General features: G+C 40.9%; 5 protein-coding genes across 6 annotated transcripts; 2 read left to right on the top strand and 3 right to left on the bottom strand.

Annotated features, from left to right (window-relative positions):
* Positions 1-8108: 8108 nt before the first annotated feature.
* On the bottom strand, positions 8109-17563 carry olfm4.2 (olfactomedin 4, tandem duplicate 2). Its single transcript, XM_056236085.1, is given in 5 exon segments — positions 8109-9007; positions 10967-11111; positions 11186-11398; positions 17161-17328; positions 17435-17563. Coding segments are annotated over 5 exon segments (1461 nt in total). The 3' UTR covers positions 8109-8201.
* Positions 17564-39339: 21776 nt separating this feature from the next.
* olfm4.1 (olfactomedin 4, tandem duplicate 1) lies at positions 39340-42428 on the bottom strand. 2 transcript variants are annotated; one of them, XM_056236087.1, is made up of 5 exons: positions 42323-42428; positions 41704-41853; positions 41407-41619; positions 40351-40498; positions 39340-40273 (listed from the first exon to the last, which is right to left on the bottom strand). In XM_056236087.1, exons 1-5 carry the CDS (start codon positions 42374-42376, stop codon positions 39441-39443), a joined length of 1398 nt encoding a protein of 465 aa, XP_056092062.1. In that variant the 5' UTR covers positions 42377-42428; the 3' UTR covers positions 39340-39440. The 2 variants fall into 2 exon arrangements, with proteins under 2 accessions (XP_056092062.1, XP_056092061.1); XM_056236086.1 differs by having other exon boundaries at positions 41704-41859; positions 42323-42419.
* A 1909-nt stretch (positions 42429-44337) lies between these two features.
* Positions 44338-55887, bottom strand: LOC130071331 (leucine-rich repeat-containing protein 74A). Its single transcript, XM_056236066.1, has 12 exons — positions 55678-55887; positions 55498-55605; positions 55310-55403; positions 54454-54503; positions 54140-54221; positions 53974-54059; positions 51548-51742; positions 51106-51201; positions 50327-50470; positions 47891-47995; positions 47188-47273; positions 44338-44917 (listed from the first exon to the last, which is right to left on the bottom strand). The coding sequence occupies exons 1-12, from the start codon at positions 55885-55887 to the stop codon at positions 44362-44364; spliced, it is 1812 nt and encodes a 603-aa protein (XP_056092041.1). The 3' UTR covers positions 44338-44361.
* A 3217-nt stretch (positions 55888-59104) lies between these two features.
* On the top strand, positions 59105-87018 carry angel1 (angel homolog 1 (Drosophila)). The gene is made up of 11 exons (XM_056236065.1): positions 59105-59215; positions 61563-61741; positions 66100-66538; positions 70558-70775; positions 73112-73181; positions 76012-76442; positions 79727-79853; positions 81576-81701; positions 82078-82108; positions 84157-84320; positions 86597-87018. Exons 1-11 carry the CDS (start codon positions 59152-59154, stop codon positions 86761-86763), a joined length of 2016 nt encoding a protein of 671 aa, XP_056092040.1. The 5' UTR covers positions 59105-59151; the 3' UTR covers positions 86764-87018.
* A 27810-nt stretch (positions 87019-114828) lies between these two features.
* LOC130071347 (nuclear factor 7, ovary-like) lies at positions 114829-126473 on the top strand. The gene is made up of 6 exons (XM_056236088.1): positions 114829-115499; positions 118538-118633; positions 118849-119079; positions 119156-119178; positions 119260-119378; positions 125345-126473. Exons 1-6 carry the CDS (start codon positions 115098-115100, stop codon positions 125833-125835), a joined length of 1362 nt encoding a protein of 453 aa, XP_056092063.1. The 5' UTR covers positions 114829-115097; the 3' UTR covers positions 125836-126473.
* Positions 126474-144179: the final 17706 nt, after the last annotated feature.

Raw genomic sequence — 144179 nt, 5'->3', positions numbered from 1 at the left:
GAAATTAGATTTATCGGCCATTATATCGGTTATCGGCTTTCAAATGTTAAGAATTATCGGTTATCGAATCGGCCATAATGTTCAAATTGGTGCATCCTTCATTTTTTTTCTTGTGCAACAATTGTGTGTACTGTGCTACAAAACTGTGAACCTCTGTAGCACCAGTGCTATGTGCTACTAGTAGTAGTAGCAGCCTAACGTTGACATGGCCGCTCGCTCTAACGAGTTTGATAAATGTTCGCTATTATTAGGCGTGTGTTTCTTATAAGTGTTTGTGCGGAAGCTAAAATAGTACCTTATTGCATGACTTTTAACTTTATCGGGTATTTCTCTCTAAAGGCGCATCCACTATACTGTGAAGATGATTAGTCAGTGTCGTCAACTTTTCAGAAAACTCTAGTTTATTAATAAACTGTTAATGTTCAAACAGTCTCCTTTCTGTTTTTTTCTGGTACATTTATAATTGCTAAAAAATGCACAAAAAAAATATATAATAAAAATGCTAAATATATATATTTTTTGCATTTCTTCTGTCAGGTGTTTAACACAGAAAAAGCTCAGAGGAAGCAAGAGCCATTCGAAGAGTCCCATGAAAAGAGAAAACCATTACATTTCCATGAAGGAGAAGTACTGTTGGAAAACATGAAAAAAGAAGACCACACATGTGTGGAGAGTGGCTGGACCGGACCGCTCCTGGTGAGAAATATTTCAGGCCCAGGTCTGGTTGAACGGGCAGATGAGTCGGGCCGTGTTCAGAAAGCAGCCGTGTCCCGTCTGAAGACATTCTTCAAATGCAAACATGAGCTGGACGCTGGGGCAAAAAATGGTGAGTCTGAACTTGGCTCAAGTTTTATTAAAATTGCAAATTGCATTAAAATGTATTCAAATTGCCAATTAATCAATTTATTTTATAACAATCTCAGTTCATACCACTGACCACGACTACAGTAAGAAAGCAGACGTGGCTGTGAACGATGGCGGTGCATCAGTTTGAGGTATGATGTTTGAAAGCAAAGTTCTCAATTTACAAGCACATTTGATCAAATCAGATCATCCGAATCTAAATTTAGAAATCTAGCTTAAAATATATAAATATAAATCTGAATATATATATATAGTTAAATACCTGAATATATAAATGTAAACCAGGATAAATAAATGTAAATCTGAAATGTATAGTTATAACTATATATTTGGATTTATAATTATATTGACACAGTTCAAAGAGTCCAAAGATGAAGTTGAGTCAAAAGTTCTTATTCAAATGTAATTAATAAAAGAATAAATTCTTTAGATAAGTCCTTAAATTTGAGGGTATTGGACCTGGAAAGTCCTTGAAAGGTCCTTGAATTTGAAGTTAACCAAGGTGTGGGAACCCTGCCTACCCTTCGGGCTGTTCCTGTCTCCCCGTGTCTTCACGAAAGTTGCAGAGGCCGCCCTTGTTCCCATGAAGGAACACTGTGTTCGCATTCTCAACTATCTCGTTGACTGGCTGATACTAGTACAGTCTTGGGACCAGTTGTGCGAACACAGGGACATGGTGCTCAGTCATTTCAGCCAGTTGGGGCTTTGGGTCAACTGGGAAAAGAGAAAATTGCCCCCGTCCTGAGGATCTCTTTTTTTCGGTATGGAGTTGGATTCGGTCGAGCAGTCAGCACGCCGCACAGAGGAAGGTGTCTGTCTGTGCTGAACTGTGTGAATATGTTCAAGAGCAGGGCACGGACAACACTGCGGCTGTGGCGTACATCAACCGACAAGGTGGTCTACTCTCCCGTCGCATGTCGCAGCTCGCCCGACATCTCCTCCTCTGGAGTCAGAAGCATCTGAGGTCGCTTTGGACCATTCATGTCCCTGGGCTGCTCAACCGTGTGGCCGACAAACTATATCAAGCTGGGCTCCCGGGAGAGTGGTGACTCCACCCCCAGGTGGTCCTGCTGTTCTTGTGTTGTTTCTGAGCTGCACAAGTATAGATCTCTATGCCTCTTTAGAAACCACCCACTGCCAGTTGTTTTTCTCCCTGACTGAGGGATGCACTGGCACACAGCTGGCCCCTAGACTTTCGGAAATAGTGTTTCCCCAGTGTGTCTACTTGCACAGACTACTTGCACGTCCAGGCAGGGAGGACGAGGAGCAGGTCTTTCTAGTTGCACAATTCTGGACATGACCCGGTTCCCAGATCTCATGCTCCTCGCGACTGCCCCTCCCTGGAGCATTCTTCTTCAGAGATGGGGCACCATATGGCACCTGCTCCCAGACCTCTGGGAACTCAATGTCTGGTCTCTGAACGGGAAGTGGAGGTTCAAGGTGACTTTCCCCCAGAGGTACTGTCTACGAGACATGCTTACGCTGTGAAGTGAAACCTTTTCTTCGAGGGGTGTTCCTTTCACCGAGAGGACTCCCGAATATGTTCGATCAGTGTCTTGCTTTTCTTCCTGCAGTATGGGTTGGAGGGAAGGAACCCAGCCCTGGCTTTGCTCTGTCCGGTCTGGACTCTGCAACTCAAAGCTTCAGGACCTCAGACCAGCTCTTTGTCTGTTATGGAGGCCAGCAAAACGAAAGGCTCTCTCCGAACAGAGGATGACCCACTGGATAGCCATCTACTTGGCTTATAAACCACAAGGCATGCCTTGCGAGCTCAGGCTGCGAGCTTACTCAACAAGAAGTGTTGCATCCTCCTGCGTGCTGGCACGTGGCGCCTCGCTAACAGTTATTTGTAAAGTTGCGGGCTTGGCAACACCTAACAAGTTAACTAGGTTCTATAGCCTACGTGTAGAGTCGGTTTCCTCCTGTGTTCTCATCTCAAACGGGTACAAGCACAGAGAGGCCTGTCTCTTGTCGGCTTGCTGCACCTATGGTTGCGCTCATGTCTCCAGAGTGAAAAACCTGTTGAGTCCTCTATCACCCTCGGAGCCGGAAGTGGCAGAGCATCTGACGCCAGACCTATATCCCGCTGAATCCTTGAGAACCGGGTCTTGGCTGGGTGGCATATGTGTGACCCTGCGAGGATCCCATATGTTGCTTCTTCCACGGTTTCTCCTAAACGGAAGCCTGTGTTTTTCCCTTGGGAAGAACCCATCTCTTTTGGAGATTGGTGTCACCCCAGTAATTCCATATGCAAACAACCCCATGAAGATAGTCCATACGTTATCTCCACATAACTCCTTCGGGGAAGAATGTGGCTTCCGCAGCATTCCTTTTCCAATGGAAGGGGTACGCTTCCCCAGTGTTATCCAATAGTCTCACTGAGTCGGAACACAAGTGATGGACTTCTCAGTGTAACTCAGTGTCCCATCAGGTAAGAGGGAGTAGGAGGTTTACAGAGGGCGCTGGATGGGGTCAGGAGATGTGTCGCTTTGGTAGGGGGATTTTCTATTCATTGGTCATCCAACGTGATGTTTTACAGGCAAAATGTAGACTTTCAGCTGTTTGCAATGAACAAATCAAACAAAAGTAATTGAAATAGCTCAACACAATGCCTCGGTTTCGTAAGTTACCCTTGTTCCCTGAAGGTGGCAACAGAGACGTCACATCCGGTTGCCACATCTGTTCTGCCCTGCTGGGGCAGCCTGGTCACCGGCTCGGCTCCTCAGCCGAAACCTGAAGATGCGATCCACCTGCTGCACGTTATATGCATGTGCCGCGATGCAGCGCAGCTGATGCAATTATCGCATGACAATGTGCATTGGCTCGTTTTATTTACAATCTAAGTAGATTGGCCTCTCTAGCGAGATTCGTAATTGTCGGTCATCCGATGTGACATCTCCGTTCCCTCCTTCAGGGAACTAGGGTTACATTCGTAACCGAGAAAGTCTGTACATTTTGCCAATATACCTTATTTGCAATGGGGGTTGAATAATTTCTATTACAACTGCATATATATTCAGACTTATAATTATATTCAGATTTCATACAATTATTTCCTTTCAGGTTACTTTATTTGTACCCGTAGGTAGATATGTTTTGCAACTGAATGATGGCTGCTGGAACAAAACTTGAAAAAAAGGTTGTCAGGTGTGTCGTGGAAAATAATCAAACTCCAAAAAATAATTAAAAATAAATGCTAATCATTGTGCTGTTGTGCCAAAACATTGAATCTCTATTAGGGATGCACGATATAGGATTTTGGCCGATATTCGATATGCCGATATTTTCAAACTAATTTTGCCCGATGCCGATACCGATATCGATATATTTGTATTTTTTTAAGTGCAAAAAAAGCTTATTAAAGCTTCTATTAATGTTCTCAGTCAAGAGCAGTGAGTGATTTCCTCTGTGTTTTGTTGTTTTATTAACATTAACGGGATAGTTCTCCCAAAAATTTAAATTGTCATCATTTACTCTCTCAAGTTTCTTTCTTCTGTTGAAATTATAAAAGTTATTTGGAAGAATGTGGCTAACCAAACAGTTGCTGTACTCCAGTGACTTCCATAGTATATTTAAGCACAAGAAAGAAATGAATCCAGGTTTGAAACAACATTAGATAGACAGAATTTTTTATTTCTGGGTGCAGTATCTCTTTAAAGACAAGCGGCAGAATATTATTACTGTCTCTTTAAGAACTGCACGCGAGTAACGCGACGCGTCTAATATACACGCATTTGACAAGCAGATTTTCTCTGTTTGCTTTCACTTTAGACATAACCAACTTTGTTTATGTAAACCTTGTGTGTATTTGACAGTATCAGCGCAATAAGACTCGAAAGATTAGTCCAGTATGCAGGCGCTGTGACAGGCTTTTAGTTCCTGTGAGCGTCGCGTGTACGCGCTCAGAAAAGCGGATGTTAGAACAGCGCATCAGCACGTGAATGACATGTTTACCTAGCAAGACTTTGACGCACATGCAAACAATGAACTTTTGTGAATTGCAGTGTCCCGTGAGTGTAACTCTACCTCTGCGTTTACATGTGATGTGAATGTACGTCGCGTTGTACAGTATGTTGAGATGAAGGCGCCAGAATTGAACTGATAGAATGCACGATACTATGATTTTTCTTCAAAAGCAGATCGTGGAGACATTTTAATCATCCACGATCAAAAACCGTGAGACGCGCACCCCTAGTTGGAAGTTTAAGTTGCTGGCGCTCATGCTTCGTTCACGGTCGTCACGTGCGCATAGGAAACACGCCACCCTATCGGCAAGACTCATCGGCAGAAATATTCATATCGGCCGATGCCGATGATGGTCATTTTAAGCTTTTATCGGCCGATACCGATGTTGTCCCGATATCATCGTGCATCCCTAATCTCTATATGTTGTGACTGTTTTTTATAATTACCGTAATTCCTCAAATAAAGACCGGGGCCTTTATTTACCTGAACTGCAGATGGTAGCCGGCTTTTATTTGAAGCAGGCTTTTATTAGAGGCAGGCCTTTATTTCTAATTCGCGATCCCCGCCCGCCAGCCAAGTTTCCATGGTGACGCGTCATGCTTGGCACGTGTTCACCACAGCCAAAATAGCGCTGTATGACAGATGTAGCGCTTTTATTTCTAAATATTAACAAACTTGCTTACCATGTCATCAACTATCTTCTATTCTGACTCTCAAATCCGTGTAAGTGAGTTTGTTTTGTCGTTTAAAACCCTTTATAAATTATCTTGATCTGTAACGTGAGATGGGCACCGCAGTTCAGAGATTCCTGTCTGTTGGATTTGTTACGTTACAGCGCGTGAATTCTTCAGTTTCTCCCGAAATACATGAAAGTAAGTGGCCGGTGAACTGGGAGAAGAATAGAGTAAACTTTATAGTTACTTACACTGTGTATCTGATATGAATAAAACACGTCGCCAAATATATTTGAATTATTGCTGCTTCCATAGACACCATTGTGTATTTTACAAACTATAAATGTATTGTTTTGCTATAAATCATATCTATTTAAATCTCTGAAACCTAAAATAAACATGTGGTTAAAAACACTGAATAGTTGTGATATGACAAGCGCTGAGCGCGTCCGTCTTTGAGTGTACACTAATTTTTCCCCGGCCTTAATTTGAGACCGGCCTTTATTTGTCCGCGTTGACCACGCCCCCGGCCACTATCAGAGGCCCGGCGTTTATTTGAATACCGGTCTTTATTTGAGGAATTACGGTAATGCTATTGGTCATCCTTAATGTCTATATGTGGGTTTTACAAATATTTAACCAATAAAAAACATTTAAAAGGTTGTGTCTAAACCATTGGCTCCTCAAACTGTCAGTCAAACCTCACAACTCCACCTCCATTTAGAATGTACCGCACAAAGTTTGGAGAGACCTCTGCTTGTTTGCAATGCAAGGGAATAAACACTGTCCATAAAGGCTAACGTTTTTTGTATTTGAAGAGCGGAGAATAGTCTTAGTTTTGCTGTCTTGTCTAGAAACAAATATAATGTTTTAAATATCTTGTGCATAGCGCTTTTGTATCTTTTTTTTCATCTTTTGTAACATGAGATTTTGATCATGAGATTTCAACAACAAGAAAACTGAGAACCCGTATAGCTGCAATAAACTTTATATCCTAAATGTTGGTGAAAACATAATGCGATCCACATACTGCCTCAGATGCGGCAGTTCCAGTGACAGACAAACTGTCATTCGCTGGTCAAAAACTAAAATTGAGCTTGATTTTCATGTTAATAGGATAATGACACTCGCCAGTGTCTGACCATAGCTATATAAAGCCACAAGAACAACTTCGACGACAGTGTTTAATTTAATACGAGGTTTCCGTCCGACAGCGACGATATGTACATTTGTTTTTTTATCATCACCAACAACATCATACTTGTGTTCCTATACTTGTGTTCCAATTGTGTTCCTACCTGAGTTAAGCTCAAGTTTTACTTTAAATGTGAGTAATGCTTTTAATATAGCCTAATATCTCGATTTTTGTAATTTGAAGCAATACATGTTTGTGCAAATTTGTTGTAGGTATTTTTATATAGTGGTGTGCCTTGGGATTTTTTAATTATCAAAATTGATTTTGGTAAAATTTCAAAATTTTAAATTGCCTTGGCACAAAAAAAAAAAAAAAGGTTGGGAAACACTGTGCTAGACCATTTAACAATTTGATTTTGAGAGTTTATGCTCTTTAAGGATAGGTTCCCAAACCATGACACCAAAGAGAAGGAAAAGATGCATTCAATAAAAGTGCAGTAGAACAAGACCATCAAGGTTTTGTCAATGTTAAAATAAGACGGTTTCCTCAAACAAAACAAGTGCTGGTGACCCTTTTTGCACACAGCTTCACAATTTGCCTCAAAGTTCAGTTTTGAGTCGATAATTGTCCCAATATATTTGTAAGATTGGGTACATTCAACTGTCTGACCTTTAATGGATGTGACTTCATGCATGTGGTCATATTTTCTGAAATCAATGATCATACTGTCTCTTTTGTTTTAGATACGTTTAATTGAGGTATAACTTTTAGCCCTTCATAGTGTGTATATATATCCCACTTTTTTGATAATTAATTCGGTTGAAGAATGCGGTTGTCACTCCCATAAAATACTGAACTGTGTGTACAGAATGGGATTAAGCACTTAAAGGTGAACTGACAACCACATTTAGATTCACTATGCACATGGCTCTTTTTAATATTACTTTTTATGTTTTTTTTTCTTACAGAAACACAACTAAACTCACCATGTGCCGCTGTTTTCTGTTTGCCTCATCTCTGGCTTGTTCTAATGCCGGAACTAAGAGCGTTTGTGATCATGCACGCTCTTGTATAAGGTAATGTTGCCGGTGATGCAGAAAAGGCAGTGTGTGTTGCTTCAGTCTGAAGATGGACTGGGCTGCATCTCCCAGCATGCATTGTGTGCAAAGAGACCAGTCCAGATGCTTGCACTTCCACACTTCAAGACTATGTTTGTTTTAAAGACCTTTTTTTATTCATCTAGTTCATCAGTAGTCATGAATGGCAAGTCAAAATCCTAAAACTTTGAAGAAAAGACTGGCTATTCCTGTTGACAGTATAAGTTTGTTTATGTTTAATATGTATTTTTATATGACAGCTGAAGCACTTTAGTTTATACTGTCAGATTTTAAGCTTTGGATGTTTCACAATAAGTAAATGTTTGATAAACCTGCACAACTTTGACACACACAATTATAACATGCAAGAGGTGATGCTTGTGTATAATTTTATTGTAATATTTGTATTTCCGCATAAAAGATTACATTGTCAATTATCAGTAAAGTTTGAAAGCAGTAGTTTATCTAAGCAGCCTTGAACTTCACATTATAATACACATAGTATCCGTTGTTGTACATGTAAAGTTTCTGATCGGCAGGATTGTAGTCCAGGTTTACGTAAAAGTCCTGGAACTTCTCGAAGCGAATGCTAACATGGCTTTCCTCGTTTTTATTGGTGTCATAAGTGTAAAAGATCTCCTCTGTTTGGGTATCTACTGACCTGGTCGCGTAGAGAACACCGCATATCATGAATGCGTTTGTGATTGACTGCTTGTATTCGCTGGTCTGCCAAACCTTCTCTACCTCAAATGTCTCCTCGTTGATCTTCCCTAAAACCAGGTTACCGTTCGATTCCTCCGTGGCGTACGTTACCCACAGGCCGGACTCATCGGCTGCGAAGTCCAGGTTCTGGTTGGGCGAGTAATGGTATGAGAATCTAGTGCTGGCCTTGGGAATCACCTTGTACTGAGCTTTTACACTGGTCATGTTGAACTTTGCCATACCAAAAGTGCTTCTGAACTGATAGTACAAGGTGTTTTCTCGCACAATGTAGTTGTTTCCAGTGCCTTGCCAATCATATTGATTTCTGACAAAAAGCTCATGTTTCTTAAAGACCTGTCTCATGATCAGCTTGTAGTAGTCAGAGTACTGTGTGAATTTAGAGACCAGAGTGTCCGTAAAGCCGTAGTACCAGTGCATGTTCTCAGAGCCAGGCAAGGGCTTGGAGTCTTTACCCCATCCTCCATACTTGAAACCTCCGTTCAAGTCTCCGTTTAGCTGGCTGACCACGGGTTTTCCGATTCTGAGAATGCCTCCATGCTTACAGGACCCTAGGAGATTTTAGACAAAAAAAACTTTAATAATAACACTTAATTTGTTAACATTAATGCATTAGCTAACATGAACTAAGCAATATATTTTTAGAGTGTTTATTAATCCTAATCCTAACTAAAATGTATAAATATTGTTGAAGAATTTGGTTGTCAACTACAAATGAAACCCGACTGTAAATGTTCGATTGTAAAGTATAATTGACATTATAAGCTAAAGCATTGTGGAGATAAAGCCTTGTATTCATTTTGGATCGTCAAATTCATTTGTGTGGTTTTGGATGAACGGTCTAGGAGGATGTGGAGAAAATAGGGTTGTGTCCTAATTCACATACTTATGCTCTGTTCTACGCCATTTTGTATTATGAATTGAGCGATTAGTGTGTTCACATTGGAAACCCCAAAAAGAAAAACTACACTTTAAATAGTGTGGAGTTTTGGACACTTCATGCATTCGACAATCCCAGCTTTAGTTGCGTAGCAGAGTGGGAGGGGCTTCAGACTCCTATGATGAATGACAAAATCTTTCATAATTAATTCATACTCTAGATGGTTGAGTACATAGTGCAGAGTATTGGTGTGTAGTGCGTCATTTTGGACAACTTTAAAATTTCTGAAAAATAACATAGTGACGTAGGGTGCAGTCGAATCTTGAGGCAAATCAAAGGAGAATTTTGTTACTAGCCCTTAAAGGTTGTATCAGCGATTTCAGGCCCAAAAAAGTCCCAAACATAAATGATCACATTCATCTAATCTTTCCTAACGATCCGCTTGCTGCCCGCCCCATAAGCAGGCCGTCAAAAAAACGCGTCTCTGTAGGCAGCCTAGGCTCTGAGATCTGCACACACAAACAATTGGGTTCACCAACCACTCAAAATCAAAATAAATAGTGTTCCAAACAATCACCGACATGGGTTCGTTGATAGACGCTGACTTCTTCTTCAGCTCCGACTTTGCATGCAGCCGTGCACGAGCGCAAAACCTCACAACACCCGCCCCCTGTCGGTGATTGGTTGGAACACTATTTATTTTGGTTTAGAGTGGTTTGAATGTTTGGGCGTTTTTTGGGCCTGAAATCGCTGATACAACCTTTAAAGGATTAGTTCACTTCAGAATTAATTTCCTGATAATTTACTCTCCCCTACATCATCCAAGATGGTCATGTGTTTCTTTCTTCAGTCGAAAAGAAATGAGGTTTTTGAGGAAAACATTCCAGGATTTTTCTCCATATGCAAGAATGCAAGATTTTGAAGTTGGACGAGAACGTTTTTCGCTCTTCCCTACATTTTTTAACTGGAAAACGCGTGTCTTTCTAATGTGATTACGCATCATAGAGCAAAACATTTTTTTTTTTTTTTTTGAAAATTACCAATGGTTTGTCTAGATAAGACAAGAACATTCCTCGGCTGGATCGTGTCGAGACTTTGAAGCTGCACTGAAACACACATCTGGACCTTCGACCCGTTGGACCCCATTGAAGTCACTATATGGAGAAAATCCTGGAGTGTGTTCCTCAAAAACCTTCATTTCTTTTCCACTGAAGAAAGAAAGACATGGACATCTTGGATGGCGTGGGGGGAGAGTTAATTATTAGGAAGTTTTAATTCTGAAGTGAACTAATCCTTTTAAAGTTTAAAAGTTATTAGCATAAACATGAGTACAAGTTTGGTCAGCTAGTGGTGCTAGAGGGATTGAGTTAAGAGACTCCAAATTTGCTGAGGATAATGTTGAGACTGTCCTCTATCTCTGTGCCAAATGTCATTACATTTTCCCTCAAGGGGTTTTATGGGCTGCCATAGACTAAAGATCAGAAGAATAAGAAAATTAATGGATAAAAGAGATCGCTACACACGTTTAGTGTAATAATAAATTAAAAAAATCTTTGTGACATATATCATATACAACACGTCAAATAAGCCAAAGGTGTATAATTTTCTCAGAAAATTAGTATTAGCCTACCTAATTGTGCATTAGAGTAGTCATCCTTATCATCCTGACATTTCTCCAGTTTCCGCTGAAGTTTGGCAAACTCGATGCGAATCACTTCTAAGTTGCTTTGATCGTAGCTCTCCAGTTGATCCACAATTAAACTCATATTGCGAATCTTACAAAAGAAAACAGATTAGAGCCATGCAAACACTACAATGCCATGTTTTGTGTAAGTGAAGGAAGTTTCACCTCTATGAAAAGACTCTCGAAGGCGGGTGAAGAGGAGTTTAGAGAAGTTTTCAGTTGCGTGACCAGATACTCAAACTCTCTGAGCTCAATGCGGAGGAGCTCAAAATCCAGTTTGATGTACTTGTCCGGTCCGCTCTCCAGACTCTCCACGCGAACCGTCAGGTTGGAGAGCTGGCCAAGAAGAATGACTATCTGAACTTTCAGACTGCTGACCTGAGCACATTAAATAGAATTACAAAAAATGAGAAATATATGATTAGCATAGCAAAATGCATTGATTTAATTGACTTTTAACTGTGAGATGGAGAATATCTTTAGTTGTTGATGTCAACGGTTGTGTGTTCGATCACAAACTCTTCTGTCAGTTGGTAGAACTCATGAAATGAAACCGATATGGACAGGTTGTGTGATGCCCTCATCCTCAAAAAACCATTAACATAACTACACTAGGTCAAAGAAAATACGACAAGGATGAACATACAGTAGGTACTCAACCAGAATGCCTATTACCGCCGCGACTCGTGCCGCGGCAAATTCACCGCGGCAAAAATAAACTAGTCGCATTTCAAAGTTGTTCGCGAAATGACCACCAGGTGGCGCAAAGGGGCATTTAGCAAAACAGCCGCATTTTGAAACGTAAGTGCGGGGCTAATAAGTTGAAACTGCATGTTAAAGTAATAATTGTATTATTAATTAAAGACAGACAATTTGGTTAATGTTATTTAAACATACGATCATACAATTTATAGTATAGCCTGCATAGTAGTAGTAGCAGCTATAGGCTATAGACGTTTATTTGTACGAACTATTATATATCTCTGTTTGTAGGCTATCTGTTTATTAAAAAAGGTCTTGTAAAAAAAACAAGAATGAGACTGATTGAATATGTAAAAAATTAAATAAAAATAAACAAACGAAACAGAATAGAACAAACTTTTAGAACAAAAAAATAATAAAAATAAAAATAATTTAGCAGGCTAACAGAGTCGGTTAAATTTAACGAAAGCAAAACGTAATTAAGTAAAAGTACATTCTAAACAGAATATAACAAACTTTTAGAGCAGAACATTTTATTAATCAAAAGTTAAAATAGGCCTATCTTGCAGTCAGTGAAAATAAATTAGGTGCAATGTCGCTAAACTTTTGAGGAATGAGAGGAGTGAAGATCGCTGAACTACCGAACTTCTGGGAAATTGTCAGCGAGAAAAGTCGTGGTCGAGTGGTAGAACTTAGGTTTCAATCATTGAGATGACACGGGTTCAAATCCCGAATAAACACGGTATTTATAAAATACAATTTCCGTTTTACACAAATGAACAAATAGGCTATCATCCAACAGATTGACTGAATTTATATCAATCTGTATAATAATTCCAATCGTAATTTCAAAAGAAGTTCTGTTAAAAAAATAAATAAAAAACTTCATGAGATTTTACATAGGCTATAAAGAGTTTTTAAAAACATGGTTGTGCAGCCTAACAAGGTGCGATTTGCTGGTGGGGGATTCCCCCCTCCACAGTAATCAATGCTATAGCCTAATTCACCAATACACCATTTCAAATATTTTTTTAAATATGCAACACGCACGTTTGAACAACAAACAATAGGCCTACAATCTGAACCGGCGCTTCTGCTCCTCTATTGAGAGATAACAGCGCGTTTCAGTGACGATCCTGGTTCCAGTGGCCTTGGCTTAATACATTCACGGCTTTTCAAAATGTCACAAAGCGTTTTGAGATGTTTTTGAACGAAATATTGAAGTTTATAATTAAGTGTTTTGGCACACATTATTCTAAAATCGGGTTTTATTCTGGCATGTTGGATTAGAGGTCGACAAACGCGGCGGCGCTTTCACTTGAACTTATGTTTTCTCATAACAGCTAAAAAAACTTAAAAGGCTATAGCCTACTCCGTAATTTTCGGTCATACAGATAAAATATCATCTTTTAAAACTGTAAAAGGTCTACAATAGGCTAACGATCAAATGTTTTCTCGCTCATGTGAGCGAACACACACTGGAGAAACAAACGTTTTGGCTTTTCAGTGAGTAAATTCATGGCCGAGTGGTAAAACTTGCGGTTTGATCATTAAGATGACACGGGTTCAAATTTCGAAAAATCTTGGACTTTTGTAAATTTTATATTAATGCCTATTAATGCATTTTATATCCTATTAGTAATGCAGAGAGATTTGTCTAGTTCTAAAACTCTGTTACACCATAGCCTATAGTTTTTGCTTATAGGCTATTTATCAAATAAAATTCCATGCATTTCCATTTTACATTGGAACATAGCCTAGTATCCACCAGAATGACTTTACATCTATATAATAATACCAGTCGTCATTTCAAAAGCAGTTCTGTAAAAAAATAAATATATAGCCTAGGCTACTATATATATATTTTTGGATTCCCTACATGGAGTTTTTAAAACATGTTTTTAAGCAAGGTTTTAAGCGATTTGGGGGGGATTTCCTTCTGGTCTAAACATCCCTGCTTCTGCTGAATTATTTGAATCCCCCACCCCCTTCCTCCACAGTAATCAATGCTAATAGGCTACTTCACCAATAGACCATATACAAATTACAATATATAAAATAAAGATATGCAACAGGCACGTTTAAACGACAAACAATAAAATCAAAACCAGCGTTTCAGTTCGACAAACGCGGCGGCGCTTTCACTTGGATTTATTTTTCTCATAACAGCTAAAATAAGTTAATAGGCTACTCCGTATTTTTTTGCCTACATCGTTTAAAACTGTAAACTTTTATTCATATTAGGCTAACAACTAAATTTTAGCTGTCGTCTCCGTCTCTCGTCTCTGTCTCCGGGAACTGCGCGTCACAAAAATGAACCGAAAGCCACTTGCCTCAGCTCAGTCACGATAAGAAATCGGCTATAGGCTATCTAAAGCATTTAAATGTCTAAATGTTTAATAAATGTTATCTGATTATGTAATCCATCTGAAACTGAGAGGTACAGAGGATCTACTTAAACATGCTATGATGTGAGCGCTTCCCAATGAGGAAAGGACAAGGCAAGGGGGAAAATCTAGCTCTAATTAAATGTAGGCTAAATCGCCCTGAAATAAAATGTAAAAACAGATCAAATAATTTATTTGTCGAAATGTTGCGATATTGTTTCTGTTAAGTTCATAATTATTCTATAAATGTTATTTAGTTTAACAGCAGGACCACGAAGCACTGTGGTTCGAGATTTATTTGAATAAAAAAGAAAAAGAAAAACGTGTTGAAATTGAACGAATTATTGAAATGATATATTTAGTAATAAGTTTCATGACAGAAATATCACTACATGTAGCTTGCATTATTTAATTCCTTCATTATCAACACTTTAATAGCCTAATGCCTGAATAGCGGTTTAAGTGTGAATTGCGACTTCTCGTCAGTCTCAGACTAGCCTGTGGGGGGTTTGGAGGGACAGTGGCTTTATCGTGCGCAGGACAAAAGGTGTTAATGTTCGTCTTTCATATGGAGATGTCGGATAGCCAGCCCGATGAGCAGGCAAAGGCACATTTCTTTTAAGGATACATCTCTCGATGTGTCCAATGCCCTATATTTTAATTAATTATAAATAGGCCTATAATTGTGGCAGAAACAGAGCTCTTTAATTCGCGATCAACCTTGTTTTATTGTAAGGTGAATTCAACAAGGCATGCTGTGTCTTTGAAGTAACAAAGGCTAAATAATTTGTTACAGTTTTTTTGGAGGGAGGGAGACAAAATTAACTTGCCAAAAAGAGATCCAGCGCGAGAGAGAGGCAAAGAAAAACACATGTTCTTAATGTATGTCGCTTAGGACTATTATCGTTTTGTACTGTTTTAATTGTTTAATTTAGCTGCAATTTCTTTAAAATGTTGCAAGAATAAGATTCTGTGTTTCTTATTTTGCATCGCAAAGGAAATAAACTGTAAACTCAATGCAACCCTGTTTAAAAGAATAAATTGTTCCGACACTTATGGGGTTTTAAACTTTGTGTTTTTACATTTTCATTTGTTTTTATATTGAAAGCAATACTATTTAGTATTATTTAGTTATTTTGTGTAGCCAAGTCAACAAAATCAGTCTTTTCTGATTTGTTCAATGTTTTGAAAAAATTCTTCCGTTGCTATGGCCGGGTAGCCTATCAGTGTTATCTTAATTTCATGACTGATTCACAAAACAATAATTTAGCAGATTAAAGACAAACTTCATTATTTTCATTTTCTGACGCGATCAGCTAATCTTCCCTCATCAGTTTTGTCGTGCAGCGGCTCTACTGGAATGTAGCAAATTCATGTTGTAGTGTGCCATTAATAATATTAAACAAAAACGCTTGACTTTAAATAAATAAACAGTTAATGAACTCACTAATAACCAATTATCCATGTGTAAGCATTAAGAACGGTAACACATAAATGAAGTCGGCCAACAGCATACGCTAAAGTGAGATTCGATCTCGGATCACTTAAAGCTCCGTTGGTTCATGTTGTTGCGTTAACCACTGAGCCACCGTCTGAACGCTATTAAATTTTGTCTTGTGCTATACCCTCAGGTATAGCCTAATATGTTTCTGTTGCAATGTTTTATGTTGAAAGGTTTTCACTATTTATTCAATTTAATTTCAGTAGTGTGATTATGAATTCGTTTAAACAATGTTTCACTTGAATTCATCTGTTACTTACGAGCTTTCAATTGCTCTGAATGAGCCGCGGCACTGCGGCGATTACGCAATAGAGAGAATAAACTGACACTTTTCACAGTCTGTGATTGTAGCGCCTCTTAGCGGTAAAAGGCAGCAAATACACACCCGAATTTTACCGCCGCGGGAGCGGCGGCGGTAAAAGTATTATTCTGGTTGAGTACCCTCTGTAGTATGTGCTGTAAATGATAGTCTGCAGAAAGCCATCAAATTCATTGAGATGACTAAAAACCAATGGAGGCATTTAGAAACTAAATACGCAAACTATTATTATATAAAGTTTTTGGTTAAATTATTAAATTTGTACAAAAAAAACCCAGTTGTGCTAATTAGGGGTGTAACAATATATTGTCACAATATAGCCCAATACAAAAATGCAACAATATGTATTGTGGATAGTTCACCTAAAATAAAAATTACTGTAAAAAAAAAAAAAAAAAAAAAGTTGGAAGAGTTTTAGTGACGGTACTACATGAAACTGCTGTATATAATGTTGAATATAATGTATAATAATGCACTGGGGGAATATTTGTGTGTCCTGATAATGCCAAATGTCTGATGTCACCAGTAAAAGTGTCCGACATTATTTTAAATATATCTAGTCAGTGACAGAGATCAAGCATATTCATCTAAAATAATGCTGTATTTTCAGCTTCAGAATCATGAATAATTTTATTCTGGTGTCTCTATTGTCCTGTTCATTGGGTTTCAGCACCAAGTCCAAGCCTATTCATTTACATCACCAATGTAAAAACAAATTTAGCATTTTAATCATCAGTGCATTTTTTTTTTGTTAACCTTTTACCTTGTCTTGGAGTATCGCAATAACATTGTATCGTTAGTTCATTATCGTGATATGTATCGAATCATGACACGAGGGCATCGTTATACCCCTAGTGGTAATGTGTTGGGTCCAGGGTTATTATAGTTACCTTAAACTAAAACCATAAAAAAAAAACTAAAACATATTTGTTACCTGAAATAAAATAAACATTAACTGGAATAAAATTAAGGAAACATTTCTCATTTTCATTTAGTTTATAACTTGATGTACTAAAATAACTACAACTGAAATAAAATGAATAAAAACTATATAGACATTTAACAAATATATATATATATATATATATATATATATATATATATATATATATATATAATTAAATCAAAACTTTAAATTAATAAAAATTATAAAAGCATCTCGATGCTAAAATAACACTGGTTGGGTTGAATATAAAATCCGCTTATCTAGACTATATAAACATAAATTTACCTTGCTGATGTGAAGTTTGATTTCTACAGAGAGCTGATTTGAGGACGTCTGCATTTGCTCCACACGGTCCGCTGGGAATGAAGTATCAGGCAGGAACACGTTGCAAACACACTGTCCAAACTCCCCGACGGAGCCGTCGACTCTGCCGGAGCCCCAATCCTCTAGAGACTTCAAAAACATTATGGGTTTATTCATCTTAACGTTAAGATATGTTTGAAAATTGAATCTTTGGAAATGGTTCAGCAATGAATCAAAACTGAGATAAGTCTCTTACCAGCCAGGTGTGAGCGGGAGCCGCGAGCAGGAGCACAAGCAGCAGGAGACCCATCATGTCAAAATATGTTTCTCTTTCTCAGCTACGGTCTTATATGCAGCATGTTATCAGAACTAATCTACAGCACATGTCTTATTCTCATGACAATTGTGGATTGCAGTCTACCCTTCATCCAATGGATGTACAATGACGTTCCTCATTAAGACATATGCACACAGTTCATGTTTGCTTAATACGTTGTACATGTTTTATTGGTAGATTATAACTGACATAATCGACCTGAGAGGAAACATTGTTTGCCAAACCTTGAGAAGGTTCATGGATTACTGTAATAGCATGCCATCACAATGACTGAGTGCTGGTGTGATCCGCCCTTCTGTGCGTCCATATTCATCCATCCATGCTAAAATAAGGCAATGAACTCTATGGAGTGTCTAATGAAAAGCAGCATAACTGGTAACACAAAATATTTTCGGGGTGGCCTTGATAGTTAAATTTAAGTGTGCTTTTGCCTACTTTTTTATTTTTTTGTTTGGTATGTGGATAAATTCAATAAAAAAAATGTATCGCAGGGAATGTGCCTTTCTAAATTATAAGGTGATTCTGACTTTTCACTTGCAAAAAAAGAAAAACAATTTCAGCAATATTTTGTAGTAAAAGTATACATATTGCCTTAAGTATACAATTTCTATACATTTTAAGGTAGTTCATACTAAAAACGTTGTTTACAATAAAGTAACATATATTGTCTTTTAAATTATAGGGAACAATGGAGCTAACTTGACAACTTAACAAAAAATTTGCTTTCACTAATCACAGTGTATGATTGCAGAAAAAATAGATGTTTTTGTGTGAAAATAAATCATAAAAGTGGCTTATTTTGTTTAAAAAGGTCACGAGCAGCTTTGGCTGCGTGACGTTCAGGAAGACGAAGATGGATGAGGCTTAAACTATTTACGAACAAGACACGAACCAAACTTAGCAAACTGTAGATGAGAACTGAAACTAGGGAGACTATACACAGACAAATGAGGAGACTAAGTGACAACAGCTGCACACAGTGAGTGATGATGTCTGTGATTAGGATGATGACAGGTAACGGGTGAAACCGATTAACAATGAAACACATGGTGCACAAACACAGAAGGCAAAACAAAGTCCAAGACAGGTGTCACAGTGACAGTACGCCCCCTCCTTGAAGGCGCCTCGTGCCATAAGAGGTGAAGGCGGGGAGGTGGGGGCTTGGGAGGAGGAGAAGCAGGCGAAGGGCTGGAAAAAGGAGTGGGCGAAGGGTTGGAGAGGGCAGGCAGATAACCAGGATAAGGGCTTGGCAGAGACGTGATACAGTCAAGGGGTGTTGATTTGTTTAGATCCAGTGAAGTCGTCGTCATCATAGGCGTATTTTGCGGGTGGGACATGTCCCCACCTAGCCTGGATGCCAGCCCGAACCCCGCCCACAAAATTTTTTGGTCGGGAAGTTCGGTCTGGACTCCATCCATTGAGGAGTAATTATGATCTGTTCAGAAATCGTCGGGCCAATCAAATTGCCAGGGCGGGCTTTATACGATGATGGACAGATGATCTCCATCTGTTAAAATCAGTCAAGTCGCGCTACAACCGTGTTATAAAGTTGAGACAGGGCCGACAAATGCGAGCAGATTTGTTTGCTTTATTGTCGAGATCTAATCCTAAACTGAGAACTTGTTCGTGTACATTCACCTTTTCTATTTCTCTCAAAAATGCTTTTCGTGTTTGCAAGTACTCCGCGAATCCTTAAATTCTTTTTACAACACCGGCAAAGATCGTTTACACTCATTATTTTACTACTTCTTCCAGTGTGCGTGCAGTTGAGTTCTGTTGACAACTATGCGTCGCTCAACATACGTCACTTACTGCGTTGCTCTGATTGGTTAAGACACGCCTCATCAAAGCCCTGTGGAGCAGCAACATTCTGACTAGAATATGAGTATGACGAAGTCAGGCTAGTCCCCACCACTTTTTCTCAGGATCGATATTGTATATAAATAAAACATCTCCAGTTAACTAGCAGATCATTCATTTAGTTCACTATTAAATAAGAGATCTAGCGCTAAAATCTGTTTTTTTTTTTTAAATCAAGCTGAGCACTCGTTTTCGCTGCTGTCAGTTGCATGGATACAGTTTTCTCTTTTGGCTCGCGCACAGTCTTCACTCGGACGCGCTCTTCAATCTATCATCGTTGCGGAGACTCTATTTGTCCCGGTGAGATCACAAAATAAAATGCACACAAACGTGTCCCTGCTTGATATGACTAACCAATGATAAACATATTGGGTTTTGATGAGAGTTTTGATGGGTTTTTAAACAATAGACCCTTTTACAGCCCACGTGATCAAATAGTTGCGCGCGCATTTTGGCAACAGAAGTGGTGTTGTTTCCCACTGGCTCTAACGTGTTAGCAACTCCGAAAGTTTATCAAACCGGTTTCCCAGCATCAAAATGTCTGGTTGTTGCGTTTACGGTTGCACTAATCGATATTCGAGCTTAAGTTTTAGAGGATTCCGACAGGATCACGGCCGTTTCAGAAGAACCGGTGGCGCCTGTGGCTGCAGGCGATTAAACGTGTTGATTGTCTGTCTGTGTTGCTTAATCCGCTCGCGTAGCTTGACACGCTTCTGATTCTTGCCATACTTCCGTTGCCAAAATGCACGCACATACGTTGCTACGTCATCATTGTGTACAAACAGTAAAAGGGTCTATACGAGTGCGGATTAGAACCCGTAACCTCTGACACGCTTGGCAAAAGATCTATCACTAGACCATTAAAGAACTCAAACAAAATCTGCGGATCGATGCATTTATTTACGGGTTGAGTAGAGGCACAAGATTAATTTTTTAGACATTCTTGTTTATAGAGACTTGAATAGACTGGGATCTAACTTATACCGAAAAAGTACTGACAGAAATTCTATTCTTCATGGACAATCTTTTCATCCCATTCCACTCAAGAGGAGTCTGCCCTTGTCTCAGTTTAGTCGCATTCGCCGGATCTGTAGTTCTGATAGTGATTTCCAAGCCCAAGCAGCTGATTTGGAAAAACGTTTTCAACAGAGACAATACAAACATGAATGGATTACCCAAGCGCGTAATCGTTTTGAAAATACATCGCAAATTGACCGTCTCAGTAACACCAGATCCAGAACTTCTGAGTCTAGAGTTAACTGTATTGTCCAATATTCACCTCTTGGTAGAGAGTTTGAATCCATCATTAAAAAACATTGGCACATTATTGACTCGGATCCAGCACTCAGATGCTTCACTACATCACCCCGCATTGTGTACAAAAGAGCACCTAATCTCAAAAATATGTTGGTGAGAGCTCATCTTCCATCATTGACTCCACCACATCTTTTGCAATCTATTCCCTTTGGGAATTACAGATGTGGCAATTGCACTCAATGCAACTTCACACATAAAACTACCACCTTCAATCACCCATGTACTGGAAAACTTTATGATGTCAAAGGTGTGATTACTTGTAACACAAATTTTTTTATTTATTTACTTAAATGCCCATGCGGCTTGGCCTATGTTGGTAAAACGACCAGGCCACTGAAAATAAGAATCTCAGAACATAGATCAAACATTCGTAATCATGACATCAAAAGCCCAGTAGCGGTGCACTTTTCACAAGCTTCTCATAATGTTTCTTCTCTCAGATATTGTGCCATTGAACTTGTGAAACAACCCTCCCGTGGAGGAGGCGTAAACCGTCTGTTGCTTAAAAGGGAAGCATTCTGGATCTATACCCTGGACACTTTAGCTCCAAAAGGGTTGAAGACTTTGACCTGAGGCCATTCCTGTAAATAACCTATGTCATTGAAAAAAAAAAAATTTGTAAGTGTTGTGCGATCGTTTTGCTGACTTGATATATGACATATGTAACACACCATTGTGGTATCCTTTGTATATTTACAGTTCTTGCTCATCTACTATTAGTGTTTACAGTGGTAGAGATACTTTTCCAATAAAACTTTTTAGGCTGTGCTTTAAACACTGCAGGCTTTTTTTAGCTATCTAATATATTTCTAATAAATGTTTCTGTATTATAAATGTTGGTATATACTTCTTACATATTTTTATCTGCTTTTCTGATGTAATTGCTTTTTCACTTGATTGGTCCTATCATGGATGTATGTGATCATGTGACCATGCATGGCTGTATATATGGAGGTGTGTCTCCCCACTTGTTTATGTCTGATGAAGGGCTTGGGCCCGAAACGTTACACGTGGTGAGCAATTATTAAACTCACTTAGGAGCACTTTCTGGTGTGCGGACTCATTGTTTATTTTGAGCAGAGAGGCTGCACAGTTTGACAAGCGGGCAGCGGCTGCACACCATGCCGTCGGATGGTGTGTTGCTAACAACTTGCTATGTATAACTATCAGATCGGCCCTCGCAGCCTCAAAAGACTACCGGCCCACCGGGAAAAGTCCCGACTCTCCCGACTGCCACTCCGCTACTGCCGTTTTGGAAAAAGCATGCTGAGGAATCTGCATCCTACCCATAGGAAAGTATCATGTGGAAATTACACATATGGACTGGCCATCAGGGCAGTACTATATATGGAAGGTCTCTGAGGTAGGTCCAGCATAGTTAGGGGGGAGACAATACCCAGTCAGAGACGGCAGAGCGGACTCTACCTTGGGAAAGACACAGGCTCACCGTCAGGGAAGCTGTACTGTTGAAGAATTCACATAAGGGATCTCTGTAGGGATCACAACACATGGGCACCTAGCCTGGCACAGGGGTCAACCACTGGACGTACCTGCGAGTGTTAGGCCTGACGTTAGATGTGGTGGTTAGGGTGGTGGAGGAACTCAACAGGGTTCGCCAACTGGGGAACTCCACAGGAGCAGAACAGCGCACGCATCCGGTCCTATGGAGAGGAATGGCGCAGCAAACCATAGGCTGCCGTCTCTGACAAAGCGGGTCCAAACTCAGAGGAATGGGCCAGGGAGGGAATGTCACGAGGAGCATGAGTTTTGGGAACCAGGTCCGGTTGGGCCAATACAGGCAACTAGCAAGACCTGGGGCCTCATTTATAAAACTGTGCGTAGGATACTTACTAAAAGTGTACGTGCGCCCGAAAGCCAAAAATGGCGTACGCAAACAAATATTCAGACTTATAAAACCGTTCGTACGCCAGAACCTGCGCAAAATTCTTTTTATAAATCCCAGTCAGCGGAAGATTGTGCGCACACGCGTCTCCCTGAAATAACCATATATGGAGCTTACAACGCCTAGTTTTACTATGCATATCCTCATCTGCATGTCATTTGCATATGATTATTCATCCATGTGATACCATGTTTAACGGTACAAGACGTTAGTAAAATATGAAATACGGATGTGCCGTCACATTATTACATTCATAATTTTTTTTAGTAGCCTATATCCTTGCATTGTTTTTGAATAAATAAATCAAATAGTGTAAAATACATTTCAGAGATTGAGTTTTTCTCAATCTTTTCCACTGGCCAAATAGTATTTTTAATTGATTTATATTTTTAATGGAAACAGGTAGACATTGTTGTGCATTATTTGCACGAAACAATTTCCCCAGACAATCTGCTATTAGCTATCAGTTAAAACATTAAAACAGCATGCCAGAGAGAAAAGTGTTCAAAAGCATTGCATCCACAACAAATAGGTCTATTTCTATTTATTGAATATATATATATATATATAACTTATCAGTAATGATTTCATGTAGCTAGTTTAAGTGTTTAACTCCATTAATGAGAATGGCATATTTAATCTAAATGTTTATATCAGAAGTAAAACATAGTTTAAATCATTCTTTTATTTATTTAAAATGTTATTGTGAACACATGCTTCTTGACGGTTTTGTAATGAACACCGTAGTTAGGACCGATGATGAGTAGCGATTGTGCTTCATGACTGTATTTGCAGACTTTGACATTTTATGATATATGTACATTAAGGAAAATATTTCCTTTTTACACTGTGTTCTGCAGTTCTCTAATAAAAGGGTATTTCATGCTATTCTGTATCACATGTAGTCGCGACATGTCCTCCTGCGCTCCCGTTGTGGACAATGTGACTGTAAGGCAGCGCTGATTATTATTATTTTTTTTTTTTTATACATTTTGAATTACGTTTGGATTTTACTAGATGTATATAGCCTAAAACAATCGGCACAAATAACACTGTTGGATTTAATCTTCATGATAATGTGGATATAACGTATGAAATGGAGTGAAAATTAAATGTCATTAATTCTTATAATCGTTCTTCTCACATTTATTTTCTACTATCTAACTTCAGTTCACGACCTCACCATCTGTGTCGCCAATTCCCTTTGTCTCCAGAATGTGCGTACGCACACTCAAGAGCATCCTTACGATGCGCACTTATTTACGCCAAGTTTATTTTTTATAAATCTCGATATGTGCGTGGAAATTCTGCCCCTTTTGTGCGTACGCAACGTTTATACATCAGGCCCCTGCTCCTCGTCCTCCCTGACTTTGCACAGGGTCTGTGCAAGTAGGCTCACTGGGGAAGATGCTGGTCCGAAAACCAGTCAGTATCTGGTATGACCGACATTTGCCTCACGCAGTGCAACACATCTCCTTCGCATAGAGTTGATCAGGTTGTTGATTGTGGCCTGTGGGATGTTGGTCCACTCCTCTTCAATGGCTGTGCGAAGTTGCTGGATATTGGCAGGACCTGGAACACGCTGTCGTATACGCTGATCCAGAGCTTCCTGTAAAATGCTCAACGGGTGACATGTCAGGTGAGTATGCTGGCCATGCAAGAACTGGGATGTTTTCAGCTTCCAGGAATTGTGTACAGATCGTTGGAACATGGGGCTGTGCATTATCATGCTGCAACATGAGCTGATGGTCATGGATGAATGGCACAACAATGGGCCTCAGGATCTCGTCACGGTATCTCTGTACATTCAAAATGCCATCAATGAAATGCACCTGTGTTCGTTGTCCATAACATATGCCTGCCTATACCATAACCCCACCGCCACCATGGGCCACTCGATCCACAGCGTTGACATCAGCAAACTGCTCACCCACACGACGCCACACACGCTGTCTGCCATCTACCATGTACAGTGAAAACCTGGATTTTTCTGTGAAGAGAACACCTCTCTTAAGTGCCAGACGCCATCGAATGTGAGCATTTGCCTACTCAAGTCGGTTACGACAACGAACTGCAGTCAGGTCGCGACCCCGATGAGGACGACGAGCATGCAGATGAGCTTCCCTGAGACGGTTTCTGACAGTTTGTGCAGAAATTCTTTGGTTATGCAAACCGATTGTTGCTGCAGCTGTCCGGGTGGCTGCTCTCAGACGCTCTTGGAGGTGAAGATGCTGGATGTGGAGGCCCTGGGCTGGTGTGGTTACACGTGGTCTGCGGTTGTGAGGCCGGTTGGATGTACAGCCAAATTCTCTGAAACACCTTTGGAGACGGCTTATGGTAGATAAATGAAGATGCAACAGCTCTGGTGGACATAATAATAAACAAACAATAAACAATAAGCATGCCAATTGCACGCTCCCACCAAACTTGCAACATCTGTGGCATTGTGCTGTGTGATAAAACTGCACATTTTAGAGTGGCCTTTAATTGTGGCCAGCCTAAGGCACACCTGTGCAATAATCATGCTGTCTAATCAGCATCTTGATATGCCACACCTGTGAGGTGGATGGATCTCGGCAAAGGAGAAGTGCTCACTAACACAGATTTAGACAGATTTGTGAACAATATTTGAGAGAAATAGGCCTTTTGTGTTCATAGAAAAAGTCCTAGATCTTGGAGTTCAGCTCATGAAAAATAGGGCAAAAACAAAAGTGTTGCGTTTAAAATTTTGTTCAGTGTAATTAAACGTATTAATTTGATGGCGGATCCAGAAAGATTTAAACGACAATCACCAGTGACAACTGGAGATTCACCCGTTGTAAAATGCAAAACACTTTGGACTTCGGAGTGGCTACAGAAAAAAAGAGACTGCATCCGGGCCCATGCGAAAACAAGGATAAATATCTGAAGGGCATTAAATTTAGTCACGCAATGCTGATGTTGTTAACGTTAATAATATGAGAACAAAGAATAAATCGCACGGTTTGACGTGATATTATAAGCGATCGTTAGATTTAATCAGCGCGATTTACTGCAATGCTTTTTTTCCCTTAGTTGGTCAGAACAAAAGTGGATATTACTTACTTGTTCAGATGACATTTTCCGGTGAAAATTCTTGTTGGTCATACTTCCAAAAAGTAGAATCTGTGATTCCGAATGCCAGTATTCAAACCGTGCAGTGACTGACAGCCGCACATTCTCCTCAAAACATTGGATTCATCCGCGCTGTGCCGTGCCAAGGCACAACCCACGTAAAGTTGATAATTCCGCGAATAACTGGAATTGCAGATTTCGAACAGAGATGGCGACAAAGAGGAAAAACTATGGACTGCAGCTTTAACAACTTTAATAATCATAAAATAAATAAAAGTAAAGGCGGCAGCCCCTCACAGCCGACTGCCATACACATAAACTAAACAAAATATAAAATAACATAAAATAAATAGTCCAGGCCTGGTCCTCTCTCGTCGCTCCTCCTTTTATGCTTCCGAAGCTCCTCCGTGAGATACGAGACTGGTGCGTTGCGCAGGAGTCGCTCATCATCAATCACGCCACTGGCCTCACGCCGTTCTCTCACGGCCCTCGACTGGGCACTGCTTGCCACAGGGGTGCTTTTTTCATTAAATTAAGTTTTGATAAGCTTGGTAGAAAAGGCAAAGCCCAATCCTTTTATTTCATAGGAGTTCTGTCGTCAAAGTGCAGCACATCATTTGGGTGTTCACAAAGTCTTTCCACCATCAAACATCGCTGTTCTTCATCTTGTATCATTAATAAATGTGACGCGATTCCCAGACAGGGCTATTGTTATGAGATTTTTATAGTTGGCTTTCAAATACTTTTGAAGTTAGGACACCAGTAGGGTTGTCCTATAGTTAAGACTGTTTTTCTGATATTTTTAACGTTTTTTTCGGAGTTAAGATGCTTCTGTGATACCCTTTGCCTATCCGTAGTAAAGATAAGATTATGCACTTAAGAAATGTCATTCTGTAATAGCTTTTGTCCTAAATGAGCTCCTTACTGAAATTGCCATGGTTACCAAACAGATAAGATAGGATTCTAAAGTTAGGATCTTTCTGTAATTCGCCCCAGAAGAGGATCTAGATGGGGTATAGGCGGGGCACGAAACGTCTCAGGTTACGACTGTAACCCTGGTTCCCTGAGAGGGAACGAGACGCTGCGTCGAGACGCTGTGGGAACGCCCCTACGTGATTGCGTCGTGAAGCACGTGTATAATCAGTCCAATGGAGAGACGAGACATCATAGGCGGGTGACGTCATCGACCAGGAAACCATAAAGCACACCTGACAACAGACCGCGTTAGCTTCTGATAGGCCGAAGCAAGTCGATCACAGGCATGCAGGGAGTATGGCAGGGCGACGCAGCGTCTCATTCCCTCTCAGGGAACCAGGGTTACAGTCGTAACCTGAGATGTTCCCTTTCAAGGGAACTCTAGCTGCGTCAAGATGCTGTGGGAACACTATACCCACTACGCCATAATAGCAAATGCCTGTTCTGTGTGAAGTCATTGCGCACACTAAGAAGCAAGCACCCTAGACCCCGGAGTGGAGCCTAGATCCAAGTCATAGCCTTTGAGGCAGCCATACTCCTAGTATCTTGGTCAGACGCCTCACAGTGCCGCGAAGGAAACGTACTACAGGGTGTCTCCCCAAGGATACACCACTTAAAGGGACATGGTAAGCAGCTATGACCGCCATGTACACCTTTAGTGTGGAGGGGGTAAGACCTGCAGAGAAAAGCTCCTGCAGGAACTCCAGCACTGCAACCATAGAGCAGATAACTGGGTCCAGCTGGTGCTCTCCGCACCAGGAAGTGAACAATTTCCACTTCAAGGTGTAGAGTTTCCTCGTGGAGGGAGCTCTGGAATTGAGGATGGTCTCAACAACCTCAGTTGAGAGACCTGAACTTATGAGCTGGGCCCCCTCAGAGGCCAAGCCCAAAGTTTCCACAATTCTGGGCGGGGGGAAGGATCAACCCGCTCGACTGAGAGAAAAAGTCCCCCCCGAGCGGAATCTCCAGAGGAGAGCCGTCGAGGAGAGACTCTAGGTCCGAGAACCATACTCGGGCCTGCCAACACGGGGCTAATAACAGAAGATGGGCCCCGTCCTGGCGAACTCTCTCCAGAACTCCCTGGAGCAGAGAGATCGGGGGAAATGCGTACAGACGTGACCTCGGCCACGTCTGCATCATAGCGTCCAGCCCCAGAGGAGCTGGCTGACTGAGTAAGAACCACAGTGGACAATGTGTGTTCTCTAAGATGCGAAAAGGTCTACTTCTGCTCGACCAAAGTTTTTCATAGGAGCTCCACCACCTCGAGGTGGAGTCTTCATTCCCCGGGCCTCAGCCCCTGCCTCGACAGGATGTCTGCTCCTGGATTATGTAAGAGACCACCGATGTGTTGTCCGTGTAGACAAGCACATGGTGACCTCTCAGGTCTAGCAAGAAAGTGCTTGAGAGATCAAAACACCGCCATCATTTCTAGTCCATTTATGTGCCAAGAATGTAGATGGTCCTGCCAAAGACCTTTCGCCGAGCGACCACTCATGATCCCCCCAAGCGCCCCCCAACCTGTGAGGGAAGCATCCGTCGATAGCTACGCGTCGACAAGAAGCCCCCAGCACTGGGCCTTGGGTGAGGAACCAAGGTTTGTTCCAGATGACTAAGGCACTTAGGCATCGCCGCGTGACCTTGATCATGCAACACGGATTTCCCCTCGGAGAAAACCCCTTGGTCCTGAGCCACCACTGAAGGGGTCTCATGTACAGGAGGCCAAAAGTTATTACGTTGGACGCAGCTGCCATGAGACCCACCAATCCCTGAAACTGTTTCGCAGTGAGTGACTGGCCTAGTTTTACCCAGGCCGTAGAGAAGAACCCGATATTGGTACACGTCCCCCCCTGAAAGCGAACCTCAGGGACATTCTGTGTGGAGGACGGATGGCTACATGGAAGGACGCGTCCTTCAATCTATCGTGACAAAACAGTCCTCGGACTGAATCTGTGACACAATCTGTTTGAATGTAAGCATCCATCCTTCTTTGGAACAATGAAGTAACTGCTGTAAAACCCTGACTCTCTGCTGGGAGGAGAAACCCTTTCTATAGCTCCTTTTTGAAGAAGTGTCAGTACTTCTTGCTCCATAACCAGAGCCTGCTCAGGGTCCACCACGTAGGGAGGACCCCTAGAAATCTAGGCAGAAGAACCGAACTGAATTCTGAAACCATTTCTATAGTGAGCAGGACCCAACGAGATATATTTGGCAGTAGCTTAAATGCTGCCAGAAAATCTACTAAGGGGACCAGTCTCTCGAGACTGGCCTCTGGTATTGGTCGAACAGCCACTTCGGTGCCCTGTAACGGCGAACCGGCAGGGAACAACCGAACTGACTGTTCTACAACCCTCCTCGGAGGATCGTTCGGGAACGCTGACACCTCGGTGCACTGAAGCGGCGAACCGGCAGGGAACAACCGGACTGGCAGCGCTGCGACCCTCTTCAGAGAGTCGCTTCCCAGGAATGATAACATATCCAGAGCCTGCTCGGGGTCCACCACGTAGGGAAGACCCCTAGAAATATGGGTTGATGAGAACCGAACTGAATTCTGTAACCCTTTTCTATAGTGAGCACGTCCTAAATGAGATATATTTGGCAGTAGCTTACACGCTGCCATAAAATCTACTAAGGGGACCAGTCTCTCGAGACTGGCCACTGGTATCGGAACAGCCTCTTCGTTGCCCTGTAACGGCGAACCGGCAAAGAACAACCGAACTGACTGTTCTACGACCCTCCTCTGAGGATCGTTCGGGAACGCTGACACCTCGGTGCCCTGAAGCGGCGAACGGCAGGGAACAACCGAACTGGCAGCGCTGCGACCCTCCTCAGAGAGTCGCTTCCCAGGAATGAAAACATAACCAGACCCTGCTCGGGGTCCACCACGTGGGGGGGACCCCTAGAAATATGGGTGGATGAGAACCGAACTGAATTCTGTAACCCTTTTCTATAGTGAGCAGGACCCAACGAGATATAATTGGCAGTAGCTTCCACGCTGCCAGAAAATCTACTAAGGGTACCAGTCTCTCGAGACTGGCCTCTGGATTTGATCGAACAGCCACTTCGGTGCCCTGAAACGGATAACCGGCAGGCAACAACCGATTTGACTGTTTTACGACCCTCCTCGGAGGATCGTTTGGGGACGCCGACACCTCGGTGCCCTGAAACGGATAACCGGCAGGGAACAACCGAACTGACGGCGCTGCGACTCCCCTCAAAGTCCTTGAACCAGAGTCCCCTCAGGACTTCTTCTTAGCCAAAGCCTTCTTCTAGATAACGACTATCCTCAGATATGCTTATCCCAAAATGACTACGGCTGAGACTACTAAAAGGAACCAGCCTCTCGAGACTGGTCTCTAGTATAGTTTGAGAAGCCAACCTGGCGTCCTGAAACGGATGACCGGCAGGAAATAACCGAACTGACCCCTCTTAACCCTCTGGGGACCAAGAACGCGCCCGCGCGTTTTGCTGTTTTTTTTTTTCACATAGCAGCAACATAGACTTAAAATACTCCGTCATTTATGGTCATATAAATAAAATCAATACATGATTATAAACTATAGAGGGTCTTCCTTTTTTGTGTACACTCACATTAACATCAAAACCTTGTGTTTTTTTAAAAATAAATAAAATAAACAGGGTGCGCTTTCAGCTCACTCTGTCTCCGCAAAAATCTTTCTGAAACATGTCTGGAAAATGAACGGAAACGCCGCTAATACTTATCACACAAACATGAAACATACGTCTAAAGAACGCTTTAAATTTCTACTTTTAAATAAAACAATTCACATTTAAAACAAATATTCTCCTGCAATGTAATCTGTCTGAAACTAAAGAGAAGTACAGTTTCTCCTGTCTCAGCTCATTATCGTTAATTTGTTCACACCCACTCGCAGAGTGCGGTATTCATAAGATAATGTGTTGAGGCCATTTGCAAAATAGATAAACGCCTCCAGGCAAATGCTGTAAACACACTATATTTTTTAGTCAAATTAAGATTCGTCTTGCGCGGCTATGAGGAATAATCCTGGGACATTTACCACAGAAGGGCTGGTTTATTTTCACTTCGAGGAGGAGCAACAGATTCAGCTGAGAACGGTAAGTGTTTTATGCTTGTGCTTTGTTCTAATCACGATATAGAATAACGTTAGTGTCTGTAAACGGAAAAATAGCATACTGTTTAAATGTGAATCATGTTTCTCTCTGTGTGTGTGTGTATGAATGAATGAATGAACGCACAGATACGCACTGTTACCATAGACTGTAAAAAATTACTGTTACAGACGAAATAAAAGACAAAATTTCGTTGACTAGTTTTGGATAAAGTTTTTCAAATCAAATAAGCATCAAATAAGCTTCAAAATAAAGACATCAGCTTTTGTTAGGAGTTTCTGGGGATAGAAGTGTCCAGACGTATGCACCCTGTATTTTAAAGAATACCATTTAATTATTTGCGATACATTATTCATTCACAAAGAATTCAGGGACATTATTCATGTCCCTAAAGGTTAGAGTTTTCCTCATTTTTTTATAAGGCATTAAGATTTTTTATTCCTCTTTTTAGTCAACTTTAGCATGTGTGTGTTCACTTCTAATTCTAAGCAGTGTGTGTGTGTGTGTATATATATATATATATACACTGACCGGCCACTTTATTAGGTACACCTGTCCAACTGCTCGTTAACACTTAATTTCTAAGCAGCCAATCACATGGCGGCAACTCAGTGCATTTAGGCATGTAGACATGGTCAAGACAATCTCCTGCAGTTCAAACCGAGCATCAGTATGGGGAAGAAAGTTGATTTGAGTGACTTTGAACGTGGCATGATTGTTGGTGCCAGAAGGGCTGGTCTGAGTATTTCAGAAACTGCTAATCTACTGGGATTTTCACGCACAACCATCTCTAGGGTTTACAGAGAATGGTCCGAAAAAGAAAAAACATCCAGTGAGCGGCAGTTCTGTGGGCGTAAATGCCTTGTTGATGCCAGAGGTCAGAGGAGAATGGCCAGACTGGTTCGAGCTGATAGAAGGGCAACAGTGACTGAAATAACCCCTCGTTACAACCGAGGTATGCAGCAAAGCATTTGTGAAGCCACAACACGCACGACCTTGAGGCGGATGGGCTACAACAGCAGAAGACTCCACCGGGTACCACTCATCTCCACTACAAATAGGAAAAAGAGGCTACAATTTGCAAGAGCTCACCAAAATTGAACAGTTGAAGACTGGAAAAATGTTGCCTGGTCTGATGAGTCTCGATTTCTGTTGAGACATTCAGATGTTAGAGTCAGAATTTGGCGTAAACAGAATGAGAACATGGAACCATCATGCCTTGTTACCACTGTGCAGGCTGGTGGTGGTGGTGTAATGGTGTGGGGGATGTTTTCCTGGCACACTTTAGGCCCCTTAGTGCCAATTGGGCATCGTTTAAATGCCACGGCCTACCTGAGCATTGTTTCTGACCATGTCCATCCCTTTATGGCCACCATGTACCCATCCTCTGATGGCTACTTCCACCATGTCACAAAGCTCTAATCATTTCAAATTGGTTTCTTGAACATGACAATGAGTTCACTGTACTAAAATGGCCTCCACAGTCACCAGATCTCAACTCAATAGAGCATCTTTGGGATGTGGTGGAACGGGAGATTCGCATCATGGATGTGCAGCCGACAAATCTGCGGCAACTGTGTGATGCCATCATGTCAATATGGACCAAACTCCCTGAGGAATGCTTCCAGCACCTTGTTGAATCTATGCCACGAAGAATTGAGGCAGTTCTGAAGGCAAAAGGGGGTCCAACCCGTTACTAGCATGGGGTACCTAATAAAGTGGCTGGTGAGTGTATATATATAATTAAAAAGCAATTTTAACCAGAAAAATCTACAATGCATGCCCAAAGTTGTGCAGCCATAAAGTTTCTCTTGATATCAGCATGTTCACAGGTGTTTATTTCTTTTTTTACAGGGACAAAATGCCATTCACAGGAGACTGTAATGAAAAATCAAACACCTTGGAAATGACAGGTATGTACTATGTTTCAGGAATGGGACCATGCTGTGTGACTGTGCAAGCCTCTGTCTTTAGATCAATGTGTTTACTAATGTGCTTTTTTGTCCTTTGTTGTGTATCTTTGGATTATGTTGTGTTGTAAATAAATCCAAACAATCTAAAAGCCATTCTTTTTTTAAATCTCCTCATTCTTTGTGCAAGGCTCCTCTTAATGATAGGGCCTGATAGCACCTAATAGGGCCATTATGGGAGGGTCTTTGTCTTTCTCAGGTGTGAAATGCCATACACATTAATGAGAGATCACGCCTCCTTGCATAAAGCTTTCTCAAACAAAACACGTCATTAAAAATGTAAAATACTTTATTGACTTATCTGAACGAGTAGTCAGGATGATTCTCACACAGTTTTTGAGCAAATATTCTAGACTATGTGATACAATTTTCAAAAGTCTTGTGAAGAAATAATCAATATGTGTTTTGTGGCCTTATTTCAGAAACTTTTATTTTTAAGTTTTTCAATAACCATGCATAAATAATATTCTCTCAAAAATACAAACATGTACATACATGTTGCTCACAGATTATGGTAGCCCTGTTTGTGCTATATAGAGTGAATTTACACCTTTGCCATTAACATGTTTATAAATAACTGAAAAAAGCACAAATGTCAGTTCATGTCAAAACATCCCAAGGGCCCCAAAAACCCCTTGGTCCCCAGAGGGTTAAACCCCCCTTCTGTGAGTCAGACACTGAGACTAGAACTCGCTGGCCGAAGGGAGATGGGCACCATATAATGAGGTGTTATCCATTTCCTCCTGGGAACAACCATTTATTTCCTCAGAAATAAATGACTCCTCAAAGATCAGATGAGTACATATTTAATTTTCTCAAAAATTAAATGCAGCCAAATATCAACCAGACGAGTAGAAACAGTCTGGATGAAAAAGCTGAATAGTAGCCTATATTAATACAGACATCTAACTCCAAGGATAAGATGAGTACATATTTAATTTTCTCAAAAAATAAATGCAGCCAAATATCAACCACGGTCTGGATGAAAAAGCTGAATAGTATATAAATACAGACATTTAACTCAAAGATTAGATGAGTAGGCCTACATATTTAATTTCCTCAAAAATTAAATGCAGCCAAATATCAACAGACAAGTAGAAACGGTCTAGTTTAAAGGCTGAATATCGTGTATTAATATAGACCTCATATTACAATCTCAAACAATAAAGAATACAAAATGAGTTTTCAAACAATCATTAGAAAACGAGAGAAAGGGAAATTTCCCGTCTGCTCTGTTCCCTGTGCATATTAGCCTATACATTGTGGACCATTATCTACACGTTGCCTCGGCAAACGTGAGAAGAGCCACTTTATTATGCATATGCAGATTTTCCTATAATCTACGCACTGCCTCGGCAAGCGCGCGATCTGAGCTTAGATTCTCATTGTAGAGATGCAGACCCACGCGAGCCAATAGATTCTTATTGCAAACCCTTAATCTACGCGCTGCCTCGGCACACGCGAGATCCGAAATCGAGTCACTGAATCTTTATTGTAGACCCGTAATCTACGCGCTGCCTCAGCAAACGCGAGATTCGAGCCAAATCTTTATTGACTTTCTTCCCTCGAGAATAAAGCCAAGAGATTTTATGAATGAACACTGTCAGCCCCAATTTACTAGAGCTGACCGTGCATGCTCCACTCCCAAACAGTCACATGAATCGCATGTGTCCCCACTCGTAATGAAGCGATCCAAGGCTGTTTGCTCTCCATACTCCTGTCTAATAATATATATAGATATAGATGCTTGTGGACAAACAACAATAAATAGACAGAGACAAGATCACACAGAGCGCTTGCTGAAGGCACAGAAGCTGGCGCGGTCTGTTGTCAGGTGTGCTTTATGGTTTCCTGGTCGATGACGTCACCCGCCTATGACGTCTCGTCTCTCCATTGGACTGATTATACACGTGCTTCACGACGCAATCACGCAGGGGCGTTCCCACAGCGTCTCGACGCAGCTCAAGTTCCCTTTAAAGGGAACTGCCTCGCTCATGTATGTGTGAATCCACTTCTGCCAAGCATCAAGCATCAACCTTGCAAGACCTTCTGTTGGCCATAGTCTGAAGCATAGACTGTAAAAAAAGATGGACGACGCCCCTTCGCTCTCTTTCATTGGTCAGAAGTGAAGCCGCCAGTGTCCCGATATGGCTCTGACATCTTGAAACTTGAGTCTGCGCAGTAGCGATTTCAGGTTTTTTATCGCTTAAACGCGTCAGTTAGGCTACTTTAAGCAGTCATGACACAACGCATTGACACGGTGACGGTTGTAAGATTACAGAAAACAACGAGTAAAAATAAAATGTTAATCTTCACTGCAGTAACAGGGTATCCGCGGGGTCTTGAAAAGAATTAAAAGGTGATAAATCAATTTTGGGAAAATTAAGACCCTTAAAAAGTATTAAAAAGTCTTATCACGGCTTTATAAAGTCTTAAATTTTGAAAATATTTTTTCTAGGGATGCACCGAATATTCGGCCGCCGAAAATAGCCCAAAAGTGCATTTTCGGTTTTCGGCCGAAAGACTTTTATCACCGAAACAATACGGCCGAAATGTTGTGATGACGCAAACAGAAACCGCGACCTGCACGTGCTTGTCTGAAGCAACATGTCTGCGGTGTGGACGTATTTCAGTATATCTGAACCCGCGAGGAGACGGAAGCCGTGTTTATACTTTCGCCCGCCTCCGCAGCGCGAGTCTCCACAGACAGCGCGCGCACCTCTCCAAACGGTCGAGGCGTTTATACTTGACGCGCTCGCCATTGTACTACTCTTTGAAACGACAGGGGACGACTCAAGTAACTGTCCTCTAACCATCAGGAATCGGTGAGAAGAAGAAAGATAAACACGTGACAATGTTTATTTTTTAGTACCACCACCAATACAAAAATAATCATGTAAAACCCTAGCCTGACTTCGTCATACTCATATTCTAGTCAGAATGTGAGTCTGATACTGCTTCATAGGGCTTTGATTATGAGGCGTGTCTTAACCGAACCAGGAAAAAAAAAAATTCTGCACTCAATTGGATAGCCCTACAACCAATGAGAGCAACGCAGTAAGTCACCTACTTTGCATAGCACAGTTGTCAACTACAGAACTCCAATGCACGCACGCTGGAAGAAGTAAAATAACGAGTGTTGCTTCTTTTACTTGCCCCTACGGTGGCCGAGAGAGCTCAACGCGCTGCAACTGAAGAAAACGCATGCAAATAGAAGAAAACACATGCAAATAGAAAACAACGCGTGCAAATAGAAAAAAACACCTGCAAATAAAATAAAACGCATGCAAATAGAAAAAAACGCATGCAAATAGAAAAAAACGCGTGCAAATAAAAGAACACCCGCAAATTAAGAAAACATCTTCATCAGTTTCACAACACACGTGTGCTCCAAATACTCACAACACAACCAAATACATAAACGCACTGCAAATAACACAGAGCACAACGGAAATGTTTCCAGGGGAACCAAATAAGTGACGAACCCGGCTGAGACGTGCTGGCATATCCATAAATCTATGGGTGCTGGTGCTTACAGCTTAAAATTATACTTTATTTATTTGTTTATTTATTTATTTGTTTGTGCAAAACATACAGAGATTACATTTTTTTATGACATACAACTTGTATACAATGTACAAAATGTATTAACAATATGTTCAATGTCATCAGAATACAAATGAGAAAAGAACAATGAGCTGGAAACTAAAATAAATAAATAAAAAAGATAAAGAAATAAAAAATGAAGGAAAGATATTTATCTATAGATCAGTTACACTGTACAAATTGTTTCATGTTATTACATTTTCATAAAGAAAAGTTTCGTAAGAAATGTTAGGTAATGTAGGGTCCAAAATTTTAAAGTTGAGACACAGATATATAACGCATATTTTAAAAGCTTTTTTTGTAAAATAAAAATAAAAATGTATTTGCATCCGTTATGTTAACAGCATCATATTTCTGTCGTAAGACCAGCTGATGGACACCGTGCTGCGTTGTCATGGGAACATCCCAGGTGAAAATAATGAGGAAATTACGTTGTCTTTCGTTGCTCCTTCATCAAGTGCGCTCCACACGGCTGCCTAACAGCCCACTAGAGCCTTGCTCACTACAAAAGGGCTCTGCAATCTCCCCTTCGAAGGGAGTATGGCATAGGGAAGCTCACGAGCAATAAACACGTCTCGGCCGGGTTCGTCACTTATTTGGTTCCCCTGGAAACATTTCTGTTGTGCTCTGTGTTATTTGCAGCGCGTTTTCTGTATTTGGTTGTGTTGTGGACTTTTGCAGCGCGTTTCCTTATTTGGAGCACACGTGTGTTGTGAAACTGATGAAGATGTTTTTTTAATTTGCAGGTGTTTTTTTCTATTTGCACGCGTGTTTTTCTATTTGCATGTGTTTTTTTCTATTTGCATGCGTTTTTTTCTATTTGCACGCGTTTTTCTCTATTTGCATGTGTTTGCTTCAGTTGCAGCGCGTTGAGCTGTCTCGGCCACCGTATGCCCCTCTATGAGTGCGACCAAAGGAGAAACCACAACGACCACAGGGTTTTCATTGCGTCCCATCTTCTTAGTTACCATCGGAGCCAGCTGATAAATTAAACTTTTGCCAAATCCCGTAGGAAGGACGGCAAACACATCTTTCCGATCGACAAATGCCTTGATTGCAGTTCTATGTTCGTCTTTTAAAATGAATGCGCTGTCGATTTCTTTTACAACAGACGCGATAGCGGGATCTCTACATCTCAGTTCTCCAGCGGCAGTCATCTGTGAGGGAAACCAGTTCAACCCAAGCGCTCTTTGATAACGTGAGGATTACGTCCCTGCAGATCATCTGTCCATCATCGTATAATGCCCGCCCTGGCAATTTGATTGGCCCGACGATTTCTGAACCGATCATAATTACTCCTCAATGGAGCGAGTCCAGACCGAACTTCCCGATCAAAAAATGTTGTGGGCGGGGTTCGGGCTGGCATCCAGGCTAGTAAAACCCAGTAAACTCTGAGATTATTACTTGTGACATTACAACAAAATATGTATAGGAATATGTACTAAATTAACACTCTCTAAAATATTTTCTAATTTCACTAAACATATTTCATTAAGTTTCGTGTACATTTGTATTAAACATGGACCTTTGTTCATTAAAATAGCTTTTTATGCTAGTGTATGCTCATTTTTAAAATGTAAGCAACTAATTTAGACGTGCAAACTGGGTGCTGGTGTGATGAGAAGTTCGTGCTCGGCTTTGTTTTTATGAGAGAACATTTCATTTTAAAACCTTTCTGCAGGCCAGCAGATTATTATTTAATGTACACATGAGTGGGGTCAAGTTAAACATTTTAGTTTGAATTTTATTTTATACTGTGCATTGTGCTAAATAAATATTTGCATAATTTGTAATTGATTTATTCTTTGAAAATGTTAATTTATGCAATTGCAATGCCTTGATTTTAGTAAAGTTTGTACACAGTCATAACCATAAATGCAATGGTACTTATAATTGGCATAATTTCTTTCGGTGTTTCGGTTTTCGTTTTTTCGGCCTTGGGTTCCTCTTTTTTCGGTTTTCGGTTTCGGCCAAGAATTTTCATTTCGGTGCATCCCTAATTTTTTTCTGAATTAGCTGTCCAACAGTTTGAGTCCCAAAAACATCGTAAAAGTGTGTGAATTTAGTCATTTTTTTTTTTTTTTTTAAACGAAGAACTGAGGCACATGTCAGCATGATTGTTGTTGAGGGTGGAGCAAAGTTTTGTTTTGTTTTTTAATAAACTTTGCTTTGATTTACTACCCCAGCCTATTTGATTTTTTTTTTTATCAGAGTGGTCTATAGTCTTTATCACAAACTAAAACTGTTAAGTTAAAAGTATCACTGATGTAAATGGTTACAGCTTGAAGTGGCGGTGAGGTATTAAAAAATATTGAGAAGGTCTTGAAAAAGTCTTGAAAAGGTATTAAAATTAACTTCAAGATTCCTGCATATACCCTGAGTAACTATCCGGTTGCATTTTAAGACCTTTGAAACGTGGATTTAAGACATGTTAATGCTTTTTTTTACAAAATGTAATGTTAAAGGATATGGGGACACCCTGTTCTTTGCTCCTGCACATTACAATAACCTTATAAGATGGGTGTGAATGAGTGTGCATGCGGACATGTGCATCTGTATATGTTTTTGACTGTACAATGTCCTGATCAGCGTTAAAACCAAACTTTCCACACAGTTACACATTTACCACATGGCAGGTAAAATTGTTGTGCCAAAGCAAATTTACCCTCATAAGATGTATCATACAGGGTACAATATAAAATATTTTGTTTCAATGTAATATTAGGGTTGCATTTGTAGTGGCGTAATGATATCTTCGTAGTTATCATTCGGGAATGGTCCAACTGTTACTCAGTATATTGCATGGTTGAGCATTTATGATAATCAAAAGACTTCCATTCAAGAATTCTGTTTAGAATTTCACTCTTAAAGATGCATTGATCACAAAAACTGTATTTATTAACAATAGTAGATTAATCGTGACTCTGCATAGTTTGAAGAAGATTAAGAAATAAGGAATTCAAAGACAAAAATGATTTTTTATAAGAAGAAATCTCACTTAAATCATAATGCTCATAAGATTTTATTACACAAAGTGAAATACAGCACATTCATTGCTGTTCTGTTTTTGACAGCTTAATAAATTCTCAGGTCAGCCAGTCAAGAGTTTATCTCTTGAGCCCTCGTGGTTGAACCAAACATGATAGCTGACGTAATAACCATTGTTGTACATGTAAAGTTTCTGATCGGTGGGGTTGTAGTCCAGGTAAACATAGGAGTCCTGGAACTTCTCAAAGGGAACACTAACATAGCTTTCCTTTTCTGTGCGAGTGTCAAAGGTGTAAAAGATCTCTTCAGTTTTAGAGTCTACAGACCGTGTGGCATACAGAACCCCGCACACCATAAAAGTGTTTCCTACAGATGGTTTGTAAATACTGGTCTGCCAAACTTTCTCTACCTCAAATGTCTCCTCGTTGATCTTCCCTAAAACCAGTTTACCCTTCGATTCCTCCGTGGCGTACGTTACCCACAGGCCGGACTCATCGGCTGCGAAGTCCAGGTTCTGGTTGGGCGAGTAATGGTATGAGAATCTAGTGCTGGCCTTGGGAATCACCTTGTACTGAGCTTTTACACTGGTCATGTTGAACTTTGCCATACCAAAAGTGCTTCTGAACTGATAGTACAAGGTGTTTTCTCGCACAATGTAGTTGTTTCCAGTGCCTTGCCAATCATATTGACTTCTGACAAAAAGCTCATGTTTCTTAAAGACCTGTCTCATGATCAGCTTGTAGTAGTCAGAGTACTGTGTGATTTTAGAGACCAGAGTGTCCGTAAAGCCGTAGTACCAGTGCATGTTCTCAGAGCCGGGCAAGGGCTTGGAGTCTTTACCCCATCCTCCATACTTGAAACCTCCATTCAAGTCTCCGTTTAGCTGGCTGATGATGGGTTTGCTGATTCTTCTAATTCCACTGTGATTGCAGATTCCTGTTAAAACAAGTTAATTAGTTAATAAATTATTCAAGACAGGTACACATTCAGTATTTTGATACAAAAAGACTTACCGATGTTGGGGTTAAAGATTTCATTATGGCGTATCTCACACGCCTCTAGTTTCTGCTGAAGAATTAAATATTCTCGACGTGTCACAAGAACCAGGTTCTTGTCGTAGGTGATCTCCAATTGAGTCAGCACAGAAACCATAACACTGATCTGTTTTCATCAAAAAGAAAATTTGATCAAGTTAATCTCAAGCCAAAGGCAGGAAATAACCCAGAATAGTCACAGAGTTCACATGCATGCAATTATGCAATATGCAATTTTATAGTCTCCAATTCACCTCAAGTAACACTTACTTAGAGAACATGCAAACTCAACCTATTTTGTTGATCCTGGAACAACATTCCTGTCTTAATTTGATCCCAACCATATCCCTATCCTAAACCTAAACCTAACCATAACTTATCTCTAAAATCAGAGGGAAATGATAGGTGAATAATAATGATGTAGAAGCACCTAGACCTGTTTGTAAGCTTAAACTCTAAAATCGTCCCTCAAATATGATTGTTTGTTTGGAATGTCAACCGAGATGTTGATCCAGGAACGCGTTGTATTTGGTCAAATCACGTTCACCTAATACAGAAAGGCCTCTCGAGCCAAGCAGGAATAAAATGGGACTTTCTTGTTGGACGCAGCAGTGCTACCCACTGAGCCACCGCATGAGAACTAGAAACTCAAAAAGACCAACTTTGATTGTTAGCTGAGCAAAGACTCGCCTGGACATTGGCAAGAGTTTGAAGGTTAAATACCCTGCTGAAAAGGCCAGCATGAATCTCCATGCCAGACTGGTTTTGACTGGTTAGTGTTTTTTTTTTGGTGCTAGAGTAGCTGTTTATCCAGCTTTACCATGCTGTAACACCAGCTTAGCTGGTGAAAATTAGTTTGTGACTGTCGCTTGAAATCTACGGGAAAAGTTATAGTTGAAAAATTTGGCCTTGGAACAGGGATTTTTGGAAAGAATCAAACTCAAGCTTTTAAAAAGCTGTAGGTTTGCTTTGTCAACCCAACCATTTTTTAAAGTGCTGTTTATGCTGACTGATCAGAGGTTCAGAAAGTGTCACCTGTTCGCGTATGGTTATTAGCACGGCAGAGGTGGTTTGTATAGACGCCTGCAGTTCCACAATTAGAGCCTCCACTTGCATGATCTTGATTTTCACCTCCTCCAAGTGGAGCTCACTGTAGGAGTCGGGGTTATTCTCCATCAGCTTGATCAGCACTGTCAGGTTTGTTATCTTTGCTATGTAGATGCTTAGTTTAACCTCGTAAGTCTCCACCTGTACAAGAACCGTTAAAGAACCGTTACAGCATCTGCATGTTACTTCAGTTTAGTTTCATGAGTTATTAAGATTGTACCAAACCTTGCTAATCTCTATCTCCAGTTTGTGGTTGATCTCAACTGCTATGCTCTCCAGCGAGATGAGCTCTCCGATTGGAAATGTGCTGTTGGGCAGGAAAGCCTCACATATGCATTCTCCACTGGGATCTCCACTGCCCTCAGTCCAGAGACTCTGTGCCTATAGAAGAGAGGTGAAAGCCATAAGTCTTTCTCTTCTACATCAGTTTGGATTCATGTATTTGTTAATTAAAGTGATTTACATTGCATTCAAGGAATTCATCTTAGTTCATGCCTTCACTTTGAATTAAACCCATGACCTTGGTGTTGCTGGTGCCTTGCTCTACTGCGGGCATGACAAAATAATACCAGTTCTTACCCACCTCAAGTTCTAGCATCAAAGTATGAATAAATTCAATCTGTTCGTCATATAAAGCGATCAAGTCTCTCTTCGCTTTAAAATCTATGAGTGAGCATGGTTTCTCTGGTGTCTCCTAAACTGGAATAATTTTATATTGTTAAACCATTCAAATCTCATCTTAAGACCTACTTTTTCATTTTGCTGCAGAGTCAAAGCATTGATCTGCTTACTGTTAATTTATCTGTAAAGAACTAAAGAACATCAAGAAATAAACTGAACTCACCCCCTCGACAACAGCAGACCCGAAGAGGACGAAATAAAGTAGTGTGACGATCATCGTGCATCAGTTAGTTGTGTTGCAGGAACAGAGCTCTCTGGCTTTTAAAGACCATCTTATCTTATATGCCATAAACAGCATCTGGATTTTTCACAGTATATTGTCTGACAAATGACGATGTTCAAATTTGTCTTTTACACGACACTGTTAAGGCAATTTATTTTATGGATTTAAGGCAGTGGGAATAAACTTGAAACTGAGAGAGGAAAAAACAGGTGTGTTTTCACATGAAATATGTAATCAGCAGTTCAGGACAAGACTCGGCTGTGTTGTGTAATTTAGATAAACTAGCACTTAGAAAGGAATGATGTAAAGAAACACTTACGGATGTTTATCATCATCAGGTCACCCAAATTATTATTGAGAAATAGGATATTAAAAAGAAAAAACTTCTCTCTTAAGCAAAATTAACTATGGTCCCAAATTAGCAAGACACTATCGAGTAACTTAATTTGGGCTAAATCTGCAACCCTGTAAATATTTTGAGCAATAAATCATAACCAGCAATTTCTTTTCAATTTATACTGATAGCAGCTATAATTTGGAATTGACAAATAAATGGTATGTGTATCCTGGTGCTTTGTATGCTACGTTAAAGTGGCATTTAGAAAATTACTGAAGCAGTATTTAGGAGAAGTATTGGTGTTAGAAGACATGACCATGCTATATGTAATATATATATATATATATATATATATATAAATAAAGCTATACATAACTTTCCTGGAGCTCTTCAAATCATTTAAATACTTTTTCATTTACTTAATTTGGGGAATCGGCCTGGAATCACATACACTAAAATCGTCTCTTTCTGTCAATTTAAATTTTATTGATGATGTCAAACATTTTACATTCACATTTCCAAATAATTTGCATACAGATAAAACAGTGCAAAACAACAAACATAAATATGAGGAAAAAAACTATACGGTATAATTGACAAACTAAGATAAAAGTCCCCTGCATTGACACCATGGAAACTTCCAGATCTCCAATATAGCTGCGTCTGAAACCACATACTGTCAGAGCATGTACTGCATTTGATGTGGAATGAACTTCTCGAAGGAAGCACAGCAAGAAGGTTCCCGGTTCGAGACCCGGCTGAAAGCTGGGGAACATTCTGTGTGGAGTTTGACCCGCATCCCAAATAGCAACAGAGTCTGTGCCAAATCCGGCTTACATTTGGCACTCCTGACTTGATTCTGGCATTTTGCAATCTTGTGTCAAAAGGCATTAGGCTGAGTTCTGAGTATTTTTCGTTGTTTTTTATCAGCATCAATAACACTTTATACTTTGCATTTGCTTGGTTTCTGTTGTTTAAAAAAAACCCTAACATTTCTAAATATACAAATATTCTAAAGCGGCTGTATTCTGACTGTTGTTGGTGAGTTCTGGGGTAAAGGGGGTGGCAGTTTGGGCTCTTTTCTGGCTGGCATTTGAGGATCCTGGCCCAGTTAATGCTGATTTCTGGGGACATGGAAGTTGTTGTGGGTGAGTTTTGGTCTGCTTCCGGCATGGATCTGGTTAACTTTTTGCAGGTAGCTTCTGGGCCAATCTTGGGCCATATTTCCATGTGGTCCAAACTTACAGCCAAAAATCAACCAGATTGGTCCCAAAATCAATTTGCTATCAGGGATATAGTCCGACTGTAGGGTAAACCAGAGTCCCCAGAGGAAACCCTCCAAAAATTACATAAAGTATACTGCATTAGACTAAACTGGGAAGGGTCACAGCACTTGCATATTGTTGTCCTATTGTTAGTTAAACTGCTTCTATTGCTCTACTCATTTGTAAGTCGCTTTGGATAAAAGCGTCTGCTAAATGATTAAATGTAAAATGTTAAAAAGGACAAGAAATACCATAAAAATTGTCCATATATCCCATGTGCTACATTGTAAGTTTTCTGAATGTAGTTATTCACTGAAAATGTTCTCTTTGTGGAGCTTGACAGGCATGGACACCATATCCTTTTGCCATTATATCTTTTATTTTATTTTCTTGGTCTTCTTTTTCTTCCCTTTAGCCTTTGCTTTGCTGGCGGGCTCAGGGTTTAGCGCCGGCCTGGATCTGGTCAGGTCAGCAGTGGGGCTGAGTTTGCTGCTGGCCACACTCGGGTTAGACGTGGAGTGCAATCCTTGAGCAGAAGAGGGTTTGCTGGTCGATGGTTTAGGGATGCTGGCGAAAAGATTCGGTTGTGAATATGAGCGCATGTCTGGTGATCTCGAGGGGTTCCCTATCATGGGAAGGTGCACATGCTCGCTGCTCATGTTATTGACGGAGTAGCGGCTGCTGTTGGACATGATTATATGGTGCCAGGAGCTGAGCGGCGTGGCAGAGAAGTGCTGAGGGCCGCTGGAGTCCTCTTTGCCGACTCCGGGTGATATTATCATGGAGCTCCGTGGAGTGACGGCCTCTACGGCGCTCTCAAAGGTTTTGAGGATCCTGTCGCTCTTCTGCTTCTCCTTCTTCTGCCGTGACTCCACTTTACGCAGTTGGCGCCGGTGGTCTCGCATCATCTGTTTCCTAGTATCTGCCAGGCCTCTGTGGGGTAGTAAGGCAATAGTTCAGCAATAATAGGCACTTGAAGGTATTTTTGATCAGCAAAGGGCAATGAGAATGGAAAGTGGTGTAACAAACCTATATTTCTATGCTTATTCCTAGAATGTAATGCACAGATTCAATCTTTTGACCATGCCCGTTTTATTGTCCCCCCTTTTTACATTCAACTTACGCCTTGACTTGTGTCTGATATCTGTATATACATAAATCTCCCGCTCAAACTGAAGATTGCATTGGCTTTTAATGTGAGCGCCACATTGACCCTCAAGTGTTTAACGGGTTGAATGTCGGTCAGTTGAGAAGTATGGGTAAGACCTAGAAGGCAAGGGTGGTGGGAATAAGTTTACACGTTTCACAAAATGGAATTATGGGTTCAAAAGAAGCTTTGAGTTTTGTGCAAGTGCTTACGTTTGTGAATGCGCAAACATCTTTCCCTCACTATCGCACACTGGGGAATCGGATTTATGTGTTTAGACGTAGGCTCGATGAATGATATAAAATTTGGACTTGACAGATCGTTTTTTCTGTTTACACCAAATGTGCCGCACTCATCCTAAAGAGTGAAGCCAAAGCATTTTAGTCTCTTCCTGGTTTCTGGCTATAGAGTTATCTTTCATGGGATAGAGTTATCTGAACTACCCCCGAAGTGCAACTAACACACAGGCAGAGCCAGGTGTCTGGTTACAGGACACATTAAGACTGATAAGACTGTTTTATGACGCAAATGAATTTAGAGAGAGTTTTGTCTCGTGTTGAAAAGGACAAATAACCCCTTTTAATCCTACATATTCTATATATAACCACTTGAGAAATGTATAAACATGTATCCAATTTCCCCATCTCATGATTTTCCTTTTATAGGGTCTGGCCCTTGTATTAATTCAAACTCTTTTGGATTAATGTTTCAGAATTAATGTTTGCATACTATGGTTAATTAAGATCACATGTGTACCATGTTTCGCATCTATGAGTTTTTGTTTTAATGAACTGTCCTAAATGATCATTTACATTATATGTTGATACCTATGCAACATATTAGTATTATAAGAATCTTTAATAGTTTCTCCATCGACACCCAATCAAAGGTTTCCCTCCGAAAGTACAATTCCTCATTGGCTCACTTAAATCCTGAGGGTGTGACATCTTCACACTTTAAAGATCAGATCACTGATAACAAGATCACGGCCGATAACTCTGATGCGAAGATGATGCTGAGCTAGAAGTCTTCTAAGGACCCCTAAGTTTGTGCCAGGCTGAAGGGCGTGTTAGAACTGATGGTTTGCTTAAGGCTGTTGATCTGCTGAATTTTAAACAGTGCTATAACTTCTTTCTTGCTTTCCTGTATTCTGCTTCATCTCTATCTTTCCCTTGGTAAACTGTATGCATGTGTGTGTGTATGTTAGATTAGTTTAAGTGTTTAATGTAGTTACTAAAGTCTTTTTTGTTTCGCATGTAAAGTTGTCCGTGTTTCCCGCACATATACTGGAGTCACTAATCATGCAGAGGTTGGCTATGCTCTGAGTAGTACTGTACAGTAAGAAAGTTATTTCCCTTACCCTGGAAATTAACATTTCTTAGAATTAATAAATAATTTATACTGAGCCGTTGCTGGACGAACAGATTAGTTGATTGTGGTATTAATTATTCTACATCAAGTTAATTTCTATTAACTGCTCCAAATATTTATAATTAATTATAAAGGGTTATAATTATTTATTTAATATTTCCCGTGGGCTAATTTACTACACAAGCCAAAAAAACAAACAAAAAAAACAGTTACACTTCAAATGTTGTTGTTTTTTTCGATGATGGTTTCTTTCATTTTAGGTAGTTCTTATAATGCTGACGTATGTATATTTAATTAACTGTCACGACCCTGGTACAGGCTAATTACAGTCACTGACTGGGATTTCACCATTTCCTGTCACCCCTAAAATTAAAGCACCACCTCCTTTAATGATGACATTAAAGGTTTGATGACTAATGGCCCTGAAAACAAGGTGATAATTATAACAGCCAAACAACAGCTAATACAAACAAATTAAACATACAAGAAATACTCACAAAGTAACACAGCTTGCTAGGGTATCGATCAGAGTTTATGATTTATGACCTTCTGTAAGTGTGTGAACATGATCATAAAGTTACAGTATTGGTGAGAACGATCCCGGTCTCTGTGCTTTATCATGCATTTAATATTTAATGACTACATTATCTCAGTGTTTGTGTTAGAGCAGTAAAAGACAGTCCACCTGTAGTCCACTATGCCTGTTCGGTCTCGGTCCAGTCTCTGAATCAACTCCTCAATCTGGAATCTCTCCAGTGGGATGCTGGATTGCTGAGGTGGGACCAGAAATACAACACATGTCAGTTGATGCTCAGGGTTAGGTTCTTACATAGTTTTACACTACCAGACGTTTGGACTCATCTACTCATTTTTAAACTATTTTCTACAGAATAATAGTGCAGTCCCAGATGACCGAGAACATTCTCAGAACACTGGCTAAAGTTCGGGCAAGGTTCTCTCAAAGTTATGAACTAACGTTAATAGAACCTTTGTTCAGAATTATCTGGTCTTTAATAATTTTAGCACAAAAACATTTATTTATTTCTGAAACATTTTAGTTGGATGTTTGTTTAACATTTAAAAAAAAATGTAATTAGTTTAGGAATTTTCAGAAACAAAATTAACGTTCCTGGAATGTTTGCAAAATGATGAAATGGAATGTTCCCTTAACATTCAGAAATAATGTTGTCATAACTTAATGGGAATGGTAGCAAAACGTTCTTAGAACATATTTTTGTTGGCTGGGGTGATGATGAACAAATAAAAACTCTCTTTTATTTGAGCTTCTTCATTGTCTAGATTGCAGCTCTGCTCCCTCTGGACATTTCCTGCAACTTCATGGATTTGTAATTTTAGAAAAATGGGACTTTTAAAGACAGTATCAATACCTGAACGGCTTTTCTGAAGTCTACGACAGGAACGCGCATTGTCCCATCCTTGTCGATGTTACGGAAGAAGTCCCACAGACGAAGCTTGCGTTGATCAAGGTAATCCTTCGAAAAGACAATTCAGCAAAACCGCCAGACGTGAGAAATACAAAAATCCAAAATTTGTCAATTTGCTAATTATACTTAAACTTCATAAAAGTGCATCCATCCATGATAAAAGTGCATCTGTCCATCATAAAAATGCATCTGTCCATCATAAAAGTGCATCTATCCATGATAAAAGTGCATCTGTCCATCATAAAAGTGTATCTATCCATCATAAAAGTGCATCTATCCATCATAAAAGTGCATCTATCCATCATAAAAGTGCATCTGTCCATCATAAAAGTGCACCTATCCATCATAAAAGTGCATCTATCCATCATAAAAGTGCATCTGTCCTTCATAAAAGTGCATCTGTCCATCATAAAAGTGCATCCATCCATTATAAAAGTGCATCCATCCATGATAAAAGTGCATCTGTCCATCATAAAAGTGCATCTGTCCATCATAAAAGTGCATCTATCCATTATAAAAGTGCATCCATCCATGATAAAAGTGCATCTGTCCATCATAAAAGTGCATCTGTCCATCATAAAAGTGCATCTGTCCATCATAAAAGTGCATCTATCCATGATAAAAGTGCATCTGTCCATCATAAAAGTGCATCTGTCCATCATAAAAGTGTATCTATCCATCATAAAATAAAAGTGCATCTGTCCATCATAAAAGTGCATCTGTCCATCATAAAAGTGCATCTGTCCATCATAAAAATGCATCTGTCCATCATAAAAGTGCATCTATCCATGATAAAAGTGCATCTGTCCATCATAAAAGTGTATCTATCCATCATAAAAGTGCATCTATCCATCCTAAAAGTGCATCTATCCATCATAAAAGTGCATCTGTCCATCATAAAAGTGTATCTATCCATCATAAAAGTGCATCTATCCATCATAAAAGTGCATCTATCCATCATAAAAGTGCATCTATCCATCATAAAAGTGCATCTATCCATCATAAAAGTGCATCTATCCATCATAAAAGTGCATCTGTCCTTCATAAAAGTGCATCTGTCCATCATAAAAGTGTATCTATCCATCATAAAAGTGCATCTGTCCTTCATAAAAGTGCATCTGTCCATCATAAAAGTGCATCTGTCCATCATAAAAGTGTATCTATCCATCATAAAAGTGCATCTATCCATCATAAAAGTGCATCTATCCATCATAAAAGTGCATCTATCCATCATAAAAGTGCATCTGTCCTTCATAAAAGTGCATCTGTCCATCATAAAAGTGCATCTATCCATTATAAAAAGTGCATCCATCCATGATAAAAGTGCATCTGTCCATCATAAAAGTGCATCTGTCCATCATAAAAGTGCTTCTATCCTTCATAAAAGTGCATCTGTCCATCATAAAAGTGCATCTATCCATCATAAAAGTGCATCTGTCCATCATAAAAGTGCATCTATCCATCATAAAAGTGCATCTATCCTTCATAAAAGTGCATCTATCCTTCATAAAAGTGCATCTATCCTTCATAAAAGTGCATCTATCCTTCATAAAAGTGCATCTGTCCATCATAAAAGTGCATCTGTCCATCATAAAAGTGCATCTATCCATCCATCATAAAAGTGCATCTGTCCATCATAAAAGTGCATCTGTCCATCATAAAAGTGCATCTTTCTATCATAAAAGTGCATCTATCCTTCATAAAAGTGCATCTATCCATCATAAAAGTGCATCTATCCTTCATAAAAGTGCATCTGTCCATCATAAAAGTGCATCTATCCATCATAAAAGTGCATCTTTTCATCATAAAAGTGCATCTGTCCATCAAAAAAGTGCATCTTTCTATCATAAAAGTGCATCTATCCTTCATAAAAGTGCATCTATCCATCATAAAAGTGCATCTTTCTATCATAAAAGTGCATCTATCCATCATAAAAGTGCATCTATCCATCATAAAAGTGCATCTATCCATCATAAAAGTGCATCTGTCCATCATAAAAGTGCATCTATCCATCATAAAAGTGCATCTGTCCATCATAAAAGTGCATCTATCCATCATAAAAGTGCATCTGTCCATCATAAAAGTGCATCTATCCATCATAAAAGTGCATCTGTCCATCATAAAAGTGCATCTTTCTATCATAAAAGTGCATCTATCTTTCATAAAAGTGCATCTATCCATCATAAAAGTGCATCTATCCTTCATAAAAGTGCATCTATCCATCATAAAAGTGCATCTATCCATCATAAATTTGTCTGAAATAAAAATGTCATATACACCTAGGATGACTTGAGGGTGAGTAAATCATGGGGTAATTGTCATTTTTGGGTGAACTATCCCTTTAAGCCGTTTTAATTCCCCTGAGTGTAGAGTATATACCTGAATGACTTTCATGGGGTCAATGCGTTTCCGGGGCTTTTTGGCGATAAAGCCTCCAACGCCTCCATACTGCACCTCCAGACTGGGGTGTTCCTGACAGATCAACTCTAAGAGCTGCACGAAGTTCTCATTCACCAGCACGTTCTACAGCACAACAAACATCATGTGCAAAGAAAACACATTTTACTTCAATTCTGTATTTTACTGTAATATTCAGTTCACCAGTGGTTCTCATTTATATGCTCAGATATATGCAACTAACCACTGTTAGAACAGAAAAAGGACAAAACACTTCCTGTCTGTGATATCAGAGGTCATAAAGGTCAATTAAACTCTACAGAATTTTACACAAATACAAATCACATTAAAAGACATATTTATAAAAAATGAAAATATGGAAGCCTGTATTTATGGCAGCTTGTTTCCACCAGGGAATAAAAAAAAAAAAAGGTAATTATATTTTTTTCATAATTCTGACTTGTTTTCTTGCAATTGCAAGATTATATCTCTCAATTCTGACTTTATAACTCGCAATTGTGAGAAGAAAAATCTATACTTAATCTATTTTTCTTTATGCCTTTATCTTTTACATTATGTAAATGTACTGTACTGTAGATTCCCTTTTTGTTTGCCTTATCAGAACAATAAATCAAGTTTAATAAAAAAATACATTATTTTGCATACTGATTAGTCTATGCAGGTTATGCTCATGTTAATACATTTAGTAGGAGAAGCAGACTGTGAACTTTGCTGGCTCCTAAAGCCAAAGCAGCACTCACACATATGTTGATCTCCTCAATGGCGGTTTTCGGTGTGTTCTTGACCACATTGATCAAAGTAAGAGCCCCCTCTACTGTCAAAGAGTTATACGCCAGCTGGAAGGAAACTATTATCAGTATATAAAAGCAGCTGACACTTCAAAATATGTGTAGTTTTAGTACAATTCAAAAAATATTTTCTTCCTCAGTATTTTGTCTAGTTTTCCAGTACAAATGTCTAAATATTCTTAAATCAAGATACATTTACTAGAGAAGCAAAATGATATTGTGTTAATTTCTAAAAATAAATAAATAATAATCATCAAAATTAAGCTTAAAACAGTGTAAAACCTTCATTTTGGCACATTTTTCAAAAAGTAAAAGTATCTTGATTTAAGATTGTTTAGATTTTTGTACTGGAAACTGACAAAAAAGGTGCGTCCCCACACACACACACACACACCTGCAGCACTCTGAGCGTGTCGTTGGCCTCCAGCCCTTTACACAGCAGGCCTGCTCCTTCATCAGTGATGCGGTTGTTGTTGAGGTCCAGGTGCACCAGTGTGTTGTTGAACTTCAGCGCTTCACCCAGAGCTAAAGCGCCCTCGTTCCCAAAGCCGTTCCAGGACAGGTCTAAGTGCTTCAGTGTCGTGTTGACCTGATGACAGGGAAGCCTCTGTTCATGATTTGCACAATGTGACACTGAAAAGCATGTGATCCTTCAAAAAATAATGGAAAAAAACTCACAAAATAATTTTATACTGTAAAAAATGTTTGTAATCACTGACCTTAAAGAATTTAAAATATGAATCTTGTACATACGCTTAAAATGACATGCGGCTGTTCTGTAACGTAATTGTTAAACTTTCATAAATTTTATTTTTATATTGTATATTTCTTTTTCTTGACATTGCTTGTTGTGTATTTAATGCTTTGGCAATATTGTATGTAAACACATATTAGGTAAAAATCAATTGAAACATATTGGAAAACATGATTTCTGTCACTGCTGTGAACTAGCACACAGAGTATGAAGAATATCACACACTTTATGAGTTTCTGTCCATGACAGTCCTAAACCTGCCAAGTACCAACACAATACACACACTCAGCAACATCGCCTAATCATCGTTATCTAGAAAATATCGAGATATAATTTGTCAATATTACACATCCTTAGACAGGATAATGCATCAAAATGTAATGGAGTGTGACCCGTATTACATCCGTAGGGCCGTAAATGGGTGTTTCTGCAACTACGGGCACTTTTAAGTCCCAGCAGTGAAATTTTTTATTTATGTTCAAATTTGTCATTTGATGTTTCATAAATATATCCACAGTGCCATTACACACCTTGACAAAAAATATAATTACTGATTAATGTGATTAAATATAATATTATGAAGCATTTATAGCTCAAAACACCATTTTTGTTAATGTCCCACACCTGTGGTCTCAATGTTGAGATACATAAAATAAGCTAATTTAATTACAATTTGACATTATTTCAAATGGAATTGATTAATATACAGATTCATTTACAGCACCTTAAAATTCTTTGTATTATTTACTGATCATTTTTATGATTTTTTTAACTAAATGTGCCTGTCCCACACTTTTGAGTCCTTACCGCAACAATGAAAAAAAAGCTTTTATTATGAAGTTTTATCGAACCCAAACAAGTCTAGTTTCTATGGAAACAGAAATTATCACTTGAGCACATTGCTGAGAGACTGGGCCACCACACTCCCTCACTCACAAGATACCAAAAAAAAAGGTAAACATCATCTTTTCTGCTCTAGTATTTATTGTGCGTCCTTACCATTCAGCTTAATAATTGTGTATTTTGAACTACATTTTAAAAATAAATGTATATTACTGTTAAATTCATGTATATTAAGATGCTAAGAGTCAAAACTAATGTAGTAGGGCCTTGCTAGCTGCCAAGTAGCTAAAATATTAGCAAAAATGTCATTTCCGCAACATGTCTTTACCGCAGCAAATTTAGGTGTTGCGGTAAAGACAAATTTAAGGTTTACTGTATATTAAATTACTAATATTCAGTATATTATTAGTACTGAAGCATATATTAGTATATATATATATATAAACATGAATCATCAACTTTAGGAGACAATATTTTTGAAGCAGTTAAAAGAGTAAGAGTTAATTAAATAGTTATTTACTGCAAAACTGCTACTATCTTTTACACATGCAATACCTTTTGTTTTCTGTAGCATGTTTCTTTTGTTTTTTTTGTTTTTTACAGTAGCCTATTTTTGATTTCGTGGCAGTTTAACATTGTGTCCTTACCGACACAAGATGTCATTACCGCAGCACTGCTCTATTTTCATTTGCAAAAAATATTTTAACACTTAAGCTGAGATGATTAACGCATTGAAATTGCAACATCTGTCATAAAAAGTTAAATATGTCATCTTTTGTGTGTATGGAAACAATTGACATCTAAGGTTACTGTACATTTTTTACATGGCATAGAAAAAACATGAAATTCCCTGTTTTGTATATTATTTTATTATATCAGTATTTACAAAACTGTATCAAATTTGAAAAAGCTATTTAAATATATAATTTTTTAAATAGAAATTACTAAAGAAAAATGTATAAAATGAACGTTATTGTAAAGTTGCGGTAAGGACACTTTTTAAGAAGATGACCCGAAAAACATAAAAAATAAACATGTTCCAGATTAAAATCTTAACGACTACATTCTATTTTGTGTACATTTTTATATGTATTACAGACTGTGATGGTTAAAATTGAAATTCATAGAGGTTGATTTTTTTTTAATTGGGATAGTCAAAAGTGCCCGTAGTTGCAGAAACACCCATATACTGTGTATGTGTGTGTGTGTGTGTGTGTCCACACCTTTAGTCCAGCACAGAAAGCTACAGCTCCTTTCATCCGCAGATGATTCCAGCTCAGATCAAGAACTTCTAAACCGTCATTATTTGCTGCATGAACAGACATTTAATTATTGTGGTTGCTTTAATTCTATTGTGCGTTTAACTCTATCACATCACACGCGTGTTACCGATCATCTGGCCCAGATGTTCACCGCCTCTGCCGCAGAACTGATTGTGGCTCAGATCCAGCTCCTTCACTCTGTAGTTGCTCTGAAAAGACACAGATGAGATGTTTCTACTCTCAAAAACAAAAGTTCAGTTTATACACAATTTCTTGCAATGCAACTTCTGTTTTTACGCATTACTTCTTAAAGGCACAGAGTGTAATTTGTGCACCAGTACACCTAGTGTTTTTCCTCCTTTACCCACAGAGATGAATGTGTGACTATGGTAACTGGGTTTGTTTTCTGTTCTGTTTGCTGCCATTCATTTTTATACTTACCGAAAAAGAATCTGCAAACCATTTGGCATCATGTTCAGCAAATTTATTCCCTGTGAACGTAAACATTGTGGTCTGTGTCAATGTGAATCAGGTTCACTGTGGTACTGTGCAACGGAAGCCCGTTTCTACCATACAAGTAACACAATCATGCTTTGGTAAATCATATTTATGACATAAAAGTTGAAATTATGACTTGTCAATTATGAGATAGTATTTAAATTTTGACTATCTCATGACTTAGTATGTCATAATTGACTTCTTATCTCATAATTATGAACTAGTTTGTCAGTTTTTATCTAATAATTGACTTTTTATAAATTTTGACTCAATATTATATTGAATATAATTATGACTTAATATGTATAACTTAATATAATAATTTATGACTTAGTCAATTTTGACTTCATATCATAATTAAATCATAATTGTTAGATAAAAAGTCAAAATTATCACAGTCATAATTATGAGAGTGAAAATTCTGACATGAAAAGTCATAATTATTAGATAAAAAGTGAAACTGATATACTAATTCATAATATGATATACTTACTCAATTATGACATACCAAGTCATAGTTCGTCAATTTTGACTTTTTATCTCATAATTATGACTTGGTGTATCATAATTGAGTTTATCTCATAATTATGAATTAGTATGTTAGTTTTACTTTTAATCTCGTAATTTATTATTTTATCTCTTTTCTGACTTTTTATCTCAGAATTTCACATTTTTATGAAATAATTTTGACTTAAATCTCATAATTATAACATTTTATGTCGTAAGACTTACCAAAGCATGATTTGTTTCTTCCTAGACAGAAATGGGCTTCCATATTGTGCACATATACATGAAATACCTGCAAGTTTTAATGATTTAATGGAAATGTTTTCCAAGAGCATTTTAGCAACACACTCGGCTCCAGCGGACTGAAGGTGATTGTCGGAGAGATCCTGCAAGACGCCAGATGTCACATGTTAACATTTTGCTTCCCTCTAGTGGACAGATGTATTGCAACAGGTACATGAGATGATGAGACAGACTTACAAGGTTCTGAATGGTGAAATTGGCCCTCAGCATCTCCATGAAATATCTGGCCCCTTCGGCGAGCAGAAAGTTGTCTGCTAACTCCAGTGTTGAGGTGTGCATGTCTGTCTGCGCACACAGAGGGCGAGAGCGAGCGTCAGCATCACCACATCAGCTTTAGTCCAACTAAATCTGTCTTACCACGAGGGCGATCGCGAGGGCTTTTCCTCCCAGGGGCCCGAGTCCATGGTGGTTGAGGTTAATGGTGGCGCAGCCCAGGTGTCTGAGGAAATATCTGACTGGAACGACACCCACCAGTTTACAGGCCTGCAGGTATAATGCTTCAGTCGACAAATCCTGCCTGACGCGCTTCAGCTCTGATACTGTACAAACACACACATGCTTTCTCATCGTCATCATCATCATCATCATCATCTGGTGCTGCTGAAGTAGTAATTCACTGTTTAAGAATATTACTGTATTTTTTCTTCATAATATCTTGATAAATGTCTATTTATATGTACACTGCCATTCAAAAGTTTTGGATCGGTAATCTTTTTTATGTTTTTAAGACAAGTCTCTTCTGCTCACCAAGGCTGCATTTATTTGATTAAAAATACACAAAAAAACTGTAATATTGTGAAATATTATTCGAATGTAAATCAGCTGTTTACTATGTGAATATATAGTAAAGTGTAATTTATTCCTGTGATCAAAGCTGAATTTTCAGCATCATTACTCCAGTCACATGATCCTTCAGAAATCATTCACATTAAGTAATCAGGTTGAAAGGTCACGCGTGTTCCGGGTCAGAAATGTAGGATAGGGTGAAAAACTCCGTCTCATTTTCTCCGCCAACTTCGAAATCGTCCGACATCGTTGTTTTACCTTTTATTTATTTAATTATTTTGTAAATGGCGTTTGACTCCATCTTTGCACGTTCTCTTTGTAAACACTGGGTCGGTTCTTACACCTACGTCACGCTTGACCTTTTTAACCTGATCACGTAATGTGTGTCGCATCACAGCTCGTGCAAGACCAGCATTAGTGGTTAAAAGTATATAAATGTTTATTTTGTTATAGATGTCCGCTGGTTTGTCAGACTCTTATTCCTCGGCTGGATCGTGTCGAGACTTTGAAGCTGCACTGAAACTCACATCTGGACCTTCGACCTGTTGGACACCGGTCACCGTGATTTTTCCAAGTAAGGCATGGTCCCGGATCAACATTCCTGTCCCAAAATGTAGTCCTTACCCTATCCCTACCCCTAAACCTAACCCTACCCATAACTTTTCCCTAAAATCAGAGGGTAATGAAAGGTGAATAACACTGATGTTTAAGTACTTCACCCTGGTTATAAGCCTAAACTTGACATAAACTGTAAACTTGTCCCTCAAATCGGATTGGTTGATTGGAAAGTTGATCCAGGAACATGTGGTGGTGAAATCACGTTCACCGCTGGACCTCATGAAGTCACTATATGGAGAAAATCCTGGAATGTTTTCTCAAAAACCTTCATTTCTTTTCCACTGAAGAAAGAAAGACATGAACATCTTGGATGACGTGCGGGAGAGTAAATTATCAGGACATTTTAATTCTGAAGTGAACTAATCAAGCGTAGCGTCAGTTCTGGCAGGTCACGATAGTCAAGCTCGCATCAGTGACTCTCAGCTTATCATCTACTATAGGAATACGACTCTATCACTGTATTCATATATAAGCTCATCAGTATTATCCGCAGCGATCGCGTTTCTCAGGAGCGATTACCCTCCTCCCTCCCCAGCTCCTCCTCTGTGTTTCCCCTAAGGAGGGTTATCGCTGCTCTTATTATGCTAGGCCTCATGGATGCGCAGGGAGTTCTGGCCCAGAACCACACCGCCAATCCAAACTGTATACTCAATCGATAAGTCCTGACAGAAATCCGTTAATCTAATGCTACAACTAGAAATATGATAGCATGTTTATTGGTAATTTAAATACTGAAAAGGAAATGTATTATTATAAACAGATTTAGTTGAATTTTACTGCATTTTAATTACTTAAAGTACTATTACAAATCGGCTTGTTTGGTATTGGATTTCAGCTCGGCACACAAGCCTGAAGGCTTCATAAGCGCAGCCGATTGAGATCTCCAGCGTCTCCAGTCTTACCCGGAGCGTCGGCGTCCGCCTCATCCTCTAGGATCAGCTCGTGTGGATCCTCATGTTCGGTCAGACTGAGGGAGTCCAGAGAGAGGCTGTGGACACCGATGCCGTCAGCCTTCATCTTCTACACACACGCTACACAAGCGCTCTTGCTGATGTGTGTAGGAACATGAAGCTGTACGTGTCTTAGCAACAGGTGTACATGTGACACCTGCACTCGTGCTGGAATCCGGTGAGGGAAGAGAGAGAGAGAGAGAGAGACATTAAAAATGCATGTCAGACACAGTCAGAGAGAAACTCACATTCCTACAGATGAAGCCATAGTAACAATAACATTAAACGCTTGAAAACTAGCAGAATTATCTGGAGTCCCCCTGTGGTGAAAATCCAGATTTTAATGTTGTTTATGTGTGTTTGTGGTGTTATTAATACGCTTTAAGACAAACCATGTGTAAATTCATAAGTCGACAGCATTGCTGAGTATTTTCTGCTTAAAACTGCAGTGAACCAAAGACAGTCTCAAAAACACGGTTTGAAATCGCTGGTGTTTCTGACGTCACAAACGACCTTGTAACCAATCAGATCAACGTGTGCTCGTCAACCAGTGGATCTCTGAGCTGAGGGAGTGAGTGGAGGCGGGGCTCATTTGCATATTCATAGAACCGCGCACACTAAATGAGGCGAGGGTGTCGAGTTACATTCAAGATATTTTAAGGGATGGAAAAAGGAAAAAACGTTTAAATATGTAATTTTAATGATCAAAGGTGAGTTTTAAGGGAAACAAATAATTGACTACAGGGGGGTTTTTAAAGAAATTGCCATGATAATGCATGAACAAAATAAATACAAACAATTTGCTGATTTAGTTGTTATAGCACAAAATTGAAATGATGTCCTACCTACCTTGGAAAAGACTTATCAAATGTCAAACAAATTCTCTCTTTTTTTAAATTCTCAGAATTGGTCAAATGGAATAAATCATAAAAATGTTCATGCTCAGATCAAAACATTTGTTGCTTTAAATAAAAGCATCTGCCAAATGCATAAATGTAAAAAATATTTTTTTTGATCAGAGCATGAACATTTTTATGATTTATTCCATCTGAACAGTTTTTTTTTCAAGAGTTCTTGTGCTATAACAGCATCAGTGGCTGTAACAACTAAATATTTACTTTAATAATAACAATACATTGATGCATTATAATTCTGTGCATGCTAAGCTCACTTTATACTGTATGCAAATCCTGATGCGCAAATGCACGCAGTTCTGATAACGTCATCCAATATTACCGATCAAAAACAGCTTTTATGAACTCATAACATTGCAAACAACAATCATATTCAGACACAAAATATATAAAAGATACTGTAAATAGAACGAATGCAATTTAATGAAAAACAATTAATGTTTTTAAACAATAACATGACAGATGCTCTCCTGTTGGCCGTGACGTCATCCCGCTGGCGTTGGTCGTCATGCTGTTTACGTTCAGCGTTATGAATAAAGTTTGTTCCCGTGCTCCTGTGAATCATGATAGCGAGTGTGATGTTTTACGCGCTCTATCCGCTCTCGAGGTTCATCGGCAGACTCTCAGGTAAGAGGTCCACGGAGTTTCGTTGCGGTTGCCGTTTGTTGATGTTGCAGCACGAGCACGAGCACGAGCACGTGCGCCCGAGGCTAAACGAAGCCCAACAGCGTCCGTGACACGCGCAACTTGTCGAAGTTTGGGTTGAATAATGGATATAAAGTGTGGCGACAGAATAAGCGATCAGCAGAGTCTGACATATAGTTTGGTTCTGCAGGCCTTCATTTATGTGCACGCTGTCAATCAATCAATCAATCATCCATCCGTCAATGCTGTCAAACCACCCAATCAAATAATTTCTAACATAACCCATCTGGTGCAGTGATGGTGTCCGATGGGAATACCATGGTGCTTTGATTTAGGAATAGTCCGGGGCTGGTTGTCACACTTTTTATTCAAGTAAATATCTCTAAGGGTTGGGTTATGAATTCCGTTCTATTTTTTTCCTGGACTCTGAGCCTATATGTTAGTAATAAATCAAGCATGTTTAATTAATTGAAATCATGAAACTTATACAATTTAACTACAATTTATTGAAAGTAAAAAAAAAAAAAAAAAAAAAAAAAAATTTAAGGGGCCTAAGACAGTCAATGGAAACAAAAATGGACAAATGTTTTTTTTTATGGAACAGTGCAGTATTTATTATAATAATTCTTTTTATTTATTTATGTGCTTCGTAATTTTTTAATCAGTGATGAGAAAAGTGAAGTCTCTTCTCTGATGACGAGGGCGGGGCTATAACCTGTCACTCACATGAGATCCACCAATAGCAAACCAAAACCATCCAATCAATTCCCTACGGACAAAATCAAGCCCCGCCCACATTTGTTCTTGTTCCAGAAGTGTTGTTCTGAAACGGTACCTACTGCATTAGTGCCGGCCATTTTTTTTTGTGGCGTTGGTGCCAGAAATATTTTTTCTATTCATTTTTCCTGTGAGGATTTAAAGGTTATCTAAGCCATGTCGGGTGACGTCATTTCTTGTTGACGTTTAAAGTATTGTCAACAAAACGGAGGCTAGCTAGACCCCCCCTCCTCCTCATCCGCGCACTAACCCTCCAAACCCCGCCCCCAAGTCCTTCTTGTCGGTGATTGGCTGGAACTGTAAGTCATGTTTCGTGGAGCGGGTTAGTCCACTTTGTTTTTGTTGCTGTTTGTGGAGCCTGGGCTGTCTACAGAGATCGCGTTTCTTTACAGTGTGTTCAGGGGACAGGCAGCCAGCGGTTTAGTGAGGAGATGTTTGCTGTATGTGACAAAAAAAGTTTTGGCCTAAAAAATGCGTGACATCGCTTAGAGCACCTTTAAACAAAATCTTTGTCAAAGTGTTATAAACCATGAAACAAACCAATAATCAGCTTTGATGAGAATCATAACATTACAAACTTTGAATTGAAGCAAAAAAAAAAAAGAAAAGTATATGAAAATTAGACAAAAAGACAGATACAAGACTGTGAACTTTAGTGAGGGAAAGAACTACAATCCCATGAAGCATTGTGAATGACAAACTAATTAAAATCAGTAGAGAAGTATAAAACCATTCATTTAAATTCGTTGATTACATCTATAGAAAGAAACGATATATTTTGACTTGATTACATCATCTGCAGTGCTTCATGGAGTGGGCGGACCCAAAGCCACGATTTGATCACTGTGACTCTCTAATTGGTGGAATTATCTGCACAGCATCATGGGTAATGTAGTTTTCACCCACAAATTCAGCTGATTTCTGATTTTGAATACCATTTAGGATGGATATGATGTGAATTGAGATGCAGCAACAGTTCTTAAATTAGCCTAATCAAATTAGTTGAATGAATGATTTAATGACGCACTCATAAAGACAGTCACTTTGTCGCCACCTACTGGTGTAACAGCGTAACATGCAGAAAGAATCACGGTAAAATCCTCACCTCCAACACACAGACTGACAGTCTGTCTGGATGGAACAAACACAGACAAGCCGAGTATAACACACAAAGTCATAATAGTGGAGTTTTGGATGAATTCATAACCTGATTTATGACTATTTAAAAATCAAAGTGTTTGAAACTAACCTAGAGAAAATAAGAAAATTTGTGCAATTGAATTTTTGATTCAAAATCTGATCGTTGGATCAGGACAAGTTCTCCATGTGACAACTAGCCCCAATCTGCCCTTGGCTCTGAAATATTACCATAATAATACACTATCTTGTTCCAAGAAACTCCAAATTGCACCATAGTACTGCAAAAAAACAGAACCTGATGTAAATTTAAGAAATAAATGTGACTTCAAAGTGACCTAGTCATGGAAATGACACTATGTGAAATCAATTTCCAAATAGATCTGTTTGTCACTTTTCTATTTTCTTTCGACAGAATTGTGGTGCAAGGCACCGTCTGTGTATGTTAATGGGAAAGAGGTCTGGGATGGTGGCGGCGCTGTTTCTGGACCGCAGCAGACGGGCCTGTCACTGCAGTGGCACAGCGCTGGAGACACCGACACCGGCCGCGATCCAGACCACACGGAGACAGAGAGTCCTCAGGGAGCGCTGGAGGTGCCTTAAAGTCTCCCTGTAGTTGATCATTTTATCCCTTAAAACTCATCTTTGATCACCAAAATATTTAAATGTTTTTTCCTTTTTCCATGCCTTAAAATATCTTGAATGTAACTCGACACCCTCGCCTCATTTAGTATGCGCGGCTCTATGAATATGTAAATGAGCCCCGCCTCCACTCACTCCCTCAGCTCAGAGATCCACTGGTTGACGATCACACGTTGATCTGATTGGTTACAAGGTCGTTTGTGACGTTAGAAACACCAGCGATTTCAAACCGTGTTTTTGAGACTGTCTTTGGTTCACTGCAGTTTTAAGCAGAAAATACTCAGCAATGCTGTCGACTTATGAACTTACACATGGTGTGTCTTAAAGCATATTAAAAACCCCACATACACACATAAACAACATTAAAGCTTGGTTTCACCACAGGGGGACTTTTAATATTTTAAATAGTTCAAGAAAAGTCTTAATCATCATTTCAAGAGGTCTTAAATTTGGAAACGGAAATCATGATATGGCTTAATATGATTGATTATTTAACTTCAAAAGGTGATGTAATTATAAGCACTGCATGTTTCAGAGTAAAAATGCTGCGCTGTTGCTCGTGGTTTCAGAGCAGTTCACAATCAGTGAAAACTGCACGTTTATGCCAAACGATCGCTTATTGATCTACTGGTGATGAATTATGACATTGTTTACCTTATAGTGTTTTTAAAAAATTGTGGCCTTTTGGAGTAATTAGCTGTTCTAATTCGTGCAGCGCTGTATACAGGGTTTACCAGGGTAACCGCTGTGATCCTGCTGGAAATCATCACCTTTAGAAGTTTAAAAATCAATCACATTGTTAAGCCATATCACGGTTCCTTTCTGTATCCAAATTTAAGACCTCTTGAAATGCAGTTTTCTTAAAGGGGCCATATAATGCCTAGGGCTGGGTATCGATTCAGATGTTCAAATTCGATTCGATTTCGATTCACAAGCTCACAGTTCGATTCGATTTCGATTCTCGATTCGACTATAATGAATATAGATGTAATACAAATCTAAATATCAGTTATCATTTTTTAGACAATTTTTTATTACATTGATCTCACCTAAATGTTTGTTTTTACAATGGGGTAATTTTTTTGTTAAGAGTTTATGCAACACATGGAAGCTTGATTTCAATCTTTGAATTAAATTGAAAAAAGTAGCACAAATAAATACAATAGAATAGACCTAAAGACACAAATAAAGAGACATAAAAAGAAAAGTTTTTGGGTAGGTCAGAAATACTACAGAAACTGAATAAAGTAATCCAATGTAAAATAACACTGGATAGTCTTTTAGTCCTGACTGAATTAAATACATAGGCTATTAATTCTGATTCCTTACAATTAATGCTATATTATGTTGTTTTGACAACAAAATTAATGACAGACACATATGGCTGCGTTCACTTTAAGAGCTAGTGCACGGATCCATTACTGTTTCATTATACTGTCTGTCACACGCGTTTTATGCTTATTTAAGACATAGCCGACTGTCTTTACGAGGTTACTCACCAAGACCAGAGTTTTGACATCATTTTGCGTGTTTTTAACTGTTAAAGTGATATAATCCACGAAAAATTACTTTTGTTACTGGCGAGCTGTTTGTGAGGCGGATTTAGGCTTTACTGTATGTGCACGCAATGAAAAACACGCGCGAGTGCGCGAGCACAGGATAGTTTAAAATTGCTTGAATGTTTAAACTGGTAAAACTTAAAAAAGACGTGAAAATGATAAACGTTAGTTACGATGCAATGCTGGCCCGATTGTGCAAGTGAATCATGTCCCGACTCCTAAACACGAGTGTGTATATAAATAGTCTCTGGTGTGTATCGACGCCTGCAGCGCTTGACGCTTGCCTTGTGCAGAGTGAGAAGACGCAGCACCGCGAGCCCTGAATATGGAAAAAATCGATTCGTGGCCGTTGAGAATCGATTTTGAATCGACCACATTTTAAAAAACGATTAATCGAAAAATCTATTTTTTTGCCCAGCCCTAATAATGCCATTTTTGTACAAGCTAATATGATTCTTTAGGGTCTAAATTAAAAGTTTGTAATATACTTTAATTCAAAATTCTCATTAGTATTGTAAGAAAACACTTATTTTAACTGGTCAAAAACAGCTCTGTTTTCAGCACGCCGTTTCAGTGCATATCCCTTTAAATGATAATGAGCTTAGCTGACTCCGCCCCCTCTCTTCTGTGCGTACACCGTTTGTAACACAATAACACAATAACCATAACGCGTTGTTCAGTATAAACATGGGATTATGAATTATATTGAGAACGTCATACATAGAAAACATGCCGTAATGTACCCTGAGTGTAAACCTTAGACGCATTCATCGTGAAGCGTGCAGCTAGCGATTTGCAAAGATTTAATAAAACGTTACACTCACTTCAGTTGTTCTAGAGAGGTTCTGCAGGAACACGAATAGTTGGTACCGATCCTTTTTTCATGAGCAGCTTCTTAGCAAATCCAGCTTTACACTGACCCTCGTTTATAAAGCAGTCTGCTGAGAAATGATTCGCGCAAACATGAGAGCATTGACGTTGCTCGTGGGGAATATTCCCTTCGAAAACAAAACTCAGCCACTGCGTCTTCAGCGGTTCGGATTGAGGAACATTAAAATGACTGTGTTTGTTATTACACCCAAGAACAGAACACCACAATCGCTTATACCACCATATTCTGCTCATAGACAGTGCTCCAGCATATCAACAATGACCGCGCCGGTCCACTATGATTGACAGCTGGCTCACGAGCGAGGGCGGGTCTGTGTTGAAACGATGCTGTCAATCAACACTCGTGGGAGGGGCTTCCGAGCGTGTGACATCACAAAATTGAATGGCTCAATTTGAGGCAGGGGAAAACATATAAGGCAGTGGTCTCAAACTTGCGACCATGCGACAAACTTGTGATATTTTGTGGCCCCCTACTTGACTTTAAAGTTTAATGTTAGTGCGGCCCGTCGTTGCGTGTGCCGCGTTTTTTTATCCCTTATGGGCTACCATAGATAGTCTCGTGACAGCTCACGGGTGGGTTTGTTGTCAATAGTTGTCATAGACAACCGCGAAGTACAAACATACTGCGCCTGGAAAAAATGAGCGCGTCGCGCCTACATTTGAAATAACGAACTTGAGCGCGCAAAATATGTGAGCGCGATATGTGAACGGCCCCTTGGCGAGCTACCTCCAATCAGGCCACGAGCTACTGGTGGCTCGCGAGCGACGTGTTGGAGAGAGACCCTGCTCTAAAACAATGTGAGAATAATAACTTTGAGCTTGTAATATGTGTCCAACGGGTTGATAAGAAGGTTTGCTTTGATTTGTGCAGTCAGTAATTTGCCTGAGACACTATACATGTGTAAAAAGAATTCAATAAGACGGGCAGACATGACTGCAAATATTTGTATTTCAAAAGCAATAATTGTTTTTCTAAGTATAATAAAAGGAAATGTGCCTTCCAAAAAAACATTCAATATCATATTGAAAATAAAAAGGACATGAGCAAACATAAGAATCACAAAGATGTTGTGTATAAGGAAAAGACAAAGAAAGTTTGTAAAATGAACTTCAACTGTCAGAAGGACAGCTCATGAAGAACCAATCATGTACAGAAAGGAATGTTCAAATTCAGAGGAACAGTTCAGCAGAAACGTTAATAATAAAGATTGAGAAGATTGGATCAGTTGTGCTCCTTTTTGGAATACTTGAATACTATTTTTTGTGGAATACTTGATGCGGCCCAGCCTGACCCAGACTCTACCTCCAGCGGCCCCCAGTTAAGCTGAGTTTGAGACCCCTGATATAAGGAGATTAAAACAAAAACACTGGATGGATTTTTATCATTATATGATGGTTGTGTACAGGCACTGCCAACACACATTTCAGTACAATCAACTTGTAAAAGTGCATGTAGCATTATATGACCCCTTTAACAGGTGGATCAAAGAGAAGCAAATGTGGATGCTGATGCATATATAATATATCATGCATTTTAAATATAATCATCAGAATATAAATATAATCACTTATAATTTTGACTCAAAAAAGAAGCAAATGTGCATTCTGAAAATCTAAAGGTATAATATATCATGCATAATCATGCATTTTCAATGTAATTAACAGAACATAAATATAATAATTTATAATTTTGACTCATCCCATAAAAAAATGGTTTAAAGGATGAAATGTGAGGTTTACTTGTTGTTTTTGTCAAAATCTGTATTTGAACTGTGTATTGTAGTTTTTACAGTCATGATGATGCTCTACTCCCCGTCCATGTGGTAATCATTTAATGCAGGTCTTAAAAACTGATTTTAGATTGCCTGCATGGAAACTAGTGTGAACGATGGACGCGCAGACGATGAGAAAGCGGCTTTGGTGCTGGAGGAAGAAACTGATGATCGTGACCCTGTGATGAACGAGTGTGTGTTTACCAGAACTGAGTGTGAGAGTCAGTCTGAACACAGCTGTGCTCATGCAGTCGAGATCGATGCGGCACATGATGATGACCGTGTGATGGATTCCTCCCTGTCTGACATGTTCCTGGGCTCTGGCTCTGGAAGCGAGGCTCCTCTACACGCCGGCTGCCCAGTGTTTGATCTGGCGGCTCTGCTTGCAGACTCTCAGACGGCAGCGGAGCCCTTCGGCTGGCACTTCCCCACCGGCCTCGGCCTGTCTCAGATGTGTTACCGCCCGTACGTGCAGTTCCCTGCCGTCAGCTACTATCCTGCCTTTCAAGACAGTGACAGTATTGAAGGTGGGATTCTCAGATTTATCTTGCACAATATACACTCTTCCAGACAGAAGTTTATAGACGCACTGACTAAAGGTGTCTGCTTCGGTTACTGAAATATGTAAAAACTAGGGCTGTGCAACGATTAATCACATCCAAAAATAAAAGTTTGTTTACACATAATATATGTGTGTGTACTGTGTATAATTATTTTGTATACATAAATACACCCACACATGCATGTATATATTTAAGAAATATTTGAATTTGTATACTTTATATATAATTTATATTATATCAAAATTTTAATATTTTATATATAAATAACATAGTTTTCTTAAACATATATGCATGTGTGTGTGTATTTTTATATATATATATATATACACTCACCTGTCCAACTGCTCGTTAACACTTAATTTCTAAGCAGCCAATCACATGGCGGCAACTCAGTGCATTTAGGCATGTAGACATGGTCAAGACAATCTCCTGCAGTTCAAACCGAGCATCAGTATGGGGAAGAAGGTGATTTGAGTGACTTTGAATGTGGCATGATTGTTGGTGCCAGAAGGGCTGGTCTGAGTATTTCAGAAACTGCTAATCTACTGGGATTTTCACGCACAACCATCTCTAGGGTTTACAGAGAATGGTCCGAAAAAGAAAAAACATCCAGTGAGCGGCAGTTCTGTGGGCGGAAATGCCTTGTTGATGCCAGAGGTCAGAGGAGAATGGCCAGACTGGTTCGAGCTGATAGAAGGGCAACAGTGACTGAAATAACCACTCGTTACAACCGAGGTATGCAGCAAAGCATTTGTGAAGCCACAACACGTACAACCTTGAGGCGGATGGGCTACAACAGCAGAAGACTCCACCGGGTACCACTCATCTCCACTACAAATAGGAAAAAGAGGCTACAATTTGCAAGAGCTCACCAAAATTGAACAGTTGAAGACTGGAAAAATGTTGCCTGGTCTGATGAGTCTCGATTTCTGTTGAGACATTCAGATGGTAGAGTCAGAATTTGGCGTAAACAGAATGAGAACATGGAACCATCATGCCTTGTTACCACTGTGCAGGCTGGTGGTGGTGGTGTAATGGTGTGGGGGATGTTTTCCTGGCACACTTTAGGCCCCTTAGTGCCAATTGGGCATCGTTTAAATGCCACGGCCTACCTGAGCATTGTTTCTGACCATGTCCATCCCTTTATGGCCACCATGTACCCATCCTCTGATGGCTACTTCCACCATGTCACAAAGCTCTAATCATTTCAAATTGGTTTCTTGAACATGACAATGAGTTCACTGTACTAAAATGGCCTCCACAGTCACCAGATCTCAACCCAATAGAGCATCTTTGGGATGTGGTGGAACGGGAGATTCGCATCATGGATGTGCAGCCGACAAATCTGCGGCAACTGTGTGATGCCATCATGTCAATATGGACCAAACTCCCTGAGGAATGCTTCCAGCACCTTGTTGAATCTATGCCACGAAGAATTGAGGCAGTTCTGAAGGCAAAAGGGGGTCCAACCCGTTACTAGCATGGGGTACCTAATAAAGTGGCCGGTGAGTGTGTATATATATATATATATATATATATATATATATATATATATATATATATTTACACATAATTTATATTACATATAAATATAAATATTTCATATTTAAATAACACATTTTTCTTAAATACATGCATTCCCATTTTCACATACATGCGAACCCACGGTTCGGCGCGCATGTGACTCGCGGACTCACTGCGGAGTTTGACCATCATTGAGTGCAAGTTTATCATCTGGACGTTTTTGTTTTTCCAATTTACACATTTAAACAATTCTAAACGCAGAAGAAAAGGCAAAAATCGGTACTCGCGCATTATCTGTGCGCACCGCCGCACACACTCGCAGAAAGAGAGAGAGAGATAGGATATATATATACACTCACCGGCCACTTTATTAGGTACCCCATGCTAGTAACGGGTTGGACCCCCTTTTGCCTTCAGAACTGCCTCAATTCTTCGTGGCATAGATTCAACAAGGTGCTGGAAGCATTCCTCAGGGAGTTTGGTCCATATTGACATGATGGCATCACACAGTTGCCGCAGATTTGTCGGCTGCACATCCATGATGCGAATCTCCCGTTCCACCACATCCCAAAGATGCTCTATTGGGTTGAGATCTGGTGACTGTGGAGGCCATTTTAGTACAGTGAACTCATTGTCATGTTCAAGAAACCAATTTGAAATGATTAGAGCTTTGTGACATGGTGGAAGTAGCCATCAGAGGATGGGTACATGGTGGCCATAAAGGGATGGACATGGTCAGAAACAATGCTCAGGTAGGCCGTGGCATTTAAACGATGCCCAATTGGCACTAAGGGGCCTAAAGTGTGCCAGGAAAACATCCCCCACACCATTACACCACCACCACCAGCCTGCACAGTGGTAACAAGGCATGATGGTTCCATGTTCTCATTCTGTTTACGCCAAATTCTGACTCTAACATCTGAATGTCTCAACAGAAATCGAGACTCATCAGACCAGGCAACATTTTTCCAGTCTTCAACTGTTCAATTTTGGTGAGCTCTTGCAAATTGTAGCCTCTTTTTCCTATTTGTAGTGGAGATGAGTGGTACCCGGTGGAGTCTTCTGCTGTTGTAGCCCATCCGCCTCAAGGTTGTGCGTGTTGTGGCTTCACAAATGCTTTGCTGCATAGCTCGGTTGTAACGAGTGGTTATTTCAGTCACTGTTGCCCTTCTATCAGCTCGAACCAGTTTGGCCATTCTCCTCTGACCTCTGGCATCAACAAGGCATTTCCGCCCACAGAACTGCCGCTCACTGGATGTTTTTTCTTTTTCGGACCATTCTCTGTAAACCCTAGAGATGGTTGTGCGTGAAAATCCCAGTAGATTAGCAGTTTCTGAAATACTCAGACCAGCCCTTCTGGCACCAACAATCATGCCACGTTCAAAGTCACTCAAATCAACTTTCTTCCCCATACTGATGCTCGGTTTGAACTGCAGGAGATTGTCTTGACCATGTCTACATGCCTAAATGCACTGAGTTGCCGCCATGTGATTGGCTGCTTAGAAATTAAGTGTTAACGAGCAGTTGGACAGGTGTACCTAATAAAGTGGCCGGTGAGTGTATATATACAAAATAATTATACACCGTACACACAATATATTATGTAAACACAAACTTTTATTTTAGATGCGATTAATTCTTGAAACAAAGACCAAACCATTGTTTTTTCATGTGCTGGTCAGGTTTGAGATTTTGCTTCCATAACTACGCGCCTTCTTTCAGACTAGTGGAAAGAAAACATCCAAAACACACAATTAAGTGTTTATCTTTTTGCGCTTTATCTATTTGCATCTGTAGATTTCAATTACAAGTCAGAAATCTCCACTTAAGCAGCTTTACACACACCAAACTTTACAGTTTTATTCATATTTATATTATGAAAGTTTGTTTATAGGACATTTTATTCCTAAAAACATGGGGGAAATTTTATGTTTCTGTCTGTTGAAAGTATTTTCAGATTTATGGAGGGATAAAAAGAGAAATCCAAAATCCCCTCTGGATTTTTTTTAACTCTAATATATTAACAAAATGATTGTGAACTTGGCTTTACCCAGTGTTCAGATTTCTGTTCTGGAAATGTATACAAATTTATGCGTATTTAATTAGATAATACATCATTTGCGTATTTAAACACTTCAGAAAAGCAATACAAAACCATTTCAGAAAAGAAATAAACGATTGTCTTAATGGACATGATTAATCAAATGGGTAAAAGTATGTAATTTAAATTTGATCTCAAATAAATGCTGTTCTTTTGAACTTTCTATTTATCAAACATTCCTGAAAAATAAAATGTATAAGTTTAAGCAAAAATATGAAGCAGCACAAAATTGATCATATGAAATATGGAAATAATAATAAAGAACCCAAACATCTGACTGGTAAGGTTACACATAGATATCATCTGTTGAATGATTGGCTTAATCTTCCATTTAAATGTCCTTTTTCCTCTTTCCAAGTGACGTGGCGAGTGTGGGAGGACTTCAGCGAATCCCGGACCGGCGCCTGTGTGGACGCGGCTGATGCGTTTGACTTCAGCATCATGTCCTACAATATCCTGGCCCAGGATCTGCTGGAAGCGAATCCCGATCTGTACACACACTGCCCGGAGGAGGTGTTAGCGTGGGACGCCCGGCTCCGGACCATCCTGAAGGAGCTGCAGATCTGGCAACCGGACGTAAGGCCACCGGCAACCCTAAACAGAGAAACGTGACGGACATCGCCTCTAATAGAGTGCATTAGTGCCGTCCACTTCTTCTGCACCGCTGGTTCCTGAAGCATTTTTCCCATGGGGATATTAAAAAGTCCTTGTTTAAACCATTATAAGCCGTGAACAGAACCAACCAGCTATGGGGAGAATCACAACAGCACAACCTTTGATTTGAAGCAAAAAAGTAAAGTTTAAATAGCAATAGATTCTATTTACACTGTAAAAATAGCAGTATTTTCTTTGCAGTAAGTAGTAGTTAAATGCTATTTATACTTATAAATAGTGGCAGATACTATTTGCAACTCAGTGTTGTTGTACATTAAATGTATGCAATAAGAACATAGAGAGTAAATTATTATATTTATTAAAATTATTAAATGGATGCTGTTTTGTTGACACAATAAAGCCCTCCCTAACCCTAAAGACCTTATTATTAAACACACGTTAGACACTTTATTTCCAATATTTGAATATTTTCTTCATTTTTATTGAAAATAAAAGCCTCTCTGATCTGAGATGTGATGGGAAAAGGGAGTAAAGGTGGATTTGAACTCGGGTCTACACTCACCTAAAGGATTATTAGGAACACCTGTTCAATTTCTCATTAATGCAATTATCTAATCAACCAATCACATGGCAGTTGCTTCAATGCATTTAGGGGTGTGGTCCTGGTCAAGACAATCTCCTGAACTCCAAACTGAATGTCAGAATGGGAAAGAAAGGTGATTTAAGCAATTTTGAGCGTGGCATGGTTGTTGGTGCCAGACGGGCCGGTCTGAGTATTTCACAATCTGCTCAGTTACTGGGATTTTCACGCACAACCATCTCTAGGGTTTACAAAGAATGGTGTGAAAAGGGAAAAACATCCAGTATGCGGCAGTCCTGTGCGCGAAAATGCCTTGTTGATGCTAGAGGTCAGAGGAGAATGGGCCGACTGATTCAAGCTGATAGAAGAGCAACTTTGACTGAAATAACCACTCGTTACAACCGAGGTATGCAGCAAAGCATTTATGAAGCCACAACACGCACAACCTTGAGGCGGATGGGCTACAACAGCAGAAGACCCCACCGGGTACCAATCATCTCCACTACAAATAGGAAAAAGAGGCTACAGTTTGCAAGAGCTTACCAAAATTGGACAGTTGAAGACTGGAAAAATGTTGCCTGGTCTGATGAGTCTCGATTTCTGTTGAGACATTCAGATGGTAGAGTCAGAATTTGGCGTAAACAGAATGAGAACATGGAACCATCATGCCTTGTTACCACTGTGCAGGCTGGTGGTGGTGGTGTAACGGTGTGTGGGGGATGTTTTCTTGGCACACTTTAGGCCCCTTAGTGCCAATTGGGCAATCGTTTAAATGCCACGGCCTACCTGAGCATTGTTTCTGACCATGCCCATCCCTTTATGGCCACCATGTCCCCATCCTCTGATGGCTACTTCCAGCAGGATAATGCACCATGTCACAAAGCTCGAATCATTTCAAATTGGTTTCTTGAACATGACAATGAGTTCACTGTACTAAAATGGCCCCCACAGTCACCAGATCTCAACCCAATAGAGCATCTTTGGGATGTGGTGGAACGGGAGCTTCGTGCCCTGGATGTGCATCCCACAAATCTCCATCAACTGCAAGATGCTATCCTATCAATATGGGCCAACATTTCTAAAGAATGCTTTCAGCACCTTGTTGAATCAATGCCACGTAGAATTAAGGCAGTTATTAAGGCGAAAGGGGGTCAAACACAGTATTTGTATGGTGTTCCTAATAATCCTTTAGGTGAGTGTATATGCGTCAAAGCTTTCTGCTACACTTGGTGTAAATAGACACCCCGAAAAGTAAAACTGAACAAAAAGACAAGACTCTGAACTTGATGGCTTTAATAAGTGAGAGAATTACAATCCCATGAAGCATGGCGAATTAAAAAATGAATTAAAAACGAATATGAAACTATTTCTGAGAGCGTAGGGAAACGGACTCGATTATATCATTAGTGGTGCTTCATGGGAGTGGGCGTAAATAATTATAAATATTAGTCGGCTAAATGGAAAAATCCCAAAGCGGCATCGACGCAGCGTCTCGTTCCCTCGAAAGGGAAGTTGAAATAATGCGAACAGATGGCTTTAATAAAAGCATATACCATCAACTAACAACCACAGAGCTCAGAACAAGTCTGTCTTTAAAGGTTTATAAGTTATCATTAAAAAATACATTCCAATATGTAGTTTTTAATGTCGGGCTCACAGATGCGCCATGTTTGTATTTGTCTGTTGCACTAATATCAATATTTCCTCTTCTGTACAGGTTATTTGTCTTCAAGAAGTTCAAGAAGATCACTTTCATAAGCAGATGTGTCCTGTCCTGACTGAAATGGGTGAGGTGCCGAACAGAATTATTCTGGGAACATGAAATGAACCTGCCGCTGATAACACACCAGTGAGGATAATCTTCCACATGTAGTCTGTAGGGCTGGTCCAAATACCATTTTTTGAGCTTCGAAGCTTCGGTAGTAATGAACATCGTATTTTCTAAGCTTCGGTAGTAATGAACATCGAATATTCGAAGTTTCGGTAGTAATGAACATCGAATATTCGAAGCTTCGGTAGTAATGAACATCGAATATTCGAAGCTTCAGTAGTAATGAACATCGAATATTCAAAGCTTCGGAATCTCTATATGTCTGTCTGTCCGTTTGCATTTTGATTATTTCGAGAACCGTTCATCCAAACGACTTCACAAGGAGTGCAGTGCCGTATTTGGTGCAATATAGATAGACAGGCGAGACGCGACACGTTCAGAATTAATAAACTTTTAATAAACTACAGAACAGCGCGAGCGGGAAGCAAGCGCGCCTCACGCGAGCAGAGCTTATATGCTACGAGAACGGACACTGCACTAGTGATATAAAACACACACACACACACACACACACACACACACACACACACACACACACACACACACACACACACACACACACACACACACACAGGTCTGTTAACTTAAGCAATATTTTTAATAAGGTATAGCCTTATAATATTCTCACTGACAAAGTAGGGTAGATTTAAATAAATAAAAACGAAATTTAAATAAATAAAAACGAAATTTAAATATAGAAAAACAAAATTTAAATAAAGACAAAAGAAAAATAAATGAACGAACTGTAATAGCATAAATAAAGAACACGGTAGCAATAACAATAACAATTTCAATAACAACATCACAAATTTCTATTAATATTTCGCAGTAGATTAATTTAGATTGATAATAACGGGTAAAAAGGATAATACATTTTGTTTCTATTATTCTATTTTCCACAATGTCAAAGCAACGCAGCTTAACCCAAAACACAAGCTCAGGCTCTTCTGTCCACACACACTCCGCTGTTCTGCGCTCTAGCAGAGAATACACCCGTTGCAGGAACACTTTTAGTAGTCCAAGAAGAAGCAAATATATTTATTAAGTAGCTAAGTTATATATTAAGTATTATATTTCACCAGATTTTATTGTGTAAAACGTATTCAAGCGCGAATGAGAACCGTTTCGAGGGGGATGCCAGGTGTGCAAAAAAACAACAAAAAAACAAAAATAAAACGAATATTCGAATGTCACATTTTCAAATCGAATACCAACCCACCAAAACGAATATTCAAATATTCGGGTCCAGCCCTAGTAGTCTGGCCACCATTCAACCCGAAAAATGTCATATAACCATTCCAATAACTCTGAAGCTGTTCAGTTAAAGGGATACTCCACTTTTTTTGGAAATAGGCTCATTTTACAACTCCCCCAGAGTTAAACTGTTGAGTTTTACTGTTTTTGAATCCATTCAGCCGATCTCAGGTTCTGGCGGTACCACTTTTAGCATAGCTTAGCATACATCATTGAAGTGGACAAGACCATTAGCATTTCTAAAAAGAAAATGACCAAAGAGTTTCGATATTTTTCCTATTTAAAACTTGACTCTTCTGTAGTTACATCGTGCACTAAGACCGACGGAAAATGTAAAGTTGCGATTTTCTAGGCTGATATGGCTAGGAACTATACTCTCATTCCTGCGTAATAATCAAGAAACGTCACTGCCGTACCATGAGTGCAGCAGGCGTAATGATATGACGCAGCGCCTGAAAATAGTTCCATTGTGTTGACGGAAGGTGGCCTATTTTCAGGCGCTGCGCTGAAAAGAAAATTGTCTTTTTAGAAATGCTAATGGTCTTGTCCACTTCAATGATGTATGCTAAGCTATGCTAAAAGTGGTACCGCCAGAACCGGAGATCGGCTGAATGGATTCAAAAACGGTAAAACTCAACAGTTTAACTCTGGGGGAGTTGTAAAATGAGCCTATTTCCAAAAAAAGTGGAGTATCCCTTTAAGCTAAAAAAAACTGCATAGTTCCTCTTTAAGCAGAAAATACTCAGCAATGCTGTCGACTTATGAATTTACTCAAGCTCAGGCTCTTCTGTCCACACACACTCCGCTGTTCTGCGCTCTAGCAGAGAATACACCCGTTGCAGGAACACTTTTAGTAGTCCAAGAAGAAGCAAATATATTTATTAAGTAGCTAAGTTATATGTTAAGTATTATATTTCACCAGATTTTATTGTGTAAAACATATTCAAGCGCGAATGAGAACCGTTTCGAGGGGGATGCCAGGTGTGCAAAAAAAAACAACAACAACAAAAAAAACGTAGTCTGGCCACCATTCAACCCGAAAAATGTCATATAACCATTCCAATAACTCTGAAGCTGTTCAGTTAAGCTAAAAAAACTGCATAGTTCCCCTTTAAACAGAAAATACTCAGCAATGCTGTCGACTTATGAACTTACTCGAGGTTTGTCTTAAAGCATATTAAAAACACCACATACACACATAAACAACATTAAAAGCTGGATTTACACCACAGGGGGACTATAAGCGAGTGCACTGTGTATGTAGTTGTACTGAATAATTCGTTATTAAGTGTCCTTTATTACAACCCTGATAATAATGTCACTCCATGGCTTCCAAAAGCATATGAAAGCTGCCCGGCAGTCTTAATTTTGTATTTTGTCATTTACAACTTGTGCATTTGGGATTTAATTGTTGCAATTGGATAATTTGCGTATTTTTCACATGCACACCTGAGTTTTGAGAACTTCAGTCAGACAGGTGGTGAGTTTTCTCTTAATCACCCATTCAATCAAGTCATTTTTTTTTCATCAAGGTTACACCTGCATCTACAAACGCCGCACAGGATCCAAAACGGACGGCTGTGCGGTGTGTTATCGCATCGAGCGCTTTACCCAGCTCTCCGTGAAGCTGCTGGAGTTTCGGCGACCCGAGTGCGAGCTGCTGGATCGGGACAACGTGGGCATCGTGCTTCTCCTCCAGCCGCTGTCAGCGCAGAGCGCCGCGCTCAGCCCCGTGTGTGTGGCCAACACACACCTGCTGTTCAACCCCAGGAGAGGAGACGTGAAGCTCGCGCAGATGGCCATCGTGTTCGCGGAGATCGACGTCATGATCCAGAAATGCAGGAGTGCAGGACGGCGCTGTGAGGTGGTCTTATGTGGGGACTTTAACGCTTTACCCAACAGCCCTCTGTGGAGGTTCATCAGCAGCGGACAGCTCTACTACCACGGGTTACCAACCTGGATGGTGAGTGACCCGTTTACTTACTCGTGGGACAGCAGAGGTTTCACTACAGGACCCAGATTTAAGTAAGGGATCCAGATTTAAGTGTTATCTCTAATAAACCCGACAGAGTGATCAGGATCAGGTCTTCATCAGCCTGAAGGGGTTTATTCTGAGATAACACACACACACACACACACCTGAAGAGGTTTATTCTGAGATAACACACACACACACACACCTGAAGAGGTTTATTCTGAGATAACACACACACACACACACCTGAAGGGGTTTATTCTGAGATAACACACACACACACACACCTGAAGAGGTTTATTCTGAGATAACACACACACACACACACACCTGAAGGGGTTTATTCTGAGATAACCCACACACACACACACCTGAAGGGGTTTATTCTGAGATAACACACACACACACACACACCTGAAGAGGTTTATTCTGAGATAACACACACACACACACACCTGAAGGGGTTTATTCTGAGATAACACACACACACACACACACACCTGAAGAGGTTTATTCTGAGATAACACACACACACACACACACCTGAAGGGGTTTATTCTGAGATAACACACACACACACCTGAAGGGGTTTATTCTGAGATAACACACACACACACACACACACCTGAAGGGGTTTATTCTGAGATAACCCACACACACACACACACACCTGAAGGGGTTTATTCTGAGATAACACACACACACACACACACACACACACACACACACACACCTGAAGGGGTTTATTCTGAGATAACACACACACACACACACACACACACACACACACACACACACACACACACCTGAAGGGGTTTATTCTGAGATAACACACACACACACACACACCTGAAGAGGTTTATTCTGAGATAACACACACACACACACACACCTGAAGGGGTTTATTCTGAGATAACACACACACACACACACACACACACACACACACACACCTGAAGGGGGTTTATTCTGAGAAAACACACACACACACACACACACACACACACACCTGAAGAGGTTTATTCTGAGATAACACACACACACACACACACACCTGAAGGGGTTTATTCTGAGATAACACACACACACACACCTGAAGGGGTTTATTCTGAGATAACACACACACACACACACACACACACACCTGAAGAGGTTTATTCTGAGATAACACACACACACACACACACCTGAAGGGGTTTATTTTGAGATAACACACACACACACACACACACACACACACACCTGAAGGGGGTTTATTCTGAGATAACCACCGGCTGGATGTTCATTATCCCGCTTATTGCACGACTACTTGCCACATAAGTAAATAATTAGACACAAAATATTGATCTGCGTTGAAATATTTAATAAGCTCTTTAAACGCAAAGCTTCGCGGAGAGAGAGCAATTTCAGCGGTGAGTTCAAACTAGACAGATATTTAAGAGATACGGTATACAGGTCCTTCTCAAAAAATTAGCATATTGTGATAAAGTTCATTATTTTCCATAATGTAATGATAAAAATTAAACTTTCATATATTTTAGATTCATTGCACACCAACTGAAATATTTCAGGTCTTTTATTGTTTTAATACTGATGATTTTGGCATACAGCTCATGAAAACCCAAAATTCTCAAAAAATTAGCATATCATGAAAAGGGTCTCTAAACGAGCTATTAACCTAATCATCTGAATCAACTAATTAACTCTAAACACCTGCAAAAAATTCCTGAGGCTTTTAAAAACTCCCAGCCTGTTTCATTACTCAAAACCGCAATCATGGGTAAGACTGCCGACCTGACTGCTGTCCAGAAGGCCATCATTGACACCCTCAAGCAAGAGGGTAAGACAGAAAGAAATTAAGACACAGAAAAGACCCCTTAAGACACAGCCCCTCCTCATTTGCATAATGAGGCAGAAATGCATACAGAAATGTAGAAACGACAGGCAGAAATAAATAGCATTGAAGAAATAAATAGGGTAAAAAAATACAAAGGAAGAATAAAACAGACAAAAATATTATAACATGCACATAAATAAATACTTCAAAAAATAAGTAATTAATAAATAAAGTTGAAGATTATAACAGACAATAAATAAATAAGGTAATTATTACAAAGGTGAATAAATAAAGAAGCTAATTAAAAGAGATATATACATTTATGTCTCACTGTATAATTTAATTTCTACCTACATTTATTTGTTTATTGTTTTTTTTGGGGCAATTAATTGTATGCTTATTTATTTATTGAGCATTTATTTATTTCTGTATTTATTTTTAAATATGGTAGAGTCGGTCCTCCATAGCAGAACTTCCACGAAGAAAAAACGTTCTTAGCGAGTGTATAGCGCTGATGACTTCAGTGAACCGGATGACTCTGTGTTATCAGTATTTTGCGGTTGTTACCTGGGAATATCACACCGCTGGATGGCACGATTGACCAATCAGAATCAAGTATTCCACAGAGTCGTGTAATAAAACTGGAGATTAAAATTTAATTTCATGCAAAAGTAACAATGTTCTGAAAGTCATACATTGAATTCATCAATATTGTTTTTAACTGCATAAACCATGCAAAATGAATAACGTAATGGAGACTTGCCCATTTTTCTAAATGTATAAACAAATCAAGTATATATTTATATAGTGCTTTCAACGATACATATGGTTTCAAAGCAGCTTTACAGAAAATCGCTCTTAGTGACTGCCTTAGTGCTTTATAGAGCAAGTTTAGAGCAGAGCGAAATGATGGTGTATAAGGATGTATATTTAGATCTAGATATATTGTATTTATAGTGTTATCTAGCAAATATATCAGAGCAAAAGTGACTCAAACACATTCAAAAACAAATAATAGATTTAAATATCAGTCGGTTTTAATCTTTTTAAGAGATATTTAGAGATTTAAATGTCCGTCGGTTTTGTTCTATTAACTGATTAACATTAGGGCTGTTCCTCAACGGCTCAGGGGGAGCAGCTGAGCTGAGATGTGCGGCGGGTTGGAGGACTGATGCTCATTTCTCCAGATTCGGAGAGTCCTGATGCTTCTGGCGTACAGTGAGGGCAATTACAGCCCTTGACAGTGGATGCTACGTGGGCAAAGACATGAATCTCGTGTCCATCGGGAAGCTCAATGGGCTCAAAAATATTCCTCATGTGTATATTCCTATTAATATTTCCTGTTGTGTACTTCTTGTATGCGAGATGCATACAGTGATTCTGATCACTGCAGCAGTTTGTAGAAAACACTTGAGTGTATTGTTTGCCTTTGCAGGTTTCAGGACAGACGGATCTGTCACATAAAGTCCATCACGCAAGGCTTTTCGCCCCCTTGTGGCCCAGCAGCCTCGGCGTCAGTGACCGCTGTCAGTACAAGTCTGAATCGCAGACCGCAGCTTCAGGTCAGCGCCTGATCACATCTTTCTGTCATTGCTTGAAATTCAAAATACTGTCTATTATTATTATTACCTTTATACCTAACCTTGTGCATAAAAAAAAAAGTTACACATAGGCCACATAGTGGACAAAAATGTCTGTGTCAAAAAAATTGTACACACCCACACAATTATCGCTGCATAATTTATCCAATTGGCTCTATAATATGCAGAAGCAGAAAACGGGAATAAAGCGAGTATTTGCTTTGTAGGCCAAACCTGAGGAAATGGCACCATCTTGTAAAAAAATGTCGGCCTTGCCAACAGATTGAAAGCCTATTAACAAAGATTGCATATTTCTGTAGTTAAATAACCCTGGGATTAAAAATGGCAGTTTTAATGGGTTTCAATGGGGACAGTTTTGTCCTTAAGGTCCTGAGTGGAACTATTTTGTGTTTCTAGTGCAAAATAGATTTATTAAAGGAAATGGGGGTGAAATAGTAAAATTCCAATGAAAATTCACACCTGTGCCAAATTGTGTGCATTTGGCATTAACACAGGCAAAATGATCCAAAAAAAACAATACTGGGAAAGACCAAGTGTCCATAAGGGCTAAATTAGTGTTCCGGGTCAAAAACGGCCGACCTTGTAAATGCTTGTAAATCTCTAATCATGCTACATTATCACCAAATATTGGATTGAATATTTTTGTCAACTTGTTTTCTTTCAGTCGGCACAGGTTTTGTGTCTTTTTGGAAGTGATTGATCTGAGCTCATGCATTTTTGAGTTCAATAAGCTTGTGTAAAAGTTTTTCACTCAAACACTGAGGGGCATCAGTGAGGCCTACGATCAGTCAGTAAAAAAAACAACATACAAAACCTGTGCTAATTGAATGCAAACAAGTTGATAAAAAAGATTGTATCCAATATTTGGCAATTACAAAGCGTAAAGAGAGATTTATTAGCAATGTTTTGTAGGCTGGTCGTTTTTGACCCAGTAAGCATAAAAATGTGGTGGAAAAATACCGTAAAAGTATAAAAAATTTAAAAAATTGTTTGGGTAGTTGTTATACTCTGTGTGAGCAAAGCAGGTCAATTTTCATTCAATGCAAAAACATTAACCAGCATTTTCAGAAAAAAAGAAATTCTTCTCAGAGTCAAAAATACTGGAGCAATATTAAAGGAGTAGTTCACTTCAGAATTAAAATGTCCTGATAATTTACTCTCCCCCACGTCATCCAAGATGTTCATGTCTTTCTTTCTTCAGTGGAAAAGAAATGAAGGTTTTTGAGGAAAACACTCCAGGATTTCCTCCATATAGTGACTTCAATGGGGTCCAACGGGTCGAAGGTCCAGATGTGAGTTTCAGTGCAGCTTCAAAGTCTCGACACGATCCAGCCAAGGAATAAGAGTCTGATCTAGACAAACCAGCCGACATTTATAACAAAATACACATTTATATACTTTTAACCACTAATGCTGGTCTTGCACGAGCTGTGATGCGACACACATTACGTAATCAGGTTGAAAGGTCATGAGAAAGGTCAAAGACAGACATGGATATCTTGTATAAAGTGGGGAGAGTAAATTATCAGGAAATTTTAATTCTGAAGTGAACTAATCCTTTAATATATGTAATCAAACAGCATTGTTTTTTGTTCAGTGTATAATGTATATAATCGTTAAGGAACCAAAATCATCAGTTAGTTTTGATTCCCAACATGCATGTGTTTAATTCTGTGCATACAGGTATTTTCCCAGTGTATAATCGCCAGTACAGCCATGAGTCGATGCTTCAGCTGCGTTACTGTCCGGCGGCGTGTGTGCGGCCCGCGGACCTGGAGCTCATACCAGGAGTCACCGACAAAACACCAGGTGATCCATTCACACCGGCTGCGCTCGAGTCAGTGCCCATACATGTCAGAACTAGGCTTAGCATTAAATACAGTTTATGCACCATTCAATATTTAAGCCTTGCTTAATTCTTAATTTTTAAAGAAACTTAATTCTTCATTTTAACGAAATATTTACAGAATGTTGAAATAAAACAGCAGATTGTTTGAATTACAAGTTGATTTAAGAGGAAATGGTGCAACAAATGTACAGAGTTGAATGAATGAAATGAAACGAATTAACTAGTAGTTACTAAGGATTTTACATTCCAGTTTAAGAACTTAAAGCGTAACTGTGGACGACTTCTGCAAGTGTCTGAAGTGTTTGCAATGATGGTATTTCTTGTGTTTATTTCCAGACCCAGAAGACATGGACATGTTCAGTAGAAGGTGAGTCAGCTGCTGTTCAGGTTTAACAAGTCTTTGACAAAGACATAATCCTGAAGAGAACAGCATTAATCGGAGAATCGGCTGCTTCCTTGAGACACTTATTTAAATTGCCTTATTTTCCTATCGCATATTTTAGTGATCATCGTAAATTAGGCATCATGCACAAAAGGCACTTATGGAGATTTTCCATTTACAGATTTTCGCTGCCCTTCTCTTCTCTGTAAAGTGAGGGTTCACACAAACCTACGTAGCAGTCGGATGTCCGTATGAACGAAGGCACAGGGGCCTCAACAGGCCATCAAATCAAATCAAATTTTATTTATAAAGCACATTTAAAATCAACTTTGGTTGGCCAAAGTGCTGTACATAAAAGAAAAACAGAAAAGGCAAAAATGGATAGAAAAATGAAGACAAGAAACGCAGTAGAATTACAAAGAATTGAAAGCACAAGAGAAAAGATGAGTTTTAAGCATGGATTTAAATTCAGCTGATGTAAAAGCAGTTCTAACAGGTTATTCCACAACTTGAGCTTTTACAGTGGCTGGCCTCGATCGCCTCTTTATTGTAAGCGGGATTGAGGGACAGACAGAAGATGTTGATCATGGCCTAAGTGATCTGGATGGATTGTTTATATTTGTACCGGAACAGTGGATTGCGGATTTGAAATCGAGTGCATTTGGACTTATTTTTCCAGAAAAACACTGTAACGCCTCAAATAACGCCTTTTTTTCACCTGTCGATGTGTATGAAGGAACTGACCGATCCCCACTTTTGCCTCCGACATGGAGAACAGAGAGATGACAGCACAACTGGCAAAATGTTGGCGACAATTATTGTCATGTAAACATAATGGGCGATATATTGCGTCACCAAAAATGATTGAGGTCATGTACATACTGTATATTGTGTGATAAGTTTTATTTTGTATCATCATTTCAGTTCAATTACTCTGTGCATTTCTAGTGCTTCACATCTGGAAGCTCATTGGTCAGCGGGTCCTTATGGTCCATGGAGAAAACGAAGAGAAACTCAGCAGCCGTGTGAAACACCAGGGGCCTCATTTATAACCGTTGCGTCGCACAAGAGCCGTGTGCCACTTCCCACACATAGGTTGTGATTTAGGAAAACCACTTTACATCTTCATTATGAGTCCTAATCATAAATAACACTGCATGTTCACAATAACAGTTTAAATACATAAAAGAACGATTTAAGGTATGTTTTACATCTGATATACACATTTAGATTAAATTGAAAATATAGGAATTTAATAGGAAAATAGGAAGTCTCGTGAGAAGCGAGAACGAGCGAGAAACACAAACTGCTTTATGGTAATTCAACATAATTATATGATACTGTGTATGATGTATTACCCACTCGGTAGACACAGCTCCACACGATGACGTTGGCCGGCTCCGATAATAACACATGCACATGAGCAGCGTTAGAAAGCGGGAGGAGGTGCTGCAAGTGAGTGTTTTTATCACAGTGTTGTGAAATATACGGTCCACAGCTGTAGGGGGCGCTGATGAGAACACATGCGACAACAAAAGTGAAAATCAGTGAAGAAATGGCTAGAGTTGCCAAGTGCCCCTTTAATGGAGTTAAGCGCTTAAACTACATGAAATCATTACCGAGACGTTACAACATTTTTTTATATTCTTTTAAATAGAAATATTTGTAGTGGATGCGCTGCTTTTGAGCACTTTTCCTGTGGCATGCTGTGTTTTAATATTTTAATACAGCGAGGATTAAACATGATATCACGTGGGTGAATATGCAAAGGATATGCAGATGAGGATTATAATTATGCATAGTAAAACGAGGCGTTGTAAGCGCCATATATGGTTATTTTGGGGAAGAGACGCATGTGAACACAAGAGCATGTGCGCAGGTTCTGGCGTACGCACGGTTTTAGAAGTCTGAATATTTTGGGCTTTCGTGCGCACATACACTTTTAGTAAGGATCCTACGCACAGTTTTATAAATGAGACCCCAGATCAGAAGCATCTGCCGATTCTCACATTAATCTGATTGTGTGTTTGCAGGTTCGGGCACACCTTGCATCACTCGCTGAGCCTGGCGTCAGCTTACAGTGAGGTGCGTCCCGACACTCAGACGCCTGCGGTCTCCACACTGAACTCAGACGGGGCGGCCATGGTCGACTACATCTTCTACTCCACCCAGAGGAGCGGGTCTGCTGGAGAGGAAGGTAATGACCTGAGCTCGATCAACCATCATCCCAGCATGAACATGAGCTCAGTTTAAGGCTACGTCTACATTAATCCGGATACATCTCAAAACGCTGTTTTCGTTTCAAAACGCTCTCCGTCCACACTGGCGTTTTCCAAAGGTTTCTCATCCACACTGAAAAGTCGAAAAACGCTAAATTCACCTTTACTGCGCATGCGTAAACCCTCACGGAAGCTCACTGAGATGATGCAGACAGGAAAATAAATAATAAAATTATTGCGTAAATCTTCTGGCAGGATAATTTTATTTAGCAGAATATCTCAGCATTCACTGAAGCGTCCGGTCGCTCTCACTCACTGTTATATGTTTGGTCTAAAACACTAAAACTGCTCATGTTTAGCAAATGTGAGTGAATTCTGTCATCTGTGCAGGACTGTGATATGGAGAGTGTGTGAAGTAACATATTTTAGCAACTGTGTGAAAGTGAACCGCACATAACAGGCACAACACCGCTATAAACATGAGTATCTATGGGTACAGTATGTGTCACATGACTAAACTTACATCATCGGTTTCCAATACCTCAGTTTTGACAGTCCACACTACATCACGAAAAACAGTGTTTTCAAATGTATCTTCTTTGGAGAGCGTTTTCAAAAAGTGTAGTTTTCATTAGTAAAAACGCGTCTCGGTGTGGACGGAAGGCCAAAACTGAGAAAAAAAGATGCGTTTTCAAACGGACAAGGCCTAAAGCCATTAAATATCTGTAACCGCACTGATTTTGATCCGCCCCAAATCAAACATTGTAATTTAAATGAATTAATTAATTGCATTTAATTGTCTTTTTAATGCTCAACATGATCTGTTAAACCTGTCGCACTCGATCTCCTCAGTCCTTCTGTCTCTGACTGGGAGTTTAGACTCTTTTATCCAGTAAAAGTCTTTCAGTGTAATTGTACAAACGTCCTCCTTCAGCTCGAGCTTCACGAGTCTTTCTGTGTCAAATCTGACCTGATTTATCAAGGAATAACTTTGATAGTGTTAGTAATATTTCAGCTGGACTGAAGGAGCTTCGCTTTACTTGATTGTCATACATCATTTATAGAAAAATCATGAGTATCAAATATGATCATCAGGCTTTTGAGGAAGGTTTATTAGTTCATTTGTTCATATCTGTCGATCATCATTGTATTGCATTGCATTTTATGATTTAAAACTACTGAGCTTTGATCATAAAACTAAGCATATTTAATATCAGCTTACTACTAATAAAAAAAATTCATCTTTTTGTTCATAATAATATCAGCATCTTTAGCATATTTTGCTCAGTTTGGGCCTCTGAATAAAACTGATCTGTTTTTTTATGTTGTTATATTCCCACTATATCAGACTATATGAGCCATAAAAGCCTGATCTATCAAATATGATACTCAAGAAAAAACACATGCAAACATATTTTTTAATATTTTGGTTAAAGGTTCAATAAACTGTGAATATACAGTAGTCAACATTTGAAGTGGATCAAAACCTTTCATCAAAGTTATACATGAATTTAGAACAATACCCGTTCTTGTCTTAGGACAACTTTGATTAACTTTTTTGATCCACTTCAAGTGTTGACTACTGTATATATTTTTTCTATTATTTGATGGGATTATTGTTTGGAGCTTGAGGCTCTGTTTGTTGACGTCACATGACTGATGACGTCACACACACGACTGATGACGTCACACACACGACTGATGTATAGAGCGAATTATGTGCCAAAATTAAACAAACAAATCCAGCATTTTGCAAACAAACTCGATCTGCTTTGCAAAGGAAAACTCGATTCGCAAACAAACAGAAAGCAATTTGCAAAAACAACGGTCAATTTGAGCGAAAATGCAGTGGAGTAACCAATATTGTGTTTTACAAATATAAATAAATGATCCTTGATAATATTTCACAAATAAATACAAACCATCCTACAAATTGCATGTAACCTTTGAACAAATAGCAAATCTAGTGCATACAAATGCATATCTGTCTGTGCAAACACAATATTGGTTACTCCACTGCATTTTCGCTCAAATTGACCTTTGTTTTTGCAAATTGCTTTCTGTTTGTTCTGTTTGATCGAGTTTGTTTGCAAAATGCTGGATTTGTTTGTTTAATTTTGGCACATAATTCACTCCATACTGAAGACGTCACACACATGACTGATGACGTCACACGACCGACTGATGACGTCACACGACCGATGACGTCACACACATGACTGATGATGTCAGCGCGTGTGTGTTGTCCGCACAGAGAGCGCTGGCGGTTTGCAGATGTTGGGTCGTCTGTCTCTGCTGTCGGAGGCTGATCTCTGGTCTCTGAAGGGTCTTCCCAACCAAACCTTCCCCTCCGATCACCTCAGTCTGCTGGTCAAGCTCCAGCTCCGCTCACTGTCCCACTCTGATAGTCGTCTAGTGTAAGGACTGTTTGTCTTTATCGCTTTAATTGGATTGTAAATGGAAAAAAATACATTTTTGGTCAGATGAATATTTTGTTTTCTATTCAGTAACAGAACGTGTGAATATTCTCCAGCATGGCATTTGATGATGCACCATTTACGGTTCCAGTAGTTTAAATCAAAATGCACTTGCATTTATGATGCACTTTTTGTATTTATTTTGTTTTGGTTTTGAATTTCTATTTTGAACAGACCTAAATAAATAACTGCATGTGCTGCTGTTGTTTTTGCTTTTAGTTTAAATACTGTGACGCATTTGGTTTATTAATTATGCAGATGACATGCACCAGATTCCCAGAAATCTGTTGCCAAGCTTCTGGAGTTCACAGAGAGCACACATTATTCGCAGGGTTTTCTAAAACAGCATATTTTTTTACAGTTGTGATGCGTTTGTTACAGTTATTCACATGCATCAAACATTTACTTCTCAACAGGGTGACAGAAATGTTTGGGAAACCTGTTTGGAAATGATAATTTTTCATCTCCATTAAGTGCAGAAATTACACACTTCAGATTTAAATCTGCACTATGTAATTTTTATTTTCATTTACAAATATAAAAATGAGTAAGTACATCATAAAACCATTTTCCAAACGGTGTAAATCTCTATAGTGACCCTGTTTTTATTTTAAAGCCGTCAGGACGGATTCCCTTGGAAATCTGCATACTTTCATCATTAGTCTGTGTTTACATGATATTCATAATAAATGAAAGGTCAGGCTACTACTTGGCTATATGCAGAAGCTTGAAGCCACAACAGCTGAACCTTGAACTGAAAAGAGTCTGCAAGCAAAAAGGAAAAGCAACAGTTATCCACAATAAAACATGAATCAACATGGTTTGTCTGGCGTCACTGTCACGTTTTGGGTTTTGTTCCTTGTTGTTGTCTGTCATGTGTTTCCCCGTTTTGTTGATTAGTCTCCCCATGTGTTTCTGATTAGCCACGCCCCCTTGTTATCTTGTTTAGCTTGTTTGCCTGTGTATTTATACCCTTGTTCTTCAGTTGGTGTTTGTCGGTCGTTGTTTGATGTGAGAGGTTCCTTGTTCTGTGTTCTGTGTGCCTTGTTCTGAGTTTAGAGTTTTCTGGATTACTTGTCTGTTAGATAATTAAAGTGCTTGCATTTGGATTCGCTCTCTGCTTCATTCCTCCTGCCGTCGTTACAGAACGACCGACCAAACTTGAATCCAGCAGCACAGATCTCACCTGATCTTCCCAGCAAGAGCGGGGAGTTCGCCGGTCAGATCGCGGCCTTGGCCCTGGATAGCCGCGATCTGTTCCAGTATACCTGGGGGTTTGCCCCTCTCGCTGCCTCCTGCTCTCTCGGTGATGAGGCGATTAAGCTGTGTTACCGGCTAGGGGCTAAGAAGGTCGACCCGAGGGAGCTCCCCGATCTCTCGGGTCTGAACTGGAGAGAGGCACTCGGCCGATGTCTGGAGAGCTTCCTTCCGCGGTACGCCAGGTCATCACCTGATCTCCGCGTCCAGCCAGAGCACGTCCAGCCAGAGCTTCACGTCAGCCACGTCCAGCCAGAGCTTCACGTCAGCCACGTCCAGCCAGAGCTTCACGTCAGCCACGTCCAACCAGAGCTTCACGTCAGCCACGTCCAGCCAGAGCCAGTCTTCCAGCCAGAGCTTCACGTCAGCCACGTCCAGCCAGAGCTTCACGTCAGCCACGTCCAGCCAGAGCTTCACGTCAGCCACGTCCAGCCAGAGCTTCACGTCAGCCACGTCCAGCCAGAGCTTCACGTCAGCCACGTCCAGCCAGAGCTTCACGTCAGCCACGTCCAGCCAGAGCTTCACGTCAGCAACGTCCAGCCAGAGCTTCACGTCAGCCACGTCCAGCCAGAGCTTCACGTCAGCCACGTCCAGTCTTCGAGCAAGAGCCTGAGCCAGTCTTCGAGCAAGAGCCTGAGCCAGTCTTCGAGCAAGAGCCTGAGCCAGTCTTCGAGCAAGAGCCTGAGCCAGTCTTCGAGCAAGAGCCTGAGCCAGTCTTCGAGCAAGAGCCTGAGCCAGTCTTCGAGCAAGAGCCTGAGCCAGTCTTCGAGCAAGAGCCTGAGCCAGTCTTCGAGCAAGAGCCTGAGCCAGTCTTCGAGCAAGAGCCTGAGCCAGTCTTCGAGCAAGAGCCTGAGCCAGTCTTCGAGCAAGAGCCTGAGCCCGTCTTCGAGCAAGAGCCTGAGCCAGTCTTCGAGCAAGAGCCTGAGCCAGTCTTCGAGCAAGAGCCTGAGCCAGTCTTCGAGCAAGAGCCTGAGCCAGTCTTCGAGCAAGAGCCTGAGCCAGTCTTCGAGCAAGAGCCTGAGCCAGTCTTCGAGCAAGAGCCTGAGCCAGTCTTCGAGCAAGAGCCTGAGCCAGTCTTCGAGCAAGAGCCTGAGCCAGTCTTCGAGCAAGAGCCTGAGCCCGTCTTCGAGCAAGAGCCTGAGCCCGTCGCCTGTTCGCCAGAGCCTGAGCCCGTCGCCTGTTCGCCAGAACCGGAGCCAATCACCTGCCCGCCAGAGACTGAACACGCCGCACTTGAGTCTGCTCTGGAAGACACAGCGCTCATTGTGGTGTCCATGGCTATTTTGTGTGTGTGGGCAGCACACACATCAGCGACAGCCCATGAACCCAGCCCAGAGTTTCCTTCGCCGCTGGTCCCGTCCAGCCCAGAGTTTCCTTCACCACTGGTCCTGTCCAGTCCAAAGCCCTCTTCGCCACTGGTCCCGTCCAGGCAAGAGCCGTCTTCGCCGCTGGTCCCGTCCAGCCCAAAGCCCTCTTCGCCATTGGTCCCGTCCAGCCCAAAGGCCTCTTCGCCATTGGTCCCGTCCAGGCAAGAGCCTTCTTCACCGCTGGTTCCGTCCAGCACCAAGCCTTCTTCGCTGCTGGTTCCGTCCAGCACCAAGGCCTCTTCACCCCTGGTCCCGTCCAGCCCAGAGCCCTCGCCGCTGGTCCTATACAGTCCAGAGCCGTCTTCGCCGCTGGACCTGTCCAGCTCAAAGCCCTCTTCGCCATTGGTCCAGTCCCGTACAGAACCGCCTTCATCACTGGTTCTGTGCAGTCCAGAGCCCTCGCTTCAGGTCACGCCTGCCGAGCCAGACCTTCACGTCACGTCTGCACAGCCAGAGACTGTCCACGTCACGTCTGCACAGCCAGAGACTGTCCACGTCACGTCTGCAGAGCCAGAGACTGTCCACGTCACGTCTGCACAGCCAGAGACTGTTCACGTCACTTCTGCCAAGCCAGAGACGCTTCACATCACTTCTACAGAGCCAGTGTCTACAGACAAGATGGCCGATCCAGAGTCGGTCCACGTCACTTCCTCCGAGCCAGTGTCTATGGACAAGATGGCCGAACCAGAGACTGTTCACATCACTTCTGCTGATCCAGAGACTGTTCACGTCACTTCCTCCGAGCCAGTGTCTACGGACAAGATGGCCGCCTCCGAGCCAGTGTCTACGGACAAGATGGCCGCCTCCGAGCCAGTGTCTACGGACAAGATGGCCGCCTCCGAGCCCGAGTTTGTTCCTGTTCCCGAGCCAGTCTGTGTTATCTGTTCCCGAGCCAGAGTCTGTGTTGTCAGTTCCCGAGCCAGTGAGTATGTTGTCTGTTCTTGAGTCCGAGCCAAAGACTGTGTTGTCTGTTCCCGAGCCAGTGAGTGTGTTATCTGTTCCCGAGCCAGTGAGTGTGTTGCCTGTTCCCGAGCCAGTAAGTGTGTTGTTTTTTCCCGAGCCAGTGTGTGTGTTATCGGTTCCTGAGCCAGTATGTGTGTTGTATGTTCCCGAGCCAGTGTGTGGGTTGTCTGTTCCCGAGCCAGTGTGTGGGTTGTCTGTTCCCGAGCCAGTGTGTGTGTTGTCTGTTCCCGAGCCAGTGCCGGTGTCTGCTGTTCCCGAGCCGGTGTCTGCTGTTCCCGAGCCGGTGTCTGCTGTTCCCGAGCCGGTGTCTGCTGTTCCCGAGCCGGTGTCTGCTGTTCCCGAGCCGGTGTCTGCTGTTCCCGAGCCGGTGTCTGCTGTTCCCGAGCCAGTGGCGGTGTCTGCTGTTCCCGAGCCAGTGGCGGTGTCTGCTGTTCCCGAGCCAGTGCCGGTGTCTGCTTTTCCCGAGCCAGTGCCGGTGTCTGCTGTTCCCGAGCCGGTGTCTGCTGTTCCCGAGCCAGTGCCAGTGTCTGCTGTTCCCGAGCCGGTGTCTGCTGTTCCCGAGCCAGTGCCGGTGTCTGCTTTTCCCGAGCCAGTGCCGGTGTCTGCTGTTCCCGAGCCGGTGTCTGCTGTTCCCGAGCCAGTGCCGGTGTCTGCTGTTCCCGAGCCAGTTCCGGTGTCTGCTGTTCCCGAGCCACGCTGTTCCCGAGCCAGTGTCGGTGTCTGCTGTTCCCGAGCCGGTGCCGGTGTCTGCTGTTCCCGAGCCGGTGCCGGTGTCTGCTGTTCCCGAGCCGGTGTCTGCTGTTCCCGAGCCAGTGCCGGTGTCTGCTTTTCCCGAGCCAGTGCCGGTGTCTGCTGTTCCCGAGCCGGTGTCTGCTGTTCCCGAGCCAGTGCCGGTGTCTGCTGTTCCCGAGCCAGTTCCGGTGTCTGCTGTTCCCGAGCCAGTGCCGGTGTCTGCTGTTCCCGAGCCAGTGCCGGTGTCTGCTGTTCCCGAGCCAGTGTCGGTGTCTGCTGTTCCCGAGCCGGTGCCGGTGTCTGCTGTTCCCGAGCCGGTGCCGGTGTCTGCTGTTCCCGAGCCGGTGTCTGCTGTTCCCGAGCCACGCTGTTCCCGAGCCAGTTCCGGTGTCTGCTGTTCCCGAGCCACGCTGTTCCCGAGCCAGTGCCGGTGTCTGCTGTTCCCGAGCCGGTGCCGGTGTCTGCTGTTCCCGAGCCGGTGCCGGTGTCTGCTGTTCCCGAGCCGGTGCCGGTGTCTGCTGTTCCCGAGCCGGTGCCGGTGTCTGCTGTTCCCGAGCCGGTGTCTGCTGTTCCCGACGTCTGCTGTTCGTCTGCTGTTGCTATGTCACGGTGTGGGTTTTGGGTTTTGTTCCTTGTTGTCTGTCATGTGTTTCCCCGTTTTGTTGATTAGTCTCCCCATGTGTTTCTGATTAGCCACGCCCCCTTGTTATCTTGTTTAGCTTGTTTGCCTGTGTATTTATACCCTTGTTCTTCAGTTGGTGTTTGTCGGTCGTTGTTTGATGTGAGAGGTTCCTTGTTCGGTGTTCTGTGTGCCTTGTTCTGAGTTTAGAGTTTTCTGGATTACTTGTCTGTTAGATAATTAAAGTGCTTGCATTTGGATTCGCTCTCTGCTTCATTCCTCCTGCCGTCGTTACAGTCACATTTTTTGTGCTGCTTGTGCGTTGAGTCGATCTTTACGTGAACTCTTCAGTGAAGACGAATCACATCTGAAAACTGGCCGTAAGAGCTGTTGACCATTCCTGATCCGCTCCTGACATTACGAAGATAAATGCTGCGTCTCAATTCGCCTACTTATACTACGCCCTAAAATTATGTACTCTTTTTGTGAAGAAAATTATACTTTAGTATGAGATGAATTTAGTCTCAAAATGATTAACACATGCATTCGCAGTTATCCATGAACTTGATAAATGATGTTCAAGCACCAAATTTTGTATACTGTTTATTAATAAAACATCTTATCTTGTACAGACAAGCAGAAAAATGAACTCAAAACGTGCCACATTTCACATCAAATGTTTATAAAGAAAACACTTAAGACTAATGCATTAAGATAGCATTAAAAGACCAAACTCAGCAAGACTATAGGCCTACCTTATTAAAGCATAAAGAATTGCTGCACATTCATTTAATTCTGAATGTTGCACACGCAAGTTGAAAGGCATTTGTTTGTGGATAATTAAACATACCTGCAACATTTATCAAGTTCATGGATAATTGAGCATGCATGTGTTAATTGCTCTCTATCACATCCTGACACAGTAAACAGGCCTGTCAATCATCTAAAAATCAGTGAAACGCTTATAGATAATTAAATGTATACGGCTATGAAAAAACACAGACTGAGAAACTGCTTCTTTCCGAGAGCTGTGACCTCCATTACTCCTGCCACACACACACACACACACGCGTGCACACACCTTCCAGCTAGTGACATAATTAGGGCCCAAGCCTTGAAAAGGCGAAGGCCCTATTGTTTTCCTTAGGATTATTATTATTAGGGCCCGAGCACCGATGGTGTGAGGACCCTCTTGGAATTGCTCCGTTTATTATTAGGGCCCAAGCCTTGAAAAGGCGAAGGCCCTATTGTTCTCCTTAGGATTATTAGGGCCCAAGCCCTGAAAGGGCGAAGGCCCTATTGTTTTCCTTAGGATACATTTAAAAAAAAAATTCTATCGACTATTCGGGCACTTTTGGGGCCCTTAACGTGTTCGAAAACTTTTGAAACTTTGCACATGGGTCAGAACCTGCGGCCATCAGCCGGCCGGGCTGAAGATGGCACCCGGGCGGGGCAGGGGGGCTCGACGGCGCCCCCTGGAACGGGCTCCGAAAACTTGGTCCATAAATCAAACACGTTTGCATGTAATAATATGAAACTCAGTACACATATAGATCTCATCGGTTCATATATCCTTCATACTCTTACTTTTTACCCCAGCCCAACAGGAAGTCGGCTATTTAGGGTTGTTTGGAAAATGCATGCAATGGAATTTGAAATACTCCTCCTAGAGAATTCAAACACACGGCACGAAACTCGGTCAGCATGAAGTCAAGACATTGAGGATGAAAAATTGCCAGGGGATTTTTGATATCTCGAACAAACCGCCGTGGCGAGGAAACGAAATTATGGCGTGAAAAGAGAAACAGGAAGTGTGTTATAACTTCTTTATACATTAACTGATCTTGGTGAAACTTCAGCAGTGTGTTCGTTGTAAGAGGCCAGTCACATGGATGTGACTATTGTGAGTCAAAGTTATAGCGCCAACTGGCAGCAGGAAGTGTGTCACTTTCAAAATGCTTTGAAATAACCCTCTTATTTTTACCCGATTTGCTTCAAACTTTATGTGTATAATGTAAACACACGGCAGATGTAGACCTGTGAAAAGATTATTGATATCTTAGATACTGTTGCCGTGGCAACGCATCGAACTTTAATATTCTTGTTTGATGCTTTTGAGACTCTTAGCATGCCTGAAATTCCTTAAAATTGCATGAAACTCGACAGACAGATCACATTTATTAGCCAGTAGATATGTGCAAAGTTTCAGAAACGGGCGTGGTGCAGGGACTCAGTAGCGCCACCTTTTGAGAAAAGTGTGGGGGGGTTAGTTTCATCTACAGTGACAAAACTTTTTCAACTTGATGAAAATACATTAAAGATGCTAAATTGTAAACGGATATTGAATATCTCAAACGGTTTTGCTATGGCGAGGGACTATGTCAAAAAAAGAATCAGGAAATGTCTCATATCTTTCTAAAATGTAATTATACACCATTTATTTTTCTACAAAATTATACTAATATTAGAACTAAACCCATTGTATTCCTTTTTTTCAATTTAAGATTTATGTTTAAGTTTAAAAACAGCCAGAATGGTTGTTTAGCCAAAAAATAAATAAAATAAAAATCATTCATAGTGCTTTACTGCCCTCTTGTGTTCAAAATCAGGTAGGCCAATTGTATTAAATTGTAGGGATGCTACTATGGGAATATTTTCCCACCGTGACATCGTTGGGGGCTTTAAAATCGCTAACTTGAAAGCGAAAGTAACGGACGTCTCCACAAGACGTGCAGCCGTGAGCATTTTCGTTTCATTTTAAAAGAAGCCCCATATCGGGGGCGGATTTCTTGAATGTATTTTACAAAATCACAATGTTGTGTTTGATTGCGAGTATCCAAAAATATAAGTAAACACTTTGCAGTTTGAATGATCTTCATAATAAAATGACGGAGTAGCCAATGTTTCCACTGTTTGATCGCGGACGTCCACACGGACATTGATAATGGTGGCGCGTGCAGCGCGCTCGAGGGAATTCCTATGAAGTAGGAATGAACTAAAAAACGTTCACTCTGTTCTGCTCGCTCATCGTCATGGATGCGCAGCGTTATGAATGCCCGTGTGATGCAGCATAACACAGCAGAGAGAGACGCTCACTCTCGACTCGTGATTAATGAAATTTGACTCCGGTTGCTGATCTTTGCTGCAACTTTCGTTCAGCTCACAATTTAGTAAGCAAACACGTTCAGGTTTTAATTGTAGTGACTAAATGATTTTATTAAACACACAAACACACACACAAACACACACATCAAATTGACGGTGGGGGGCAATGGTATATTTAAATCTGCATATTGTAATATATGCAGGGCACTCCAGTCCAGTCTTATTAAATGTATGCTTCTTCTTTCATTTTTAATTTGTAAATTTGATCAATAAATTCAATTATTTAGAATGATAAGACACTAAATGGCTTTTACCCTAGGTAGGGCTGATCAAATCAAATCATTTACACTGAAAAATAACAATGCATTAAATAATGTTATGAGATTGTTTTAAATATAAGTCAATTAAAAATCGTTGGAAAGAATGATACTTTTAAACAGAACACTAAACCGTCATTAGGTGTCGCCAGGCGACCGTCTTAATGAGCGAGTCATTGATTTATTCGTTCGAACGACTGAGTCATTCATGAATGAGACAGATGTTTATGGATTGGTCATTGAATCTTTGAGTCAACCAATTCTTTCAAAATGCTGAATCATTCAGTAATGAGAAAACACGTTTCTGTGAGATGCGCAATGGTTCTGCTGTGATCTTTATTTAACTATTTTCTCTGCTAAAACTGAAAAAAAGTCAATATTGCATCTAAAATGTAAGTGACTTGACGTGTGTGTGAGAGAGATTGTGTCTGTTACAGTGACAGGAGTTTAATCCTTTAAGGCCTTGTCTTTTTGGATTTATATCTTTTTTTTATTACAAAATGTGCATACAACCCATATATTTTAAATGTATTGTTTGCTTTAAATTAAATTAAGACTGTATGCTTGGTAATTGAACCTAAATAAATTTAAAATTAATGTGCTATATTTCAGATCAATATAGCCTATTTGTTTTCCTTCATTTTAATCAACACTAACTTTATTCTCATCTGAATTATAAATATATTATTTCTGTATAAATTAAAAAATCCCGAATAATCCAGACCAACTAGAGTGCACTTTTCCTACAACATCATCAGTGCTGAAGCAGAACTACCAGAGCCGTTCGGCAGATTTTCAGTCTTGTGTGCTTATTTCATGTGTGCGTTAAATCCACGAGACCGTCTGTAGGGTGTCTCATTTTTCATTTTAGGTTTCAGAAGGTTGCCTATGCATACTTTGTGGTTGATATGTGCCCTCGATGCGCACTTTTGCAGAGCCCACACTGATGCATGCTCTACAGCACACTTCTTTTCGACAGTCAAAGCAGGGTTACGTTTTTGCACAACGTGCACAATAACCCTAAAGGCACCGGGGTGGCGGTGCCGCCGCCTTATTTTATTTATATATATATATATATATATATATAAATATAGCTGCGAGCAGCGATGAAGGGCCAAAGCCGGCGGAACCGCCACTCCGATGCCTTTAGGTAACTGAAGGCACCGGGGTTGCGGTGCCACCGGCTTGGGCCCGTAATCGCTGCTCGCAGCTATATATATATATATATATACACTCACCGGCCACTTTATTAGGTACACCTGTCCAACTGCTCGTTAACACTTAATTTCTAAGCAGCCAATCACATGGCGGCAACTCAGTGCATTTAGGCATGTAGACATGGTCAAGACAATCTCCTGCAGTTCAAACCGAGCATCAGTATGGGGAAGAAAGTTGATTTGAGTGACTTTGAACGTGGCATGATTGTTGGTGCCAGAAGGGCTGGTCTGAGTATTTCAGAAACTGCTAATCTACTGGGATTTTCACGCACAACCATCTCTAGGGTTTACAGAGAATGGTCCGAAAAAGAAAAAACATCCAGTGAGCGGCAGTTCTGTGGGCGGAAATGCCTTGTTGATGCCAGAGGTCAGAGGAGAATGGCCAGACTGGTTCGAGCTGATAGAAGGGCAACAGTGACTGAAATAACCACTCGTTACAACCGAGGTATGCAGCAAAGCATTTGTGAAGCCACAACACGCACAACCTTGAGGCGGATGGGCTACAACAGCAGAAGACTCCACCGGGTACCACTCATCTCCACTACAAATAGGAAAAAGAGGCTACAATTTGCAAGAGCTCACCAAAATTGAACAGTTGAAGACTGGAAAAATGTTGCCTGGTCTGATGAGTCTCGATTTCTGTTGAGACATTCAGATGTTAGAGTCAGAATTTGGCGTAAACAGAATGAGAACATGGATCCATCATGCCTTGTTACCACTGTGCAGGCTGGTGGTGGTGGTGTAATGGTGTGGGGGATGTTTTCCTGGCACACTTTAGGCCCCTTAGTGCCAATTGGGCATCGTTTAAATGCCACGGCCTACCTGAGCATTGTTTCTGACCATGTCCATCCCTTTATGGCCACCATGTACCCATCCTCTGATGGCTACTTCCACCATGTCACAAAGCTCTAATCATTTCAAATTGGTTTCTTGAACATGACAATGAGTTCACTGTACTAAAATGGCCTCCACAGTCACCAGATCTCAACTCAATAGAGCATCTTTGGGATGTGGTGGAACGGGAGATTCGCATCATGGATGTGCAGCCGACAAATCTGCGGCAACTGTGTGATGCCATCATGTCAATATGGACCAAACTCCCTGAGGAATGCTTCCAGCACCTTGTTGAATCTATGCCACGAAGAATTGAGGCAGTTCTGAAGGCAAAAGGGGGTCCAACCCGTTACTAGCATGGGGTACCTAATAAAGTGGCCGGTGATTTGCACTTTATTTTTCTGTAATTTCTGCTGTTTATTGTTTTAAGTTTTGTTTTTGTTTAGGTCTTTTACTGAGATTCCCTAGACAGAATTTCATTGTTCTAATATTTACAATAAAGTATGAAGTTTAATTTTTTAGATTTAAAATGAAGAGACAATTTTATTTCTTTTTTAACTATATTATAAAATTTCTATAAAAACATTTATTGTTTAGGTATGAATAAAAACAAACACTGTTAAACTGCAAGAATAAGTTTAAGGAAAACTATATATAGAAATAAATATACATGAACAAAAGATAAATAAGGTTTTGAGCTGCAAATTATCTTCACATTATTTGAAATGCCCTGTGACATCATCCTATGACGTGATTCAAGACAGAAAGCTAAAGGAACAAGAGAAAAATCTAATATGACTGTAGAAATGGCTTTTTCTGTCTTAAACACAATGAAATACATTATGCATATTTCATGTACATTAAATTATATTATGGACATCTCTACAATTATTAACCCAGAAAAACAAACCAAAACTATGCTTGACACGCTTGAGTTTTCACAATTGACCCTTCGCTGGGAGTTTGATTGACAGGCGATCTGACCAATCATAATCCACCATCCGCCGAATCGGCCATTTTTGTCCGACAAAGCAGTCAGGAGAGTTAGAAGATTAAAATTGGAGGATTTGAACTTGAAAAACGTAGTGTACTGATGTCTTTCCGTGGTTAAAACAACATTCCTTATGTTCATTCATGTTCATTCATTGATGCTATAAATTAACTAGAAGGAAGAGATGATCGTTTCACGAGCAGGTTTAATTGAGGCTCTACAGCGATCTGTCAGACACATTAAAAAGCCACAAAACGGTATTTATTGTTTACATTTTTTTTTTAAATGACCAAATTTGAAACACGCCAACGGAGAGTGCGCACTATTCAAACCAAATGATCTGAGTCAACCCATGCAATCCTGTCAACGCCCACAACAGCTGGATTAAACACATCAAGTTTAATCAGCCTCATGTACAGTACGTAACGACGCTGTGAGGAATAACACTATCGTAATAATAATCCTGGGAAATTTACCTCAGTTGCCAGTTTAGTTTCACTTCGAGGAGCAACGGATCCAGCTGAGGTGGAATAGTAAGTTCTTTATTCTTAAGTGCTTTGTTCTAATATGCAATAGTGTCTGTAAACCGCAAAAAGACTGTTTAAATATGAATCTTGTGTATGTGTGTGAATGAATGAACTGCATAGATGCGTGCTGTTGTTTACTACAGAACAGCTTGCATCTGGGCCGTATAAGCAACGTATTAAACTGCATATGTTACATGCAAAAACGATATGTTACAGATGAAATATGAATGTTTAGACAAGATTTCGTTGATTAGTTTTGGATAGATTGTTTTTACTGTAAAAAAGACTACTGTCAGTATGTGATGTTTTGTCAAAAATAAAGTAGGTATATTAAATTATCACCTAAGATGTTATTATAGTGTTTGTTCCAATATTAAAACTAATGAATCCTTAACCTTTTACAAAGAAAGATTACACTTGAAATATTGTTAAATTTGTAATTGTTTTTGATTTACATCAGGGGTCACCAAACTTTTTTCTCTGGGGGCCACATTATCGTTCCTGACTGTGATGGGGGGGCTGGGTCAGCTATATAACATAGAATTGTATGACCCAGACAAAAATGACCACCAGCAGGCCTCATTGTGTAGTAGAGATTACTAGCCTGGCACAGCCATCCCCACTACTATATCCACACTACTATATCAACACTTGATTCCGAGTTTGGCGAAGGAATACATTCTGTTGTGCAGCCAGTCCGCCTATCGTCCTCCGAATCCTGTCTTCTCTTGCTTGCCCTCGCAAGCTAGCATACTCTTTGTGGCGGGTTTCGTGGTGACGATGCAGATTATATTCTTTGAAAACAGTCACACTTTCTTTACAAATAATACATCCTTACCAGAGGTGTAGTGGTAAAAAAAGAGGTGGGTAAGTTCAACTATAAATTCTGGTGGACCACGACGTGGTCACCCAGTAAGGTGGGCCACTGCCTACCGGTCTATGTGTATCCTGATGACATTGCTATAGGCAGGGCTCGACATTAAGCCTTTTCATACGCTTGTCCTTCGGAAAAGTAAATCTGTTGTCCGAGTAAAAAAGTTTCTCGTCCGGATTATTATTATTATTATTTTTTTGTGTGTTAATTTATTCTGAAACAATATTCTCATCAGTGTTCAATTAGCTTTGATATTTAAATCGGCATATTGCAATATTTGCACCTTTAAAGGGCATCCCCTCCCCCAATATTTTTAAATGTATGCTTCATCTTTCATTTTAAATTCCTAAATTTGATCAATAAATTCAATTATTTCGAATAATAAGACACTATAGGGCGGATCAAATTAAATCATTTACACTGAAAAATTACAATTGCATAAAATTATGTTATGAAATTGATTTAAATTTACAAATAAGAAATGTTGGAAAGAATGATCTACTTTTAAACATAACACAAACCGCCAGTAGGTGGCGGCAGGCGACCATCATAATGAGTGAGTCATTGATTCATTCATTCAAACGATTTGTTCAAACGGCTGATTCATTCAAAATTGAGACAGATGTTTATGAATGGGTCATTGAATCTTTGACTCAATCGATTCGTTCAAAATGCTGAATCATTCAGTAATGAAAACAGGTTGAGTGTTCCTGTGAGATGTGCCGTGGTTCTGCTGTTTCGCTGCTGAAACAGAACAGAAACAGCCAATATTGCATCTAAAATGTAAGTGACTTAATTTTATGTGTTTATCGAACTGTTGTAGGAATTCATGGTCACATTATTAATCGTGATGGTGTTCAGGAAAAATAATTGAGGTTGCTTAACATATGTTAAAAATATAAAAACTGACTGTGTGTGTGCGCTCATTTGTGTAGATTTCTCCTCGAGAGGCTGCGCGAGCGTCAGCAGCGCAACCTTACCGTCAGTAATAGTCAACAACACTGACAGTAATGCAGCGCAATATGAAAGAGTTCGTCTTAGGTTTAACAACCTATGAAACTAATAATTAACAATATGAAACTAAAACGACATAAGCTTAATTTATAGCTATTTAGAGGTGGATAAACGCACTTTGGAGGTGGGTAAACGCTATTTCCGAATATTGGGAGGTGCATAAACGGCGTTTACGTGCGTTTAGCCTCCACTACATCCTTGGTCCTTACACTGAACAAAAAAATAATCGTTGGTCCACTGTTCTTTGAAAACTCTGCACTCTCTATCAACTTTTCGTTTAACGCTAGACATTTTGCTGTTGCCTGCGGGTGCGTTGTTGGGTTAAGTAGTGGGGGGCAGAGGGGCTGGAGGGCCAGTCAAAGGGGGGTGGCGGGCCTGAGTTGGCCCGCGGGCCTTAGTTTGGTGACCCCTGATTTACATTATACATTTTAAGGCCAGACAAGTAGTTTGTTGAGGGTTTTTTTTTTTTTTTTTTTTAGGGAAGGACTACATGCCTGCGCACATATATTTAAACGCGCATACCTATAGAATGAGCTCGTAATACGAATGTGCACGCCATCAGCGTTTTCACAGGTTCGCGTTTTTAAAGTTTGCGTAGAGAGAACTTAAGAGTTTTCTGTAAAAACGGTGTTGTGTTAGCGCCCCCTAAGTTAATAACTAATGATCGTTGCGACGGAAGTGAATCAATTAAAACTAATTTAGCTGGAAAATAACTTGGTAACGGTGGCGGGCCCCAAACGAAATGAAAATCATCAAGTGAAAGAAGTATGTATAAAAAAAACAATTAGTTCGGGCACCAGACAAGCTTAATCTTGTCAAAAGTTTTTCCTCGGAATAGCTCTTTAAGCCACCGGTTACGAATAAACATGAATCAGAATCACACAAATGAAGTTCAGTTTCACAGTTATATTTTCATAATTTTCAAAGAAATCAGACCAAAATCTCAGTTTTACCATAAAAAAGAACCAAAAAAAAAGACTCAAACACACACCAAATAACTTTGGTTCAAGTTCAAAATCCTACAGTCTTTACACCACTGTTTTTTGAATTGGTAAAATAAGTTAAAAAAAAAAAATTAAATCAAACTAACAATGAAACCAACCGTTTAAACGAAACACTTCACTGTGTTATACAGATACGAAATACGTGGTGAAAGTGGTTGCGTGAATGTTTGGTTGGCTTGAAGACGGTGCATGCGTGTGCGTGCGGGCGTGTGTGTGAAAAAGCGTTTGGCCGATAATGGCAGGAAGGAAAGTTTTCGACGTGAGGGTAAAAACAGGGAATAACCTGGAGAACTTGCTCACTCGTCAGCCTCAAAGTCGACAAGCTTCGCAGTGCGGCCGGTGTCCAGAGGTGCAGCGCACCCTCAGTGCCAATCGCTAGGCAACTCACGCTCACTCTAGATCCACGCACAGCCCAAACACAGCGTCTCGCGTCTCATTGACTGTGGATTCGTCTCAGGTAACCCGTTCCTTTTTTTCCTTCCCCTTCCTCTCTTACAACTCCACTTTATATACTCGTTTCCTCACTTCCGGATAATTGATTTCCCTCCTCCCTCCAGTCAGCAACTTACTTTTTTTCCCCCGCACCGCCACATGTAAACCGCAAAAAGACTGTTTAAATATGAATCTTGTGTATGTGTGTGAATGAATGAACTGCATAGATGCGTGCTGTTGTTTACTACAGAACAGCTTGCATCTGGGCCGTATAAGCAACGTATTAAACTGCATATGTTACATGCAAAAACGATATGTTACAGATTAAATATTAATGTTTAGACAAGATTTCGTTGATTAGTTTTGGATAGATTACAAAGTTTTTACTGTAAAAAAAGACTACTGTCAGTATGTGATGTTTTGTCAAAAATAAAGTAGGTATATTAAATTATCACCTAAGATGTTATTATAGTGTTTGTTCCAATATTAAAACTAATGAATCCTTAACCTTTTACAAAGAAAGATTACACTTGAAATATTGTTAAAATTGTAATTGTTTTTGATTTACATTATACATTTTAAGGCCAGACAAGTAGTTTGTTGAGGGTTGTTTTTGTTTTAGGGAAGGACTACATGCCTGCGCACATATATTCAAACGCGCATACCTATAGAATGAGCTCGTAATACGAATGTGCACGCCATCAGCGTTCTCACAGGTTCGCGTTTTTAAAGTTTGCGTAGAGAGATTTTAAGAGTTTTCTGTAAAAACGGTGTTGTGTTAGCGCCCCCTAAGTTAATAACTAATGATCGTTGCGACGGAAGTGAATCAATTAACCTCTTAACCTTCTCCAGAGCGTCGGCGCACTGAAGCGTTTTTTTATTTATTTAGTTCAAATATACTATCAGATTTAATGTTATACCTTGACAAACTATACATCATTAAAAAGATATAAGACTCAAGATTCAGTATTTGACCACTATTGTATTCTGAGAAACTTATAGTGACAGTTATGTCTTAATTTGTGTCAGGAGTTATGAAATGAAAAAAACGAGTCGATACCTTTAATATGAATTATGAGCGTCAGCTGGTCCATTCATAAAAAACACTCCGTGCTGTCGTCATGACAGCAATTCACAAAACAACGTCCCTGAGGGCTTTTAGCTCAACAATGTGCAGATGTGGAGAAATATTGATATATTCTTATAGATTCACATCATATTTCTATAGACAGGAATAATATTTATTGAATTTATACCCAAATGCGTCGATGTAATCATAATGATCGCTTCTTCCTGAGATGTGCTGTGTTTTCCATTCATACCAATAGCATGGGGGCGCTATTATGTCCAATAAAAGTCCATATATGGATCATGAAGAAGACCCATAGTCATGTGACATTCCAGGACGTCACTGAGTGATACAGAAAGTACAGAGATCGCTGTAACATGCAGATAAAGATGTTTTGAAGACAATAAACATGATTGCAATGATATTTGAGTTACCTGTGTTCTTCAAGCCATGCCAGGTATTTCATAATAATAGATTATATTTATAATGTAATGCTAATCGATATAGATTTCATCATCGTTCAGAACACTAAATAATACATTTTCTGTCTGATTTTTTTTTTATCTGAAGCCAAGTTAGATCACAGAAGATTATTTAAAACACTAGACTTGCGTTATATAGTGAGTTTGGAGCGCAAACATAGTTTTAATCTCATAAATGGTCGTGTATTGATGGTGTGCTAAGCTAACATGCTAGCGAGCCCAGGCGCACCTGCCACGAGCAGTTATTGTTTTATGATTTTTTTCTAAATAGGAATGCTTACTGAAATGTTTCAGTGCATTTGATACCAGTTTCAAATATTTAGTGAGAACTTTGATAAAAGAAATTAGGGTTTGAAACCCTATGAATAGCTTGTGAATAGCCAGTCGTTAGTAGCTATAATGCAGACAAAAGAAATGCATATTTAGAGCCATAATAACCAGTCTGGAGAGGTGTAAATGTGTGCAGGGGAGACTGAGACTGAATGGGGCACCACAAAACAATAGAGACAATAGACTGAATAGATGACTCAGAAGATGACTAAACATCAGTTTGCTAATAGAGTCTAATCAAAATAAAGTAATTTGACATGATCTTGAAAAACATTTAACTAAATACAGAGCTTTATACTTAATCATTTTCAGATTTTAAATATAAAATGGTCAGACATGTGGCTTTAGCTGCAGTGCATTTCTAGATTGCTCCAGGGCCAACTTCAATTTTATTTTCATGAAGATGTTTCATAAAAATAAATTTCTAATAACTTTACAAAACTTTGAAGCTATTTAAAATTGTTTTTTTCATTATGACAATAATTAATTCTACATTTACAATAAACAACCAAGTGTCAGCTTTCAAATGAGATCATACTTGTGCTTTTAGTGCAAAGGGTTCATGAACTGTATCTGTTTTAGTTTGGGTATGTCATTTCTGGGGATTTTTCAATAGTGGGCTTGAAGCTTAACAGGTTAAAACTAACTTTAGCTGGAAAATAACTTTATTCTAGAACTGTCATAAAGCCAAACCAATCTCTGTTACTTTAATTTCCTATTATCACTGTAAAGCAGGTTTGGAACAATCTACATTGTTAAAAGTGCTATATAAATGAAGATGACTTGACTTGACTCTGCTTGGAGACAGCCTTTCCCTTCTGCTGGCATCCGTAACAGATAAAGAGCTGGTCTGAGGTCCTAAAGCTTTGCGTTCTATCCACGTATAACCGCAAGGAGCGGACGGGGCAGAGAAAATTCAGTCTTCTTGCTCCCCTCAGGAACCTGACAATCAGGTCATCCTTTTCCAATGACTAACCTTCAACTGCATCGTGATGTGTGGCAATAGCAGCAACATAAACTTGTGGAGGGTGGAGGGAGACAGCCTTCGCTCCAACCCATCTTGCAGGAAGGAAAGCATGACTCTGATCGGTCATCTTCGGGGGTCTTCCCGGTGGGAAGAACACCACTCAGTGCATAGAAGTGCTACTTCAGTGCATAGAGGTGCCTCATTGAGGGGGCTCTAGCAGAAGTGATGGTGTCTACCACCGCCTAGGGTAGGCCACCTAGAACCTCTGCGCCCCGTCCAGGGACCAGACATGGAGTTTCCAGAGGTCTGGACGGGGGTGCCATAGGGTGCCCCGTCTCAGAAGAAGTAGGTCCTTCCTCAGAGGAATGGACCAAGGAGGGGCTGCCGTGAGGAGCATGAGTTCTGGGAACCAGGTCCGGTTGGGCCAGTACAGCGCAACTAATAAGACCTGCTCCTCGTCCTCCCTGACTTTGCACAGTGTCTGTGCGAGAAGGCACAATGGGGGAAACGCATACTTCCGTAGGCCCTGGGCTCAGCTGTACACCAGTGCATCTGTACCGAGGGTCCCCTCGGACAGGGAGAAAAACAACTGGCAATGGGTGGAGTCTGGAGAGGCAACAGATCTACCTGTGCGGCTCAGAAAAAATCCCATATCAGCTAGACCGCCTGGGGATAGAGACGCCACTCTCCCGGAAGCATAGGCTGTCGTGAGAGCTCGTTGACTGCACGATTGAGCACACCAGGGATGTGAATGGCATGAAGCGACCTCAGATGCTTCTGACTCCATAGGAGGAGATGGCGGGCAAGTTGCGACATGCGGGCGGGAGTGTAGACCACCTTTTTGGTTGATGTACGTAATGGTCGCAGTGCTGTTCGTATGGACCAGTACATGCTTACAATGTAGCGGCCCTTTGAGGCAGCTCAGCGTACAAGTACAAGGTGTACTGTAAGCAACTCTAGGCAATTCCACAGACCTGAGACTGCATGCCCATTGTACATGGCTCCCCAGCCAGTGGCAGAGGCATCCATGAAGACCACAGCATGCCTGGACACTTTTTCTAGGGGAACACCTGCCCGTAGAAACGAAGTGTCCGACCACGGGCTGAAGGTTTGGCGCCAGTGCGGGGTTACGGGCACCCGGTATGTGTTCGCTCTACCCCACCTATCTCGGGACTCGGCTGTGAAGCCAGTGCTGAAGCGGTCTGATATGAAGCAACCCGAGCGATGTTACCGCTGCTACCGGGGCCATATCGCCCCCTTGGAATTATAAGGTTCTATCTGCGTTCTGAGCAGTTTTGAGATATTGAACTTTAAAGTTATTGCATTCCATTTGACTGTATAGAAAGAACCTTTTTATTTTCTAAATAAAAAGTTCCAAAATGTACACAACTTAAAAAACAACATCACATAATGTAAAGAAGTGGTCACAGAATAAGAATATGTGAATAACTAAATTTTGACAAAAATGTCAGATAGAACCTTATAATTCCAAGGGGACGATATGCCCCAGGAGCCTCTGAAAAAGTTTCAGTGGGACCGCTGTCCTGCTCTTGATCGTACTCAAGCAGTTCAACGCTGACCGGACGAGCTCCTATGTGAGTCGCACTGTCTGGTTGACCGAGTCCAACTCCATACTGAGAAAAGAGATCCTCTGCACCGGGGAGAGTTTGCTCTTTTCCCAGTTGACCCGAAGTCCCAACAGGCTGAGGTGACTGAGCAACGTGTCCTTGTTTGCACAACTGATCCGTCGAGATAGTTGAGAATGCAAACGCCGCATTCTCTGAGTGGAACAATGGCTGCCGCCGCAACCATCGTAAAGACACGGGGCGACAGGGACAGCCCGAAGGGTAGGACTTTGTACTGATATGCCCGTCCCTCAAACGCAAAGTGCAGAAACAGTCTGTGCCGAGGGAGAATTGAGTCATGAAAGTACACGTCCTTCAGGTCGATAGCTGCAAACCAATCTCGGGTAAGGATGCATTCAAAAATGTGTTTCTGCATTAACATCTTGAATGGGAGCATGTGCAGGGCCTGACTCAAGGTTTGCAAGTCCTAGATTGGCCATAACCCACCACTTTCTTGGGTACAATAAAGTAGGGGCTGTAGAACCCTGTCTTCATATCAGCTGGAGGGACCGGCTCGATCACGTCCATTGCCAGTAGGACAGATCTCTGCCTGCAAGACAGGTGCATCGCTGCTCCACATGAAGGTGAAGTGGATGCCCCTGTGGATGCCCCTAGCCGAGTCTGATGGTATGGATGAGTCAGCGAGAAGGGCTGGGGGCGCTAGCCAGGCTCCCAGACACCATTCAAGTGGGACCAACGGGACCACCAACGTACCCAGGGTGGAGGAGTGAGGTGGAACACAGGGACTCAACTCGGTAGGCACTGAGGCGGCCCGAAGTGAGGTCTGAGTGAGCTGTTCAACACTACCTGGTTCCAGGGTGGGGCAGAAGGTGCGTGGGAAGGCCTGGTAGCGTCCCCGAACCGCACACTGCTGGCGATAGAGGGGGACGGGAGTGGCAAGGCATGGAAGCGTTGCTCACTGCCATCCATGCCCCTTGAGACCCAGAGATAGAGAAGCTGTTCTTACTGAGAATTTGGGTACAGTTGACTGAGACACCAGCGGCGGAACAGAATTTGAATAAACAAAATATTCTCTGCCCGGCCCTCCACCAGGGAAGAGCAGCTGACTCTCGATCGCCTGTCTCAGGTGGCGCAGTCTTCCTGCAAAAGCTCGAAGTCACAGTAGAGCTAGCAGTGTCGGAGTTTTTTTTTTTTTTTTTTTCGCAGGGGACTGACACCCTTGGCAACAAACAGACTGAGGGGTAGCCCACGAGTGACTCTGGTAGCACATCGGGACAAGCCCTTGGTTACCTCAGCCTGCTTCTGAACTGTGGAGAACCGCTGGGCACAGCCTCCAACAGTGTCGCCGAAAAAGGCCACCTCGTGAGATGGGAGCATCAAGAAAGCGAGCGTTGGCGATGTCTCGCACCTCTGCAAGGTTTAGCCCTGGGGCACTTCTGGACCACCAGCGTGAACATCATCTGACCGAGGGCCAGCGCTGTGACTTAAACCACGTTTAGTCACTATGCACAGCTCAACCCCGACTCAGAACTACCCTCGTGCATTGAGTGTTTTGGCCTTCCACAGACTTGTAGGGTGGCCATCACATGCAGGGAGGAAGTGGTCTGCAATTAGCAAAGCCACCCCACCACTAAGGGTAGTGAGAGAGGGAAAACTTTTTCTGCTGATTTTGGCATGTTTGGCTTGCCATATTGGCGCCAATATGCTTCCATACTGCCAAAGTTTTTCACACACATCCGCGCAGGCATGGGGGCGGGGCAAGGTGATTACGCGTCACACTGCGCCCCCAGAGTAGCCTGGGAAAGTGTGGCTGTCAAGTCCGAATCTGATTCAGCATGAGCACACACACCATTACAGTGGGAACTCAGCATCATCTTCATTTCCAGTGTAACAGCCCTCTCTCCGATGCAGCAATCGACATCTGATTCTCCCCTGGAGCCCCGAAAGAAATGCTTGGTCACTCATGAGAAGGACCAGTAATTTAGATAGATTAGGTGTTAAATTGTTTATTTAGCCACACGACAATGCCGCTGGAATTTGTTTTCGGTACAGTATGTTTAAGCTCTACATCATGTGTATACATTACAAATAACAAATAGACAATACACTTCACAACATGAAACAATACAAGATACAGTGGGTAAATGACCATGCGTAGTATATGAGAAGACATCTAAACTAAAGAGAGGAGTTCAGAGTCCTGATGGCTATGGGGAAAAAGCTGTTTGTGAAGCATTTGGTCTTGGTAGAGAGTGATCTGTAGCGCCTCCCTGAGGGAAGGAGCTGGAAGAGGTGGTGAGCAGGATGCAAGGGGTCGGAGATGATTTTCTTTGCTCGCTTTACAGTCCGATGTGTATAGAGGGAATCCCATCCTAAAGCTGCCAGGCATGCGAGACAGTGAACCAGAGGTGGGTAGTAACGAAGTACATTTACTTCGTTACATTTACTTGAGTATTTTTTTGGAAATTTTTTACTTTTAAGAGTAGATTTAATTGTGGGTACTTTTACTTTAACTCGAGTACATTTCTAATGAAAAAACTGTACTTTTACTTCGTTACGTTGGGCGACGTTCCTCTCGTTACTTTATTTTAATGCAATATGTTGTTAAAAGCGTAGTTTATTCTAAGCGCGCGCTCTCTCTTTTTTCTGGGCATGAGCGATGCTCAATTCACAAATGAATCACTCTTTTGAGTCGATTCTGTTCAAAGACTTCATCCAACAAGTTGGGCAGATCTGTCTAAATCGGTTCGCGAATCAGTTTGAATGATCTGTTCAGTATCCTCACGCACTGAATCGTCTCGGAGTCGTAACAGGAAGATTTAAGAACATCAAGAACGTTGTATGAAGTGGCGGTCCACAGTCTACAGTAGCTACAGTCTAGAAAGTAAATCTGCAAATGCATCATATTTTTTGCCAGCGATGAACATCTTCGTATGTTACTTTGTAAGCTGTCTGTGAATGAATTATTCCACACGACGATACATTCGATTTCATTTCATTCAGGTAATACATTTTACAACCAAACAGATTATTACGCCATATAGCACTACTACAAAGTATGGCATTACCCTTTTTTGGACATATACATTACTTTATACATTAAATAAGCTATCGTCCAGTTTATGAATGTGTGTACACACACAATGTGTGTGTATTGCGCAGTGGCGTGCGAACTCGACTTGAAAACGAATGCCTTTGCCTGCCTTATTAGACTCAGTTAAAAGATGCTTTCATAAATATAGCCTACATTTAAATACATTTTGGAGAACAGACAGAAGACGATCCGTGTATTTGATCGTTGTTTGTGTTGGGCATGACATGACTGCGAGCATGTGAAGAGTTTTAACACTTTCTAATCTGTGTCAAAGTCAATGGTTCCCAACCCTTTACATGTAAATATGAATGCAAAACTCCATAGAGTCACTTTATTCCGACATTGTCTAATAATCCAAATGTAGTTGTATAAGTTACTATACTATACAAACCAAAGGACAGGCAATGGTTTTCGGGCTACAGATATAATATACAGATATACAGAAATAATGTTTGTCTCTTCTGTTTTTGTTGCAAAGATAGCTTATCTAATTATGATGATAATAGTCATTTAAATGAAAAAATATCTAAATAATATCATGTTATATATATATATATATATATATATATATATATATATATATATAGGCCTATGTGATCCAAAGTAACTAGTAACTAACTACTTGAGTAGTTTTTTCATTGGATACTTTTTTACTCTTACTCAAGTAACTTTTAAGATTATTACTTTTACTTTTACTTTGAGTAAATATTTCTATAAGTACTTGTACTTTTACTTGAGTACAGTTTTTGGATACTCTACCCACCTCTGCAGTGAACATGGCCATCAACCTCGATGGCACGCTGTGCGCTCAAGCCCTCGTGAGAAAGGTAAGATGAACAACGTGCCAATGTGGTCAAGCTCTCATAAGAGAGCATAAACCACCCGCGAACACAGTCTCAGCATGTTTGCGATGCGCTAGAGGAGTGAGGGGCCCGAGGAGGTGGTCTCGTCGGGGAACGCTCACTGTAATCCTCAGATCACCAGTGCTATTATCCAAAGTTGCCCTTTTCTGGTGGCCCCCAGAAAAGAAACTAGATGGGGGAATAGGCAAAGGGACTCCACCTCGTTTGAGGCACTTGAGTTTCGGCCGCGCATCTAGAGCGCCGAACGACACGCGCTGTCAGCCGGCAGCTCGATGGCACACAGCACGCTGAGCGGCTCATGCCTTTACGAGAAAGGGAAGACGAACAAGGTGCCGACGTGGTCATGCTCTCATGAGAGAACATGAACCACCCACGAACGCAGTCTCAACATGTTTAAGCCCAGTCATGTGAAGCGGTCATCGTGACCGTCAAATGAGGCCAAGAAACGACCGCATCCAGAAACACACGGTTTGAATGACATCTTGAATAAGACGCAGTGTCAAACTGCGTATGCTCTTTCAGGGAAACTGCTCTCTCTGGTGCTGAAGCACCCAGGGATGACCACGGCTACACAAACAGGATGATAGTGCAAGCCTGCTGTGAGCACTCACATTCTCGTTGAAGTCGCAACATTCTGAGCTGTGAAAACATCTGTTTTGCTCTTTGTGAGATCGCGGTCTGCGCTGTAACACCAACACCAGCTTAAAGAGGCGTTCTCCTGAAGAAGCAGACTCGTCTTTTGAAGTTAAAACACAGATAAGATTGCAGAGCAGGAACAGTATTTACCGTCTGGCTTTCAAAGCGAAAGACAAGGATGCGAGGCACCTACTGCTCATTATATGCTCGTGCAATTATCACATGCCAATGTGCATTGGCTCATTTAGTTACACTCGAAGTAGATGGCTCACGCAAGTGATCCCCATTCAGTTCCTGACGAAGGGGAACTTCTATGGAAGACTGTATTCTTGTAATTTTTTTTACTTTAATCTAGAATTTTTTTTTACTTTAATCTCAAAATATTTTGACTTTAATCTCAAAATATTTGTACTTTAATCTCGAAATATTTAGAATTTAATCTTGTAATTTTAGAAAAAACGCTTTTTTTAGTGTTTTTTTTTTACGTTATGGTTCAGGGTTTCGGTATTATACAAATTAACTTGATGCATTTATTTTCATTCAAATGGATGAAAACCTATAGAAAGGGGGCTTAAACGATTCCTTATCCTGTGGGTTCCTCTCAGCAGGGCCGGCCCTGACCAATTTGCTGCCCTAGGCAAGATTTTACCTGGCGCCCCATGCATTACAGCCCATTTCACCCCATCATTGTGTTGGTGATTATTTAGTCATATATATATATATATATATATATATATATAGCAAGAGCATTACATCTAGCATTCAAGTCAAGTCCCCTTTATTTTTATATAGCGCTTTTTAGCCTACAATACAGATTATTTCAAGGCAGCTTTACAGTGATAACAGGAAAATAATGCAACAAAGTTTGCTTCTCCTTTACAGCAGATCTAGAAGAAAATAGTGTCATAATCAAGCTTAAGTATGTTCAGTGATGGTTTATTTTGTTGTAAAAAAAAAATAGTTTATCTAATTTATATATAGCCGCTCTGGATAAAACAGTGATGTCATCGTCCAAATGTCATTCATGCACAAACTATTCATTGAGCACTAGCAAAAGTGTTTGTTTGGGAGTTGATGGCAGCAATCTTCCACTAAATTATGGCACGGTTCATGTTTTCAACATGAATAAAACTGCGAAATGTCTTCTTTAATGTGAATTTTACATAAAACATAATAAACCTGTAGCCTATATCGTTAATAATTTTGGCAAATACATTTTAAAAAATGCCATATATTCACCTCAAAACTGCACAACTGTATAGTAAAACATTAAATAATAAAAGTGATAGTAAATGCGTCTAAAAAAGACTGACATGATTGTTACAAATCGCATTGTCTGGGGGCTCTGAAGAACTCAGAACTATAGCCTACTGTTAGCATAAATATAAGGTAAAAATAACTGCCATTAAATTATAGTATCTTACTACTATGCAATTAGATAAACTGTTCATTCATTACATCACTTTACCTCTGTCTTTATCCCCTTGTAGCCTCTTCTCTTTGGCACTGTATCTATCGCAGGCTATAATGCTCATTTAAATGTGTCATGAAAATTCGGCCATCCGTCACAATGAGGAAACTTTCACCGTGTCTCTCGAGCTGGCGCGAGCTGCCAGGCCCGTTTTTAGTGCTTGAGTGTGTTAAACTCCCTCAAACGAAAGCAATGCTGTCTACACTGGATGCGGCGCGGGGCGACGCTACACAACAAATGACCAACAGTAAACTGATCGCGCGCGCTCTGTTTCTGACGCACTTCAAGCACTCGCTGGGCGGGGGAAGATTGACGCGCCGGACCGGAGTCGGGGGACTTAGTTAAGTTTTTGTGGAGTTGTTTTGCTTTATTTTGTAGTATTTCGAATTAATGGTTTTAAAATAGTATTAGTAAAAAAAAAAAAAAAAAAAAAAAATCGCCCTATTGAGTGTTGGCGCCCTTAGCATTTGCCTATACCGCCTATGCAACGGGCCGGCCCTGCCTCTCAGGGCTCTACAGTGCGACCATTTTGCTCGCATATGCCCCTAAAAATCGATACGTACAAACCCAGACTGATCTCATGAAATGGCGTATGTATGACACGCCAATTCGTATTTCCATTTTTGGCGTGCTATCAACACGCATAATCGCTTTTCAGCGTGTTTATCAACGCCTTTGACTTAACGTTATATTACTGTATTATGTATATATAGATATATGACCTACCCCAACCCCGTCCCTAAACCTACCCGTCACTGGGGTTAATACCATTTATGAGTCTTCTCCTACCATCCTAGGAAAGGAAATATCGCTCCACAGATGCAGATATAGATTTTGCTTCGTTTCGCTCGGACATTTAACTGCGTACACATACACGCGGAATCACTCGGACATTTAATGGCGTAGACATACACGCAAAAGATTTCGGCGTGGACATACACGCGGATAGCTCAAAATGCGTATAGATAACACGCCACTTGACTTGAAAGTGGCGTGTATGTTTACGCAAAGTCATGATGTCATGTTGGCAAACCGGAAAACTACAGTCTGCACTACCATCAGTCACCTGAGCTAAATAGTTCACATCACCTGCAAAACTCAATCTCGCCTAGGGCAACCAAAGGGCTAGAGCCGGCCCAGCTCACACCATAGTTGAACACAAAGAGAAGGAGCACACACGTAGTGTATATATATATATAATAACTAGTTTGTTAAACTCTGTTACTTGAAAAATTTTCTCTGAGCTCCAAAATTTCTTTCTGTGCTCCTACATCTTTTCATTTAGGAGCACATGTGCTCCTTAGGATAAACCTTAGCGTAGAACCCTGCCTCCAGTGGACAACATTAATATCATAATATCAATATAAATCCAGAAAAACATGCTACAACCATATAACATTTATGTGATATGGTGGAAAAAAAATATTACAACTACAGTACAGTATAAATTGCATGAAATATAAGTGTAATATTAGGACAGATGTAATAGTTAAATATACAGTATATGAGTTTTATTCTATAGCATATTATTATTATTTGCCTTAAAATACAATTGAGTATAAGTATGAGTATGATATAGAAGTAAAATAATAACTGAATAAAATAGTATATATAGCATGAATTGTAAAATATTAAAGTCAGTAAAATAAAAATTGTAAATAAAATAGTGAGTTGTGAATAGTACAATAATATAAAAGTATAAGTGGCATAGTAAAAATAGGCAGACGAGGTACAGTCTCTTGAAAATGCAGAGCACTGAGGCTTCAGTCTTCTTCGGAGCAATGAGATGATCTTCGTGCTGAAGGAGAAAGATTCTGACAAGACCTGGCATTTCTGTGGCTAGGAAAAAATTTAAATTAAAATTTTGGTTGCCAGCAAGCCTGTAAATTAAGGAGTTCTGTAAAAACACAGCATAACAGTAAAAACGGCAAAACAAGAGTAGCTGTGAATTGACATGTAACATTTTAGTCCAATGATGAAGAGTTACAAAATGGTTTAAATAACAAAAGGATTAACAAAACTCAGAGAAGTCATTGAATACTTGAACAAATAATCTATGTAAAAATAAAGAGCAATAAATCAAACACAAATAAAGTGACTTTTTTGTCAATATTTGTGTTCTTCATTGTTCTTTAATGTTTGATTCAATGTTTTAATTTATAGCATTATACCTGAGAAAGGTTTAATGTAAGTTTTAGAAAAGGGAAGTTAAACTTTAACCTGAAGAAATCCTGATGTTGTTCTTTCAACCAAAGGTGATCATAAACTCCTCCCTCTTACAACACTTACCAGGAAGAGACTGACTTATTTCTCTTTTCTGTCATGCGGACTCTCTTCTCTCTCGACAAAAGCAATAAAGAAGCAGCGATCAGTGGAGAATGAAGACAAACACTTTCAAGAAGGATTTTTGAGACATTTGTTTCTGAACAGAGAGCAGATCATTGTGATTCTCAAGGTGATTCATTTTTAAACCCGTCGTTCAGACAGTGAAAGTAAAGTTTATGTTGCTGGAGCTCAAACGGTGAAAATGGCTTCACTAAATGTGTCTGTAGAAGAGCTTTCTTGTCCCGTGTGCTGTGACATCTTCAAGGCTCCTGTTCTTTTATCATGTAGTCACAGTGTCTGTAAAGAGTGTCTTCAACAGTTCTGGAGAACCAAGAAAACTCAGGAGTGTCCTGTCTGCAGGAGAAGATCCTCAAAAGAAGAACCTCCATATAATCTGGCGTTAAAAAACTTGTGTGAGTCAATCCAGACGGAGAGAAATGAGACGTGTTCATCAGGATCTGAGGAGATCTGCAGTTTACACAGTGAGAAACTCAAACTCTTCTGCCTGGAGGACAAACAGCCTGTGTGTTTAGTGTGTATTACTTCACAACAACACGACAATCATAAAGTCAGACCCATCATTGAAGTGGTTTCATCAAATAAGGTAAGACAAATATCTCTTGTTTTACATGTAAATGAAACTGAAAGTGACATGAAGAAAGTAGCGCACTCACTCACACAGACACGCACACACACACTCACACAGACACACACACTCACACAGACACACACAGGGCCCCATCACACACCTGGAGCAATGCAGCGCCAGGCACGACTGTGTGAGTGTGTTTTGCTAGTTTCGCCCAACGCAGTTTTGCGATGTTTAAAGTGAATAAAATAGCATTGACTTACTGGAGTTCCACAACTACTGAAAACCGTTGTTCTCTCCCACCGTACTGTGTGTGTGTGTCGGTGGTGAGGTAAAAGGGGAGCAGGCAGTGGACCAAAGCACTGTGGGGCAAGGGATGGGGGACTCAAAATGTTTAAAACGTTTTTTTGTTGTTGCCCCGTTTGCATTTGTATTGTTTTACTACTTGCACAACTATATTAAGTATATATCATTATAATATTTATAATACACATATTTTATTGATATTTTAGGAGGGAAACCCTTAGGGGCTATGGGTTGAAATTTGTATGTGTTGATTGCGCGAGTAGGATGGGTTTCATACAAGATCTGGCAACTGGGCAACCTTGGAATAATATATTGATGTGATTAATCATATAACAAGGTTTGGGACATACAGATTACGGGAGTTTCACGGGAGAAATGGCAAAATGGGAGGGGGGCAGGATCAAGGGGGTAATCCACCAGCCGGAAACTGAAGCTTCGCTTGGGAGCCGCCACTGTAGCAGACCATCACCTGCTGTTAGCATTCCATTGACTCCCATTCATTTTGGCGTCACTTTGACAGCGAATAACTTTACATCTGAGGCGTCCAAAGACTTCATTCGTCCATTATTTATTTCTAAGGAAACACGACAATGGATAAAAGGCTCCATTATTTTGTATCTTATGTTATGGCCCCGTAGAAGTCGATTTTGTAAAAATAGGCTAACGATTGCGTCATAACCACGGGACTCTGTCGCACAGTAGAGAAATTATCGTATATACAGAAGGAGAAGCTCGTAGGCAATCTTTTACTGTCTATGAGGCAATCGGGTGGACATGGAGGCATAAAGTCAAAGGAGAAGCCCATAATTAGAGAGTCCATAAATGCAACGGGACAAAATATTTCAACAACAGATTTCTTTCAGATTTCAATTCAGATTTGTCTTGGCACAGCTACTAGAAGACGTACAACTGTCAGAACGGTTGTTTACATCACATCTCCGTCGTCAAGCTCAGTTTGAGCCGGCGCAGTCGCTCAGCCATCAGGAAGAGATACTTCTAATGGGCTTTAATTTTCTCCGTTGAAATCTATGGGGTCGCTGTGTCCATTTCTTTTACTGTCTATGGGCGGGATATGGGTGTGAAATACTGGAGTGTTGACAGGTATGCATGAAAGTGAGTTTTGAGGTAAACTTTTCTTAAGTCTTTAATGCTGATGTTAGCTGACAGAATCATCCGGCGCTGCGTCTCCAGACTCAGGTAAACTCAGCCTTTATTCGAAACCCTTCCTCTAGCCCGCTTTGGACCAAGGTATTCGGCGGGCCCTGACGAGGCCCGGTCAAGCCCCGGAAGTGACAGTGGAAACGCGACTAGCCCTGGCACACGCTTTTGGCCCGACAGTAGAGAAACCTGGTCTAAAGAGAAACCTGGTCTAAAGAGCCTCTGATTGGTTTATTGCACGTTACGCCCAAAACACACCCATTACTCATTAAGAGAATAGGGACGACCCTTTTAGATCATGTGCCGGGAGCACCGACCATTTTTCCCGTCTTTAAAGGAACACTCCGACTTTTTTGGACTTTAGCTTATTCACCGTATCCCCCAGAGTTAGATAAGTCCATACATACCTTTTTCATCTCCGTGCGTGCTGTAACTCTGTTTGACACACCCACCGCTAGCCTAGCTTAGCACAAAGACTGGATGTAAATGGTTACAGCTAGCATACTAATCCCAATAAGAGACAAAATAACGCAAACATTTTCCTATTTACATGTTGTGATTTGTATAGTCACAGAGTGTACAAATAACAAGATCATATGAGAGACGGCCATCTTTTAACCGTATAAATACTGGGAACTATATTTTCAGAAGGCGAAGCACTGCTACTTGGGCGGAGTGATAACCGCAGCACCTGAGACGCACCGTGATGAGGAGCAGAGAGTTCGTTCAGAGTTGGAGTAATAGTCAGCAATTACTAGATAGTAAAAGCATAGTTTACAATCATGGGTGTTCGCTGTATTGTAAAGAGCTGCGACAATAAACAGTGGAGACCAGGTAATACCATAATGTTTCATAGAATTCCAACCAAAAACGCTGACCTGATGAATCAATGGCTAAGTTACTTGCTCTGGATATCGATCCAAACACACCTGAAGAGATCATCAAGGACCATCGTGTTTGCTCAGTACATTTCACTGAGGACGACTATTTTGGAAAAAAATGGAATTTGCCACACGGACCATAAACGTGAGCTGAAGGATAAGGCCATCACATCGATAGCATAGACAGGACAAAGTGGAGCGGCTGCGGTAAGTGTCCCGTTATGTTTTTAGATGACTAGCCTACTGTAACAGTGCCATTAGCTGGATCTAATGTAACATGGTGGGTGCGTCAAACAGAGTTACAGCACGCATGGAGATGAAAAAGGTATGTATGGACTTATCTAACTCTGGGGGATACGGTGAATAGGCTAAAGTCCCAAAAAGTCGGAGTGTTTAAACTAGCAAAAGTGGACTCGCTTTAGACCATGCGCTTAGATACTTAAAATAGGGTCCATACTCACAGACAAACAGACACACACACACACACACACACCTTATTATCCAAAGAAAACCCAAGAATCGATGTTTTACCACAGGTTTATTTTTGATTATTTCTGAATCAATTTAATGTGAGATGTGCACAAAAATGTAAGAAATCAGGATCAGGGCACATACTTTTTCACTGCATTATATGATCATATCACTGTATTGTCTTCTCTTCTTCTCTTCACTGTAATCTTGTGGTTTATGTTTTTTGTCCAATTCTAGGAGGAGTTCAATACAGCACTGAAGTCCTTACAAGAGAAACTTAAACGCAATGAAAAAATGAAAGGAGAGTTTGAGAAAACAGTTCAACACATCAAGGTGAGGAAACAGAATCAAGAGTCATGTATAGTATCACTGTAAACCGTTATGATTTGATATAATGGATTCCAGTTGATTATTTCTGTAAATGACGAGCATCAATCTGCTTCTGGATCCGTTATATGTCGGGTATCGAGTTTATCTCTGATATGAATGATGTGAAGTGTTGATGTGTGTCGATTGAGATGATTGAAGTGAATGTGATGTGATTTCAGGCTCAAGCTGAGCACACAGAGCGTCAGATTAAACAGCAGTTTGAGAAGCTTCATCAGTTTCTCAGAGATGAAGAAGAAGCTACAGTCACTGCACTGAGGGAGGAAGAGGAGCAGAAGAAGCAGAGGATGAAGGAGAAGCTGGAGGAGATGAACACACACATCTCAGCTCTTTCACACACACTCAAAGACATGGAGGAGATGATGAAAGCCAGTGACGTCTGCTTTCTGAAGGTCTGATCTCAGATCATTGGTTGATCATTGGTTGATTGATTGAGTTTTTGATGATAATGGTGTGTTTGTTCTGCAGGAGTTTCCAGTCTCAATGGAAAGGTGAGTGATCTGCTCCTGTCTCTGGTCTCTCTGGTTCTGATCCAAAGCCACTGCAGTTCTGACTCCTGAATGTTCTTCCAGAGTCCAGAGCTCACGGCCGGATCCACAGATGGCTTCTGGAGCTTTGATTCATGTGCCACGATACTTGGGCAACCTGCCGTTCAGAGTCTGGAAGAAGATGCAGGACATCGTCCAAAACAGTGAGTCTGAAGATCTGAGCTGGACATGATGGATGGGTGGAGAGATAAAGGCTCTATATGACACACAGATAGATAGACAGACAGACAGACATATATATATATATATATATATATATATATATATATATATTAGTGCTGGGCAACGATTAAAAAATTGAATCGCGATTAATCGCATGATTTTCTTGCGATTAATCGCGATTAATCGCATTGTTACGCGCAAAATTGAATAATGAATTCTAAAGTACTGTATTGCGCACTTTTGATTTAAATGTACTGCTACAAAAGTGCAATAACATGTGGTTTGCAAAAACTTTAAACAAATAAGGTGCTTTTATACCAGCAGTATTCCCTTTACACAATAAAATATTTCTTGTAAATCTCAACCTAAACATTAATGTAATCAAATCAAATATTTAAACAAAGCTATTTGCCACTGCCAGGGCATTACTTTTTAGCTAGCTTGTTAAAAAGAGTCCAGTTTTCTTTTTCTTTTTCTGAACAGGTATATTGTATCAGGGAGCAGCAGAAACAGTCTAAAAGGGTCATGATCAGTACTACAGATATAAGTCGACCAACGTTACTTCTCTGATAGCAGCTTAGGTTTGGTCATGGCATGCCATGGTTTCCCACGTAAGATTACATTAAACAGAGGTAAAGCCCAATTTATACTTCTGTGTCGAACTCACGCCGTAGCTATGTAGTGCGCGTACGCGTACCGCAAGCGCTGTGATTGCTAGAACCGCTCCCCGGGTTTCACACTCTCCCTCTGCATGTGTAATTGCGCGTCAACGCGGACAACGACACAGATACATAATGAAAACAAAAACGCGTAGTCTATAGCGTCGAGGCTCCGCGTAGGTCCGACGCAGAATTATAAATCAGCCTAGTGAGGTGAAGTGGTCGAGCACAGGTGCAGCGACAAGCGGGTGCGTTCCTGTGAAACTGTTGCGGTCATGCTCGCCCAGCCCGTTCTCATCCCAAAGCGTAATATATTGACTCTTTTGACAAAGCGTCTATATCCAACGCACATGGCACCCTTTAGCGTCATATGAGACGCAGATATATGGCGCCTCCTAGTGGTCTAACCCTAACACTACCCCAGACCTAAACCTACCCAAAACCGAAGCGTGTTATATTGACGCTAAAGGGTGCCATGTGCGTTGGATATAGACGCTTTGTCAAAAGAGTCAATATATTACGCTTTGGGATGAGAATGCGTTGGCTCGCCTCACGCACGCGCCCGCGCGTTGCCGAAGTGGAATTATCGAACTTTTTGTACACGACGCGCAGCACAAATCATTGGAAGAGAGACTGATCCTCGGCTCGCTGTTTGTGAGTTTCCAGAATCTAAATAGTTATCAGGACATCAACAGGAGGGAATTCACATGGCAGAGCATCCCCGCTAAACTAAACGCAGGCCTATCAGGTAAAGTTATGTATAATTTTAATTTAAGTTAAAAAGACTACAGCTGCGTAGCGCACAGAAGCCGTTGCCATGGTTACTATCCATAGAGCGCCTGTTATTCACTCGCGGAGCGCTGTCTCCCTTTCTGTTCACCTGAGAGAACCTGCCAAAGCCTCTCCACTGCTTGTTTGGGTGGGTTATTTGCTGGCTGACCAACATCGCACCCCTCCTGTGATCATGGTTTGACTGTAGGCCTATGTGTATTCAGAGCCAGTGAGCAACGGACTTTCAAAATAATAATAAAAAAAAAAACTGCGTTAACGCGCGATAAAAAAATTGTCGGCATTAATTAATAAATGCGTTAACGCGATAATAACGCGTTAACTTGCCCAGCACTATTATATATAGATAGATAGATAGATAGATAGATAGATAGATAGATAGATAGATAGATAGATAGATAGATAGATAGATAGATAGATAGATAGATGATTTTTTTTGTCAGATTCTGTCAAAGACAGTCAATGAGATTATTTATAATAAGACATAATCAGAGATTATGAGTTTTGATCGTTTTTAGGAAAACTGTAAGTCTGATCAGTTATAAAAGATAAAGCCGGAGTCAGAACCGTCTGAAGGTCTGAGCCGAGTCTGGAGGTTGTTAGAAGGAGTTACAATTAGATCATTTACGGCGTGTGTTTTCATGCGGCTGGCGTATTTTTCCAAATGTTTTCAACGGGAGCGCAGCATTTTTAAACACCATGAGCGTAACGAGGCGCTGAGCGTTTTTTTCACGCTGAAGTGCTGAGCGCCAGCCGTTTTTTACTAGTTGCCGAGAGTTGAAGAATGTTTAACTTTGGGTAAAACGCAGCGCTCATCAAAACAAAACAAAATATGTGTGAAATGAGATACTAGTAACACTTTCGCGGATATTCCGTATCATAACAAGCAAAGTGTAACCGTTTCCCAAAGCCAAGGGTTAATAACCACACTCCGGAGGAGCCGACACCAAAGGCACCAATCAGGCAAGACAGCAAGTAATGTAAAAACTCTTCTTTTTATTTATTAATTAATAACACTTAAAACAGCAACGGAATGACTTTGGGTTCCTTCTCTTCACTCCCGGATGTTCCCAGCTCGTAGAATAGCTGCAGATCGAGCGCAACAGTCAGCAGCTTCTCCTTCAGAAGGATGATTCACAGGATCTCCCCGTTCACAGAACGACAGCAGATTGAACACAGCAGTCAGCAGACTCACTTCAGAAGGATGATTCACAGGATCTCTCCATTCACAGAACGACAGCAGATTGAACACCGTAGTTGGCAGACTCACTTCAGAATGATGATTCACAGGATCTCTCAGTTCACAGAACGACAGCAGATTGAACACAGCAGTCAGCAGACTCACTTCAGAAGGATGATTCACAGGATCTCTCCATTCACAGAACGACAGCAGATTGAACACCGTAGTTGGCAGACTCACTTCAGAATGATGATTCACAGGATCTCTCAGTTCACAGAACGACAGCAGATTGAACACAGTAGTCAGCAGACTCACTTCAGAATGATGATTTATGGCTCGTTTCCACTGAGTGGTATGGTACGGTACAGTTCGGTTCGGTACGCAATTATTTGCGTTTCCACTGTCAAAAGTTGTGAATGGTACCAAAAAGCCGAACCGTACCGTACCACTTTTTGGGTACCCTTCCGTTGGGGTACCTAGCACAGTGGTACGGTACTAAAAGGTGGAGCTAGACTCACTGCAGAACGCTGATTGGTTGACAGAGTATCGTCACTTGCGCATGCTACAAAGGGCATTAGAAGCATACAGTTGAAATATAATACTACTGTTATTGTGTCACGAAATGTAGTTTTAAGAGTTTTTCAGGCGAGAAAGTAGTTTTTTTAAAGCTCAAATCTGTGGTTTATTTATAGATTTATGATAATTTGAAGATCCATTCCAAGCAATCACCGGACGCTCGGCGCTCGTGCACCCCGCCTGGAGCAGCCTTTCCCCGGCTAGTCATTCTGATGTTTGCCGCTGACTCTGACGTCTCTTTAGTGGTTAAACATGAGATATAATTCGTCTTGTACAGACCTAACAGGCGATCTTTGGTCTCGTGAATCTATAATTCGTTCCCTGGCCAATAGTTTTGGCAGAAGGAGAAGTTTAATATAGGCCTATTTGAGCGCTGAATTTGTATAGCCTATTTGACTGAATTGTTTGCTTTATGTTATTAAAGCTTTACTGTATATCTTTTTGTACCTTTTACTTATACTTTTATAATGGCTATTATTGATAAAATTGTAATTCAACGAAAATAGACAGTTTTGTCCTTTTTTTATTTTATTACAAGATCATCTGTAATGTTGTTTATTGCAACATTTGTACCAATGCAATAGGCAATACATTGCCTGGAATATGTTTAATATTTTTAAATTTAAACGAAAAGAGGCAGGGTTGTGTTTTATATTTAGTTTTGTTATAAATATAACGTTACATACATGTGAATATAATCAATAGGCTGCGTTGCCTGAACCACATTTGAGTGCTTATAATGTTTACAATGTATTTAAATTAAATCGAAAAGAAGCAGAGTGGTGTTTTATAACATATTTCGTTTTATTGTTGCCTAAAATGTACATAACCGGAGTAGCAGAGCGAGCTGAGTCGCGTATTCAAGAACGCGCTGTTCCATCAGCAGAATTACTGGACTCGCGTCCTCGGGATCATTCTCCTGAGTCGGACTTTGGGTGGCTACTTGGTATTGAGAAACGCCTAATGCCAGCGCTTGTTTCTTGTGACAAACATGCCGAGAAGCAAGATCAAGATCTGCTGTCTGTCATCCATTGTTGTTTACTATGTCGCTTTCTTCGCGTGAAAATGACGTCGATCGCTTCTTTCCGGTAAACACCACGCCTATCAAGTAAGGGTACTGTTGGCAGTGGAAACGCTAGCCGGATCATGCTGTACCCGACCCGTACTGTACTGTACCGTACCGTACCGTACGCCTCAGTGGAAACGAGCCATTACAGTATCTCTCCGTTCACAGAACGACAGCAGATTGAACACAGCAGTCAGCAGACTCACTTCAGAAGGATGATTCACAGGATCTCTCCGTTTACAGAACGACAGCAGATTGAACACAGTAGTCAGCAGACTCACTTCAGAAGGATGGTTGGGAACCTGGACACGACTTCACAACCGACAGATCAGGTTTAACTCTTAATGTCCCACTGGTTAGGCTTCCCCGAACAAAGATGATAGAGTGAGGGTAATGATTTGGTCTCCCACACTCGTGCATGCATCAATACTATAACTCTTTACACGTGCTCACTTCACACTTTCAGACACTGCAATGCCACATCACCTCTCGTGAACAACAGGCCTTCACTCCATCTTTGCAGGGTCGGACAATCCACAGATGGCTTTTCGCATGGGGGTATCAGGTTTCAAGAACGATCCTATAAAGCCCAGTTCCTTCTTTGGATCTCTAGACTCACAACGAGAGAAACACCACACACTGCCAGCGCAAGTCAGTATTCGAAAAATGTTCTTGGTAGGTATTCATAACATCACCCTTTCGTACGTTGAGGAAAAGTGCACTCAACTTCTCTCCTTGATAACAGCGTAGATCCTCAGCGCGGCCCTTAATCACTCACTGTCTTCAATGCACAAACATCCCCACACTTTATATTCGCTGCGGTTGCTGCTTTCTGTTGTCTGCTGACAAGAACGCCAAGGGGAACCCAACGTGAAAACCAAGCACCAAGAACCAACACACCATGTCTTCAAACTTCTCCTTATATATCCCCCTTCCCGCATGTGCTCACTGATAACGGCCTGATTAGTGTCCGCAGCTGGCGCTCGTCAATGCCGGCGGCCATGACATGTCACCGGAACCGGCCCGGTGTTACACCGGAAGTCGCTCCACCGTGCAACAAATCCCGGTTCTAAAGTTCCTATTTCTCACCCGGTGACAAAAGCGTCTCAGCTGAAAAATGCTGCGCTGCCGAAACGCTCTCAAGCGCCACAGCTTTCAGCAGAGCGCCTAGTGTGTTCAGCTGGCTAAACGCTTTGGTGGTTTCCATGGTAACGGTCATAAACAGTCTATGCTAGCGGTGCGCTAATCCTCATTTTAGAGAGCTTGGGAACTAAAACATGCGGGAACACGACCTGTTACTCCTACAGTAGCGCGCGAGAATAAGGAGGATAAGAGCCAATCAACTGAAGATGATCAGAAGCTGCTGAACATCAGACACACACTTACAGTTCTTCATCTACAGCAGAAATCTCAACAGATCTCATTGATTTATTGTTATTTAAATTTCCCAAAGTATCAGTTTCTCTTGATGGACACAAATGTCTGAATCCCATATTTAATGTTTGTAGTTGATGCCGTTAAACGCTGATGATAAAAACGAGTGTGAAACTAATAACAGCACTGACAGTGATCAGAGGAAAATGAGTTTGATCAACAGGACGAGTGTCATAATTCATACTAATCTGTGTTGGGTTCACTGTTGATCATTATATATATCTGTTGATTGTGTCTCATCAGCTCCTGTGATTCTGGATCCAAACACTGCGTATCCACGTCTCGTCCTGTCTGATGATCTGACCAGTGTGAGATACAGCGGGAACAAACAAACTATTCCTGATAATCCAGAGAGATTTGACGGGTATCCCTGTGTTCTGGGTTCAGAGGGTTTTAACTCAGGAACACACTGCTGGGATGTGGAGGTTAAAGAGAGTTTATGCTGGAGTCTTGGAGTAACTACAGCATCAAACCAGAGGAAGGGACGTGTTTTCTTCAACCCTGATGTCTGGTGTATGTCGTACGGATGTACAGGAGGTTCAGGTTTTCGTGTTAAACAGAAGCTTGATCGTGTGAGAGTGAATCTGGACTATAATGGAGGAACGGTGTCGTTCTCTGATCCTGTAACTAACACACATCTACACACATTCACAACCACCCTAACTCACACACTCTTTCCATTCTTCTGGTGTTTTTCTTCCTCTCTGAGGATCTTACCGGTCAATACTCAGTAAAGTCACTCCTGTAGATCTGGATCTTCATCATGTTTCCAATATTTACTCCATTTATCATGAGTAAGAGTGCTGTTGATCTGAGTATCAGTACGGCTGCTGTGATTGGGCCGTGATGATCACATGACTGATATCCAGCACTACACACACACACACACACTCTCATGTTGCTTTAACAGATCAATAAACAACAGTGAAGTTTGTCACTAATTTTCACATTATTATATAATATTCTTTTTCTATAAACTGAGCCTAATTCTTGTAAATAAATAATTGTTTATTTCAGTTTAAATTATAATTTTCTCAATTAAGTACATGGATGTAAAATAAATGATAAACATTATAAGAAGATGACGTTTATATTTCTCAACCGATTTCAGCGGTTTATGATTTATGTGGATTATGAAAAAGGTTCTGTCTGAAATTATTAAGACTCTCGCTGGTTTAGAGCTTGACATTTTTAATGGTTAATTATTAATCAGGAATATTGAAAACTCAAGCGTGTCAAGCAAAGTTTTGGTTTGTTTTTCTAGGTTAATAATTGTAGAGACGTCCCTAATGTAATATAATTTTATGTACATGAAATATGTATATGTATTTCATTGTGGAAATTGCTTTTTCTGTATTAAACACCGTCATATTAGCTTTTTCTCTCGTTCCTTTAGCGTTCTGTCTTCAATCACGTCATAGGATGATGTCACAGGGCAATTTAAATGATGTGAAGATAATTTGCAGCTCAAAACCTTATTTATCTTAAGACTCTTTTCATTTAATTTATTTCTATATATAGTTTTCCTCCTAACCTTATGCTTGCAGTTTAACAGTGTTTGTTTTATTATTCATACATAAACAATAAATGTCTTTATAGAAATTAAAAAAAAGAAATGAAATTGTCTCTTCATTTTAAATGAAGATTTTAAAAGTGTTTTATTGGGATCTAAAAAAATAAACTTTAGACTTTATTGTAATTTTTAGTAAGTTTAGAAAAAATTGGGTCTTGTGAATCTCAGTAAAAGACCTAAACAAAAACACAACTTAAAACAAACAACAATAAACAGCAAAATAAAGTGCACTAGCTGGAAGTGTGTGTGTGTGTGTGTGTGGGTGTGTGTGTGTGTGTGTGTACTGTGTGCAGTGAGAGTGATTGTGAGTGTGTGTGTGTGTATGTAGTGTGTGTGTGTGTGTACTGTGTGCAGTGAGAGTGATTGTGAGTGTGTGTGTGTGTGTACTGTGTGCAGTGAGAGTGATTGTGAGTGTGTGTGTGTACTGTGTGCAGTGAGAGTGATTGTGAGTGTGTGTGTGTACTGTGTGCAGTGAGAGTGATCGTGTGTGTGCACACTTGTGTGTATGTGTAGTGAGTGTGTGTGTGTGTTTACTATGAGGTGTGATTTGTGCACGCACTTTGCAAACTAAGCAATCATCGTGTCGATCGTCACGTACCTTGTCGTGACCAATGACGTGTGATAACGTACGCGTGGATAAACGCCTGGATAACTATGGAACGCCAAAAGGGGCAAGTTTCACCACAAACCAAACGCGTTTCATTCTCAAAGCACCGGCGTTTACAGGGTTTAAGACGAAAAGACGCCGTAAAGTACGGCATTCTGTGGAACAAACGCCACAAATTACGCCGTTTACAAAGCAACATCGCTGTCATTATCGGCGTTTTTTTATCCAGCCAATGACGCCGTTTCTGACGCCGCAGGCCATCCATGGTGCGCCGTCATCTTCATTTATATAGCGCTTTTAACAATGAATTGTTTCAAAGCAGCTTTACAGAGATAAACATATAATTTAAGGTAACAGATTGTTTTGGCGTTATAGCGGTTCTTGAATAATGTTACTTCCAGCTAAAGTTAACTTTGATTGATTCACCTCCGTCGAAATGATCAGACTTTAAACGCGAACCTGTGATTAACGCTGACGGCGTTCACATGCTCATTCAGAATTCTATAGTTATGTGCTTTTTAAAATATGTGCGCAGGTTTGTAATTCATACAACCCAGCCTAAACAAACTACTTTTCTTGCCTATAAATTTGATACAGAATTTTGTTTTATTTTATCACTTCGGGGTACGCGAGCCGGAATTCACAGCGCTTTATCTGTAGAGTGGGAAAGGGATCCTCCATAGGGAGAGGATAGTTGATACTTCAGCACTGCATTGTCATCGGGTCCAGGCGAATCTCCTTCGTCAGATCTGGACACGGCCTGGATCCGGCAGGCTGCGGGAAAACCTCGGGATAAACAAAGACACTAATATTAGCGTAGATGCCATTCTTCTTATGATGTAGCGAGTACATCAAGATTTAAGGGAAGTGTTCCCAGTTCCGGCTGACCTAATCTATGCAGCCTAACATTGAATTTCAAGTTCAAGTTCAAGTTCAAGTTTATTGTCATATGCATATTAGTACAGAGTACCACAGCAATGAAATTCAAAGTGCCTTAGCACTCTCTCAACACCAGTCAATAAATAATTAAAATTTAGATTAAAATTTAAACATCTGCTCAAACCTCAACCCTCCTTCCTCTTGTACTATCGTTCAGTAGCCTTACAACCTGTGGGTAAAAACTGTCCCTAAAACGTGATGTGCGCGTTGGGATGCTCTGCAAACGTCTCCCTGATGGAAGTTGGGAGAAGAGATTATGTGCCGGATGACTAACATCCTGTATAATACCTAGTGCCTTCTTTGTGCTGCGTTTCCAATAAATGTTTTGGAGCGATTTATAGAAGTCTATAATGTATTATGTGTATGCTAGGGCAAAGAGATGTGTTTTTAGTCTAGCTTTGAACTGACAGAGTGTGTCTGCTTCCCGGACAATGGTCCCGGACAAAGTTTTGGTGCTAAATAGGAAAAGGATCTCCCGCCAGCAGTCGATTTAGATATTCTAGGTATTATCAACTGGCCGGAATTTTGAGATCGCAATAGACGTGACGGACTATAATGCGTTAAGAGCTCGCTCAAGTACTGCGGAGCTAAACCATTTAGTGCTTTGTAGGTAATCAACAATATTTTAAAATTTATACAATGTTTAATAGGGAGCCAATGCAGTGTTGATAGAACCGGGCTAATATGGTCATATTTCCTGGTTCTGGTAAGAACTCGAGCTGCGGCGTTTTGAACTAGCTGTAGTTTGTTTATTAAGCGTGCAGGGCAACCACCCAGTAGAGCATTACAATAATCTAGCCTTAAGGTCATGAACGCATGGACTAATTGTTCCGCATTTCCCAATGAGAGCATATGGCGTAATTTAGATATATTTTTAAGATGGAAAAATGCAGTTTTACAGATACTACAGGTGCTGGTCAACGAATTAGAATTATTTTAAATAGTGCAATCATGAAATTCTTTGAATGCATTTTTTGTGCAGAAAGCAAATCAGGTGTTCACCGCACCTGTCCTACTCGTTAGACTAATGACAGAACTCGTTATCTGGAAAAAAATTTGCTCAGCTGAGCTTTCCAAAAGGCCCATTTAGGCCATTTAACTGTGACACTGTTGTTTTATTGAATTAGAATAATGGTGAAAGCGTTTCATTGAATTGCAATAATTTTTATTATAATTACAATCATCACTTTCTCAGTATTTTGTGGCTGCCCCTTTGGCTTGTATGACTGCCTGAAGTCTCCGCGGCATCGATTTGACCAGCTTGTCGCAAGTTTCCGCACTCACAGCTTCCCAGGCAGTGGCGATGTTCTGCTTCAGTTGGTCCAGCGTAGTAGGCTTTCTGTCGCGAATTTTCCGCTTGACGATGGCCCAAAGGCTTTCAATGACATTGAGGTCAGGCGAGTTGGCCGGCCATGCCAAAACTTCAAGCTGTTTTTTAGTGAACGAATCTTTGGTCGACTTTGCCGCATGAGCCGGTGCAAGATCCTGTTGAAATATGAAGTCTTCTTCGCCGAACTGTTCCTCAACAGTCGGAATCAGGAACGTTTCCAGAACATCTTGATATACGGCAGCATTGACAGTCTTCTTGAGGAAGCAGAGTTTCCCTACACCTCGAGCGGACATGCATCCCCAGACCATAACGCTCTGGGGAAACTTGACGGATCTTTTCACGCACTCGTGGTTGTAGGTTTCGCCACCACGACGCCAGACACGAGGACCTTGGTCACCGAAGGAGATGCAGAAGCGTGATTCGTCACTGAAGACCACTTTCTGCCAGTCTTCAGCAGTCCACTCGCCGTGTTCTTTGGCCCACTTCAGCCGTTTCACCATTTGTTTCTTGTTCAGCATCGGTTTTACTGCTGGAACGCGAGATTTGAAGCCGAGTTCGCGCAGACGACGGTAAGTGGTTGATCTGGAGACGTCAGCGCCGGTCTGCTTGTTCCACAAGTCGGTGAGCTCGGAAGTGGACTTGAACCGGTTGCTGACTGCGATCTTTCTCAGCTGCTTGTTGTCGCGAGCAGAAGTTTTTCGGACGCCGGAACAGTTGGTGCGCTTGCTGCAGTTTTTCTTGAGAGCTTTGCAGACGGAAGACTGGCTGATGCCGAGCTGCTCAGCAATTTTAGTTTGGGTCAAGCCTTGTTGGCGAAGGGCTTGAATTTGAGCCACTATTCCGGTTGAGAGGTCGCGCTGCTTACCCATGATTGATTTTACAACTTAGAAATTCTACTCAACCCTGACTTTATACTGCACAGTGAACACTCTTCACAGAAAACAAAAATTTGAGCATTTATTCTAATTCAATGAAACGCTTTCACCATTATTCTAATTCAATAAAACAACAGTGTCACAGTTAAATGGCCTAAATGGGCCTTTTGGAAAGCTCAGCTGAGCAAATTTTTTTCCAGATAACGAGTTCTGTGATTAGTCTAACGAGTAGGACAGGTGCGGTGAACACCTGATTTGCTTTCTGCACAAAAAATGCATTCAAAGAATTTCATGATTGCACTATTTAAAATAATTCTAATTCGTTGACCAGCACCTGTAGACACGTGGCTTTCAAAAGAAAGTTTGGTATCAAATAGCACACCCAGGTTCCTAACCGACGACGAAGACTTGACAGAGCAGCCATTAAGTGTTAGACAGTATTCTGGGTTATTACGTGTGGAAGTTTTTTGTCCAATAATTAGAATCTCTGTCTTTTCAGAATTTAGTTGTAGGAAATTACTAGTCATCCAATTTTTTATATCAGCTATGCATTCCGTTAATTTTGTGAATTGGTAAGTTTCGTTGGGTTTTGAAGAAATATACAGCTGAGTATCATCGGCATAACAGTGAAAGCTAACGCCGGTTACTGGTGTAACCTTGGTTCTATGAATAGTGGAAGACCGCCAGAGACGGTCGAACATAGTGGAAGGAGTCGCGTCTCGCGAGCCATATCGAGAATCTCGCATTGATTTGTCACCTGTGACCCTGACCGATGACGTGTCAGCAGCTATATCCGCTCCGTTCACGTCACGGTCGTTCTCTGCAGTCATTCTCAGTCCGAGTGACCAGAGACTCTGGCGGTCTTCCACTATTCATAGAACCAAGGTTACACCAGTAACCGGCGTTCTATTTCACTGTTACAGACCGCCAGAGACGGTCGAACATAGTGGAAGACGAATACAACCAAGTCACGAGGGCCGCTTACCTAGATACTGTCCGCTAACACAGCAGAACTGACCAAAGGAATAGGTGCCACATTAATCCTGTAGAATCTTGTGAACGTGCAAGGTGACGACCATGTAGCCGCTGCACATATATCAGAAAGGGGCACTCCCCGTAGTGCTGCCCAAGAAGTAGCCACTGATCGGGTTGAATGGCATTTAATAGATGCTGGAACTGTCTGACCAGCCGAATCATATGCCTGTATAATGGTATCCACCACCCAATGAGACAACCTTTGCTTCGACAAGGGTGAGCCCCTCTGACAGGCATCAACACGGACAAACAGCTGATCAGTGGTGCGCCATGAAGCAGTCTTCAACACATACTGTCGCAATACTCTCACTGGACACACAGCTGTCTGGGAAGCCTCTTGATTAAATGCCGCAAGCTGAATGGGCTGGTTCACAAAGCGGTCAGACAACACTTTAGGTCGGAAAGCTGGATTCGGCCAGAGTGTAACCTGATTGTACTCGGGCCCCCATCTGAGACACTGTGGACTCACCGAGAGAGCATGAAGCTCACCTACTCTTCTGGTTGACGTTATAGCCAAGAGAAAAGCAGTCTTCATCGAAAGACTCTTAATATCAGCTTGTTCAAGTGGTTCATAAGGTGGTAAACGCAGGCTGTTAAGCACCATCTGAAGATCCCACTGGGTATGCATTATCCGTACCGGTGGATTAAGACGTACTGCTCCCTTAAGGAAAGCCACCACCAACTTTTCCCCACCAATTGATTTCCCCCCCAAGGGGTTCCGATGTGCTGACAAGGCTGCCACGAATACCCTTAGAGTCGCTGGGGACCGCCCAGTGTCCAATAAATGTTGTAAGAATTCCAACACTGAACTGATGGAACAAGTGACTGGGTTAACAGACCGATCTGTACACCATGAAACAAAGATCCTCCATTTACTGGCATAAGTGCGACGTGTTGATGGGGCTCTTGCATTCATTACAGTGTTCCTCACATCTGCGAGGAACACTGGGGTTGAGCTCTTGCTCAACCCCAGGGGCCATACACATAGACTCAACCTGCCCGGTGAGGGGTGCCAAAGCTCCCCGTTCATTTGTGACAGTAGGTCCCTCCGAACTGGCAATGGTTGTGGTGGACCGGTCGTAAGGGCCATCAGCAGACTGAACCATGGTCTCGCTGGCCAGCAGGGTGCCACTAGAATAAGCCTGTGTCGTCTCATCTGCACACGCCTCAGCACAGGCCAGAGAAGTGGAATTGGAGGGAAAGCATAGAGGAGGAGGTCTGGCCAGTCGTGGGCCAGGGCATCCTGGCCTAGTGATCCCTGCTCCTCCTGCTCTGCAAACCACAGCGGGCAATGTGTTGTATTCCTGCTGGCAAAGAGGTCGACTGCTGCGGTCCCATAAAGTCCCCAAACTGACTGAACTACCGCCTTGTGCAGACACCAGTCCCCTGGCTTCGGACCCGATCGAGAGAGTGAGTCTGCCACACTGTTGCAGTGACCAGGAATGTTTGCCGCTCTGATCGACAGGAAGTGCTGGTTTGCCCACAACAACAGCACTCGTGAAAGTCGAAGGCAAGGTAGAGACCTCGTGCCCCCTTGGTGATTGATTAAAAACACCACTGTGGTGTTGTCGGTCCGCACTAGGATGTGCCTCCCCGATAACTCCTGTCTGAAGTGTCTTAGGGTGAAAAGCACTGCCCATAGCTCTAGGATGTTGATGTGAGATGTCGCCTGCTGCAAGGTCCAACTCCCCTGCACGCCCTGGTGTTGCCACAGCCCTCCCCATCCGGAGAGAGAGGCATCTGTTGTCACTACTTCTCTGCGTGCTGGGGGTGGTCCCATTTGTACACCCCCTTGTAGAAATTGTTCCCGTCTCCAAAGCCTCAGGGAGACAGAGCAACTGGTTGTCACCACAACAAGGGTCTGTCGGTTGTGGACTGCTGACAACCGTCTGGCTATCAACCAACGCTGAAAAGGACGAAGGTGTAAAAGTCCTAAGTGAATGGCCGATGAGGCTGCCGTGAGAAGGCCCGCTAGCCGTAAGAAGTGAAGATAAGGTAGCTTGCGTCGAACCTGGAACCTCGCTATGGCTCCTTGTATAGCCTGCCTCCTGCGCGCTGTGAGAGTAGCCCTCATTATTCTGCAGTCCAGATGTAATCCCAGAAAACATACAGTGGGTATAGAAAAGAATCACCCCCCTTTAAAATAACCACATTTTGTTGCTTTGCAGCCTGAAATGAAAACGGACAAAAATAATTTTTGTTTTATTCAGCTGTATTTACAACTTATAACATCCAAGTGAAAGATATAATACCAACTTGTCAGAATTTTGTTTTTACAAATTAAAAAACAGAATCACTGAGTTGGAAAAAGAATCACCCCCCTCCTAAAAATGACTTGTAAACCCAACCAGGTGTAGTTAATCACCTTCTCAATAGCACACAAAGCCAATTGACTTTCAAATGTGATCAGCTGTGGTCATTTTGATTAGCTCAGCATGAAACAAGCTTTTCCTGAAGAATTTCAGTCCTTGGTAGTGCAACTGAAGAAAACAATCAACTATGGGTGGCAAGGCATTGTCAAAAGATCTCCGGGATAAAGTTGTGGACAGGCACAAGTCAGGAGATGGATACAAAAAAATTTCAAAGGCCTAGAAGCACAGTGAAGTCTATTATTAAGAAGTGGAAGGTATTTGGTACAACACAGACCCTCCCTGGGTCTGGACGTCGCTCCAAACTGGATGAAAGAGCCAGGAGGAAACTGGTCAGAGAGGCTACCAAGAGGCCTACAGCAACTCTGAAGCAGTTGCAGGAATTCATGACAAAGAGTGGTCATTGTGTGCATGTGACAACAATACCACAAATTCTCCACAAATGTGATTGTATGGGAGGGTTGCAAGAAAAAAGCCACTCCTCAAGAAAGGCCACATGCAGTCACGACTGAGCTTTGCCAAAACACACCTTGAAGATTCTAAGGCCACGTGGAAAAAGGTGTTATGGTCAGATGAGACTAAAATTGAATTATTTGGCCTCAACGTCAAACGACATGTCTGGCGAAAATCCAATACAGCTCACCATCCAAATAACACCATTCCTACAGTAAAGCATGGAGGTGGTAATATCATGTTATGGGGTTGTTTCTCTGCAGCAGGGACTAGAGCACTAGTCAGGATAGAAGGAAAAATGGATGGGGCAAAATACCGTCAAATTCTTGAGGAAAATCTGCTGCTCTCTGCCAGAAAGTTGTCAATGGGAAGAAGATTTACCTTCCAACATGACAATGACCCAAAGCACACAGCAAAACTGACCACACAGTGGTTGAAGGAGAAAAAGGTGAATGTCCTTGCATGGCCTAGTCAGAGCCCAGACTTAAACCCCATTGAAAATCTGTAGCAGTCCACAAACGGTCACCATCAAATTTAACTGAACTTGAGCAGTTCTGCAAAGAAGAGTGGTCAAATATTGCAACGTCTAGATGTCCAAAGTTAGTAGAGACATATCCCAACAGACTAAAGGCTGTAATTAAAGCAAAAGGTGGTTCAACAAAATACTGAAACAAGGGGGTGATCCTTTTTCCAACTCAGTGATTGTGTTTTGATTTTTTGATTTTTTTCTGATATGTTGGTGTTATATCTTTCACTTGGATGTTATAAGTTGCACTGAGTAAATACAGCTGAATGAAACAAAAACTGTGTCTGTCTTAATTTTAGGCTGCAAAGCAACAAAATTGGATTATTTTAAAGGGGGGTGATTCTTTTCTATACCCACTGTATTGACTGGCATGGAGTAAGGCAGCTTTTCTCCAGGTTTACCCTCAGTCCTAAAGCAGTAACATGCTCCAGTAGGCGCTGTGTGTTGTTGGCTACCTGCTGAGGTGATCTGGCACAAAGCAGCCAATCGTCCAGGTAAGGGAGAATCAACATGCCCTCCCGTTGTAGAGGTTCTAGTGCCACTTGCATACACCGTGTGAATACACGGGGAGAGAGGGAGAGGCCAAATGGTAGGACTCGATATTGGTATGTCCTGCCCTGGAATGTGAACTGAAGAAACCTTCTGTGATGAGGTGCAATGGGGATGTGGAAGTATGCATCCTTCAGATCCACAGAGGTAAACCACATGCCGGGTTCGACCGCTTGTAGGACATCCTTGACACGCAGCATGCGGAAAGGAAGGTGTTTGAGACTCCTGTTCAAGCGTCTGAGGTCCAAAATTGGCCTGAAGCTTCCATCCTTCTTGCGAACTAGGAAGTACTTTGAATGAAATCCCCCCGGTTGGACCTGGGGGTTTACTAGCTCTACCGCACCCTTTTCCAGTAGCTTCCGGACCTCGAGAGATAGAGCAAGAGCCTGACGAGGGTCCCGAACCACTGTGGGCCGAGTGTGTGTGCATAATTGGGGTCTGTGACGGAACTGAAGACAGTAGCCCCTGTCGAGTGTGTCGAGGAGCCACTTGTTGTTCGTAATCCCTCTCCAAAGTTGTAGTTGAGAGGTTGAAAAGTGTCCCATCACAGACCCTGGACCATCACCGACGATGAGGAGCGGTCTCCCTACCCCTGGGGGGACGACGATAAGTAGCCACAGGGCGAGCAGGTGGTCTACGAGCACGGGATGCCTCCCTTCTCGAGTCATACCCAGGTCGAGTTGCCTGCTGTACAGGCCTGTAAGACTGTCCCTGCCTGCACTGGAATGGATTTGCATGACGAACAGGTATTTGATGTGAGGATGGTCCATAATTCACACTGCGCTCAAAGTGCTGGGACCGAGACTCCACTGCACGAACTCTGCGCTCAAGAGCTTCTTGAGCGGCTGGACCAAAAATCTGCCCAGGTACCAGAGGTAGTTGACGAAGATTGCTACGGCAAGCCTCTGGAAGTTTAGACTGTGCTAGCCAAACCTGCCGCCTAGCCTGAGTAGTAAGCCCAAGAGCCTTTCCGCTAGAAAATGCGATTGAACCCAAGGCTTGTAAGGAAGCCTCAAGTAACTCAGATGTGGTATTATCTGGTGGGTTAGTACTCAAAGTAGAATGAAGTGCCAGCAGAAGATGAGCCATGGAATTCCCCACACGACTCAAGCCTGAGACAGTATTATAAATCCTGACCAACAGATCATCTGTGCGTCTACACTCTGGGTTGGGACAGCGAAGATTGTGTCTAAGAGCCTCATCTGGTGACACTACCAGTGAAGAAATGCATGGCTCCACTGGGGGCATGTTACCAAGGCCCTTTTCGTCTGCATCAGCCATTGCCGCTAGCGTACGAGCCACACGATCAGGTCTGGATAAGGGAGCTGACCGAAACGCTGAAGAAACCACATCTGTGAAGTCAGGACAACTCGGCATTAGGAAATCCTCCTGCTGGGAAACTGGGCGACGCAAGAGGTTTGACTGGCCTGATAGGGGAGGAGGTGGATCCAAATTCCGCTTAGCGAGCGCCATCCTGAGTGTGTCCTGCAGAGAGAAAACCACTGAAGGCGGCGCATCCTGAAGGCCAGAACCGTCGTCGCTATGGGAACATTGGACCTGGGAATGTGAGGGTCTCGTCTCCTCCATTGGCGTATAATACTCCTGTTCCTCCCGGTCTAAGGAGTCAGAAGCCGCAATAGATAAAGTGTCTGGTTCTCTCCTGGACAACCTGGATGCCAGCTCACACCTGGGCAAGGAAGGAGCTAAACCACCCCCCCCTGTCCCCTCACTCACATTCTGACGAGTAGGGGGAACAGATAATAAGTCTCTAATACCCTGAACTGCGTTCGCAAGTTCAGCTACTTGCTGGGTCAATGTACTTGACTCCGAGGAGGTTCGCATCCTCTTTGAAGGCCTTCCAGTCCCACTGGCCACACGCTTGCTACTCACATGTGACTCTGTCCCAGCTGATGGAGCAGAATTCTCAAACTCAGGGTCTAATTCAGCCAGTCGATGCTGTCTCATCTCCAAGGACATCAAACCACATTCAGGACATGGGTCTACTAAAGCCTCTCGGAGGTGATCAATGCCTAGGCAAGTAGGACATTGAATATGAGCATCCATGAGATCCATTGGACCGAAGCAGAGGGAACATGAAGCTGCCATCACTTCCAGCCCAGTTAGTTGAAAAAACCCCTGGTCAACCAATGGGGTTATCCACAATAAGGTTTATCAATGTATCACTCTGGTTAACCAATGAGCATAACATAAAGTAGCAGTTTCTGACAATATACAATACCACACGCAGTATAACAGAACCCTGGTTAACCACTGAGTTCACATGAGTACTCACCTCAACACTGCTAGTAGCGATCGGTTCCAAACAAACCCTGGACAACCAGTGGGTATATGGTCCGATGCACGTCAAAATATCCAAATATATAGAAATATTTCTCCCGAGACACAGCTGTAGCGGGGAGCAGTTGCTCACCAAAAACGCTGTGCACGCTCGAGCGAGATCTCTTCGCGAGAATGACAAAGAGAACGACCGTGACGTGAACGGAGCGGATATAGCTGCTGACACGTCATCGGTCAGGGTCACAGGTGACAAATCAATGCGAGATTCTCGATATGGCTTGCGAGACGCGACTCCTTCCACTATGTTCGACCGTCTCTGGCGGTCTGTAACAGTGAAATAGAACTCCATGTTTCCTAATGATATCTCCTAATGGTAGCATGTACAGAGTGAACAGCAGCGGTCCTAGGACTGAGCCTTGTGGTACGCCATACTGAACTTGTGATCGATAAGACATCTCTTCATTTATTGCTACAAACTGATAACGGTCAGTTAAGTATGATTTAAACCATGCTAATGCAATTCCACTAATGCCAACATAGTTTTCTAGTCTATTTAAAAGAATATTGTGGTCAATGGTGTCAAATGCAGCACTAAGATCGAGTAACACTAATAGAGAGATACAACCACGATCGGATGATAAGAGCAAATCATTTGTGACTCTAATGAGAGCGGTCTCAGTGCTATGGTACGGTCTAAATCCGGACTGAAAATTCTCGCAGATATCATTTCTTTCTAGAAAGGAACATAGTTGTGAAGATACTGCTTTTTCTAATATCTTTGACAGAAAAGGCAGATTCGAGATCGGCCTGTAATTGACTAATTCTGTAGGATCAAGTTGTGGTTTTTTAACAAGTGGAAAAGGAGGAGGTGTGCCGTTATCTGCGGCGCTTCTGTCTGACAAAGACGGCGTAAAAAGCGGTGTTGTGTGTGCTATAATATTATAATCAGCCCCACCCTTTTCTTCAAAGTTCAGCCCATCTAATGAAGTAGATGGAAAGACATATGTAGTAGATTGTCGATCTGAATGGCGATCCGTCTTAAGGGTTCAGTTTTTCTAACGTTGATAGGACTAGAGTTTGGACTGTGTCATATTTTTATTTCTTCGTTGGGCACGTGTATCCCCCTTTTTTCTTTTATCATATGTGGGTATATAGTATGATTTTAGCCTCTGTTTACATTCATGTCTGTGAAATACATTAGATTACCCAGCAAACTTACTACCTTCAGTAGGGCATTGGTCTGCGTGGACGGTAGGATAAATGTAATTTTCCGTTTTAGCTTTAACGTTACCTGCTGCTCGTTTGAAGACTCGCGCGAACTGCTGCGTAGTGAACCAGAACCGTTAAATGTGTACGAGGCGCTTCAAAAGAAACTCCGCCTACCACTTCTCCGCCAATTTTTTTTTATATAATATTTGTTTGTATTATTATTGTTAGTGGCAAGGGTGTGTAAGTGTATTGTTATTTATTATAATATTTATAATAATAATTATTATTATTTACAATTATCAGAAAAGGAAAAAATACATTTTGAGACAAAAGGGGCAGGGGCTTGAGGCTTCATTTGCCCATCCCTATATGCAGTTAACATTTGAGACAGGCAAAGCAGGTTGTGAGGCGTATCCACATGCAGGTTAGATTTATTAAAGTGCGAACACAAAGTAACTGGTGAAAACATGGAAAAGGCGGAACCCACTAAACCAGAAAATGTCCATTCAACGACTGACAGACGACAAGTGAAACAAAGGGCTAAATATGCACACAGGAGACAACCTTAACAAGATAATAAGTAGGTGTGGATAATAAGAAACAACTGGGAAGACTAATTAACGTACACAAAGAACTGCAAAACAAGGAGCAAGACAGAAAATAACATAAAAGACACACAAGACAGCAGAACACAGATTGGAATCATAACAATGCAGTCGGACAAGAGCGATTCAGCTGAAGATCTTGTCACGTCACCTTTATTTATATAGCGCTTTTTACAATACAGATTGTATCAAAGCAACTTCACAGTGACAACATGAAAATAATACAACAAAGTTTGTTTTTAGAAGAAAATTGCACCATCGTCCACCTGAAGTAAGGCAGATCAATAATATTGTTGAATAAATGTCCCCAACTAAACAAGCAAAAAGCCAAGGCAACAGTGGAGAGGAACCAAAACTGCATCAGTGACAGAATGGAGAAAAAAAACCTTGTGAGAAACCAGACAGTGTATGATTCATGAGTTCACACCTACATATAATTATTACGGTAAAGGTTATGCGTATTTGGCGTGCTGACACATAAATATAATTCTAATTTGAATCTTATCAACGGCTAACGTTATGAGCACCCACACTAACTTTACCTCAGTTAACAACATAGCATGTATTTTGCCAAACACGTGTTACACTTTCAGCCCATACAATTTCTAAGTTTATACTTCTCTGCCACCACAATATCCATCTCCAGAAAAAACCCTGCTAATAAATATTATAATTAGGAATACTTACGATTGATGATAAGTAGGACATAGCGGATCTCCAACGCGGATATCGCCATTTTCACTCCCAGCCGATATCTTTCGGCGCGAATCGTCAAACGTCAGGCGGATGACGTCATCAACTACGCGGCGCTGTAGCCATGGTAGCAGCAGAGTGGAGTTTTTTTTTTTTTTTTTTTTTTTTTTTTATTACAGAGTTTGATATCAAGTTCTTGACACATTTCTTTAACAGATTTTCACATTTGATAAGTATAAGTTGAAACAACAATAATTTGGAAAAAAAGAAAAGAAAAGAAAAAGAAAAAAAGATAAAGGCCATCTCAAACATATATTAAATTCATTTAGCAGAGATACAGATCTTTGGGCTTTTCGATTTTTTAAAAAACTTTACAGACTCAAAATGCTTGTCTTCAAATTTATTAACCATAGTGAAATGCTCAGATAGATGGGATGATGATGATGATGATGATGATGATGATGATGATGATGAAGATGATTACTTCAATGTATGTTCTGTTCTTTTTTTTCTTTTTCTTTTTGTTGCTACATTTAGACTGTAATGACCTTTCAGCCATATTCATATAGAAACTGCATTAAGACAACACAGAAAACATTACATTTTGCATTGCATTTGGTGGAACGGTGAATGTGTGGATGTGTATGAGCTGTAATGTAAATCTGGAAGTGACTTGAAATTGGAAAAAGGGCTTGATTGACAAAATAAAAAAACGACAAACCATTTTGTTATTTCCTTCTTTTCCACTTTCTTCATACAAGAAAGAATTGACCTTGTAGCTTTCCATCTCCTCTCACTTAATTGCCATAGTTAAATTCCATAACATGCCAATTACATGTGATACCAATTTCATGTTCGCACATATACAGTTCTTGCATAATTTATTTTTTTAGTTAGTTCTAGTTATTGCCTCGATAATAGAAAATATGAGCTAGGCATCATGTATGACAGTTGCCAAAGTGAGGTATAATGACCAGATCCTGCCATGAGCTATATAGGAGTCATGTATGCACATATAGGGCTTATATGTGGATAAAAAGAAGCAATACAGGATACCTATATGCCTGTATATGCACATCTATGCACCTCAGTTTTGCCTATATGTGCAATATATACGCATATATGCAGCATATATATTATCATATATGTGCATATATGCTGTATATATGAAGCATATATGTGCATATAAACTGCATATAGGTTTCATATATGCGCATATATCCTCATATAGGTTCTTTCCATGTGGGTGGAGGGCTCCGAGCTGGGAATTTCTGCCCGAACGCACAGTACTCCCCCCGTTGGTAAGAGTAGATGGAACTAGAAGTGAGGAGATGGGGTGGAGGTGGGATGCTGATAAACTGTCAAGGAACAGAGGTGGGTTCTGCTGTTATTTATCTTGTCCTGAGTTGATTACTGATTGATCTCCACTTGTGCTGATTGGGTTAATTATCTGCACCTGTTCCTCCCGAACCTTGTTAATATAACATAATTTATGATTCAGACAGCATTACAGGTCAGAAGTCAGATTGGATCAAAACATTTAGAATAGAATGTTGCAAGAATCTTGCACAGCTTGCATATCACAACTTGATGATGTTTTTTTTATTTTTATTTAATAGGGACAAAGCATGTTAAAGGTTGGGTAGGTCGTTTTTGGTCTAAAAAACTTTTTCCCAAATTTGTTTAAACTTTCTATATATATCAATGCATAATTAAAATGTAAGTACTCTGATAAAAAGAGTATAAAAATCGAGTGACTCTAGACCGTTTAATCTGCACTAAACACAGCTCATTATTTCCTTCCGGGACGAAACAAAGGATTGGCTTAGGCGACTGTCACTCTCTCGCAACCATGGCAACACCCCCGCTGCTACATGCGCTGCCCACATGCGCACACTCGTTTGACTCGAGGAGGGTAAGAGACTAGTAAGAGACACAATTACATGCAAAACACGGCGTATATGTTATGAATCTTACACAAAATTCACCTTCATCACAGTGTAACTGATTGTAATGGGAAAACGTGTATCAATGCAACCTGTTTTTAGCTTTGCTTTATGTTACTAGCTCGTTAACGAATCAAACTCAATATATTTTAAACTTTAACAGTATCGATATGCTAGCTTGATAGTGAGTATTAACAGCCATGTTAGTTGTTTATATTCATAATGATAAAGTTAGGTATTTTATTACATGTGAGTCTGACATGATGTCACTACATGCACTGCTCCTCTCCGCTGGGCGCTGGTAAGCGCGTCCTCCAGCTGTGAGCTGTCGGCATCGCACGTTCATGTGTTTTGGGGGCGTGGTTTTGGAAGGAGCCCAGAATGGAGGGGGTGGAAGTGAATGGAGATAAGTAGCTGTGTTTATTACAGCCCTGAGAGGACTACAGACACTCGATTTTTATATTCTCTTTTCCAGAGTACTTACATTTTAATTATGCATTGATATATATAGAAAGTTTAAACAAATTTGGCAAAAAGTTTTTAAAAAAAATTCTACCTACAATACCTTTAATGAACATTTATACGCACAAGATGTAAACAAGCCGGATTATAGCAGTATTGCTAATTTACGTCCGTAGTCCCTAGGCAGGTACACACAATAACAGATACTCAGTACAAGACTCCACTAAAACACAATACATAAAAAACACATCACAAAAATTTGCTAAGAAAAATGTTTACACACTTGATTCTTCATAAGCCACTTCTTAAGATATTCCTTAAAAGTGTGATAAGTAGAACATTGTCTTATTGACTGTGGCAGTCTATTAAAATATTTGCTCCCTATCACTGACAAAACTTTCTGGCCAAAAGATGTTCGCCTATTTGGTACTTCCCAGTCCCCTCTACTGACAGACCTGGTACCAATACCACAATCTGCCCTCTGTTTAATAAACTCCTTCAATGGAGGTGGAGCAAGGCCATGCCAGACCTTATAAACAAAGCATGCATAATTAAATTTTTTAAAGTTTTCAAAACTCAATAGATTATGTTTTTTATATATTTTACAGTGGTGAAATGAGAGGGTTTTTTTATCAAACACTTTTATCGCCTTCTTATAGTGTAAGAAGTTCAGTGTTTCTATTGGCTTAAGTATTGAGTTATTCGTAAAAGACCAACTACTGAAACAATACTGCATATGTAAGAAAAAATCATTGAAAATAAATACAACCTCGCAGCACCAACTTTCAAGAAGGACCTGATATACCTAAAATTATTTAAATTAAATTTCACAATATTAGACAACTTTTTTACATGGCTTTTAAAAGTGAGAGTAGAATCTAAAGTGACTCCAAGATACGTAAACTCCTTCACAACTTCTAGATATACATTTGAGTGCGTCATCTCTACTAATCGTTTTGAGACAACAAGGTTTTTAATCCTTTTTATTAACAAGGTTCGGGAGGAACACGTTCTAATGATTAAACAATCAAGTCATTCCAACCAGCCATCAGCAATCAGTAATCAGTAATCAACAGGTCCTTCCCCTCTTCCTGCCGTAGCGCCATATACAGATTGGCCCGTCGGCCCCCGCTTAACCTCCCAGCACCTTCTTCCCGAGGTTTCTAACCTCTTTCCTCTGCAGTGGCATCCAGTTCCCGTAGCAGACCTCCGCTAGTGGCGCAGGCCCAGACATTACATCATCTTCCTGCGACTACCACTAACCCTTCCCCTTTTCAGTGGCCTGCAGCACAAGCAAGCGCGAGTCTGCCTCCGTTTGCAACACAGGCTCACGCTTCTCATTTCTACCCTTCCCTTCCCCCTTATGCTTCCCTCAATTTCCCTCCTCAAGCCCCACAGGCAGACTTAAGCGTGAGGCTGCCTCCGCCAATAGTCACAGCCCCGGCTTCTCTCCCCTACAGCTCTCTTTTAAATATAAAATCACATTAATCTCTTTTTACAGCTACACCATTGCCCGTCCCATCAAACGCCGTCGCCTCGGGACCGCCCCCTGTGGCTCACAACATCCGAGCACAGATCCTGGCAGGTACGGACATTGACCTTTCACTTT

The sequence above is a fragment of the Rhinichthys klamathensis genome, unplaced genomic scaffold (assembly GCF_029890125.1).
Source record: "Rhinichthys klamathensis goyatoka isolate OS25496 unplaced genomic scaffold, OSU_Roscu_1.1 h1tg000437l_1, whole genome shotgun sequence".
NCBI lineage: Eukaryota > Metazoa > Chordata > Actinopteri > Cypriniformes > Leuciscidae > Rhinichthys > Rhinichthys klamathensis.
The sequence above is the reverse complement of the archived record's forward strand: the minus strand, read 5'-3'. Positions and strand labels throughout refer to the sequence as shown.

Bases quoted from the DNA above. Each gene is read 5' to 3' on its own strand.
- LOC130071347 (XM_056236088.1), top strand. From the start codon at position 115,098: ATGGCTTCACTAAATGTGTCTGTAGAAGAGCTTTCTTGTCCCGTGTGC. The intron at 115,500-118,537 runs GTAAGACAAATA...GTCCAATTCTAG, and splicing joins AAGTGGTTTCATCAAATAAG to GAGGAGTTCAATACAGCACT. The intron at 119,080-119,155 runs GTCTGATCTCAG...TTTGTTCTGCAG, and splicing joins GTGACGTCTGCTTTCTGAAG to GAGTTTCCAGTCTCAATGGA.
- olfm4.1 (XM_056236086.1), bottom strand. From the start codon at position 42,376: ATGATCGTCACACTACTTTATTTCGTCCTCTTCGGGTCTGCTGTTGTC. The intron at 41,620-41,703 runs GTTTGGTACAAT...GTTCTTGTACAG, and splicing joins TGGAGATAGAGATTAGCAAG to GTGGAGACTTACGAGGTTAA. The intron at 40,499-41,406 runs GTGACACTTTCT...TGATGAAAACAG, and splicing joins TAATAACCATACGCGAACAG to ATCAGTGTTATGGTTTCTGT.
- LOC130071331 (XM_056236066.1), bottom strand. From the start codon at position 55,887: ATGAGAAAGCATGTGTGTGTTTGTACAGTATCAGAGCTGAAGCGCGTC. The intron at 54,222-54,453 runs GTAAGTATAAAA...GTGTCTTTTCAG, and splicing joins GGTTTGCAGATTCTTTTTCG to AGCAACTACAGAGTGAAGGA. The intron at 51,202-51,547 runs GTGTGTGTGTGT...GTTTCCTTCCAG, and splicing joins ACACGCTCAGAGTGCTGCAG to CTGGCGTATAACTCTTTGAC.
- angel1 (XM_056236065.1), top strand. From the start codon at position 59,152: ATGATAGCGAGTGTGATGTTTTACGCGCTCTATCCGCTCTCGAGGTTC. The intron at 73,182-76,011 runs GTGAGGTGCCGA...TTTTTCATCAAG, and splicing joins TCCTGTCCTGACTGAAATGG to GTTACACCTGCATCTACAAA. The intron at 81,702-82,077 runs GTGATCCATTCA...GTTTATTTCCAG, and splicing joins AGTCACCGACAAAACACCAG to ACCCAGAAGACATGGACATG.